Consider the following 144179-nt stretch of genomic DNA (forward strand, 5'->3'; position numbering starts at 1 on the left):
TCCATATTTCTGTGAAAAGTTCAGTGTAGCCTTTCACACCACAGATCCTGATTCAGCAAAGCACTGAACTCATGCTGCAGTTAATGTGCATGTGTCCTGGCGACTTGAATAGGATTTGAGTTTTAATTTCCGGCTTTGCTGAACTGGGCTCTGGAGCAAACTCAGTTTCATGTATCATCTGGCAAACTTCTCTTGTGAGTAGTTTACTACTACTGGTAGCGATGGCACCAGCAGTATGGTGTGTCTGGCACCACCATAGTTCAGAAAATATGCTCGTTCATGTGATTTTAGAAGCAGTAACTTTATTTCTTAAAATAACAGGCTCTTCAAAGACATGAGAAAGCAATTTAAAATTAAAATTTAAAGCACCCAAACATGGATAGCTGTAAGGTATGCAAAGAGTGATTTTTCAGTTCAGACATGCTTCTTATGGTCTCTTCATAGACTGTCTCACTGTAACTATGTGATTGATCTGAATTGTCCACAGAACGATTACACTCAACACAGAAGATGGGAATTTCTCTGTCTCAGTGCTGCTATACAAAGATCTGAAGTTTGAGGATATACAGACAACTATACCCTTTTTAACTCTGGAGGACAACATTTTTGTTAAAATCAATTTGGTATGTTATGTGATTAATTCTTTTTTCAAATACTTCAGAGGTGAGGGCTGGAAGATAGGCACTGATGCCAAACAGCTACCACCACCATTGTGCTTCACAATGAACATGAGAGCTCTCACGGATATTCAGTCAACATCAACATTTAATTAAGGGAAGAGAATTAAATGATGTAACAAAGGAATGATTTCAGTTGCTAGGCACAGTATTTTTTTAATATAAAAATTCTCATTAAGAGTGAATTAAAGAAAAAACTTTGGAAGGACAATAGCAACCATGTTTCCTGTAAGGCCAGAGTGCCGAGATGGGAAGGAGAAGGCAGAGGAGATTATGACAGACACGGCTCTACCACGGGGTCCTGTGCTCTTTCTGTTCCAGTGATGACCACCACCGTGACTACGCCGAGCTGTCAGCCCCTGGTCCTTCTCTTGACTCCTGTTCATGCTTCCCTATTCTCACATCTCTCTGGTTCCTCTTTTCATAGGAAAAGTTTTCTCTTTTCATAGGAAAGATCCATTACTAAGTTAGATCATGCTTTAGATGAGCATAACAAGTGATGGAGTGATGCGGCTTGCACCAGATGTGGACCCTCTCACTTTCCTGGCCTGATTGACCATATCCCTCCATGGGTAGGTTGGTGGAAAGCACCCTTTGTTGTGTCTCCATAATGATGGAAGTAGTCAGATGGAGATCAAGATGGACAGTAAACTACTCACAAGAGAAATATATTTTAGAGGTATTACACATAAAGGATACCACCAGAGAGGTTGTATCCTCACCTAGCTGGTAAATAATGCATGGCTTCCCGGAAAGGGAGGAGATCATAGAGAATGGGAGGCTTTACAAACACAAGAGCCTCCTCTGACAAACCCACCATGGCTGACCAATGGAGCAGGCATCCTTGCTGCAATGAGTCAGTAGTGGAGTCAGGCCAAACAGCATCTTCACCACTTTTGTGGTCCGTTCCCTTCCTGGGTTGTCTTTTCTCTTGTCTCTGGAGCTCTCTGTCTGGCTCCCCGGGGCAGAGCTCCTGCCACTTGCTGGGTAAGAGCTCCTGCTTGCTGAGCGAGGGACATTCCTGCACAGAAGACCTCAGTTTTGCTCTCCTGTGTCCATACCCGGCACTTTCTCATTGTGTATTTTCTCTGGCCCACTCCTCTACGCTCCCTGGACACACATTGCCAACGTTGCCCCTGCCCTCCCACTGCTTCTCTATCGCCATCAGCCTGTTTCCAGCCACAGCCCTGCGGCATCCAACTTTCAAAGGCTGATCCATTTCGGTGGTGGATTTCTTATTCTCGAAGTGAGATGAAGCCATTGGGAAAAAAAAATCTGTTTTAAATGAAAACATTTTAGTTAGCTTCAGGTTATTAAACCATTTTTAACTTTCAGTGAAATTTAGACTTCTGAAAAAAAGTATTATTTTAAATGTGAAAGTTGGCATTTTTCATTTTAAAACTACTGGAAAAAACGTTGGGAAAAGATTTCAGTGAAGTCTCTTCTCCCTTTTAGTCAAAACTAGTTGCTAAACTGAAAGTAGTTAGGTTCAGCCTCTCTCCAAACTGAATTTGAAGGGAAGTTATTATAAAGAACTGTCATATTTAAAAATATATCAACTCAAGTGAAAGTCTGAATCAGTTAATACTACAGGAATTTTCATCTAACAATAACTATCCTCTCTTCTTTTGAGTTTCTCACAAGCACCAATTAGGTGAAGGCCCAAACAACATACCTTTAGCTTTGGAGCAAAAGATTTATATTCATCACAAAATTATATCTGTCCCCTTGCAGGTTCCAAGACATTTAATAATTCGAATTGAAAACTGCTGGTCCACACCAACAAAAGACCCTTCCCATGCTGTCCAGTACTCCGTAAGAGAAGAAAGGTTTGTATTCCTATATCACATTAAACATTATTCTGAAACTAGGGTTAACTGAAATCTTTCTGAACAGCATTTTTTTTTGTTAGAAAAAACATGCTGTGAAGTTGAGTATTTTTCCACAGGAATATATCAACTTCTAGAACAAAGTAATGGAAAGAATTACTGCTTTCATCTAATTCAGTGTGCTTCATTTTGACTTAATAGGTTATGAATAAGGTTGAAACTATTCCAAACAAAGGTCCTTACTTTATGAGACTAAATACTTCAAAAAGAGCTGTTTGACGCTTTCAAATAATATTTTCTTGAATTCTTACTTCATGGGAGACTTTGAAAATTTAACTTTTCCTTTCGATTCATGACAAAACAAAAAGTCAAAGTAGAAATTTTCCATAGAGGAGAAACCGTATATATTGACCAACTCTATTATAAGATCATTAGCTGAACTATATGTACAGTCTGACCATGCAGCCACACATATTCTCCTATAAGTTCTCATGTAATTTTATTCCAGAATTTAAGAGTGCATTAAAATAGTCACTAGCGAATGCAGGCAGGAAAGAAAACTTTAAACATTTTAAGTAAATGTAGATTTGCCCTGTGATACCTCCGTAAACCTGCACAAAACACATGCTTCTGCAAGGAGCTTGCAGTTCATCCCTATGACTTAGTAAAATGAAGATTGATAATAATTTAAATATATTACCTTTTCACTGATGCTAATTTGAGCGGAAACGCCAAGCTAATGTGTTTATCTGCCGGTAATGAATGGAATGACAAGCCGGGATGAGCAATAGCTGGTGCTGCAGACTGCAGGGACAGGGACGTGGGCTGCTGTGTGACAAACTATCAGCTGCTCTTGATCTAGGTTAAGATACCGCCGTATTGCTATCTCCCAGCTGCTCATCACATCTTCCTCTCCAAATCCTCATCTCTGCCGGTTTACCAGCTCAGCTGAGCGCTCTGGATTACAAAGGCAAACACGTGTTTTACACAGCAGCGGGTCTTAATTTGGACCGCTGGACCACTGTGCAGAAGAGGTTACTGACTGATGAGCCAAACAGGCAAGCTAGCAGAAGCCGTCCCCCGCAACAGATTTCTTTACAATGTATGCCCTTTCCTTTAGGGCCTGCTACTGGATGCATGCAATCCTTCATGTAACGTTTTAGGGAGAGCACTCACATACTTTCTGGATTCATTCCAGAAGGTACTTGCATTCCAGTAATTTTAGGGTGGCCCGTCTTGCAATTTTATTGTTAAATCTTTCAACACAATGATCATCACAGCTTTCATCTTTGAGGGACAATTTTAAATTTTACAGTGTTCAGGAAAGCTAACACGTGTACAGGCTCGAAACAAAAAAATAAAAAAAAAAGAAAGAAGAGAAATTGAACATTTCAGCTAGTGAAAAACTTGTTCTTTGAGGCAAATTTACTTACAATAGACAAAGTCACTCTTCCCTGCCCCTCTCCAAATATACTGCCTGTTTCCATATTTCATTAAAAATGCTAAAACATGAAACCTCAAACCCAAACCATTTTGATTCAAGATGGCACTATGTTTCCTGGAGTTACAGTTTGCTTACTTTGTGATCCAATTCTCCTCTATAGACAAGATTTTCTGGCTAAGCTGTACTTTTTTGGAATATGGAAGGTATCATGAAATCTGCAGTGTGGCCAGAGAATCCAGAATACAGGGTATTGGATCCACACCTCCTGTTAAGAATCAGTATTCTCAGTATTCCACCTTCTGATAGTATGCCAAATAACAAAATGTAAAAATTATTTTGCCAATATTTTCCATGAAATAATTATTTTCTTTTGTGACCATCGAATTGCCCCAACAATAAAAACAAACAAACCAACCTTTTCCTTGCTACTGAGAGCTTACAATATTGGATTCTTCGCTAAAATACAATAAATGTATGCAATGGTGTCAAACGTGCCTTAATGTAAAGTCAAATATTTGCAACAAGTCACACACAAAGATTGATCGCAGCTGAAACAAACTCAGCATTTCACTTGAACATTTTTTTAACATGCATTAAAACACTTCTGAGGTCTGTGTTCACTCCTAACGTTAAATCACGTCAATCTCAGCAGTGCAGCCTCAGGAATGACACCAGAGCGATGACCTGCTCCAGCCCCTGCTGCAGCCCCCTCAGCCACCCAGCCCTGAGGTGAGGGCCAGGTGCCTGGGAGGGACCTCTGAGCACCGGGCAAACAACAGGCGAGGGGAGGGGAGGCAAGAAATGTTGTAATAACACACCTGAGACCAGTTCATTGTATGATAGCCGATGGCCAACACTGCTAGAAAGATGTTGTGCCACAGAGGCTGCCCCTCCGTCTTTTATCTAGCTACCCCCAGTCTCAAAGTCTGACACTCCGCTACTTAATTTACCTTAGGCTGTCCTTTTCACAGGCAGGCACTAAAGCTTGATTCCTTTTAGATGCTCCACCTGAAAGGTCTGACTTCCAAAGGTGCATCTGCCTCCACCTGAGGCCTGAGCTGGTGTACATTTAGATGCCTCCCTGTTCTTAAAACAAGATTTTGTGACCCTGCCTCAGGAATGCTTTACTTTTGTTTCTCCATCTTATTCTAATGCTCACAGAAGAAATTGCAGACAAAAGAGTAAGTGAAATGTTTTTCCTTGCAGTGCTTCGTTTTTTCTATCCTCTGGCAAGCCTGGAAAAATTAAAACTGTTTAAAAAGTGATGTGAAAATTGAAAATTATTATTTAAAAATGAAATGGAAATTGGGAATTTTTACAGTAAAATGGTGGTAGTATCTTTTTCTAAACAGTCTTCTGAGTAAGAACCCACTTTATTATTAAAATTTAGCAAACTCTCACTCACCTCTGCTTTTCTCAATTTGGTTTTGATTCCTTTAGTTCCAATTTTGGTTATTCTGTGGGATGCACGAATCTCAAGTCTAGCCACTGGATCCTGCTGTTTAGTTAAATCTCTTCAATGTCTGATACAATCAGTTCCACAGAGTAAAAGATTTATGACCTTTGGATCTAACTGCATCAGACCTTTTATTTTATATAGTTGCCCCCAAGTTGCCAAGGATGAAACCCTGTCTATATTGATGAATGGAGAAGGAGCAGAAGCAATGTTTAGGATCCAGATGTTCAAATTTGTTGGTGTCTCTTACAATTACATTTTTCTGCACTGCAAAGTTCAGATTTGTCACAACACTGCAGCTGTTTGCAAGCCCGTAAGTTTGGGGGTTTTTTTGTGTGTGTGTGATGTGAGGATAAAGATGAAGTTATATTACTGCTGGGCCAAACTAAAAAGTTCAGAGCAGGTTCCTTACATGAGAGTTTCTGAATCCCAACTGCCGTCATTGAGCTGGTGTGTAGGCCCGAGCAGTGTTCAACCATGGGGCTTTAAATCCCCATTTACAAGAATAATAATTCTTACTGCAAGCCTGTGTAGTGACACAGCAGAAATGAAACTGAGGAGCAATCAGCAAAGGTTTTTATTTTAGCCTTACATTTACAGCTAGATAGCAAACTATTTAACCACGATTGAAGAGGCAAAAGTCTCATCAAAATCAATTTGTGCTTTGCCTACATTATTTGGACTGATACTTTATATTATTTCTAGAGCAGCCTGTCCAGTGTTGTGCATAGAAAAAAAGATCTGTACTGATGGTAGTTTACAGCTTAAATTACACACTTGTACTCCCAAAGGAAAACAAACAACAAGGAATTTGTCTGTCTCTGATCAGACAACGTAATGTGGTAGCAGAAAGCATGCAATATTACTTGTTCCTAGAGGAGTTGTAACTAGGTGACATTTACAAACATTCAGCTAATGAATTATGGGCTCTTGAAATAGGAGTTTTCTAATGGGAGCACTATAATATTCCATCCAGAAGAACAGATTCTTTTATGCTGTGGAATCCTATAGCGTTATGATAATAGCAAGAAGATTTATTATTCAAAGCCCAGAGGGGAAATATTTTGTAGATCAGAAGAGAAAATATTATATCATATTCCCAGTCCTTATGAGATACTATGACACAAAATACAATATCTACTTGATAGGTTTCAGGTGGTAGAGGTTTAGACATTAATGACAGCTGCCTCATGACAACAAGGTTTTATGAACCAGTTTGTTTTCTCTAAAGATATATCTGAAATGCCACCGTGCTGACATTAAACAAGGGAAGAAATCAAAGCAGAAGGCAGTATGACATTTTAGAAACGGACTCAAAACCAGATGCTAGGTCTGAAAGTCACAAGACTGCAAATGCACCCAATGAGCAACATCTGACAAAAACACTACTAGGGTTTGCTTCTGGTTCCGGATAGAAATGTCACTTGTTGCTTCAGACCTTGTTACGTAAGTTGTCCACACAACAGCGTGGACTTCCTTTAAAAAGACAAAACCCAAAACCTTTAGGAACATGTGATCCTATTAAATCACTGCTTAGTTTATCTTGTGATTCAAATCCTTGGCAATCCAATGTCATCAGATTAATAAAATACTTTTGAAGGGCATAAATAAGTCACTTCCCATTGCACCTGATTTATTTTATTTTCCTAATAGGACCTAACCTAGCCTCATCTAGCGCTGGGGGAAAAAAGGAGATTATGGCACCATAAGGAGCAGGGCATATTCCATACTGACCACTGCTAATGTGAGAAACAAAGACAACTCAGGATGTATCTGCAGACTTAAGTCTTGATTTAATCATAGGGGGTTATCCAGTAGTGGTTGTCTTAAAGGGACTTGAATCTCCTTTTGTGTGTATTAGTATAAATGATAGCTGTGTTGCATTTACTCATCCACATGGATAAAACTGATGGGGGAGATTTAAGAAAGCCTTAAAAATGCATGGCCAGCCTTAGGTCTTCTTCAAAATGAGCAGCCTAGTAACGTCACCATCTATTCACTGTAGTTGAGTCAATTTTCTCTTTGTGGAATAAGGTAGGTTCTTGCCACGCAGATTTTTTAGGTTTTGGAATAACGTGACATTGAGTTCTTAGTCTAACATATGGGCAGAGGCCTTCCTCAGTCTTACCCAGTTGTGAGCGCTTACGATGTCTACGGTTCATAAACTTGAGAGGATTCAGTCCCCCACTTCCAAGCCAGAAATTGTCCTGCCGTAAGAAAATCTTACGGCTACAAATGAAGTCCTGCCCATTGACTCCTTCTGCAGACCTCTTTCTTTGGTATTGCACAGTATCTTTAACTGGGACACTCCCAAACCTCCAGCCCATGTGTTTATGAAAGAGAAGAGATAGCTACGGCCCTAGTAACTTCCCTGCACAGCTGTGACTGGAGGGAATTATGGGCTGAGAGCCCAATCAGTGAAGCAAGGTTTTATTTTCGTCTCTGCAGCTGACCTGGATGTTCAGTTCTGCGTATGTTGCAAGGGTGTGAAAGGGGTAGAATTTCTGAATCCTGATCTGTTTTATTATGGATGGTGAAAGTTCTTCCTTAATCCTCAATCTTGTTTTTGAAATTCACTCTTTCTGGAGAACTGGACCAGGATGATGCCATGCACATCAAGATCCTACCCCAGATGACTGAGCACTTTGGCAATTCCCTTCCCCATTCCAACCAAGATGCTGAGAGATTCACTAGCATTGCTCAGTGGAGTTCCCCAGCATCCTTCGCAAGAACTTGATCACTATATATAGGGCTTGGAGAGAGGGAAGGCTTTGTCCTTGGAAAAAGGGAGTGTGCAGGATGCCAGATTTGACCTGTAATTGCAGGCAGAAGCATTTAATATGAAGGAGTGGCCGATCTTCTCTTTGCAGAGAGTCTTGGTTGAATCAGCCTGCTTGGAAAGAAAGAGAGGAAACAGGGAAATTACTGTAAAAGGCCAATTTTACAAATAGGTTAAAAATACACTGTTACTGTACATAATTTTGTCCATATACTTATAAATCTGAGCATTCATTGTAATATTGCTCTCCTGATTACACCCTCTTCATACTGGAATCGTTCTCTTCAGGATCACATTGACAGCCCTGTGTCTTTCATTGCCATGACAAAACTGCCTCTGATTTATCTGCTTATGATACATCTGTCAGTTTTGTCATGAAGAGTACTAACCATTCTTTGAAACAGCCACAGAAGTTGTTCTTGCATCTGCCAGTCACCAAAACTTAATCCATAACCGAGAATTTCTGATGTATGCGGAAAGTTGCTCCGTATGAGAGTAAGCTCTGACAAGAAAAGAATTATATTCTATATAATATATAGAAATTCTATATAAGTCTATATAACATATAAATATAATATATAAATATATTATATACAAATATATAATATTCTACATAACATAGACAGAAATATAAGCCTAAATAAGCAAATATGGACATTTCCTCTTGTCATATCTGCAAATACTAAGGACCAAGAAACAGAAATCTTTCAAGCTCACAAAGTAAAAGGGTACGTTTCAAGCCTGAGCTCAATTCCTAAAGTATCTTCTAGTATGTCTCTTATCATCCTAGTGTTTTATACTCTAATACGTACAAGTAACCCTTCCCATTTTGGATGTGACCAGTATTGCTGGCAATAGCTCTGAAACATACGTAAGGCTGGGGGAGTCAATAAAAACACCACGGTGTAAGAGTGAAATGTCCAAGTTTAAACCCCGTTAACTTACTTTCATTGTTCTTGTTGCTAAGTGTATCGCTTGTATGACTAAAAGCATATGTGATTAGGAATTAATTCTCAGACAGACTGCTAGTACCTCTTGGTGAATGATATTCTTGCAAAAACCCCCACCTTTTACAAGAACTACATTGATTTGCAGTGGTAGAAAATGAACTCTGGTATAGTTACACCTGTGCAAGCTGCCCCAGGCTGTCTATAGCTCTGGGTCTTTGTCTGCAGCTTCAGGACACTATTGACCTCAAATGACTTTGAACGAGCCTGCCTACAAAAAAAGTTAGTGTTCCACTACAAGTCCTCCGAGTAGCAGACACTCCTGCTTTGGCTGCAGGACAAGCTGTGTCTTGTGTCTCCAGAATACATGCTGTATTGGTTTGTATATGTAAGTGTCAGAGCCCGCTCTTGAAAGAAGATAGTTCCTACGCAGGGCCTCACAGAGCTGGTAGAGCTGTTCCTTCCTCTACTTGGTGAGCTTTTGTTTCTAAACAAGCAGGGGTTTTTTGACTTCTTTTTTAGAGAAGCATATACAGGCCTGACAATTTGCAATTTCTTTTATCAGAATTGTACTATGGCAGAATGACCAGAAATAAAAGAGACTTGACTCCATTCCCCACTCACATGGTCTCTTATGGTCCCATTAAGTGAACGCTAACACACAACAAGAAAGCAACTCCAAGTAAGTGATTCATAAAGTGGTTCATTTGAAACATAAAATTTTACGTAGCCTGGTACAAATCACCAGTATGTTTTTAAAGTAAAAAATGTGACACTGCTTTGAAGTTGGATTCTTATCACTGATTGAGGAGATTAAAACTGAACTCTACTGTAATCCAAAACACTCAAATGTACTTACGCACGCATGTCACGAAGGGGCTTGATTTCCTTGCCAGTGTACTCTCTTGGATTAGCACGCATGCGCACAACCCAACCAGATGTTCCTGTATGACTAATGAATACACTGCTTCCTGATCAGTCCTAATGACTGGGAGCTACCATGCCTTCCTGTCAGTAAGCTGCAATAAAAACTAAAGCTGGAAGTTTTGAGGCACATACGGTTCATAGTTTAGTGGGGGACCGACCAGCTCTAATTAATTGCATTCCAGTTAGTCCTGACTGCTCCTTCTCCCCTGTCATGATGCTGCCAAAGCCAGAAATAAGCTAAGGGGTTGCACAGCAGGCAGCAGGGTGTATATGATATTTTGACCCCTGCTTCCCCTTGCAGCCCTCCATGGCACTCCTAAGTTCAATCACCTGATGTAGTTCTATCACTTACCTTCAGCTCCTTTCCCTCTCAGATAAAACACTGAAGTGGCATTTATCACACTACTGATTCAGTTTCGCAAGGGAAAAATGAAAAGAAATTAAAAGCACCAGGGGGCTGACTGAATCTGGCTAAGCCTTCTGAATCAATCACCTGAGTCAATGCTAGCTAACATTTTACTTTTTAAATACAATAGCTCTGAAATAGAATCTTTATTTCTGAAGGAAATGATGTAGCTTGGAATCACTGAAAACAGAAAGGTCACACAGTATGGCAAGGCTGTCTAGTAAGAATATCCCCAAACATACGGAATAAATAAAAATATGAATAGATAAATTCGCTGAAGTGTAGCTATACAAAGTGCCAAAGAGAATGAAATCCAATAAGGGTGTTACATCATTGTTATTTTTATTTGTTTAATGTGGAACTCCATCTCCACTAAAAACCAATTTTGTGCTATTAAGCCCAGGAAGTACAATGATCCTCCTGAGCGCTGCAGCTTCTAAGCCAAACTTGCCTTGAGCTCAGAGAGGTCTCCTTGATGCTGCCATGTAAAACTCAGCCATTCACACAGCTCCTCACAAATGCGGAGTCAGAGGGCCCAGCTCCTCCCCCTTTCCACTACTCCAAATCAGACACAGCTCCATCAGGTTCCCTATGATTACGCTGATATAAAACGTAGGCAACTTAAGGAAGAATTCAGTCCTAAAGCGCTGTCTAGCCTAGCTGCCACCCATAATGGAAGATGCAACACCACATGGTGGAGAGTCTTCCCTTCAGGCTGGAGACTGATTCATCCTCTCAGCTGGATCATGGAGGATGAAGCCTCTGTGAAACAACAGGAGAGACCCACAGGGCTAAAAACAGCCTCCTCCCCACAAAGGCAACCCCCGAGTTGAAGAGGCAGTATCATATCCTGGACAATCATATCCTCCACATGCGTATGGCACAAAAGCATTCTGGTATCTTTTATTTAGAAGACCACCACTGTCCCTTGCTTAGCTCCTTTAACAATCCCACTGTATTCCTCCTGCCTGAATGACAGCTGGAGGTAAAAGCGAAAAGTATATGGTAAGTCACAAAGAAATAATTTTTCCACCAATTCACACTCTGTCCTAATTATTAACTGCTTCCTCAGAGCTTCAGGTGCAGCACCGCTTCTCCAAGTTAAATAAACTGGTACACGTTGTTTCTGTACTGTCAATTTGCTTCAGAAATGTTCTTTTATAAATGCTTTTGAACTGGGGAAACCTGATCTACACTAAGGTAGTTTACTCTCAGTTAGGTCTCACTGGAAGAGGCTCTTCCGCAAACAAACACTGCCTATTGTTTTCTCTCCAGATAAAACCAAACTTCTGCCAGTTGAAAGCTTACTCCTTGGCGGAGCACTCATGGCAGTTTTAATCATAACTGGAATCTTTGGAGAACTTTTATTTCAACTAAGAAGCGCAAACCCTTCTATGCCAGCACAGCTGACTATGACGTATTTTCACAACTCAGAAATAGCCTCATGATCTGCGGATTTCTCTGTAATTTCTTACAGTCCTTGGTCTAAATTAGCACAAGAGATCAGAGGGTGCCACCTCTAATTAACCATTAAGTTTATGGTTTTCATTTTGAGATAGTTGAAGACGTCAGAGAACTAGTATTTCAGTATTTCGTTTACTTTCAGACCAGTGTAGTTTACTAAGAATAGCTGAAATATAAACACTGTAATTTATTACAGGTATATTGTGGCGTGGGTTTTTTACCTATGAAAAAGTACTCCAAATAACCATCATCTGACAGTTTTCACTTTTGTCTTAAAAAAAGGGTGTTTTTGTGTGAAGTCAATGCTGAATGATTGCTGAAGTCCTGGGACAGCAATTCAAACCGTTAATGGGATTACATTTCAAAGATTATAACGACATACTGAAGTATTCATTAATACATCCACTCATGAGACTTATAGACAAGTCTCCATGCAATAGCACCTTACTTTTTTCCACTCTGTGAGAGCAAGCATCGATCCTTTCTATCTTGCTACTTCTTAGGTCTATAACCAACCAAGGGAGTCCACTTTGGCAGGATTAAAACTTTATTAACTTGAAGGTATTTCTATCCCAGCACCTGGGTCAGAGCGCCAAGAATTCCCACAAAACATACACAGCACCCACACCACCCCCCTCCCCAGCTTTCATGGTTGTAACTAGGTAAGTGGGCAATTATGCTGACATTGAGACATCTGACCTGATGCTAGGGCGGATTTTCCTACCAAAAAAACCTTCTCACGTTAAAGATGGAGTATGACAAAATACCATCAAACCCCAAAATTCACACGAGCTTCTCTAGCGGCTTCTTTTATAATCCATGTTCCAGATGTTCTGAAAGATCAAACGTTACTACTATCAAAAAGCTTTACAAAAGAGAATCTGATTACTGTGCTACTTCAAGTCTCTAGGCTATTTAGAGGCTTTTTTAATGACAGAAGAGGTACCTCGTTAGAGAGGAGAGGCTTTGCTTGGACAGGTATAAACATAAAGGCATTAAAGTAAGTATGGGCCTAGGCTGAAAACACAAACCCAGGAGGTGCAAAAAACTTCTTTTGAGGTCTCTGTTGTTTGGAAACATCCTGCTCTCAAAGCCATGCAGTGCAAATTGCACATGCGACTTTGTGGGCAGATCTCAGCTGTTTATTTTTACACACTGCTAAATACGAACGCTCACGCATTAGTAAATCTACTTGCAAATGCATTTCGGAAACATTTGTAATTTTTTTCCCTCTCTATCTCCACATAGAAAGAATTTCCAGACACACCTGTCAGTGGAAAACAACTGTGATTGTTAGAATTTGAAACTAGAAAGTGCTTCTTTATTAGAAAGTGACAGCAAACAAATCGCACCTTCTACAACCTTAGGAACAAATGAGTTTTATTTCACATACAGTTACCGGCTTATAGGAGATTGCGTGCACACCTCAGCAACTGCCTTGGCATTTGATACAGGCTTTGCTTCGGATGAGGGGAAAGACCCAAATTACACTGCCTCAAGAATCAATTTACACCACTCTTCTGTTGACTTCAGTAACAGTGTCATGTACAGAACAATACCGGACCAGACCCGGATACTCATTTTCCATTTATGAGTAACCAGAATGAAGTTTCATTCATTTTGGATTTAAGCCAGTAGAAAATAGCCTCTCCAGTTGTTCACCCACTGAATCCTGAAAGACCTTCTGGCTTGTAGGTCAATGGTACTAAGCCAAATTGTACGATTACAACTTGCCTCATTACCTTAAATAGCAGTTCATGAGAATGATGATGATTGTCAGGTGGGGTAAAAGGGGATAGCTCTGGGACTGTGAGCAAGTATATGCACTAAAGCATTAGAGAAGCAGCAGATGCTTCCCTGAATGACCAGAGGAGTCTCAGCTGAGGTATGAGAAAGAAGTCCAAGCCACAGAATTTCATTCTCCTCACTCAAAAGAAGCAATTAAAATAAAAAGCCGCACTTCTGTCATAGAAGCCCAGTCCCAGCACACAGTCAGTCAGAGACAAAAGCACTGCAACACCCTATGTAATTAATACCTTTGCAGCAGGTTCATCTCAATCAGCCAGAGAGTGTACTCTACTGTGGTGAGAAGCAGCAGCACAGCAAACTTCACCTGTCCCACAGAAGACATTTCCAATAAGAAGCAGTTGCGAAAACCAGCGACTGTCTACACGGATTTTACCCAGCAATTTGTATAATTGCCTGCTGAGCAGATGAAACGATTTTGCTCAGCTCCTGTGAGTCATGGAGCCAATCCCTACCATCTTCTGGAGCTCACCTGGCTAGATGATTATGTCCTGATCCTATAATCAAACCTATGAAGTAAAAAAAGGGCCTGTCCTCAGGATCAAGGAAGATCAAGGCTATAGTGTAAGGGTGGGGCAAACCTGAGAGTGCTTATTATAGGAAGAGCTAGCAGCAATGCCTCATATTAAGGTCATCTTACGCTTTGTCTTACATACCTAGCATGAAAATGATGGTTTACATCTTTCTTTCATGTTCTCTTATTTTTAGAGTAAGAAAAGGTAAGAGTCTTCTAAGATGCTAAATGTCCAAACTTGCTACACTCACATCTTTTACTTACTCCCCACCGAACTTGGGTTAAGTGCTAAGATATTTAAGAGAATCTATTTGGCTTGCTCTTAAACATCTACAACCTCCCTCAAACAGAAAACTACACAGATGGCAGGGAAGTAAGATCTTTGGAAACCGGGTGCAGAAAAACAAGGTTTTCAACTGAAAGTTTAAAGGAAGAATACTATTTCTTGTGAATTAATGAACTAAGCTTCCCAATCTGTATGTTCTGTGGCCACAAAATATGTCTACGTTAGTATGTTCCCTGTGAAAAAAGGGTATGATCTAAATAAAATTGCTTTTCTCTCAGGACCACAAGACACACAGTATCCCCTCAAAACATGACATGCGTATCAGCACTATGGACCTGTACGGCCGTAACACCCCAAATAATTCCTGCCTAGCTACAGCTCCCTGAACAGTTGGCTTCCATAGTCTGAAAAGCAGAACCGGCAAAAGCAGGCTCAACACCCTGCACCTCTGGGAGCAAGTTCAAGTTTCTGGGAAAAAACCCAACACATTTTGCTCAGCACTCTAGAAGCCTGCAGGGTGACCATAAGCCAAACATGCACCAAGAAGGTGTCAGACAGGCATTGCCAGTAACACCAAAAGGCGTATTTTGAACTGGCTAGCAGGAAATGTTTTGCTGAGGCGATGGCTTTAGCAAGGCCCAGCGCCACAGCATCCACCAGCGCCCTAGGCGAGCCGAGGAGTTGTTCGTACACAAAGCAGCAGGCACGCTCGCTGTGCCCTCCGCCCAGGCCCTGCCCCGCACACTCCACCGCCTGCAGCGGCGGCCCATGCGGGCTCAGGAAAGCTTCACAAACGATAACCCCACTGCCAAGAGACGCTGGCTCCCAGGCCGGCTAGGCAGGGCAGGAAAGACCCAGGCCCCCCCGAGGGCACCTCTCCCTCGCAGGCCGGGCCGGCCGGCAGTCCCTCTCGCCCCACGCCAACGGTCCGGCCCAACGGCCGCCAGGCACTCGCGCACAGGCGCGCGCGGGCCCGCAGCCTCCCGCGGACGGACCCCGGCCACGCGCACACCGCCCGCCCCATCCGCTGCCACCACCGCGCATGCGCGCGGGCGAGAACGGGAGCAGGCGGCAGGCACGCACGCGACATCCGGGCATTCCGCCCCTGCTCCGCGGCCCCGCCCCTCCCGCCGAGGCGGACGACAGGGAAGAAAGGCCGTGCCGGCGCCGCGCGCGCCCTCGGCCTGTTGCCCCGCCCCTCGGCAGCGCCGGGGGAGGCCGCGGCCGCCGCCCCGCGCGCTCGCTTGCCCTTGCGCGCGCGCCCGTCCGCGCGGCCGTTGGGGGCGCGGCCGGCAGCGGGGCCGCGCGGCAGCCCGGCGGGCGGTGAGGCGAGGCCGGGCCAGGTCGGGAGAGGCGAAGCGAGCGCCGCGGCGGCGAGAGCCCGGCGGAGGAAAGGGCGAGGCGCGGCGCAGCCTCCCGTGCCTTCTTGCCTGTCGAGCGACGGGGACGGGTGAGCCGCAGCTGTCCGCGGCCGGCGGGGCGAGCCGGGGCCCGCGCCCCCGGCGGGGCTGCGTCCCGCTCCTGGCCGGCGGCGGCTGCCTGGCAGCCGGGTGGTAAACAAATGGCGGCCCGGCGGGGGCGAACGCCCGGGGTCGCGGCGGGGCTGGGGCGGCCGGGGCCCAACGTCGGCTCGGTCGCGGCTCCCCGCGGTCCGTGACAGGTCCCGGCCGGGAGGCGGGGGCGGCGCTGCCCGCAGCCCCCGGAGGAGGCCGCGGGGGGGTTGGTGTGCGTGCTTCGTCGGTGTCCCCTCCTCCCTGCCCGCCCCCCCGGCTCCCGCAGGGCCCGAAGTGCTGAGTGTGTGTCGGTGGTAACGTGCCATGTAGAGTGGCCGCCCCGCCCCCGCGACTGGCCCCCTCCGCGGGCCCGCGGCCGCCGGGAGCGGGTGGCGGCGGCGAGAGCCCTGCCGCTGCCGCTTCCTCTTACCCCGCGGTGCTGCCAGCGCTATCCGGGGTGTCGCGATAGCACGTGGGAAGCGGTAGGGCCGGGGTCCGCCTGGTGCTGTCGAGACTGCAGTCGGAGAGTCTCCTTTCTGCATGGAAGGAGAGGGGAAGAGAGCAAATAATCCAGAGGTATTGCTGAAATCCTTCTCTAATCCCTCGTGTTTGGGTATTTCGAGTAGCTGTGCTCCGATCATGCAAGAGGCGGTGCTTTGTCTCTTCTCTCAATTCATTTTTTGATGGCTATTATTGACGTGCATTGGAGCCTTTTTTTTCCTCCTTTGTGAAGGTAAAGAAGGTTGCGTAGCTGTACTCCTGTACAACCCCACAAATTGGCAATCGGAAGTGTATAGGGAGATGACAGCAGCTTGTTGAACGGCATGCACGTTGAAACAGTCGTGTGGCCTCACTTCCAAAAGTTCTAGCGCCGCTGTTGTTTGCAGCAGGTCTTCTGAACTTCCAGGGAAAAAACGCGTGGGCTGGAGAGACGGCTTTCTTTTGTTCTGTAAAGTTCTAGTCGGATTTGGCTGAGGAGCTTTTCATAATCCTTGTTTCCCTTTTGCTGATTATATTGTTAATGTGCCAAAATAAGTGTGTGTTAGCATACTAATCCAAAACCAGGCCTGTCCTGCTGTAGCAACAGCATCACCTTGCTGGTGCTAGCACTTTAGGCAAGAGATCTCCCTCTGCTTTCTCTAGAATCGGTGTGTAGCACTTGGTGGTTCAGTCGTTTCCCTGGATGGCTGCTGCCTTCTGCAGCATGTTAATGTCATACACCTTAACTTGTGCTGTGATCGGGAGGGTTAAGGTTCATGCGTCCCTGCTGGTGAGGATGTTAGTTATGCTTATTTATGATCTTCCCCCCTCCACCCCTCTCCCAAAAGTACAAAAATACCATTAAAAGAACTTTGGTTGGTAAGCAAGTTAAATACCTGGAAGACTGAAAAATATACTGGTAACTTTAATCCGTCTTCCACTCTATATGCATGTAAATAACTGTGCATTATTTCTCCATAGTGGTCAAGTTTCATCCAGAGAAGAAATAGATTCAAAGGGTGAATTGGGATTGTATTGCAAGCTTGAGACTTTTTGTGGGGTCTCTGTCTCATTCTTTTCCAAAGTTAGAAGGTGTTAGAGAACTGGAGAATCCCAGCAGAATAGGCAAAGACTATGCAAAAACAGTGTTTTTACTTTGCTGCTTGAATGTTCTTTCTTTTGCACTAAATTCTTCTTTTACCCAATTAACTTCTTAAATTTGGATTATATTTCCCTTGCCTTCTACTTTGATGTTAGAAGTCTAATGGGCAAAGTAAGTGCTGAGTTTAACTAGCAATATCTGATTGGAAACTTTCTGGGCAAGATTTCTGCACGTTTTTGGACAACCAAGTTTTTGACCTAGGTCCTAAAGAGTGTCTTGTAGTACCTTTGTGAAGAAGAAAACATATGGCTGTAAGTCTTCAAGTGAGCTCCTGTAGCTGCTGTGGATTTCAGCTTTGTAATAAACTTATGCTTTGTATTCAGTCCGATTGAACTAAAAATAACAAACAAAATTTCCTTCATATTGATAGATCTGTTTCTTTGGTGAGCTCTGTCTCAAATGAGGCAAATGCTGTTTGCCTCTGGCAATGAGATCCAGTGGTGTAGAGATGGGAGCAGGGAATCATTTATGTAGTGATCATTGTACTTGTGCCAATTCTCTTTCAGTTTCCTTATCTGCACAATAAGAATAAAGATAACTTGAGTATTTGTTGGTGAGATGGTTAGATTGTATAAGGAGTAAGTATTCCTGAACAGCCCACAAATAAACAAGTAGTTACGTTATTAAGCGAGGGTTACAGGGAAATCCTATGTAAGCTAAGTGCCTGGGCACTGTCTAGTCTCAGTATTGAATGAAGGAAAAAGACTGAAAAAAATCTTGTAATATAAAATGGTCTAAAACAGGCCAAGAGAGTTAAAGTCACAGGGGAGCTCTAGATTGACTTACTTTGCAAGCTACTGTTTTTAATGGTTTTTGAGATGACACTTGATGTCTTAATTTTACTGTAATCTGTTAATGCTACTTGAATCTAAAATACCCTGCAAACTCTTACAGTCTGTAGAACATCTAACTGAGTAGACTGTGCTGTTGTTTACCAAATGCCAAACATTGATCTAAGCTCTTAATGTGAAATCGTGATGAAAACCTGATAGGTTTAAACTTAAGGCGTGAGAACGAGAGGCGCGGTGAGGTAAAATTCTAATTGGCGTAATTACAGCTTTTCATATAAAAATTAAGGTAGTGGTTCGGGTTGATGGTTGAGTAGATACCTGGTTCAGACTTGGTTGTGTAGGTGCTGGAAGGTGGGTGGTGTTTAGTTTGTTTGTTGAAGTTTAAGCTTTGTATTTATTTGTCTATTTAGAAGCGTCTCTAGTAGAAGCTGTAGTTTTCCAAAAGTCCTATGGGACACAGTAATTTGCTGGAGTGACAGATTCATTGCAAATAGGATCTTTTTAGGAGTGTGCTTTATTGACATAGCTGTAGTACTCTCACAAAACCTTGTTTTAGCTGAGTCACTATTGTCATCGGCTATGGAATGTGTTTGGATTGGAATGTTCAGCTGGAGTCTTTGAGGAAAAAGTAATAGCATCATGCCCGTTGACATTTGGAAAAGGCAGTCTAAATGATATTAGAGATCAGAAATTGACGACTCATTATACGTCCTAAAACCCTGCACAAAAGTGTAGTGCAGATCTTTGTATTTTCCAGTTCTTCATTCAAGTTAAAAACGTATTGAAAGAGCTGGTATAACATGCTCATTATGAGATATATTCCCAAACATGCTCATTCCAGTTTCCTGACATCAACTAGTTGAGATAGGTGAGTTTTGTTTAGAAAATAGTTTTTTTTAAAACTGGGTATTTTTTACTATTTCCATTGGTTTTAAAACCAAGCAGCTTGGAAGGGGAAGAAGCCTAACAGGTGCTGCAAAAAAGGTCTTTCATTTGATAAGAAAGTGAAATACTTGAAAATAGAATAGGTTAAAGTTGTTAATACTGTCTCTCTTCTTGTTCTCCTATTCTTTTTGTTCTACTTTTAATTTTTCAAAATATTTTAGAACAAACTCCATCTCTTCTACTTTAGTATTATCTGGTGCAGTGGGGGGGGCTGTTAAATTTTTTTTGTGTACTGTCTACTGCTGCTGTACAGTGGGCAGGCCATCTTCTACTAACAAGGGTGGTTTTTTAATAGAAAAAATAACCTTAAATGTACAGAGTACATAACATCTGCATTTCAGTCTGGGATTTTGGAGAGCAGTTGTGTTCATGTTCCACTTACTTTAAAGTTGTTTTCTTATTTTGCTATGGGAACTGGTTAAACTTGTGTAGTAAGACCTGAAACAGTATATTAACAAGACTTTTGGCCTGATCTCTCTGAATGTACAGAGGTCAGGAATTCTGTAGCAACATGTATGAATTAAAATGTTATGTAAGAAGAAGGATTTATTTTTGGCTTCTTTTGGGTGGCTAAAACTATCTACTGTAATATAGAATGCCTTATTTTTTTCCAGTAGTTCTGTTTCTGATTTCTGAGAAATGGCTTCTTTTCTTTTCTTTTTTTTCTGAAGGATTTGTGAGACGGTATCTGGGGATAAGGATATCATTGTTCCTTTGGGTATATAACCTTGGTTCCACCTCTGTTAAGTTCTAGAGATAATCTATGGGTATGAACACATGGAAGAAGCAGCTTGTTACAGTAAAGAGCTTTTTAACATTGAGCATCTGCTTAATAAGTTCTCATGTCTGAAGACTGAAGCTGGATAAATTTTAACTAGACTAAAATGCAGTTTGTAAAATAATCAAACTTTAAAATTATTTATTTTTTTTAGTTCTCCAGCTGTTGCAATCTTTAATTCAAGTTTGTTTTTTTTTTTCTTAAGTGGTTCCTGGTGGGCCAAACCAAAGAATTAAGTGAAGTAGGTCAGAATAATAACTTTCAATAGTCTCTTCTAGCCTTAAATCTAAATAGGTAACCATTTACTGTGACTAACAGCTAGCAATAAGCTAAAATGACAGAACTTAGATTGCGCTTGCAAAGTCTGTTAAAAACTTGTTTATTTTTCCCTAAAACCTGCAAAATATTTCATCATTTGTAGCTCCAGATAGTGTAAGCACATGACCTTTTCAGAGGATTGTACATATGGAAAGCAATCTGTACACCTGAAATGAAACCTTATTTCTGATCTCATTTCTTGCAGAGTCTGCAGCAATCGAGGAGTCGCACTGAGTTCAAGTTCAGAAGTGCTTTACACATGAAATCTACTGGCTCTCTAGCTGATTCTGCCCTGTCACCGTCTCAACAGGTAGAGTGCTTTTGTGCCTGAGCCATGCAGCAAGCATAGCTGTTCTGGTGTGGTCGTCCTGTGTCAGCGTGTGTCCAAAGGTACATTGAGGCCTTTGGGTTTCTTCTTTGGGGAATGTGTCAAGGAGACGAGAATGCATGGCAGATCTGTCACAAAAGTACTCTAAAGAAAAGCCTAGTAGTTTTGGTTTTGATTTTTAACACTCATAGAGTTTAATAATGATAGAAGAAAGAGTTCTGTCATTCTATCAGAGCTTCTGTTTTAAAATGGAACAAAGCCAGACCCATGGGGCATCAGTGGAGGGTCCACTTTGGTCAAAGCAGTGTTTTGCTTTGGGTCATTTTCCCCTTGAATTCTATTTTTTTTTTTTTTTTTTGATTGCAACGGTATGGGAGGAAATATCGCACTGAATTATCTGAAAGTGTTACTCAAAAGAATGCAAAATACAGGTCAGCTTCTGTAATAGGATATTTGGGGCAGGAGTAGACATGGAAAGGCTTTTCTTTATAAGGTTGACATAAAAAAGTTGCACTTCCTTGTAATTCTAATACTCACTATTTTTGCTGTAGTTAGTTTCTTTTTGTTTTGGTCTGAATTGTTTTTGAGGTAGATGGATAACTTTAATTTATGCTTCAAAAAGCAGTTAGTACATACTCCTTCGATGCTAGATCACTGATAAACCTAGAATCTTTCCAGAAGTACGTATCCCCCTGAGGTTTTTTCCTTGCAATAAGAAGCCATGTTTTGAGCCTGACCTTTTTCTGCCTCTTTTGTGTAATACATATAAATTGCTGTAGACTATGATGATAATGGTAGAAGTAGCGTACTACTTGTATAGTAGTTTGAGCTTTAGTAATTGAAGCTCCTTCTCATGTGTGCACTGATTAACAAAAAAAATAATGTAGACTCATTCTAGTATGTCCAATATGTGCAGTCACTACTAGGCAGGGAAGATGCTCTCTTCTTTGTTGTGGATTAATTTATGTTTGAGAATGCAGTGGAAACTTGTCTATCAAAATGTTTTGACTTGTCTGATCTGCCTAGTTGTAACAGAAGCCAGGGTTGTCCTGATGAACTTGGGGGTGAGGGGTGGTAATTTGTATCCCATAAGGTTGAGATTTTAAGTGTGGCATCTGAAAGGATGCTACTTCCTAAAAGTATGTCTGATGAAAACTAGTTTGAAGAAAATATAAGGCTTCATAAAGTTCCTGTCAGGAACTTCTCTTTGAAATCAGAAAAATTGTATAAAAAAGAACAATTGCCTAGTATATAAGACATTAAAATATGGCCACATGCACTACTCTATTACCTGTGCAACCGAAGCACACACCTTTAAATTTGTCACCTCTTAGTCATGTTGTTTCACGTTAATAACTAGCAGTTTGTAATGTTGTTTGTTGTTCTTTTGAATTTACTATTTTAAAGAGTGGTTGGAAATTAGTGTAGCATTAGATTAACTTTGCTGTATGTCCCCGTTTCCTGCCTTCCCAATGCTATGGAGAGACATTTAAGCAGGATTTGAGGTACCTAGCTCCCTAATATGAGGACAATGGCTGCACTGGCTTTGGAGAAGCCTCATGGTGGGGCTTTTTAACCTTAGACTTTGTGGAGTCTTGAGGAGTAGAGATAGAGCTGCCTTTTGTTGCTCACCTCAAGCAGGGATGGCAACTAGTGGTGGCATTTGCCATTCTCCAGTTGAAATGGTGTCAAAGACATCTTGCTGAACCTCCAGTTCATGTTTTTCATCAGTTATTTGAAAACTGTTAAATCAAAACAGTCCTCAAACCAACCAGCCCAAACACCACCACCCCCAAAGCCAAAAGGGGAGCATAACATGCATAACATAGAAAGCTAATGTGACTATGCTATTGTAGTAATAGACTGAGGTGTTGGATTTTAGATACAAACATTGTTGTACTTTTTGTGCAGGATAGGGATGACAAGACAAGAAAAGCTTACCTTCCAGAAGACTGCAAAGCTCATTTAAAGCATTTGATAGTTAGACCTGTGAGTCAAGGTGAATGATAGTTATTTTCCCATGCGTGGTAGGATATAGAAAAATAAAATAGCTTGTTCAATAATTATCTATAGTACTGCCAATTCTATTTGGGTAGAATATTCTAAAGCCTTTTTTTTTTTTTTTTTTTTTTTTTTTTTTTTTTTAATAATACTGCTCTCTACCTCTTGCCCTATTTTTCCTTACCCTTTTTTTTAACCACCTATCACTTAAATCTCTCTCTCACTTGGCCATTTCCTCTCTGAAAGTTTCTGCATCTTACCAGACTTGTTAGCCACTCTTTTAGCCAGAGACCTGGGTAAAAGCTGGAAGATTCAGAAATATGGCAGTCTCTTCTACAATCTCCAAAACAAAAGGGAATTTTTTAGAATGGTTTGCATATATTTGGCTGCTTGTGGGTGGATTTGGATGCTCCTGGGAGTTTAAACCTGTAGTACTGCTTGTGTCTCTCTATTCTTCTACTTCCTTGAACCAGTAATTGAAGAACCTGTTGGCCTATTTAGTTGAATTTGATAGAGGGAAGAGTCTCAAAGATAGTTGAACTTTATAGGTTTGGTGAATAAAAGGTAGCTGAGTAACGGAGGGTTCCAATGGCAGTAATTGTTGCTGTGATTTTCTCTCTTACTGGCACCAAAGAATTCGTATAGGGGAGAGTAAGTAAGCAGACTTTGGGTTTGATAATACTAAGTACAGCTCCTTATACTTAGTGGTGTAGAAGAAAGTGAGAGCTCTCACTTGCAGCTGAAGTATTGTGTGGTGACTGTCTGAGACCCTTATTATGCTATTTTAATGTTTGTGTTACAACAGCAACTGAAAATCATGTGGCTGTAGCAGCTGGAATTTTAATCCTTTTAATTATGACAGATTTTCAAAGCATGTTCTGGCTGATTTGGTCAGCTGACTGTATAGTATGTACAATAACACCAAGTGATTGCACAAATTCTGAGAGCAGTGGTCACCTCACTGGAATGGGATGTATTTTTAGGTTTCTCTGCTAGTAACAGTCAAGTGTGTGTACTTAAGCATCTCATATGAACTGAATCTAGTTGCTGACACTACACTATCAGAAAAGGACAGCTGTTTGTTCTTGCTATAGTCATTGATCTGACACTTACCTTCTCACCAAATTGTGGCAAGGAACACAATGGGGTATAAACACTGTAAGTATTATTGGTACGTGTTTTAATGACAGGTATTTTTCTTCAGGTCAGCAATGACGCCCTCTGCTAGCCCTTTCAATTTTCTGTATCAGAGTAACTGAAAGCACTTTGTTACCTCCAGCAAGAATTTTTTTTATCTCCCCTTCACCCAACAGTTTTTTCCTTTACAAGGCAATGTTTGGGAAGAGGGTGGTTCTTGTTCTCAGTGTAGTCCTAGTGATATATTGGCTCTGGTTCTTCAATGGAAAATGACTCGTGGATGCTCTTAATCAATGAATCAAAGAGGTGCTAAGTTCCGTGGTTCACGAGGTTAGCTTACAAAATGGAGTGAGTTGTGATCATTTGTTGATTAATGAATGTGCTAATTCTTGAGGTCTTATCCATTATTTCACCAGTTTGTTAGGGTCCTTTGGTTTTTTGCCTTTGGACTTACTGTGCAATTTGATAATTGAATTATATCAAAAGCCTTAACTAGTTTAAGCAGTCCAGGAACTCATGACTGCCCAGAACAGTTGTTGAGTTTGAAGCCCAGGTATTAAAATTAAAAATGCAGAAAAAGGACATTTAATATATATATAAAAGGACTTTGTAGTAAGCTATAAATAAAATGTGACTTGCTGACTAAATTGAAGTTCTGCGGCAGGTGCTGTGAAGTTAAGGCTTGTAAGCAGGACACAGAATTTTAGTAAATGTCCTCCTGATGTTCTACTGATGTCCAAAGAGATTTTAAATTATATATTTAGTTAAGGAGCCAAGGGATTTAAATTTTAAGAGAAATGGCGTCTAATATCAAACTTTTTAGTGACCAATAAAATTCTAATTTATAGAAACTGGGAGAATAGGTTACTTCAGCTATTTAATTGATCACATGCATAACTGCTTCTTTATAAAAACAATTGCAAGCATCTGTTACAGAACTAAATTAGGATCTGCCTGTTGGTAAAACATGGTATTTTAGTGTCTGCTCTGGCTTTCATATACTGTCTGTTGGTGATATTTGATGTTTTTACCAGGTTTTGTCTCCTTACACACTTCAAAATTTCATTTGCTTGTATGAAATCATTAAGTTTTGATGAATATTAGCTTATGTGTGAAAGGAGTCCAGGAGCCTGAGGAAAGCCAGTATCATCATGCAACTCGGGTTTCACAATCTGACTTGTAAAGACCAAGATAGTGTGCTAGGGAGGAGGATGTTTTACTGTCTTAATAGAATGTTCTTCTGTGTAAGCTCACATAGGCTATTTAAAGCTAGTATTCAGTGATGGTTGACTAATTTAGGGTATGTCTACACAAATGGTGCAGGCAAACACAAGCTCTGACTGCGTTCTGAGCTGTCTGCATGCGGGCCGGCTTTGGCCTAGAAGCAATAGAACAATGCTAGCATAGCAGTGTGCGCTAGCTAACACACCTGCCCTCTGCTCTAGAAGTGGCTCACTTCTGGGCATCTTAAAGTGAGCAGGGTGCATAGCTTTTTGCAAAGTAGGTAAACAATATATATTTTTTTTAAACGTAATTGTGGGTAACTGATTAAATTAAGCCTTACTGCTACCAGACTGCTTGTTTTATGGGAGCAGGACTGTGTTTAGATACTTGAAGCAAAGGCTGGGCTCTGTGAGGGCTCTTGCATTATAAACTAGCAATTGTCTTTTTCAGGGCTGTTTCCATTTTGTGTCAAGCGCTTTAAAATACACACATAACCTGAGAGCTTCCTTTTGATCTCTGCTCACCTGTTGACTTGAGGAGAACTAGAGTTTGGTTTCAGTATTGATGCAAAACTCTGAAATTTTCTTCGGTCTAGCAACAGGTAGGCTGCTGTATTTGGCAGGAATTACTTAGAGAGGGCTTTCCCAGAAGAACTAAAAATATCTCAGAGAAGTCAAATAATTTTCTTTTTCATTCTTTACTGAATATGTTTCAGCTCTTTGCAGTAGATGCTATCTGACTTCATACGCAAGTTGAAAGCAGGTTGTGTGCCAGAAAGGTGTGCTAAAATGTTTAGCAAGTCATTCAGTGAGTGAGTTCAGTGACTGATGCACTTGACAACTTATTCGAAACTTAATTGTTACTCAGTATATAAATACTAAGGTATGGTGGGGAAAATTCAGCTGTGTTTTGCCTGCTAAGTGTAGCACATATGCTTCTTTGTTAGAAGTGTTCAGGAGAGTGGGTGGCTAAAATATTTGAGTTATCCAATTTACGATGGATGGGGGGATGAGGACTGATTGCTACTTAAAGTTGGCATGAATTTCAAAGCATTAAAAGAATACAAGTGAGTGAAGTGTCACATAGAAATCTAAATGCTTTAAATACAGTGGAGTGTCTTAAAAGGTTGTTTTGTTTCCTCTTACCTTCAGTTTGAAGAAGAGGAATAATACTGATCAGTTTTATTTTTACAGTTTAGAGTATTTTTAATTTAAGAAGTTTTAATGCATTAAAACTGAAGTGTTTAATCTTAAGACAATGCGTGAGAGCACTTGTTAGCTAGTAGAATAAAATAAGGCACCATTTCTATTAAATTCTGTAAGCATTTTATTTTTCAAGAAAATTGCTGGAGGGTGGGGTGTGAGGAAAAGATGGAACTGAGCATTGTGTTTTTGACACAGTATTTTGAGATTTGCCTCTGTGCAAGTCATTCTCTGATGTCTCTGAACTGTAACCCCCAGTGGTATCACTTCTGAGAGGGAGTTTGTTAGAGCATAGGGGAGAGCTTGGTCACTTGCGTAGGCCTGCACTCCAGCTAGTGAGCAGTTCCAGAGTGTCTCAAAGTATGGTAGAAAGATGCAAAGCTTACTCTCTTCTTTTTTTTTTTTTCCTTTTTTCTTTTTTTCCTCCCTACCACAACAAAGAATTGAATTTTTTGTTTGTGTCAATTAGTTGTAATAGATTATGCAATGAATTTTATTTGGATTTTTATTGCTGTTTGGCCTTGTTATATAAAGTTGTTATGTTACCCTTACACTTTGAACTGCTGGTATTGTAATCATGACGGCCATAGGATGCATTAAAAAAATTACCTTTTGTGGGTTGTACTGGAGGTATAGATAGGGCCATGTTGGGTAATAAAGTTTTATGTAGAAGTACTTGTTCAATGTGTAGTATAATTGCTACCCTTATGCAACAACTACTACAAAAACAGGGGAGGAGCTATAGGCTATAGATGAAGAAAAAACGAAGAGTGAGGAGCTGTTGTAAAGGACTGCTGTCTGACAGAAGCATGGAGGGGGGGAGACTGGGACATGACAGGGGATTGAGATACACGCTGAGGGCTGCGGATTGCCCTAAACAGAACTGCATGAAGAGGGTGTCAGAAGCTTAGGTGGTAGCAAGCAGCCCAGGGAATAGGTTGCCTCTGTTTAATTTAGAGAACTGGAGATGAGGATGAATCTTGGCTTCCTTTATTTCATCTGCCTACTCTGTAGAGTTGTATGGTTTATGATTTTAGGTAGTAGGCCATAGTCAACAATCATGCTTTGTTTTTCATTGAATAATCTATTTGCAATGGGCAGGGGAAGAGAGCTATTCCAGAGGGAAGGATTAGATAACATTTTTACCTAAGTTGCATGTATTATACCTGGTGAATAAATGCATAGACTATGTCTTGAGCTCTGGTACAAATGTGTATCTTTAACTTTCAGGTGAACTTTTATACATCATTTCTTTGAGATAAAATGTCACATGCTTGTTCTCTTAAAATGGCTACTGATCAGTTCACATTGTGTTAACATATCTCTCTCTGTACATGTAGAGGATGCAAAACTGCAAATAACTGTTAGTAAATATTAACAATAGTGAATTAATATTCTATGCTTTTGTCTACTTTCTCTTCACTCAGAATTGGATTTACAGTCATGGAGGAACATCAGCAACATTTACACTGTGTGAACTGTGTCAGCCGTCGTTGCATGACCAGACCAGAGCCTGGCATTTCCTGTGATTTGATTGGCTGCCCGTTGGTTTGTGGAGCAGTTTTTCACTCGTGTAAAGCTGAGGAACATCGCATGTTATGTCCACTTGAAAGAGTGCCTTGTTTGAATAGTGGCTTTGGATGTCCCTTCATAGTAGCCCGAAATAAAATTGCTGATCATCTAGAAGTTTGTCCTGCAAGTGTGGTATGTTGTACCATGGAGTGGAATAGATGGCCAGTCAGTTACGCAGACCGAAAATCTTACGAAAATCTGAGTAAAGATGTTGATGAAGTGGAACAGCTAGATATGGCTTTAGCCCTTCAAGACCAGCGCATGTTATTAGAATCACTTAAAGTTGCAACTATGATGTCAAAAGCAGGTGATCAAATACCGGAATCCAGAGAGCAAACCTCTGTCAAATCAAGTGCCCCAGATACAGTGCATTCAAATGGTTTGATGCCTGTAGATGAAGAGTCCTATGGCGCACTTTATCAAGCTACTGTAGAAACAACAAGGAGTTTAGCTGCTGCTCTGGATATCCTGAACACTGCTACAAGGGACATGAATATGTTAAGTTCAAGGCTTTGCATTTCACCACATGAAAAGAAAGAAGATACCGAGGTTAAAGAACAAGCTTCTAATGGCATTATTCAGGATAAAAAGTCTGACCGTGAATATCCAGATGAAGATAACATAGGAGCAGTTGGGGGAATTAGCTTTGATAGCCTGAGTCAAAATTCACAAATGGAGCAAAATGGTTCTAGTGATATTTGTTACGATGTAGTGCAAAAACATGACTTAAATCTAAACCTCAATAACTCCTCACTTTTGTGTAATGGCTTTCATGTAGAAAATGAATGTTCAAAGGTGTTGGACCAGAATGAAGATCTTGGTGTATCTAATTCAAAACCATCCCATGTAGCAAATGGTGAATGTACTGCATCTCATGATGATGAAGCATTACAGTCTTGCAGCTCCTTCCCTGTAACAGCACAACTTAAAGAAGTAGTATCAGCTGATCACTTAGTTAATGGCAATGTTAATCATGTACTACTTCCCCATAATGCTAACGAAGAAGAAATGTTAGAGAGACAAGTGGAGCAAGAAAGGTTGAGAAATGTAGATGCGTTTTCGCTTTTACGGCATCGATCATACAAATTCCTTGTTAACCACTATTGGTCTACACCAAAAGAAGACAAAGCTGTTGATACATCAGATTTGGAGATAACAGAAGATCCTATGGGTCTTCAGGGGATTGATCTAATCACTGCAGCTCTGTTGTTTTGCCTAGGAGACTCTCCCGGAGGTAGGGGGATATCAGAAAGTCGCACTGTCGATGTGTATCACGTTGACTTTGGGACCCAAACATTTTCTCTCCCATCTGCTATATTGGCCACAAATACAATGGTGGGGGAAATAGCTTCAGCTTCTGCATGTGATCATGCCAACCCACAGCTCTCAAATCCAAGTCCATTCCAGACCCTTGGACTGGATTTGGTATTGGAATATGTGGCTAGATACCAAACAAAACAGCGTTCGATGTTTACATTTGTTTGTGGACAGTTGTTTAGGAGGAATGAATTTTCATCGCATTTTAAGAATGTGCATGGTGACATTCATGCTGGCCTTAATGGCTGGATGGAGCAGAGGTGTCCTTTGGCATATTATGGGTGTACATATTCTCAACGAAGGTTTTGTCCTTCAACACAAGGGGCAAAAATTATTCATGACCGCCACTTACGGTCATTTGGAGTTCAGCCTTGTATATCCACAGTATTAGTAGAACCAGCAAAAAGCTGCTTAATTGGACTACACAATGACCATCTGAGTAGTCTGCCTTTTGAGGTTCTGCAGCACATTGCTAGTTTTCTAGATGGCTTTAGTTTATGTCAGCTTTCAAGAGTGTCACATTTAATGAGAGATGTGTGTGGAAGCTTGCTTCAGGCACGTGGAATGGTGATACTGCTTTGGGAGAAGAAAAAGTACCCAGACGGAAGTTCTTCTTGGCAGATAAAAGAAAAGGTAAGTTCTTTTCCATTTTGAAGGTGAAAGGGAAGGTATTAAATTGTTCATGTCTCTGCTTTTTCCCTTAATATTTTCTTTGATCACTGTTGTTATTACTGTTTTTTTTGATATAATATCCCTTCAAGAAGCAGATTGTCATATAGAACAACAATTAGTGAAAATTGCCAGCAGGTTGGTTCAATCTTCTCCACACTTGAAGAAGTAGAAGTTAAAGTAGTGTCTGTCTGGTTTTTACTTGATGTAAATAAATTAACCTCTGATTATCCCAAGATTTTAAAATATTAAATGATGACTTCATTATTTTCTTTAATACCAATATTCCATGAAAGTGGGAAAGTTGCCTACAAAGTTTGCTTTTCTTGCCCTTATACTGTTTCCAGCAATTTTAATTTTTGCTCATCTGTTGAGATCCTATCCATTGCTACGATATTGAGTGCCTTAGATATGTAAATAATTCTTAAAACCTTTGGGTGACCTTTGTATAGTACAGTTTTCACCATTTCCCCCACTCCCCACCCAGTTCCAGTCATTTGGAATTGCAGAAGTTGATCATTTCAGAAATGGATTATTGTGACTGGTCATGCAATACTTTGTCATTTAACTTCTGATTGCATCTACTTTGTAGATGCAAAAAGTATTGCCTGCCTTTCTTCCCAGTGTTCAGAGTTGACTTGGAATCTGAATCGGCCTGGGACTGGCTATACAAAATTTAGCATTGTATGTTCTTGTCATGTTGATTTTTAGTATGATTTATAGTAGCTGCAAAACATTGCCTGAAAGTATTATAGCACAAACATGTAATTTCCTGCTCTGAGTTCAGGTATCTTAAAACATTTTGAGCCTAAGTGCAACTTATTTTCTAGGTTTGGCGCTTCAGTACAGCCTTCTGTACTGTGAATGAATGGAAGTTTGCTGACATCGTAAGCATGGCTGACCACTTGAAGAAATGTAGCTATAATGCTGTAGAGAGAAGAGAGGAAGCTGTTCCGCTGCCATGTATGTGTGTAACACGAGAACTCACTAAAGAAGGACGTTCACTGCGCTCTGTTTTGAAACCAGTACTTTAAATATTGCAACCACTCCAATTGCACATACACTCAAGCACCTGCTATAACCTCGGTAATATTACGTGACACTTTATTAATGTACTAAAGATACTTTCTAGCTAAATCTACTCTGTCACTGTGTATATAAAGTTTGAAGTGACATTTATTTTTTATAATACTCTTTAGCTGGAAAGTAATGAAAGTTGCCTTAACGTTTGAAAAATTCGGAACTTGCTGGACAGGGTAGTTTTATCTAACTTATATAATTTAAGAACAAAATCCTAAGGTGTGTTTTCTGATTCACTGGTGCCCATGTTGCTGTTGACTGATAACATTACAAAAATGGCCTCAAATGGTATGCACATTTAGACAGGAAACACTGAATTGTAGTGAGACAAAATCCTGACCAAATGTACTGTCTGTATTTGGTCTATTTTTTTTAACAAATTATAATCCAAATATTTGAAAGATAAGGAAGAATTCAAAACCTTATAGTAGATGTCTCAAACACAGCTTTTAAGTGCATCTTTTCTCATGAAAACGGCGTTATAGTGCTCTTCCTAGTTAACAGGCGATCTAGGATCAGCTTTTTTTTTAAATTTTTTTTTAGGAGTGATCTAAGTGAACTCAGATTTACAGCAGCTTAATTTTTAGTACAACTTTCTTTTGACATGTCAACAATGATTATTTTTCGTCTGAACTATTAACAGTTATTTCACTTTTGGGAGCAAAACTTTTAGAGCTAAAAACATGGAATACCAGTTTTTACTCTCACACCTACAATGACATCGATAAAAAATGTTTAAAATGTTTTTCCTTGTCCTGCAGTTGGCTGAGGGTTAAATTGCTTGAGCAGTCAGAAATTCAAAGTATGTGATGAACAGTTACGAATTTATAATGCAGCTAATGAAAGGGCTTTACTTGTTTTATGGTATTGTGAGATGTATTGTCTCCTTTTCTGTTAATTTGTCTATAAAAATGCTGCTTTTCTGAGGAGCATTTTAAATTACTGGTATGTATAGCAAATGTATCATCTTCATAAGATGAGACATGATTTGTTAATTGCATAAGGCATATCAGAAATGTATGTTCAACCACATCTGTTAAATGAACAACTCCAATTTCGTTCCAGTCTTCCATAATAAAAGATCTTACAAAGCATTTGTGAACAGAGAATACATGCTATGAAAAATGGCCTGGTATAGCAAAACTGTAATAACTTCAACTGACTTTCCAACTTGTTTGTATTAATGTTGGTGTCTCTAGCCTGTTGCACTTAGCAACTGTGCCACAAAGCTGAAACAGAAACAGACCAGAGCTTGGAACAAAGAAATACAGTACGTATTTCCTTTATAGGAAAAAATAAGAGATTAGTAAGGAGGAGATGTTTACAAAAATGGCTAAACTCATTACTCGTCATTTCTGTACTGGACACTTGTTTATGGCTAGTCTGGCTGCATTTCACAACTTTGGTATCTGTGCATTTCCCAAACTGGGTCCAGTCCAGCTAAACATTCACTGCCTTTTTCTATCCAGCATGCTACAGGTGCCCAGAAAAAAATAAAATCTAGTTCTTCAGTGCCATGAGTTGAAATTACAACAGCTCAAGCAGAAGTTCTGCCTGGATCTTCAAACTACATCTTCTCTTTCCACACTTTCTCTTTTTTTTGTTTGGAGAGAGGAAAGGATTAAACCTTCTACAGAAGTTAGCAATATTTGCAGTAATTCTTATCTGTTACCACAGTTAGGCGGAAAGGAGAATCTAGATTCCTCTACAAATCTGACTATACCAACTGGGTTTTAGGTAGGGATTTTAACACACACACACGCACAGACAGAGTTCTCTGAGTGCATTGAAATGCTCATTACCCACAAATTCTTCAGTACAAGGCAGGAGACAGACTTTCATCAGTTCTCGTCTTTTAGCTCTAATTGCTCCTTGCTGCTGCTCTCCAGTGTTTAAAAGTAGTTGTGTGACTGGAAGGATCCTGAACGTTGAGAAGTTTATGGTTGCGTTTATGGCTCAATCTACTTCAAAACATCCGTCTTGGGTTACTGGTATTTTTTTAGTCAGCAATGTGGTGGTTTTGGTACTTGGCATTCTTTGTAACTACCCAGAACCCTGATAAGTATGGTAGGCAGGCATGTGTCTCGGTCGCTTAGGAGAAGAGGGTATTCAGTTAGAGGAGCTGGTGTTGGTAGAATCTCGCTTGTAGCACAGTGCGGGTCTACATCTAAAGTATCATCAGTTGTTGATCTATTAAAAGAACTTTTTAAGTACTCGGTGTTCTTCTTAAGAAATAACACTATTTCTCAGTACATGCACTTTTGTTTTCAAATGTAGATACAGGCTTTTTTGTTAAATTAGTTTATTTTTTATGAGAATCCAGAGCTATTAAAATATCAATGTTGTAAACAAAAAATCTGCCTTGTAAACTGCTCCAAATGCAGGAATACAATATAGTTAGGATAAAAACTTTTTTTTTTTTTTTACACTGCTATGCAGTTTGTAAAACATCTATGGTGTATAGTCAGTCTGTCAAAATGTGGCTTGTTCACATTTGCCCTTGAATTTTAAAAATGTTGTATCCCTTTCCTGGTACATCTTCCTTACAGCATATATAGACAGCTGTTCCAGTCTTTCTTCTACTTGATACCACATTGCTACTTTGTTTAAAATATTATGTTTTCAATCATTATGCAATATTTTTTTGCAATGTCTGTTGAAATCCTAATAAAACTTTTGAAGTTTCTCTTTTAGTATGATTGTACTTTTTTTAAAGCTTATCACCAGCCTTCCGGTGCTCAAACATGGTGCTCAATGTCTGCCTATAGGATTCCAGTAAGTACTCAAAAGATCAAGTTACATAAAGGAATCTATTTACAAACATTGAAACATTGCATAATTTGGAATTGATTAATATGTATTCACATTCATTTCATTATGAAGATCAGTCATTCCTTTTTAGACTATACACCCATTTCTATTGCTTTGGTCTATTATGCAGCATAGATTTCTTGCCACAATTAAAGATTTAACTACATAACGTTGAAGACTCATATTGTACCTTGTAGGTTTGTTTTAATTGTTTTTTCTGAATAATAAATTGGAAGGATTATCTGATCAACATGATACACACACACGTGACCAGTTTGCAAGAACATTTTCAGTGTATTGTCACATGAGTCAAGTTTTCTGTAGAAAGTTGTTGCTTAAAATGGTACAGAAGCAAAAAGTTAGGGTGGTTTTTAGATAATAGTTGTAGTTCAGACTGTTTGTGGAATGGCAAAACATAAAACCAAACCTCACTAAAATAGAAGACTGTCCAGAAATTGACCTTTTGCCCTGCCATTTGCTAGTATGAGTATGCTAATAGTCTTTACAAATAAAAATGTACCTATACTACGTAAATCTAATAATAAATTAATCTAAACTGTGTCGAGTAACGTGGTGTGACTCATGGTTTAATTTCAGCCATTACAAACTTGTGACTATTTTACTTCTGAGACAGGCCACATTAGCCTTTTGTTTTTCCCTCTCCATAAGTGGATTAGATATTCTACTGTGTAAGGAAATATTTTTTGTCTCACTTTAACTTTCTTGATGCTTAAAGTATTCTAGAGGATTTGCCTGTATGTTTTAGCTTGTTTTTCTGAGAATACTACTGCTAAAACTATCTTCATAGGTTCTTACCTGCTGAAGGTACTTTCCTAAAACGAAATTTAAGTTCAGTGGAGAATTCGATGCTTGCTGTAATATCAGAAAGCTGATTTAAATTCTTTCAGTCAGAATGTCTGTTCAGGCATCTTTGATCATCTTCAGATGAGCAAAATCTTGTGGTTGTTTACAGCACTGAGGAAAAAATAGCATTCAGGTAGTGTTTATAAAAAGTTATGGCATGTAAAGCAGAGACAGTTTGAAGAATGGGGTTCGCATAGTGTGACTGTTTGGCATGTGGTGAATATTGTAGCAGTAATCCAAACTGGAGAGGAAAACTGAATGGAGAAGTAGGCTTAAAAGAACAAAGGCATCCAGTCCCAGCGTAGAGACTCTTCTGAGGGACTGTGTTTGTGAGAATGCTGGGAGTTTCTGACTTGTGCATGCCGCAACTGTGTTTTATTGATGATTTATCAGTCTTTCCACAATAGCAGGAGTTAACCCTGCTGCTATCTGAATGCTGTAATGTGCTTTAGTTGTAAACTGCCTCCAAGCGCTGCCTGTATTCCTGAATAGAGTATTAGTTCAAGTTGAATGCAGTCCTCTCTACTGAATGCAAGGTATGTATTCGGTGTAGGTTCTACATGGTGTCAGAGGCAATATTTGGTAAGAATAATAGAAAAATAAGGTCCTTCGGATGCGGAGAATTTATCTGCATGGTTTCCATCAGTATTTGCTAGAAAAAGGGAACAAAAATGTGTTAGGGAATGCAAGGAGCAAAATAAGAAGACTGATAGCATTCACTATAACTTGCTAATGCCCTGCTGATTGAGAAAACATTATTAATCATCATTAGATGCACTATGAAAAGTGGCAGCAAAAGTCCGTACCTCTGCCATTTTGACAAACTGCAGCACATGCAGTAATAGGTGTGCAGACTGATTATAGCCTCAGGTAGTAGAAAAAGGTATACAAAACAAGCATGTATGATTTTAACTGCAAAATATAGGAAAAAAGCTAGAATTTAATGAGATACGGATTCGCATAAAGCTAGATTTGTAGAATCAGTCAGAAAAATGTGATTTCTGCCTTGAGGATACTGCGGTGTTCTGGTGCTTAGTTTCATCCTAAACTGTGCTGACATTTATTTATTTATTTTAAATAATAAAATGAATGAACTGCAGAAAAATAGTAGTAGGAAAAGTTGCAATGACCTTACAAAATTATTTCAGTTTGACAGTGTCATAATGTAGTATCAGACTGGGAATTTTACAATATAAAAAATTGGAACACAAAAAATAGATTGTAATATATGCTTTTCATTTAAGATTTGATTTTTTTTCCCCTAAGGTATGTTTTCAAGCATGTAACAAAAGCTATCTTCAAGCTTATTGTGATTTAAATGGAGAGAATTCTGCTAGCAAGATGAAAGTTGGCTTGCATTAGGATTTTCACTGAACATCCCAACGAAGGGGTAGGCTGCAGAACAAAACTGATCTAATTATGTGACTGGTTAGCAAATGAACAATCGAGGACCTGGTATGAATATATGTTGGACTTTGTTCAGAAGTGTTAATGTTTGATCATTACCTGTTGTGTAATCTTCTGATTATTGTGTACTCTTTAGTATTGTAATTATATAGTTGTGTTCCACATGTAATTCTGGAGGCCTTTGCAGCAAACAGGAAATAATGTGCCACTTAATGAGATTTGAACCTTGGTTAAGGTAAAATACGACTGTTATGAACTGTGGCAGCTGTTTTTGAGCATCAGCTGTCTGGAGTTTCACGTCATTGTGTGTTTCAAGAGTAAGGGGTGAGTGGATGCCTTGTTGCCTAAGCAAAGGTGGCTTTACTTCTAAGCAAAAAGAGTTTTATATGGTATCTCGCTGTGCGCATGGTTTTTGATAGGCAGATGAGTAGGATGTTCTTGATTTAACAACGCAGTAAGACTAACTTCTCAGCAGATGGGATTGCACACAACACAAAATTGCTTCCATATTTTGTGATAAAACGGGTTCAGTCTAAGTGACCTGTGACTTGGACTTCAATTAACTGGAGTTGCAACTTGTAATCATATTTTTCAGCTGATGCCATTTTGGATAAACATGGAAGCATTTATGCTAAAGGTTAAAAAACAAAACAAACTGACCAACCAGGAAAAAAAACACCAAAAAACCCCACCCCAAAAACTAGAAAAATTCTCACTGATGGATTTCTGTCCGGTTTCTATATATAGTGTTCATTAACGTTTGTTAGGAGAGCTTGGCAAGTAAATAGAAAACTCAATTTCTGTATTTTGTTCAGATGAAATCTACTGCATATAGATAAGAAAGTGCACCATTTTAATGAAAAACAAAACCAAAACAAAACGCATTTACAAAAGCTGTGTGACTGGCAGTGTCACCTTTTTACTGTCCTTTTAATCTTCAAGTGAAGCTTAAATGATATCTGATGTTTTTCATTCTCTTTGACTCGTTCAAGTATGTAAATAACTGAAAAAAAACCCTCAGGGCTTTTATAGGTGTTTAATGGGCTGAGACAGTTTCAAGTACAAGATTCTACCATTGATCTTTGTCATGATTGTAGGGGGTCTTTGCTAAGATTCTGGTGGTCATTGTATACCTCAGAGGCAATGAGATGATCTTTGCAACACTATATTGAAGATAAGGGAGAAGGGCAATTTTCATATATAGCTATGATCTTCCATACCATCTCGAAACTCTTCCGTTTTGTAGGAGTCACGTTGAACCTACAAAAGTCTCACCTCATGACAGTGCTTACCTATTTCACGTTTTGCACTTCATGTCTTCTATATTTCAAGTACTGTCCAGGTTTCATGGGAAAAACTGCTTTTTTACTTAGCAGGGAAGTTGACACAAAAAAAACCCAGAACACGTAATTGTCTCTATGCTTGAGTGTTCACATTTTAAGTAATTTGGAACATGTGCCAGATGGGTATCACAAACCAATGTTAACCAATATCGAAATCGTTATCTTTTCCATCCAAGGTGGGGCAAATCTCTGGATCATTAAATTTGTTTCTGATCATCTGATTAGGATACCTAAAGAAAGTCTGTTTTTTCACAGTGGTAGAGGGAAGAGGCAGATTGTAACCAAAAAAATGGTTCTCATTCTGGCTGAGGCAACAAAAAAACCTGCCTTATTTTTAGAACTTCCTGGAGTCGTGCTCCTCGATTTAATCCGTGACAAGTTCTGTGGGTGCTCCTCCTTAAACTCATCTCCTTTGGAAAGCGAGTCATGACAGGTGAACTCATGTTCAAAGAGTTAAGCACGCCTGCTCTCCTCCAAAATAATTAAACAGAGGCAAAAGACTAGCAACTTGGTCTACTTCAGTTAAGTTGAAACGTTCCTCTTCAGGGCTTAGGTATGACACAGTCCCTGTGGTCCTTGGTTATTGATTGTGGTCTGAGAATGGGAAGCTCTCCAAAGTTTAGTAAAAGTGCATTTAGTAGCACTTTGCACACCAGTAAGGGCCATTCTGTGTTTTTGTAGTCATGTCACAGGAAAACCTACTCAAGGACTTGCTGTGCTGCTTCTGCTTGCAAAGTCTGTTCCTTATCACCAGATTAATCTGATCTTGTCTCTTCATGAGGACATTTTTTGAGTGTGTGACTGCCTGCCTCCTTCTGTTGAAGCTAACAGCCTTTTTGGTGGCTCTGATTTCCACTGGATGATTTTAGAAAATTCAGCCTTTATGGCAGATTCTGTTTATGCAAGATACCTTCCCTCCCCACAAGTAAATGTTGCCCAGTGTGCATACTTCAAATTCTTCCCTGGGATATTGTCTTGCTGCCACTGAAATCAGGAGATGACTCTACCTGATTCATCCAAGATTGAGGCCTTCCTCCTTCAGGGTGTAAAGCATGCTTTTATCTCGAACAGGACTCTGCCAGGTTTATGTGGCAAGGGTTTGGTAGCGTGGGGGTGGGAGGGGGAAACCTCTGTGAGAAGAGGCTAGGAGCTGCCCCGTGCTGAACACAGTTGGTTCTAGATGGCTCTGCAATGGACCCACCGCTGGCCAAAGCTAGGCCCATCAATTAAGCTGGTGGCGCCTCTGTGAAAACATATTTAAGAAAGGGTAAAAACCACCGTGCAGCAGCTGTGAGAGAAGAGTGACAAAAATGTGAGAGAAACAGCCCTGCAGACGCCAAAGGTCAGTGAAGAATGAGGGCGAGGAGGTGCTCCAGGCACCAGATCAGAGATTCCTCTGCAGCCCATGGAGAAGACCATGGTGACTCAGGTTGTCCCCTCCTGAAAACCATGGAGGACTGCACAGGAGCAGCTATCAACTCTGCAGCCCATGGAGGACCCCATGTCAGAGCAGGTGGATGTACTTTGAGGGAAGCTGCTGCCCATGGAGGGGAGCCCATGCAGGAGCAGGTTTTCTGGCAGGACCTGTGACCCCATGGGGGAACCATGCTGGAGCAGTCTGTTCCTGAAGGACTGCACCCTGTGGAAAGGACCCATGTTGGAGCACTTCGTGAAGAACTTTCGTGGGAAGGACCCACATTGGAGCAACTTGTGAAGGACTATATCCCATGGGAGGGATCCCACTGGAGCAGGGGAAAAGCGCGAGGAGGAAGGAGCAGCAGGGACGAGCTGTCACCAACTTAACCACAACCTCCATTCCCCATCCCCCTGTGCTGTTCAGGGGGGGAAGGAGATAGAAGAGTTGGGAGTGAAGGAGTGAAGTTGAGCCTGGGAAAAAGAGCGGGGTGGGCGGGGAGGTGTCTTTAGTTTTGTTAGTTTTTGTTTCTCACCATTCTACCCTATTTTAAATTGGCAATAAAGATAATTTTCCCCAAGTCAAGTCTTTTTTGCTTGTGACGGTAATTGGAGAGCCATCTCCCTGTCCTTATCTCAACCCACGAGCTTTTCCATCTTATTTTCTCCCCATCCTGTTGAACAGGGGGAGTGAGAGAGTGGCTGGGTGGTTGTCTGGCAGCCAGCCAAGATCAAATCCACTGTAGGGAACAAAACCCATTAGAAAGCACTTCACCTTTTTTGTCTCTGTGGCAATTTGTTCTGCAGGTGTGGTTTTCTCCACTCAAAAGGAGAAGTCCTAGGTGTGTAGAAAAAGGACTATTCTCTGGCCACTGGAAAGCTACTTGAGATGATGTCGTGGTTTAACCTCAGCCGGCAACTGAGCACCATGCAGCTGCTCACTCACTCCCCCCCACCCCCGGTGGGATGGGGGAGAGAAATGGAAGAGCACAAGTGAGAAAAACTCGTGGGTTGAGATAAAAACAGTTTAATAATTGAAATAAAATGATAATGTTGTAATAATAATAATAATACACAAAGCAAGTGATGCACAGTGCAATTGCTCACCACCCGCCGACTGATGCCCAGCCAGTCCCCGAGCAGCGGCCCCCCCGGCCAGCTTTCCCCCAGTTTATGTACTGAGCATGACGTCACATGGTATGGAATGTCCCTTTGGCCAGTTTGGCTGTGCCCCCTCCCAGCTTCTTGTGCACCCCCAGCCTTCTCAGTCGGCAGAGCATGGAAAACTAAAAAGTCCTTGGCTAGTGTAAGCATTACCTAGCAACAGCTAAAACATCGGTGTGTTATCAGCGTTATTCTCACCCTAAATCCAAACCACAGCACTGTACCAGCTACTAGGAAGAAAATCAACTCTATCCCTGCCGAAGCCAGGACAGATGTATTGTCCATATGAGTGTTTACATTCTGCCATTTCCAATGGGGCTTGGAAGCTGGAAGGAACATGCAAGGGCTTGGGAGGTTGAGATAAAGGCTTACTGTGTTGATTTGTACCATATATGAGGTGATGAGGTCCTGTGACTCGGCAAGATAGGTGAGCACCACCCCTGCTACATGTGAGAGGGAAGGGTCTGACCACGTCCATGAAGGTCCTAGCTCAGACTGAAAAGTACTCAGTTTTGAATTATTGGATGCGTATGTACTCATAGTATGAATTCGTAACAATAGCACCACTCAAAAGATTTTGCTTCTTCATAACCAACTTTCTTGTTTCCTCTTACTCAAGTGGTTGAACAGTTTTGATTCAGGGTTTTGATCCAGAGTAGGTGTTGAAGCCTTAATTAGATTTGTCATCAGGGTTGCAGTGTTAATGATGGAGTGAAGTGGGTTGTGTGGTTTAATGTCACTCGGCAATATCATTCAAATGGAAAGCTGTAATTCTGCTTTGCAGGAAAAAAATGAGGGTTTTATCTGTATTTTTTTTCTGCTTTGTAATGAAACAAACTTTTTGGTATGGTTTATGTCAAGAAAACAAGCAAGATGCAGATGTTCAGAGTAAGAGCTGAATGGTTAGGGCATTTCATATGTGGAAGATTCAGTTTGTCTTGTCTCCAAATCAAGCAGAGAAGGAACATTCAATAATAAGGCACTGTTTCTCACATCATAATCACTGAGAGCTGCTTCTGAGTTCTCTCTTGCTTTCACCTTTCTCCCCTCATGGAATGAATGATATTAAATTATTCCATTGTAGGAAATAGTTACCGTGTATATAGGTGTGTTACACAAGGCTGGACAGAACGTCCGTAGGTGAAATCAAATGTCAGTAAGAAATCTTCAAAATAGGTGGAGAATATGGGATAATTTATGCTTTGACAATTAGTCAAGACAAATTCTAACTGGTCTTTAATTTTGCTCTGACCACAGGTATGCTCTCAGCAAAAGCGGGTTTGAGAAGTACTACTCTAGAGTTAGGCACAGCCTGCCTTTGGAATATCCTGTTTGAACTTTAAGACGCTCTTAATTGACAGGAGTTGGATGAACAACTTAGTGTTAGTTATGGTAGTTACTGAGACCACCACACAAAGTGGTTGTGTATTCCCTGTCAGTTGTGGTGACCTCATAACGCTCAGGAAGGAGTTAACAAGCGGCCAACTGAAGCGTGCTGTGCTACTTTGGATCTCGAGCAAGTACCTGATGGTTACGTGAAGATCATACGAGACTTTTTCTTCAAAGTTTGATGCAAGCACATCAGGTTAGAGTGACCGCTTGCATCCATGGAGAGAGTTGTGCTCAAGCTGAAACTAACCTGAGGAGAGACTGAAGAAAGTACTGAGAACGTCGCCAGCTGCACAGCATTATCTGGGGACTCACCCATGATAAGGGAGTTACCTGCTCCCAGACACGTGACCACATAGTTTATAATTGCAAGCCACGGCAGTATAATGAGTTACCCATTAATCAGCTGAGACATCACGGTAGTGTTAGCAGGTGTGTTACACTGTGCAGCTGGAGCAGACTGAGAGAATTTATCTGGTCATTTACCACAACTCAGCTAATGACAGATAATTTGACTGAGGAATTGCCACGGGATATGCTAGGAGCCAAGATCTAGCCTGTACTGTCAGTGATCCCATCATTGCCAGATGCGCTCTCCCGGCAGATTTATTGTCACTTCTGTTTCCCTCTGTGGCATTAAATGCTAGTCTATTGTTTTTTACATCAGTGTAAGTAGGATTAACAATAGAAGTAACTTTTTTTTCAGAACACTGTTTGACACCGATATTAGAGACCTTTAAAGTTGCTGTTAGGCTTCAAGGGGATGTTCTGACAAACTCATCCATAATGCAACTTGGGTAAGGGAAAAAAAAAATCACTTTTTATTTATTGCTCCCTATGGACCATATAGATGTAATCACATTGAAATGAAGTGAGATGCTAAAGCTATGACTACAGTAATTCTGTGAAATTCACGCAGAGCTCATTTTATGCTTAGTTGGATCAATATATCAAACGTTGGTTTCTATTTCCTTGAATTTATGTGGGTAGTAGTGTTTGAACAAAGATGTGCTACAGCAAAACAAGTACTAATAAACACAGGATAATAAACGTAACACAAACCCACTCATTCTCTAGTGGTACGGACAGAAACCTTAACAGAACTTGTTTACTTAGGAAAGACTGCCAGCAACTTGTTTATCTGACTTAGAAGCACTCGGTGAAAAGTGATGCCCGCTGGATTTGTTATGTAAATACAACTTTTAACAGATTTTTGAGTATTTTTGGTCTCAGTAGCACAGTCTTAAGTTTGTTAGCTACAGGGATATATGCGTTGTACATATTCATGTTCTGGCATATGATAACACTATTACTAAATTTACAGAAAAGAGGTGTTTGTGGTGAAATGAGTGGATTCAGTTGACTTCCATGCAATTTTCAGACTGTTCTAATCCAGGTCACGCTGCTTTCTGCTTAAAATATGTCTCAATTCTAGAACGAAGTGCTAGTTCTCCAAGTCGGAAATAAGCTCTTCTAGGTGATAATGTGCAATTCATCCATCACTCTAGTCAGCTGCCAAGTAACAGTTCTGTAGCTTTCCCTTTTACAGTTCTCTGGTTGATGACATGTCCCTAAAGAAAAAGAAAAAGCAAGCATTTCTGAAAGGCAGAGAAGAACTGCAATGTTCAAAAAAATTTATATAATATCCAAATCAGTAGCTGAAGTTTAATTAGCCCCTTTAAATTTTGAGCTGACTGTACGCGAACTTTAATGAAATCCATAGAGCTTTGCAAAAAGCACGGCTGAGAGCAGCAGCAGAAAAACGATTAGCCTCTCTTGAAGTCTACGTAGTCCAGTGAACAGTTTCTTTGCACTATTCCCTTTTTTCTTAATTTGTTATTTTCCCTGCATTGTTCTAAAAAGAATATCCCACTGGCTGTCCCCAGTGAGACTCCTGATTTGCAGTCATACTAGCCTAAATTACATATGTAAAAGACCATTATTTAATAGCTTTATAAACAGCAATTAGTTTTATTTTCATAAAGTCTTAAGTTGAAACTTGCACCAATGTTAAATACCCAAATATATGGCTTAAAAGCATAGAAAATGACAGGTATATTTCCAGAGGGACTTAATCCTTTATGTGCTGATAAAATCAACAGAGGGTACTGGTTTATCCGTTCCTTCTAATAATTAAAGTCTTAGCTTTAGGCTTCCAAACGGGAATGCTTTTGTTAGAGTCACTTTGAATCTTTCTACTAGTAAGTGAAGGCACCGACAGTCAGTGTTTTTCATTTTACACTTTTTTAATACGAAGAAAGAAACACCTACCTTCTAAGGTTTAGTGTTTAAAAATGTCAGAGAACCTCATTTGGTAAGACAGATTGGTTTAACTTTCCCTACAAAGACGTGGAGACCAGAATGATAGGAATACTGATTTGTGCTCTCTTCTTAAAAACATTTACAGGAAAAAGCATTAGAAGATAAATCTAATTTAGTTGTTCCAACCGAATACGCCACCTTGGCTCAGTTACTTTGGCAGGCAAACAATGGTGGGCTCAGCTTTTGCAGTATTAAGTCTAAAGAGATGCAAGTCTCGTGCTTGTTCAGTATAGGATCTTTCCGGAATAAAACGATACTGAAGTTGTTCTCCTTCAGACGGTTGTTGGGTACGAACGTGGATAGGTCTGCGATTGCCACCTCACCTGCAGTCCTTTGTGGCATGGGTTGTTCAACTGGTCACACGTGGCAACAGGCTTGGTTTTTTTAAAGGTACTGAGGTTGATAACTTTGCCGGACTGTTTACTTCCATCCCACAGCAGAGTGGTAGATACAAACAAGTATCTGTAGATAGTTACTAAGGGAACATGCAGATCGACGTGCAAATATTAAGCGTGCCTTTCGTGTGCGTGGTAACTTCTTAGAAATACAGTTGAAGAAAACCCTGTCAATTATTTTAGCTTGTTCATTATTATATATTGATAGAATCTACGTAGATTGAAAGAAATGGGTGTGTAGCTGAAAATGAGGTAATTCAGAGAGCAAAGGTAAAATAAATGGTCCGTTACACTTGGACCGCACAGTCAGTACCTCACTTAATATACTGTGGTTCCTGGTGAGGAGGAACTGTGCACTAGCACTGCTCGTATTCACTAGCTCAGGACTGACACTCTCAGAAGTTCTAATTATGGAAGCAATAGACTGAGTTATCACATCCAGATCTTTTCAAAATGAAGGATACAGTTTATTTTGTGTGCCACGTAATGCAGTCGGGGTAGTGAATAGTTACAGTATCAGTATCCTTGATCACTAAGGTAAAAAAAAGTCACTTTATTTGCGTATTCATACTTAGAGTAGAACTGAAAATACAGAGGTTAATTGTTGCTTTCAGTTTAAGTCATTTGAAATGTGGATGCTTACAAAGGAAATCTAGTGACTGCTCATCAAGTGCTTCACTGTGCTGCCCCCGTCAATGCCGACCGGCCATCACGCCAGTCTAATAGCGCTATCCCCTTTCCCTTTTCCTCCTTAAAAATATTTTAACCACTGGGATAGCTGTAATCAGTAATAAATTAAATAAATAAAAAGTAAATAAATTAAAAATACTCATAAATGTGTGCATTTACGAGTGTAAAAACTGGTTCTTAAACAAGATTAAGCTCTTGAGAACTTGGAACACAACATTCTACTACACGCGTTTATTAAAGAACTACTACATGCTACAAAGAATGGTTGCTTGGCTGGCAGGAACTCAGAGGGGGCTTGAACTTTGCACGGGACTAGTTCCATGCAAACCAGTTCCAACAATTCATATATAAATATATTTTTAAAAATTCCACTTCATTGTTTTATGGGTAAGAACCTGAAAAGTGAGAGATCAGATCAGGATTTATTCTACAAGTTTCCCAGACAAGAAATTTGCTATCAAGCAAACACTAGTTCTGATAATTTAAGAAAACAATTCCACTTACCTGGAATTTGAGGTCATGAGTGACATACATACTCAAAAACTATTAAATTTTGGCCAAATTAGTGCCTGTTACTGATGTGTGAATCTATGAACTTTTCTATTTAGGTTTATCTCAGAATAGGAAAGGCTTTTGGCAACAAATTTTTTATAGCACTAAGCCTTCCTTAATGATCTTAGTTTGAGAATATTGTGCCTATGTGAGTATGCAGATGACAATGTCATCTGTGAAAATAAACTGTCATATGTCACAATGACATCATTAATGTCATACTGTTAAAGTAAACCAAGAAGGAATCTAAGTAGGACAATTAGACCTAGGTGCTATTTTTCAGTAAACTTAAAACCACTTGGTGGGGAGGGAGAAGACATAAGAAGTTTCAGGCAGCTTGTATAATTGTATTTTCATGGAGTAAGGAGCAAAAAGTTAAGTACTGAGAAAGATAACGTCATTTGAAAATGGAAGTGTGCTCATAGCTGTTCAAGACAATGTAATACGGATGCGTAATACAAGTGTAACTCTACAAGGAGACTATCCATATGCTTACAATGAAGTACATATTCTTGTACTTCAAAGGCTATGGTAATATTGTTCATTAACACGACTGATCCATTTTCGGGCTGATCTCCAAACTCTGTTATTCCTTCAAAACAGGTGAAGAAAAAACCAAGAAGTGGTCAGCTGGTGACTTACGGGCCAGGTCCAGCTCTTGAGTAGCCAGCTGCGGCTTCCGCGTTGGGATTACCTTGAGGGACTGGCTGTGCTAATGGAAAGGCGTCTGCGGGAGAACGCGAGCTCAAGTGGAGAACAGGTCACTGTGGTACACAGCAACGTACACACACCAAATTAAGTAGTAGGAGTCCCCTGCCTATGATCTAGTCTCCACAGTACGTCATACACACCTTGCGGCTCTTGGCTGCAAGCCGTTGCCATGACCTGTGGAAGGTTGCTACGTTGCAGGCTGTTTACACACTCGTTCTAGACTGCAATTCCTATTTTCAAGGGTTTCTTTATGGCTGGATGAAAACAGTGTTTGCTCCTCAGCAAGGATTATCTGCGTGTCAGGTAAGCGAATTCAGTGAAGCTTGCCAAATCAGCTGAAATAAAGTTTCTTTAAAAGAGAAACAAGAAACGTACAGTTGAAAAATTTGTAAATACATGAAACCACGGAGAGGAGGAAGCAGCAGCAATGTATTGGATTGATACACTGATACAGCAACGTATTCATACAAGGAAAGAAGGTAACAGAGTAGATACTCTGTACACTATTATCCACTTGAGCATTAAATCTACTTCTTTATTAGATTTGGCTGATGATACAACCTCTTCTTATTTTTCGTGTGTGGTGGGACTGTCAGGTAGGAAGCAGGGTCGTTTCTGGATTTTTTTTTCTTTTTGTTGCCACTTTACCTAAACCTTAAAGATAATTTGTTGATCTAAAGATAACTTCTGGATTTTTTGGATCCAGTTTCAGTCTAAGAAAAAGGCTTTAAGTTGTTATTATTTTAATATAATTGGAGAAAGAAATTGATTGGTAAGGTCAGTCACCAATAAGTTGGATTTCTTGCATTATGAGGAGCATATAATAACCACTGAGAATTCTATACTTAAATGAATAATCATCTCTCTACATTTCATCCTCTGTTCCCTTTTCTGTTATATGGGTTGTGACTTTAGAGATAGCATCCCTCAGTCTGTGTTTGCTTACTTTTTTTTAAAACAGTAAAGGAAACAAAGCTGTTTAATTATTATACAATGAAACGGTCTATTTCTAACTTCCTTCAAATTTAGTCAGAAGACTTTTTTTGCAAGACTTCCATTTTTTTTGATGCTGTACATTAAGTTCCAGTCAGCTTTGGAGCTAGAAATGTATTGCTTAAGAGCGTATCAAGAAGGAACTATTCTTGCTTAACTTTCTTTCCCATAGTTGCTTCACAAACTAACAAGTGCATTCTTTCACCTTTTACATAACAGCAATTGGATTTTTATTGTTCCTGAATTCAAGATCAGTAATTCAGTCATTTACATTCTGAAGATAGCAAATTATGCATAACTTATAATACTTAAGTGATGCTATGATCTTAAAGACTCTGCCAAATGTTTTGCCCTCTAACACTGTGTGTGACTTTCTGAAGTATTGTTGCTCGTACATAAAACGCTTGCAAGAAAAAAGTCTGCATAATGAAAACTAAACAGTAACTTTTTCTTCAAATGGTCACAGGAGTATAACATACAGGAACTTTCTATCAACCAGTAATTTGGTCCTAAGAACGCTGAAACCATGCTTGGTTACAGATGGTGCATTAGACTGGAGCACAGCTACTAGGGTCTGTGTGCATCTGCTTTTGAAAGCGGAAGGATTATGTAAGTCTCCACAAAAAAGGCCCATTCTTCTACTTAAAAATGCATCTGTCATATTGCATATCAATTTTGGGTCAGATTGCACTCTCCTAACTAATACCAGAATAAAGTTCTGGTATTCCATACAGTCAAGTGTTAGGTTTTACGCTGTGCCTCGTTTCCAAAGGGCTGAAACACTTTTTTTCCCCGAGGCAGGTATTTTAATGAGAAACTTGACGCACCATTGGTGGTAAAAGGCAGGTTTCAAACAATGTGCCTTATCATGAGTTGGCATAGTAACCATTTACTGTTGCATACTGTTTTTCACTCAAGAAGCTCAAGGTACTTTGCAATCATCAAATCTTTACTCTCCTATAGGAGTTTACACAAGCCCTCCAAGTAAATCCTTGGCCTCTCTTCTGTCCCTTTGGGCCGGGCAGAAGAGCCACGTTGCTGTTAGGGCTACCAGAACACTGGGTTTGCCTGGGGACATATCACCCTGGTGCACATTATCACTCCACAGATAACGTGAGGCTGGCCTGGAGCGTCCCTCCAAGAACTGTGTAGGTCACTTCGCTTGAAGCAGGAAAGGAGCTGCGTGCTGGGCTTGCCTGCGGTATTTGTTGATACCTGGGCATTGATGAGGCTGATAGGGCATACTGAAAGGGCCCTCTGGTGAAATATGTTGGGACTTTCTCCAGCTCCCAAGACATCTGAGGCTGGGAAGGATGCAGAAATGGCTTTATATTTTTACTGGATTTTGAAAAAACAAACCTACTAGAACAGTTATTCCTGTATGTGTTCCTGTAATGTTTACTGTAATGTTATTGCGTATTTATGCTGCCTAGTTACTTCTAAAAATAACGAACTCTTTTTTTTTTTAAGTTAAGGAAGTATGCTACACAAAACCCCGTGCAAAAGTGAAAATAATCTCCTGTAGTGTCCTACCTATTATTACAATATAACTCTCCAACACGATTCCTAAAATGGTCAGTCATGCCAGAACTTCTGCAGCTTAGTCTGCATAAAAGGCTGCTACGAGCACTAAGCAGCTAAAACAGTTCATGCAGCTATCACTGCTCTGACACAGCACCTAAAACTAAAAAATGAGAATAGCAGTGCTTATCTGGTAACAGGTTCTTTAATTGCTTAGTCTTCTTTCAGTCTTCAGACTATAAAGGTAAAATCTCAGCTTTTCTTTTCTTGGCTGCTCTACTGTCAAATTAGAACAAACACTAAAAGCGTTAGTTCATATTTCTATCAGAATTATCACGAGAAGGACAGTTAGACGTCAATTAGAAGATCTGGATCCATAGATCACTGATCAGTTTAGATTATTAATCAACACGATCAACTTTCACTTAAAACAGTGGTCTTAGATTCTTTGCATTAGACTAGTTATTTTTATATTTAGTTCAATCTCTTTCAGGAAACATAGACTGTCCAAATTTTTCAGCAATGAACATTTTACCCAAATCACTAATACATCTAAATCACTAATACATCTAAATCAGCTTACCACATAATATAAATGTTTTCCCTCTTACAAGCAAGAATGTACAGTGTGCTGCCTTTCTCTTTCCTATAATTAGCACAAACATTTGGAAATTGCAATAACACTTTCTCCGTATCTTTACAAGAAAGAAAATGACCTAAAAAGGGAAGAACGGCAGTCTAGGAAGGAGCACAGCGAATCTAAACATCACCCACAACTTTCAATCAGGGACACCCCCCACCCCTCCTCCCTTCTCCAACCAGATCCTTTCAGTATTTGTGTTTTGGTTTTGTTTTTCAAACTCTGTCTTCACTACAGATTTCCCTACTTGGAAATATCGTTTGAGATCACTGTACAGCAACAACAGATAAAGCTGTGCCAAGTAGCAAACTGGCCCATGGTATAGAAGTTTGTAATCAGTAAAGAACATGTACATTACAGACACAGGCTACCCCAACATGGAAGTATTAAGTTCATCTGTCATTTTAGTAGTGTTCACATTGTTCAGATGACTGTGTGCTATTTCTATACCTAGTAGACACCTTTCAAATAAGAAAATTGTGAAGAAAAACATGACTTTCCACTTGGAAAACTGAATTTTGGACTGCTGTATACTGTCAAACTTCTGGATTAGTGTCTTTATTATAATTTCAGCCAGTAATACTTTGTCCAAGTTTCCTGAATGTAACAAACAGTTCAAAACTGAGTTCACAAAAATACCTTTGGTGGGTTGACCCTGCCTGGACACCAGGTGCCCACCAAAGCTGCTCTATCACTCCCCTCCTCAGCTGGACAGGGGAGAGAAAACATAACGAAAGGCTCCCTGGGTCGAGAAAAGGGCAGGGAGAGATCACTCACCAACTACCGCCACGGGCAAAACAGACTCGGCCTTGGGGAAATTAGTTTAATTTATTGCCAACCAAGTCAGAGTAGGGTAATGAGCAATAAAACCAAATCTTAAAAACACCTTCCCCCCACCCCTCCCTTCTTCCCAGGATTAACTTTACTCCCGATTCTCCCTACCTCCTCCTGCCCAGCAGCGCAGGGGGACGGGGAATGGGGGTTGCGGTCAGTTCATCACACATTGTCTCTGCAGCTCCTTCCTCCTCAGGGGGAGGACTCCTCACACTCTTCCCCTGCTCCAGCGGGGGGTCCCTCCCACAGGAGACAGTCCTCCATGAACTTCTCCAACGTGAGTCCTTCCCACGGGCTACAGTTCTTCACGAACTGCTCCAGCGTGGGTCCCTTCCACAGGGTGCAGTCCTTCAGGAACAGACTGCTCCAGCGTGGGTCCCCCGCAGGGTCACAAGTCCTGGCAGCAAACCTGCTCCAGCGTGGGCTCCTCTCTCCACGGGTCCACAGGTCCTGCCAGGAGCCTGCTCCAGCGCGGGCTTCCCTTGGGGTCACAGCCTCCTTTGGGCATCCACCTGCTCCGGTGTGGGGGATCCTCCACGGGGTGCAGGTGGATATCTGCTCCACCATGGACCTCCACGGGCTGCAGGGGGACGGCCTGCCTCACCATGGTCTTCACCACGGGCTGCAGGGGAATCTCTGCTCCGGCACTTGGAGCACCTCCTCCCCCTCCTTCTTCACTGACCTTGGTGTCTGCAGAGCTGTTTCTCTCACATATTCTCACTCCTCTCTCCAGCTGCAATTGCACAGGGGTTTTTTTTCCCCTTCTTAAATCGCAGAGGCACTACCACCATTGCTGATTGGCTCGGCCTTGGCCAGCGGCGGGTCCATCTTGGAGCTGGCTGGCATTGGCTCTGTTGGACATGGGGGAAGCTTCTAGCAGCTCCTCAGAGAAGCCACCCCTGTAGCCCCCCTGCTACCAAAACCTTGCCACACAAACCCAATACAGTTTCTAACTGACTAAATGGGGAGAGTTGTATGAAAAAGATTATTTTTCCACAGCATTAGTATCCAAGAAGGGGCTCTAGAGATCACAATCTGCAAGAATCAATTGCTTCATGGGATTTCTCCTAAATTGTAGTAATAGGTCTAGCCTTATGTAATTTCCAGCTAATTAGCCTTTATGTCTGTTTTATTATCCAAAATTTGTGCAGGTGGTGGAGATTTTACAGGAGGAATCACCAAGGCTGTCTACGAACTGTAACATCAACAGTTATATCTTCAGTTTCTGCCTAATTGCTGTAGCTAAAAGGGTTCTAAGGAAAAGTTTGAATGTTCAGAAATTGGAGCTGAGATTATATTTACATACACATAAAACATGTTTAAAGGCATTTTCTGTTGCTGTGCACTAAACTTCTACAGAATCACAAATCTAACTTTATACGTAGGGCCCTACTGAAATACAAATGCTGAGATTCTGTGTTCATACAAATCCCATTGCTGTGGATGAGTCAGGATGAGTCAAGAAATATATGTTTATGGTTTTCTTATGCTACAGAAGTCCCTCTAATTTCTTATACCGTCTCTTCCTGGCATAAAATTGTTCTGGTATTGTATTGGGTTTGTGTGGCAAGGTTTTGGCAGCGGGGGGGCTACAGGGGTGGCTTCTCTGAGGAGCTGCTAGAAGCTTCCCCCATGTCCAACAGAGCCAATGCCAGCCAGCTCCAAGATGGACCCACCGCTGGCCAAGGCCGAGCCAATCAGCAATGGTGGTAGTGCCTCTGGATAACATATTTAAGAAGGGGGGGGGGGGGGGAACCTGCACAACTGCGTCCAGAGAGGGGAGTGAGAATATGTGAGAGAAACAGCTCTGCAGACACCAAGGTCAGTGAAGAAGGAGGGGGAGGAGGTGCTCCAAGTGCCGGAGCAGAGATTCCCCTGCAGCCCGTGGTGAAGACCATGGTGAGGCAGGCTGTCCCCCTGCAGCCCGCGGAGGTCCATGGTGGAGCAGATATCCACCTGCAGCCCATGGAGAGCCCCACACCGGAGCAGGTGGATGCCCAAAGGAGGCTGTGACCCCAAGGGAAGCCCGCGCTGGAGCAGGCTCCTGGCAGGACCTGTGGACCCGTGGAGAGAGGAGCCCACGCTGGAGCAGGTTTGCTGCCAGGACTTGTGACCCTGCGGGGGACCCACGCTGGAGCAGTCTGTTCCTGAAGGACTGCACCCTGTGGAAGGGACCCACGCTGGAGCAGTTCGTGAAGAAATGCAGCCCGTGGGAAGGACTGACGTTGGAGAAGTTCATGGAGGACTGTTTCTCGTGGGAGGGACCCCCCGCTGGAGCAGGGGAAGAGTGTGAGGAGTCCTCCCCCTGAGGAGGAAGGAGCTGCAGAGACAATGTGTGATGAACTGACCGCAACCCCCATTCCCCGTCCCCCTGCGCTGCTGGGCAGGAGGAGGTAGGGAGAATCGGGAGTAAAGTTAATCCTGTGAAGAAGGGAGGGGTGGGGGGAAGGTGTTTTTAAGATTTGGTTTTATTGCTCATTACCCTACTCTGACTTGGTTGGCAATAAATTAAACTAATTTCCCCAAGGCCGAGTCTGTTTTGCCCGTGGCGGTAGTTGGTGAGTGATCTCTCCCTGCCCTTTTCTCGACCCAGGGAGCCTTTCGTTATGTTTTCTCTCCCCTGTCCAGCTGAGGAGGGGAGTGATAGAGCAGCTTTGGTGGGCACCTGGTGTCCAGCCAGGGTCAACCCACCACAGAAACACAGTCAGCATTGACAAACACCTGGGATGGTACCAATGACAATAAAATGTAGGCTTTAAAATAAATTTGGCACTAAGCATCACTGTGTTGCTAGTTTACTGTTAGATTTGAGGTAGATCGAGGCTTCCACTCAGTAGATGCTATAGGTGTAAGTATATTTCTAGATCCTGAACAGCTGCTACGGACACAAAGGCACAACGTTTATTATTACAGTTCAGACAGACCACTAAGATGGTGGTTTGTTCCCACAAGAATAAATAGTTAACAATAGTTTCTGGGACAGTTAAAAGCAACTTGATTATTAAGAGTTTTGGTCCCTTCATGCCAAAGCTTTTTGATGGGACCTGTAAGGCTTGCCAAGTTGGAATGAGGACTTAATACAGGAAAAAAAAAAAGGAAATGGTCATGTTTAATTTTGTGGCTCTAAAAGATGACTGGATTATAGGGAAGGCTTTTAGGTTTGAGAATAGTGTCGAGGACTGCAGGGGAAGAGCACTGGTCAGGCAGTACTAGGATAAGGGGTCATTTTGGCAAAGGAAAGCAGTTTATTGTTAATTCCTTAGGAGGCTTAGGGTGACACTTAAAACTAAATTTAGGGTTATGGCAATGGCCCAACAGTGGAAGTACTTCTTCAACTCCTGCAATCCCAAACAGTAACAGTAAACGTAACATCCCCCCACCCCGCCTTTACTCTAGCTAAAATTCCAGTTTAGAGATGACAAATCCATAGACCATGCAAATCTAGCAACGGAAAAAACACACATTTGCCTTTGCTTCTGAGCTTAAACCCAAACCTTACGGTATGTATAGTTCACCAGTCTCAGATCTACAAGAATCCATTTTATCCTGCATACAGCCATCACTCAGTCTACAACTTGGTAGTATTCATCAATAAAAAATTGCTCTAGTCCCACTATCCCCAACCCACGGGACTTCATGGGATAGGACGAGAGGAAATGGCCTCAAGTTGCGCCAGGGGAGGTTTAGATTGGATGTGAGGAAAAATTTCTTTACTGAAAGAGTGGTTAAACATTGGAAGAGGCTGCCCAGGGAAGTGGTTGAGTCCCCATCCCTGGAGGTATTTAAAAGACACGTAGATGCAGCGCTTAGGGACATGGTTTAGTGGGCATGGTGGTGTTGGGTCGACGGTTGGACTCGATGATCTTAGAGGTCTTTTCCAACCTCAATGATTCTATGATTCTATGATTCAGAGTCCCAAGCCAATCTCCAGTTCTAGTTTTTATCCCAGTCTTGCAGGATCCAGCAATAAATCCAGTTTTTCAGCCTTTCTTGTTTGATCTCTCAATGCTAAGCCTAATCTGAACTAGTTTTTTTGAGGAAAGAGCAGGAAGTCAAGCTTGTCACTTTTTGTCACCTTTAACATGAATCTAACACCCAGTACTGACAGACACAAAATGGATTAAGGCAGAACCTGGAGAAGAAACGGACTGAATTAGTTTTAAAGCTAGTATTTGGCACATCAGAGTCTAAAGAACAATTTTTTTATTGTTCCACGTGGTTTACAGGACTAAGATGAGGACTCGGTACCTACAGGCACAAAGAATCATAGAATCATAGAATTGTTAAGGTTGGAAAAGACCTCTAACATCATTGAGTCCAACCATCAACCCAACACCACCATGCCCACTAAACCATGTCCCTAAGCCCCTCATCTACATGTCTTTTAAATACCTCCAGGGATGGGGACTCAACCACTTCCCTGGGCAGCCTCTTCCAATGTTTAACCACTCTTTCAGTAAAGAAATTTTTCCTCACGTCCAATCTAAACCTCCCCTGGCGCAACTTGAGGCCATTTCCTCTCGTCCTATCGCTTGTTACTTGGGAGAAGAGACCGACACCCACCTCGCTACAACCTCCTTTCAGGTAGTTGTAGAGAGCGATGAGGTCTCCCCTCAGCCTCCTTTTCTCCAGGCTAAACAACCCCAGTTCCCTCAGCCGCTCCTCGGAAGACTTGTTCTCCAGACCCCTCACCAGCCTCGTTGCCCTTCTCTGGACATGCTCCAGCACCTCAACATCCTTCTTGTAGTGAGGGGCCCAAAACTGAACACAGTATTTGAGGTGCGGCCTCACCAGTGCCGAGTACAGGGGCACGATCACTTCCCTGCTCCTGCTGGCCACACTAGTTCTGATACAGGCCAGGATGCCATTGGCCTTCTTGGCCACCTGGGCACGCTGCCAGCTCATGTTCAGCCGGCTGTCGACCAACACCCCCAGGTCCTTTTCCGACAGGCAGCTTTCCAGCCACTCTTCCCCAAGCCTGTAGCGCTGCATGGGGTTGTTGTGGCCGAAGTGCAGGACCCGGCACTTGGCCTTGTTGAACCTCATACAATTGGTCTGGGCCCATCGATCCAGCCTGTCCAGGTCCCTCTGCAGAGCCTTCCTACCCTTGAGCAGATCAACACTCCCACCCAACTTGGTGTCATCTGCAAACTTACTGAGGGTGCACTCGATCCCCTCATCCAGATCATTGATAAAGATATTGAACAAGACCGACCCCAAAACTGAGCCCTGGGGAACACCACTCGTGACCGGCCGCCAACTGGATGTAACTCCATTCACCACAACTCTCTGGGCCCGGCCGTCCAGCCAGTTTTTGACCCAGCGCAGAGTACACCTGTCTAAGCCGTGAGCCGCCAGCTTCTCTAGGAGAATGCTGTGGGAGACGGTGTCAAAGGCCTTACTGAAGTCCAGGTAGACCACATCCACAGCCTTTCCCTCATCCACTAGGTGGGTCACCTGGCCATAGAAGGAGATCAGGTTGGTCAAGCAGGACCTGCCTCTCATGAATCCGTGCTGGCTGGGCCCAATCCCCTGGTTGTCCCGCATGGGGACAACCTTCAGTTAAGGTTTGTCTAAAGGTACACGTGTTGCTGGTTTCTCTTTACATTGAGGCTTAGACAACAACCAGGAACTAAACTATCCATCGGATGTCTTGTTGGATCCTGCAGTTTCTTAGCTGGGACTGTGACTGGAATGAACAGAAGCATATGGTTTTACGTAGACACAATATGCTGGGGTGCTTTTAGGGCTACTGTCAAACCCCAGAGTTCATTGTTACATTCTGTATTGCCCATAATACTAAAATGAAGGTGTATGGTAAAGGGGTAGATATTTGAAAGACAATTAGGACATAGGTTATGGGTAACTCGACTGCAAGGTTGAGCAAAAGCAAAGATTAAAATGTAATGCTCTGTTCCAGAAAGGCAGCAGTGCTACAGCGAGGGCTGGTGCTAGCAGAAATGCGTGGAGGACAGCCAGAATTCCCTTAGCTTTGGTTATGTCTGGAGAAGTGGTGGCATATCACTTACACAAGTTCAGTGAGCATCAGTGAAAATGAGCTAAAGCACTCTTAAAAATAAATTTGGCAGTACATACCCTTCAGCGTGGCATCACCCCTGAACACAGGAAACAAGCAGCCATTTTTTGAGGCAGGATTTCTTTTGACTCATTGAAAGGCCTTCATCCTGTTCCCAGAACTTGACCTAAATAAAGTTACCACTCCTCTGTTTCTGTCCTTGAAACGCTCCTGAAATGTATTCAGACAAGGACTGCCCTGTAAATGGTTGGATTGCATCCTCTTTCTCAGTCGTTCTTTGCAAGCCCTGAATATTGCTACATGAAGGAGTTGCCAAATTGCAGCCAGAAGGGCAAAACAGAATGCACGCAGTTGGGAGCTACAGAATTTTTTAAGCAGCTTTCTAACCTCCCCCAGCATTTCACATCTCTGGTCTCAGCACGACTGACTGCCCGTCTGCAGAGAAGATATAAACATCACGGACACTTCAGTGTTACTTGAGGCCAAACCTTCTTTGCAATGCTGCGCGTATAGCAGTTATTTAACGATGTGTTTGCAGCGCTAAATTAAGTCTGGGCTCTCAGGAGTAACTGCAGCAGCTTCATTTAACGAAGCAGTAATACTCACTTGCTAAAGCCAGTACGCATAACACGTAGCCCTTTGCAACCTGGAAGCCTAGTATTTACCTGCAGAGGCAATTCTCCGTTCCAGTCCTGACTGCAGGAGGCTATCCGGGGTGGGCATTAACTCCCGACCGGTATTTTGGGAGGGAAGTCCCCTCAGCCACCTGCGTGCGGGCAGGCAAGCACCGACACAAACCGCACCGGGCAAAGCCCAGACGGAACGGGCCGCGGCCGCCCCGCCCCCCGCACGGCGTCCTGCCCCCGCCCCCGGCCCCGGCCCCGGCCGGAAGTGCGGGCCAGGCGCGGCCCCCTAGCGGCGGCGCGGCCTAGCGGACCGAGGCTCCCCTCAGACGGAGGCCGCTGCCCGCCATGCTCTTCCGTTTCGGCCTGGTGCTGCCGGCCCGGATGACGGAGGGCGGCGGCGTGCTGCTGGTGGCCGGCTCGCGGCCGGAGCTGGGCCAGTGGGACCCGCAGCGCGCCGTGCCCATGAAGCCGGCGCGGCCGACCGCCCCGCTGCCAGCCCGGGAGCCCGCGCTGTGGCTGGCGGAGGTGGCGCTGCCGGACGAGGACGCCTCCAGCCCTTTCTGGTACAAGTTCCTCCGGCGGCAGGGCGGCGACCTCCTCTGGGAAGGTAACGGACGGGCGCGCGGCTACGGCGGCCCGCCCCCCTTCGCGCCGCCCCTTCGCGCCGCCCGGCGCTCGGGCCGCGAGGGCGCGCCCGCGCTCCCCGGGCCGCGCGCCGGCGGCTGGGCGGGGCCGCCGCCTTTGCCCCGCCCGCCCTGGCTGGAGGGAGGGGCGGCCCGCGAGGCGCCGGCCGGCGGGCGGGGGCCGCGCGCTCGGTCGTTGTCCCCGCGCCGTGGGGCTGGGACCGGGGCGGCCGGGACCGGTCAGCCGCCCGGGCGGTGGGCTGCGGTACGGCTGGTGGGAGCGGGTGGGGCCCGGCGGCTCTGCGGGGGCGCAGCAGAGGTGGGAGCTCTCCTCCCTGAGGGATCGCTTGCCTCGCCGGCGGCTCCGCCCCTTGCCCGGTGCCCCGGAGCGGCGTCCCCGTCAAACGGGCCGTACCCTGAACTTGATGCTGGCGGGTGTCGGCCGAGGCGGAGGGCAGGGAAGGCAGGTAGAACCTCCTAGGGTGTCGTGACGCGACACGAGCACCCCTAACAAAAACATTTTTTAACCGTGTGGTGGAGGAGAGCGGATGCAGAAGGAAGCTGCTCGTCTCGGTTGGTAAAAGTTCCTTGAAACAGACTCGTTATTTTTTTCTTACTTTAGGCATCGACTGTCCTGATGTTTTGTTTTCCTTCTTTCCCCAGAAGTAAAGAACTCGGAATTTCCTACTTAGGTGTTGAGGTGTGATTTGTTACTTTATTCCAGTAAGCTGAAATGTCACGATGGCATTTTCAGGCTGGTAAATTTTGCCATTGGAATTGCTGAAAAAAACCCCAGGGAAGAGTTCTATCAGAGCTTTTCCAGCCTTCTTGCTGTTTCAGTAGTGCTTCCGCCATGATTCTCTCCTGTTCTGTGTTGTCAAATGTTGAATAATTTCAGTCAGTTTCCATGTGCTGTTCTAGTATATTTAATTTAAATAAATGAAAAAGAACACTCATACAATTGTATGCTGAGTCAAATAAAGCTCTAAGTATACCTCGTGTCACTGAGGAATGGATCCAACTTGGTGAAAGGAAGACAGATGACTCGGTAGTTTGTGAGGGGTTTTTTTTTAACTTATAAAATAGTTTTATAATCCATATACCGAAATAACACATTGTAGAGCAGTTGCTCTTCACCCGTTTTAAGAATACGTATCACACTTTTAAACTGCCATTCTGTCACATAGACTAAAACATGCATGTTGTCATAGCTGTTGCATTTGTTTTTTCTTTATACTAATAAAAGACTACGTGTTAATAGTACATTCGCAGAAGTTTACAACATGAAGTGCTATTTACACCATGTAATAGTAATTGTTTTATTTAGCAGCTAAAATAAATAGTATATTCTGCCTGTTTTAACCATGTTTTTCTTTTGCAGAAATGCAGGAAAAGTGAATTTATGGAATAAAAATCTTTGCATCTGTCCAAGGAAGCAGAATTGGGTCTCTTTTGAAGCTGCCAAGTTGTACATAATATGCCAGTGATACTGGTATATAAAGAGGTCCTCACCACACAGAATATAGAAATAATAATAGTGTTCCAGTCTGTAGAGAATCTGCACTTGTAAGGTGATGGTTACTGTCTAGTTTGGAAGTAATGATATCTCAAGGTATTTGTCCATACCTGGGAGCACATTTAGCAAATATAGTGTCTTGAGTAATAAACATAGGCTGTTTTGGCAGTAGTGCTACTGATGCAGTTTTAGGATTAACCTGTGTGGGATTTTGTTCTTGTCATTGTGAATGCTCGGTGGTTTGAGCTTATTGCTTAGCTAAAATGATAAAAAACAAACGGGCATACCATCCAAATGCAGAGGGTTTTTTTCATTAGTCATTCGTATCAACCATTTTTTTCTAAGTTGTTATTTACAAGAAAGAACTAAATTTGCTTAAACCCTGAAATTTATTGTTCTTCATGTATTACATGAAGGGACCTTAAGGATGTTTTTCTATCCAATAATTAAGCAATATCTTGCAGTCTTTTTTTATGTCATTGGTTTTAATGATTTTTTTTTTTCCAACTGTAGATCAATAAAAGTTTTGGCTGTCATCTGTTTATTCTTGTAAAAAATCACAGTTTGAAAAGACCACTAGCTTTTTTAAAAAAAGAATAGAACTTTTTTTTTGGTGATAAGCAAATGCTATGCTTTGGCTCTTTAGTATCCTATGTGTTTAGAATTAAAACGTGCTTTGGGAGACACTTAGCAGTAACAGAACATCTGCAGTTTTGAAGACATGGTCATGAGGGATAGAGGAGGGTGCAGAATGATACTTGCTCTAAATTTATGAGTTGAGGCATTCATCTGTAACCAGAGAAACTCCAGTTATGGATGTCAGATGTTTACATACATTGGCTGTGAAAAAATGTGCAATATTTAAGAAAATTACTCCCAATTTTTTTATTCGTATACATCGTGAGAATTCCACTAGTAATGCATATTATTTTTATAACACTACAGTACATGTTGTATCATATGTTTTGAATATAAATTTAGTTCATCCTTACAGCCATTCCAATGCAATCGGGAAACTGAAAGATAAAGTAAGGTTATTTGTTTCTGCGGGCTGGAAGAATCACAAGTCACGGGCCGGTGTTCTGTGGCTTTTGGGTTCTGCCAGGTGGTCTGGTAGGAAGCCTTCAGGCAAGGCTTGGCCTGCGGGAGGGTTGCTGGCTTGTTGCTTGCATCTGGTGGGAACTAGTTCCCCTCTCTAGGAGGATGAGGTGGGAGAGGAGACTCTCTTGTGCTCCTGAAGGGTCAGATGCTTACCTCTGCTGTCCCAGGGTGATGATGCCACATCCAGGGCCTGTCACTTAAAGCCATTGGGCTCTTCTGGCTCAAATCACGTGATTTCTCTATGTGCTCTGGCCCAAGTGAGGTTTCTTCAGGGATGGTACTTTGCTTACCTGCCGTGAGCTCAGCTGAAAGGCCTGTCATCCAGGAGGGTTTTTAACTGTGCTACAGTATCTGTGGAAAACAGGTTGATTACATTGAGCTTTAGAACCTGGAAATAGGTTTACCCATTAGAAAAAAAAAAATGAATGTATACACCTTTTTTTTTTTTTTGTCCCCAACTGCATCCTTGCATGTCTTTCTGTGTACTTTGTTTTTGATGTAGATTCTTCAGAACTGGGTTTATATATGTCTCTCTTTCAGCTTAGAAAGTAAAAGTATATTGTGCCTACTGTCAAAACTAAATAAATACAAGATGAAACTTATGCTTGAATTTATTTTTGTGAATTTATGCTTGAACATTCATCTATGCCTTTTTTCCCCTTTACTCTGCTCTAAATAAACTGTAGGTACTGTACAGGATACATGTTCCATAAAAGGACAGAGGAGTTACTAAGGGTATGCCCCAAACTGTATTTTGAGATGATGGAGTACAGTCTATTGACGCCTTACGTTTTGAGAAGGGGGAAAAAAATATATAAAAAGTACAAGCTTATATTCTAAAACGTTGATCCATTTTCACGTCACCATTAGTTTGATGTAGTTGGTGCTTGCTTGAAGCTTGACAGATACAGTATTGCCAGCTAAAGCTGAAAAGCACGATCAACCTACATTCTGGTAATGCGTACAGGTGAGCAGAGCCTTATTCCATCCAAAAAACCCCATCTCTAGTTTTGGGGAGGGGGGGAGGAGAGAAAGGGAGGTGTCTTGTTTGCACTTACCTGTGCTGTTCTCTGTGGTTTCTCAGGGGCCCAAAACAATGCAACACGGTTCGATTTAGAAACGGTTAGGTTACACAGCCTGTGACTTGCTCTGTTGGCCTCCCAGCATTTCCAGTTCGTGCTCCTGTGAGCTTGTTAGTTACAGTCTAAGCCATCTGTTGGACAACGTACGCTTCTGATGATAGTTCAAAAAGACTGGTACATTTATGGAGTAATAAAAGTTTTCACAATATTGTAATAAGTGAAAATATCAGAAGTAAAATTTGCTCATAGCTTTCAAGGGTCGAGCACTTGATTGGCTGAAAACATTGGTGATAGTAAGGCACATGAAAATTTCATTTTTAAAGTGTCAGTGTGTTGAAACCTAAAACAGTCTCACTTCTTGGCCTCAACTCTGTGGAACTAAACAGCTATAATTTCTTATTTTAATGGAGGAGATTCTTTAAAGGCTGTATGGGAAGTTAATACCTAGTTGCCATTTGAGTTGGAGAGATTGTAACAGAATAAAAAAATACTTGGGGCTAAGCCATAGCAGGATAAAGCAACGTAAAAATTCTTTGAGGCCATTCTGGAGAAATACAGTTGGATACAACATTATTCTTCTGTAACTGAGATGCATCTCTTTTTCTTTCTTTCCCAAAGCTAATCTACAGATCCCCAAACTAGATAGCAGTTCTATTCTTAAAAAAAGAAAAAAAAAAACCTGGAGGGGATAACATTTCTTCATACTTCTTTTAATGCAGATATTTTATGTAGTATTGCTCCCACTGGGTGTCGCCATTTTACCTGTGTATAGCCAGTGGCTGCCTAGTTTCTTGCAGCTACTTGCACATTTCATCGGTATGTAGTGTAATCTGTTCCGCTTTTGAAAATAATCCAGGGCTTTTACCTGCTTCCTCCATCCCAGTCTTGTTCTGAAGTGGGTAGTGACTGGGAAGGAACATAAAGGGCAGTTGGATAGTGGATAGTTGAATAATTGTGCATGATATGCATTTTGTTCGTGCAAGGCTATTGCTTCCTGGACAATGCTAGATGCCTTAACACCTTTCTGATGTGAGGAAACTTTATGAGTAAAAGTGGATAACTTTGAAATCTACTACCCAATACCTCTTTAATGAATGGAGAGAATCTTTTGTTTACAAAGTACAATAGCTCCTGGTGTTTTGGTTTCAACTCCCTCAAGACACAGACTTAGCGTGGATTATGGTATAATTGGTAGCAAGTTTTTCATTACTTCCTATCTGTATGTCAGCATTAACCAGCAGGCTACCGGAGATCAATAAAACAATGGAGAGTTGCCCATGAAACTGCGAAATTAGAAGAATAAAAATAAGTCTGTACACATGCATTCCTCTGGATTTGGCAGGTACGTGTCATTTCCTACCTGCAGGGATAATCAGGGGCCAGCTCTGACTGCTAAGACCCTAATTAAAGCATTTGTGGTTATAACGGTAAAATTACAATAAATGCATTGTTTATGCAAATACTTTATTTATTTGCCTTTTTTCCCATCTCCCACTTCACTCCCTGCCCTCACTTCCAAGTGACAGCAGCGTGCAGTATGGGTCGAGAATTTTTTTTTCAGTGGCGAGAAGCACTGAGAAGTAAGTAAAGTAACTAGGATGCTACTTTGGTTAGGATTTTGCCACGGTTACTGTTTTGATGTAGCTTGTTTCCTGCCTATAGTTCAGCAGTCTTTTCTGGTATGGTAGAAAGTAACAATCAGTAATATACAGTACAATGCCATAGAGAGTTTCAAAGCAGTTAGGAAGACTGTATTACATTATACATTTTGTTCCTATCAGCCATTACTCTGTTACCTGCATTTCCTTTATTCTTATTTCCACCATCTGTCTGAGAAGAACCTCTTTTTCACATGAGCTGAATTCTCTTTTAGTTGCTTTTCTCTGACTTAATCTACATCATTAGACTGGGCATTTGTTTAAAAACTCTTAGTACGGTAGCAGCTCCCACTGAGAAACACCTGTGCCTAAGCAGACCTTGAGAGAGAAATAAAACACGTTTTTGAAAGTTGCCTTTGAAAAATCTTATTTTCCCATCTGTGATTAAAAAAAAAGAAAAAAAAAGCCTTGTTGATTAACAGCATTAAGCGCTGAGGAGGGCTTTCTTGTGAACCATTTAGTTCTAACTCTGGCATAATTAAAAAAAATCTATAAAAAGAATTCTCTTAGGAGTAGACTAATAAACTAAAAAATCTTGAATTCAACCTGGATTTTAATAGATTTAAAACTTGTTTCCTTGGTTATAAATATCAGCCCTACCAAATGAGAAGTTGAAACAATCTGCTTTAAGTCTGGTAGAAAATAAGCGTGTGGTGTATGATACAAATGGTCTTCTGCTTTTTTGATCTCTCTTTTGGGCTGGCAAATGCAAGGAAGCATTTCTGAAAATTAAACCAGTCATGAAGAAGGCATTAGTGAACTAGGTGTGGCAAATGAACAATTTTGTCTTATAGTAATATTAAATATTTAAGTAATACAAGAAATTCACCTACTGTTTTCAGAATCTAAAGGGAAGACAGTTTATTGACAGCAGAAAAAGTAGCATTAAACAGCAGAGTAAGTGTATGTTTATTAAGCACATGAGTAAGGGTTAGTACATGACATACAGAATTAAAATGTGTTATTTGTCAAAGGTGTAAAAACAAAGGGCAGCTATTCAAGGGCTTTACTGAGACTTTAGGAAGGTGGCACTCCAGTCTAAGAGCCTGTGGCAGACTCAGACCGCCAAAATACCTGACCTAGCTCAGTTCCAGCGAGGGGAGCTCAGCCTCCCACCTCTCTGGTTTTTAACAATCGATAGCAATTCAGCCTGGGTGGGATTGAGACAGATCCTGTTTCAAGACAACAGATTGAATTTCGTTCAAACAGTTAGGCAGCAGGGAGACTTTCATGGCAGAATCTGGTATAAAGGGTAAGTAAATTTGAATATTTTAAGTGTAGTGATGGAAGTCCGATTAGAGTAATGTCTGATAATGACACCATGCAGTAGCACATTCAGGTAACTGAATCGGGTGAGAATCGGGTCTAAAATAGGACTTGAGGCTTTTCTTCATTCTAACGTTGGTATGAAAGATAAGGAAGCTAGCAAGTACTTAATCTTTTAAATCCTTCATTTCGGAGACTTTTTTTCCCGTATGTTTCCTTTAGTTCCTGTTGTTCTATTACTATTTTTAAAAAAAATCTTCTATTCCTCAACCCTTCCCCATTCCTCTGCCCCCGGAGCGCTCATAGTGCTTATGATGTTATTAAACTCTTCTGGGGGAGTTTCTAAGCGCGAACTCAAGGTGTTCATTTACCTTGTTAAAGGACCTCGTTTAATATTTCAATTGTAATTACTTAAAATATTTAGGATGCTTAAAATTTTGACTTGACATGTGTAAAGCCTGCTGGTTCATGCAAAATTTATGACAGATTAAATAAGTAAGTCTTTGCTCTTACTTACTTGAAAGTAGGTGATCTGAAAATTGCCTGGCTGCTTGCTGTTTGGATTTCTTAGTTGCCATTGAAGCTAATGTGCCTATCTAAGGTCATCCAAGTAGCCTTGTGGTTTTTCAAAGGTAGCAGTGAACTGAGAAACACGCTGACCTTGCTAGGGTTTGGAGGTTTGGAAGTCATACACCTGTGGTTTAGGGTCTGGCTAAGGCAGGGATGAGACACCCAGCACCTCTACAGCCGCTGCTGTGCCCTGGAGTTTCTACATACCTTCCCTCACACAGTCAAAAAGCAGAAAAAGATTCCAGCAAGGTATGCAACAAGCCGGTAGCTGGGAGAGCTGTGGCTGAGCAGTACACTAAGTGGCTTTGCTGCAAAGAGCTCTGCGGAGACACTGGAAGAGGCAATCTTATTTTTTCCATTCATTCATGTTTTTTTGTTCACCACACTTAATGGTGCTGAGAAATTCCTTTGGCCTAGATTTCGCTCATTATCTTTTAGGATCAAGCTGGTAATTTCACCAGTGTGACTCTTCCAGAACATTATGCAATCTGTGTGCAGTTGTCCTCTGTGTCGAGTCTGTGCTGTTGGCAGACTGTTGGATTATACTTTTTTCATCTCTGCAGTACAGCTGTAATAAAACAGTAACTGAAGGTTTTTCTTTGCATTCTGTTACTGCATGTCGTTAGCTCAAATTTCAGAAGATCCTCTTCTAGTCCCTGCTTATCTTCTTCCAGTCCTTGATCTTTGGACATCTTTTTCTGACTTACTATATCTTCGTCTGTTTTTCCTTTGTTTCGTTCTTGTCTCCGTCTTTTGCCAGTGCCATTTATCATTATGTGGAGATCTTTGGTTTTAATCTTTTGTTTGGTTGTTTGTACAGCCAGCTTCCTTCATATGCCACTTTGATCATCCTTCATATGCATTAAACCAGGAGCCATACGTGCAGTCACGCAGATTGTGAAAGAGCCCTCTGTGAGGCTTGAGCTGTAAGCGGGGCTGCTGGTTGCTTTGCTCTCCAGCAGTTCCCTACATCAGTGGATTCCACTGCACAACCATCCACAGTAGAGAGAGCAACAGGTGGGTTGCAAAAGCAATGGGATTTTATAATTTGATGCCTAGAAACTTATTTTTAAGTTTCTCTTTTAGATAAACATTTTTGCTGTGAAAAGTCACAAAGACGGAATTTAAATAAAATCATTCCGGAAAGAGAGTGCTACCCTATCGGTTAAACTGGGACCTGTATCTTCTAATATACTCTTCCAAATTCCTTTTGTTCTTTAATTAGGAAAGTCCACATGATCAATTAATGGGGGGATCAGTGCTGTTCAGATATTTAACTTACCCTTTTTTATGGCTGAATTTTACATGTTTTCAAATGATTGTGTATTTGCTTCCCAAAAATAAATAATTAAACCAATGTTTTGCCACTTGGAACAATGTGAATACAAAACAAGATGAAGAAAAATACTAATTTAGAGTGGTTTGGGCTGTAAAAACGTGTGTTTCCTGTTGTCTGTTGCCCTTTCTCATGGCCTCTAGGGCATTTGTGCTTGTTTTCTTTTCTGCAAAGATGAACAGGCAAGTGGAAACCAGATTTGATTTTCTTTGCTTTACTACTGGCTCTAGGAACAGAAAAGTTGAAATGCTGTTAAAATTCCCCCAAATCTTTGAGGCTGCACAATGTGTTCTTGACTGTAAAAAAAAAAAAAATTTCACCCAAATAATTTTTTATTTCATATGAAAAGTACCTGGAAACCTGCCCAGTGGTCTGATGTTGTGTGAGAAAACAGTGTTTGGTTCTGAGACCGGTGTTCTTGTTGTCTTGCAAACACTGGTGAGGAGGCACACAGCTGCTGTGCCTGAGCAGGGCGTTTAAATGGGAGTTGTGATGAATTCCCACCCTGGAGACTGGTGGAGTCATGAGGGATTTATTTAAGTATCTTGAAGTCTTTGTACAAGGTTTGGGTAAGCTTGGGGAGACTAGTCAGTGTAAGGGGACAGATGTATTTACATGAACAATTTATGCACCAAAGGGTTCCCTTTGGTGAGAATATGCCTTGCAGCTCCCCTAGGGATTTTGCAGTATGCCCTCACGCTCAACACTGGTATGCTTCAAGCTGTTTCCCTCCTAGCATCCAGCTTGTAACAGGCATGCAAAATCCTCTGGCCGCTCAATCTCTGCATGAGTGGTATGTGCCTGGGACTGGCCAGCGCTGCACGCTTTGTTGCTGGTAAAGATGTGATGTGCACTTGTGGTCCTGGAAGCATGTTGGATTGCAGCAAATTAAACCCTGGGCGTTCTCTGTTTGTGCCATGCCAGGCGGTGATGTAGAGGCACCCTGACAGACGTGGTTGCCCAGCACAGTCAGGATAGCCTTCCCAGCTTGTAGATAGGACCTTTCTGAGCTTCAGGTACAGAAACTAAACTTCAGGACTAGGCCTTCAGTTTTGGTAATTTACTTTGTGAAATGCTTTGTGCATTTGAGAAGTGACTAATAAAGCTGAGTTTCTGTGGGGATGGGCTGCTGAGTCTGACTTCTTAGGAAGTCACTTAGAAGATCCAAAGGTGCAGTAGCCTTTCAGATAATGCAGATAACTGGGACCTGTGGGGGAAATAAGTGGAGTAGGAAGTTGGTGTGGGTATGAGCAGCTTAGTCATGAGCAGACATGTCCAGACTCTGCATGCATGTGGTCTCATGGCACTTCTCTCTGCACTGGCCTCTATCTTTTCCCTCTGGTGCCTTGAACAGAAGGTAATCGATTAGAAAGGGCCATAACACATTTCTGATGCACTGAGAAGAATTAGATTCTGCTGAGTTTGGTCCCACTGCCTTCATCAGGTGCTCTGTTTCCTCCCAAACTAACCAACCACAAACAGCCCTGGACCAGAGAGAGAGCAAGAAAGTGGTGGTCTTTGATCTGTGGTGCTATTGGTCGCTGCCTGGAGCTAACACCCTGCCCAACTCGCTGTCCTGGGCATGGGAAAGTCCCCATGCTCCAGGGATCCAAATCCAGAAAGGACTTTGCTTGGCCTGTTGTGGCGAGGGAGGGGAGACTAAGTGTTTCACGTAGTATGCCAGATTTTTGTCCTGCCTCTGACTCTGAAAGCTTTTTCGTTCTTGGCACAAACGTCCTGTACTTGTGAGAAGTCTTGGGCCAGCTCTTCTGAGTCTGACGGAGTCATGTAACTACCACAAAGGAGATGCAAGGAGCCTGATCCATCAGCAGAGATGAAGGGGCTAAGATGAGACTAAGGCATGTTTTGCCTGGACGTACCTCATACCATGAGGCTGATGCACCTTGCTTCAGGCAGAGGAAACTCATGAGGAAAGAAAAGATAGGGGTGGAAATGGACTAACTGAGGATTATCCAGTTAATGATTTCTGCTCATCACCCAAGCAGTGCCCATTTTCCTAGCTATATACATTCTGCAAATATGTAACAGAACATGTAAGTGATACTAACTGTTTTCTATTTAAAACACGGTTTATGATCAGTTACCTTGAATGAAAGTATTTCATTGGCTGACTTATTTTTTTATTAAATGACTCTGGAAGATAAAAGTTGAGAGAATTCAATCTTCAGCCCTTTTATAGCAGCTCTAAATTATAGACGAGTTCTACAGTACTCCTCCAAACTTGTCATCTGTCTCTACTTCTGAAACTGTTTCCTTGCATTGTTGTTTTATGGCATCCAAAATATTACGGTTTTCCTGTGACAAACTGTGCTAGCAGAAGCATGATGTGAACTGATAAAACAACTTTCTCTTTTTTTGAAACTTATTTGTTAAATGCATCTTGTGAAGCAAACTGTGGAGAGAAGTGCTTATGTGTCATTTGGATATTGCCTGGGTAGTGAGATCCTGATTGTTTGTGGTAATTACCTTCTTTCATAACTCTTGTGAGGGGAATGGAGAACTCAGCTTCCTGAACAGCTCAGTATGATCATACTGTTCTCTAAATTAGTATTTCTTGGAGATGGTAGCACTCTCCCCTTCCTGTCTGAAATCATATCACTATATTTGTTGAATATATATTCAACACATATATACACACATGAATATATATATATATGTTGAATGTATATTCATATACATTCTGTTGCACGGACATCATATTTCAATAAGATGAACATGAAATTATTTCAATAATTAACATTAACTATGTTAATTCATAGATCAGTATATAGTGTAAGGAGTAGTAAAGAGCTGTGCAATTCTTATGAAAAATGTTAGGAATGCAAGCTGTTATTGTTTACCTGAGTATTACAGCCAAAATGGAAACATACCTTCTGAGATTCCTGTTCGACTGTAGGCCACAGCAGGAAGGTGGTGCCGAAAAATCAACAGCGATAAATAACAATTAGAGAAGGAAGCTTTTCAGAATGAGGTTTGACAAAACCTGTTTGAGGGAACAAATGAAACAAACGTCTCGTGGCAGTTTACTCTTGGCCCCACTTTCATGTGTGGTTGTAGGCTAGGTAAGGGAATGAATGATGGTGAAGGTGAAGAGGTTACAAGGCAAGGAGGCTACTACCTTTTGAGAAGGCAGATGATAGAGAAGGAAGGAAAAAAAGAGCCAAGAATTAAAACTGGAGGAGAAGGAGGATGGACAGTAAAACTGCCAAATGACAGAAGTACATGCATCTCAAGCAGCAGCAATTGGAAACGGGAAAGTAGGAAGCAGGTAGTGATACAACTGAGATCATGAAGACAAAGAAGGGTGAGGCTTTGTTGTCTTGTAGGACTGACTAGCACCTCGAGGAAAGAAGAAATTAAGCAGGAGGGAGAGATCATAGATTGTGATTGCAAAAATTCATGCAGAAACCCTGGTGGGAGAGGAGGAACAGCTGTGAGCAATGGAAGGGGCAGTCCTTCAGGGAGACAGAGTGGGTACAAGGGCGCCCGCGTACAAGGAAGAATAGGGCTGGGAGTATCAAAAGAGCCAGAGATCCTGAGAACATGGTTCAAAACTGCCAGGGTGCAGTGAGGGCTGGCGGGGCCCTGGGGACTCGGGGCTGGGATTGCAGGGACACCCCATGGGGCTGGCAGCCAGGAGCAGGCAGCCGGGGGCACCGCGGCAGTCCCATCCCAGGGCATTGGGCACCTCCCAGGGGACGGGGCTGAGGCTGGGACGGGACGCCTGCCCGTGGGTGGGTGGGTGTCGGGATCAGACACAGCCTTGTGATGGCCAGGCAGGACCATGGTGATGTGCATTGCTACAGACAGTTATCAGAGAGTAAAATGGGAAAGGCAAGATGTGTTATTTGTGGTTGTAAAGATTTTGCTGCCTACATGAAGTCAATTAAGTGTCCTAAACATCCATAGGTTTTGTTATGCTGTTGTGTATTTGTCAATGTATACTGCTGTCTTCAAATATTGTTTAAAAGTAGTAAGAATGTGTAAACAATTAGAAATGTGACATAAAAATACAGTGGTAAGATTTGTAGCTTCAGGAGCTATATACTGGTCTTGCTCACCTTATTTATCAAAAGCTGTGTCATACCATTGCATATGATGCATAATGGTTCAGCAATATAGAAAGAGAAAATAGTTTTCTGCCTCGTATTTTCTTTTTGGTAAATAATAGTATTTCACAATTATGATAAAATGTGCTGCATGTCATTTGGAAATGAGATTGTTTGAGCTTTAGTTTTAAATGTTAGTCTTATTCTCTAATCTTTGCATTAATACATCTCCCAAAATGCTCTTGCTCTAGCAAATTTCCCTAAATGCAGTGCTTGGAAGCTGGTCATACATTTACGTGCAGTGTGAAATTGAAGATATTCCTTCAGGCATAATTTTACTCAGAAATGTTCTAACATCATTAATAATGTATAAGTGTAACAGGCTTACGTTAAAAGCAAGCCATAGACTAGGTCACTTCTAATTTGCACAATAATTCCTACATGGCAATTAGTATTACAATAAGTGTGTAAAAGCGTGTTTGTGTGGAGAATATACATGTACTGAATTGTTGGAGGCTAGATAGCCTTTTGATTGATGACACGACCCGGTTTAATTCAAGTTGTTTACTCTGGCATGGTATTAAAAATTGCTTTTCTGTACTAAAGTTCACACTATTGCTGTAAGAGAAGAAGAAGGGGTAACGGATATTAGATCGTGGAAAACAGCAAGAAAAATTTCTTACTTTAGACAAGGCCGTTTTAGGTAATTGTGATCGCTCAGCATTGCAGGTGTGACCATCTCTCTGGGTCACTTTGGGCAACTTTTACTGTGTATGAACAGACTCTGTAGGCGGGACATGTGCATCTGAAGAGTACAAAGCGATTGTTTATCGGTTAGCAAACATAAAAGACAGGTAGGATTTAATGAGCTCCAAGGCTAGGCATCGGTGTGCGTCCTGTCCCAAGCAGGACACCTGAAGGGTCTTTGCAGGCCAGGCAGCTGTGAATGAGGTGGAGGAGGACCACCCGTCACTTCTCCCTGAAACAGGTCTTCACTGCTGCCGGGTTGCTGTCTGCCGCCTGCTTACTTTTCTTCTTTGGGATTTGATGCCTTTCAACATCGGTGTTTTCCTCTTGAATGCTTAAGCTGGTAACAATTCCAGTGTCACCAGTCCTACCTTTGTTTGCGGTTTTACCTTTCTGATCTTGCACGGCCGTACTCTGTGCTTTCCCCGAGGTCTTTCTCATAGCTTGGCAATTTCCTTTGAAGTAAGCCTGAGGCATGGTGATGCTGCTGTGCCGTGTCAGAGCTAGACCTCGGGCTACAGCAAGCTGAACCCCCCAGAGAGAGGTCACACAGCAGAAACGTTAAACGCTGAGGTCACATATTATCAGACATCAGATGAGGAACTTAAATGAAATTAATTATTCTTGAAATTGTAAGTGCCACGGTTGATGATTTGGGAGTCTTACATGGCTTTAATGTTTTTTAAATAATTTGCAAAAATTGGTTTTAATGCTGAACATTTGCTTTGTAGCAGCGCTTCTGTTACCGCTATTTGAGGTGTTAATGTGTTATGAGAATGCAGTCTGAACAGGCAGCAAACGCCACTCCTTGCCTTAAATACTCAGTTCACATCTCCTACAGACCTTTCAGAAGATTTTCCGGATACACAGCCTGCAATTGTCCTTTCTTCTGTTCTAGGTAATGGGCCCCATCACGATCGAAGCTGTGTTTATAACCAGAGTAACATAGTAGATGGAGTTTACTGCCTCCCAATAGCACACTGGATTGAAGTCTCTGGACATACCGATGAGATGAAACATACAACTGACTTCTATTTTAATATTGCAGGACATCAAGCTATCCATTACTCCAGGTAAAAGAAGAGTGTGGGGCTTGGCTGGTGTCAAGTATTCAAACAGAAAATCTGTACTGATATTGTGTCAGCAAACTTTGAATTTGAAGTGGTGAATGCTAGTATGTATGTAACAGTAAAGCTTAACAAAGTTTCAGCACCTCTTTGTAATTAAATGTCACTTTTGGCAATAAAAAGGAGAGATTCTGAGTTCAAGGATACCTGCAACCTGTACAGGTATGTTAAGGTGCATCATATCTGAAAATGACTATTGGTAATTTATGGATAAATTTCTGAGGAACTGTCATTTTCAAGCGCTTGTCCACATACACATGTAAATATGCATGTATGTAATGTGTTTGGTTTGGGATTATTTTGCTGCTGAACATCATCTGGAGAAACAAAAAGAATATATTCCAGCACCAGAACTTTAGGGTATCAGGCTATCACTCATGTATGGCAGCAACTGCAATTAGTGACAGCTGTTATAGATGACTTCTGCTTCTGTGTATACAAGCCCTTAAAAAAAAAAAAAAAGCTAAAACTTAGGGAAATCTTAAAATGGTTGTACTTCCCTGGTGTTCACTTGAGTCCAGCCGATTCCCATGGATTATTGAGTCTAGAAGACCCAATGATCAAAGAAGACCCTGTGAGCTTGGGTTCCTGTAACAGTATAGCTCATCTTTGAAGTACTGGGTTCAAGAAGTGCTGCTAGAACTGCTGCTGCTCTTTGAGGGAAAGGAGACAGAAGATGCAGAGACCTCCAGACCTTGCACTGAAAGAGAGTCTGAAGTGCCTCTTTGCTGCCTCACCAGTGAAGCATCCTGGCCTGAATTAGGAGCCAGTAAGGGTTAAAGAGAAGATGGCACCCACCCTTTAGGGCTGCAGATAAAGCACAGGTTGTGTTTAGAGCAGCAGCCTTAGCACTAGTGGTTAACAAAGTGGCACTGAGGAATTTGGGACCATTCTAACTTTTTCCTCCTCTCCAGTTGTGGATGTGGCAGCAAGTTTGTTGAGTGATAATGATTGCATGAATGCTGGCAGCCCTGGTATGCCATGTGCAGCTGGTGCTGGTTACAGAGCAGGTAATGATCCCAAAGGGATATGTATTTTTTTAAGAAATCAAACCGCCTCATGCTTTCATTAGGTCTTAGCATTGCTTTGCGTGAATTTCTCCGTTTCAGCTACTCTAACCTCACGGTCTTGTCTCCTCTTTCTACTTTTTTGTCTCCACCCTCATACAGTGTAGGAAGCAGAATTGTCTTTTTCTCATCAGAGTTGCAGTGTATGAGGGAAAGATTTCCTTCTCTCGGTCTCTTTTGGAATAGTACGGATTCATAAACACTGTTAGGCATATGTAGGTATTTGTGTAGCTTGGTACCTTTTCCCTGAGACGCCCTCAAGCTATGTAATACGCCTGACAGACTATACTGTTATCTGTATCTTAAGCATCCATTTCCAACACCCTATCAGAGAAAAGATCTTGTTTATTCCAAAGCACAGACTTGTCAATCCCAAATAATCTTTGCTTGGCAGAGGAAGCTGTGAGAAAGAAGAACAGCTGTCAGAAAGCGAGTATTTAAGCACCAAAAGCTAACTTATCTTCTTTTCCAGAGGCAGCAGTGATCCATTTAATACTGCCTTATCTGCATGACTGTTTGTTTCCAAGATCAGGCAAAAAGCTGCAGATTCCACTAAAGAATATTTGGAGAAAATTTTCTGAGTTGTGTAGTCTTTTCCAGGTGAGGATCTCCTCCTCCATTCCCCTCTCACACACACACATACCTTCATTGCAAGGCAACCTTATATATACATCTTCAGTAAGAAATTCTTATCTCACTTCTTTGAGCTATATTAAGTGAGCATACCCCGTAACAGTCGTGTCGCATAATTATTTTTAATACTTTGAAGATATGCAGCTTTAAATGACTTTTTAATTATTAACAGTTGGGGGCAGATTCACCATTCTGCTGGTTATAACAAAGCAGCCCAAAAATACTGGCTAATTAAGGTGGGGTTTTTTTGGCAGAGCAACTGAAGTGAGCTGATGAAAATGCCTTTATTTTGTAATGGATTTATTGATTCAGAAGAGTACTATAGAGATTAATATCACCAAAAAGAAAAAAAAAACACCACAAAAAAGACCCCAAAACAGAAGCAAAGAGCCAGTCCCTCTGCCTGTATGGTTAAAAGCTCAGCGTATGATCGGATCGTAGTTATCCAGCTAAGGTTGCTTTTTTCCACGCTGTAACAGAGGCAGCAGTACCGCAGGGAGCTTTATGAGCACAAATTCTGCGTCCTGTCACCAGCTGTAGGATCTTTACAGAATGGTGGTGGCTGGAAAGAAGTGATTTATCAGTGAAAACTTTTGACACGAGCCCCTTCTCTACATTGTTCCACTTAATAGGATTGCCATGTGCAAATTAACTGGAGAGGAAAGTTTACCTCTGTCAAAATGGCCTCCCACGTGAGCCCTCGGACTGATTTTATTTGTCGTCTGTCTAATCACAACAATTAGAAACAGTTGTTCTGAGCTTCACTACCACCTTGCTTCTTCATAAAACATGTGCTTAAACTTTAAATGGGCTGCAGCAGGAGGAGAAGAGCTTGCTTCCCGCTGTTGCCAAAAATCATGCTGAATCATGCTGAGGCTGATGGCAATGCTCTGAGCTATCAGATTTTTCTTATTTGGTATAGATGTATTTGCTCATAAATCAGTGAATTTATGTTTAAACATACATTTAGAGAATCACTTTGTGTTGGTCATTCAGGTTAGAGAGTATATGATGCGGTTTTTAAGCATTGCAGGATTTGAATTAATTTTTTTTTAAAGTGTGAAATGGAGCTTGCCCGCAGCTACAGAGTCATGACTGATACCTCCATGGTGTTAGTGTTCACTTGTTTCGGACATGTAATGACATATATCACCAAAATCTGATTCAGGAAAAAATAACAGTCCCTTTCTCTTTCCTGTTAGATATTACTGCAGTAAGATGCCTTCAAATTACAGGAGAGTTCACTTAGGACACAGAAATTTTCCAAAGCAAATTAGAGTTATTCTAATCTTTTCTGGGAGAAGATGACTTCAGAAAAATTGTAAATCTGGGGCATGTTAGCTCTGTTTCAGTTCCATCTGTGAAAGGTGGAACTTCCTAATTCATAGGTGTTATATACCTTATTATTTATATAAAAACCTCTGCAATTCTCAGAAGAAAGGCATTGCATAAGAGCAAGAGAGGGAGTGACACCTGAAATTACAAAATCCTTAAATATGTTGGAGACAAAGAGGCTTGATGGCAGAATTAGGTGCTATGGGAATGAATATCACCGAGAGGAAAAGCCATCTAGTTACCGTTTTCTATTTTCAGACTAATTTTAGGTTCCTGAATCCACCCCTGGTAAGTAGTGAGTTGCCATAGTTTTTGCCTACTCATTCAAATATGATGTATGACCACCACCTCTTCCTTTTAGGGCATATACTTTGATACCATCTATGGTATCTAGTTTTTAATAATACGTTTCAAATTTATTCTCTTCATAACTGTAATTTTATTCATTGTGTGTGCTTTTTGTGGGTCATATCTCCTAATTCTGACAAAGAAAAGCTTTTTTTACATGCTTTGTAAAGACAATGCAGCTAAACTGGATTCTGTAACTGAATTCGCAGAGGTGGTCAGCTCCGGTGCAGGCACGTCCCGCAGCGGAGAGGCGGATGGCGGTGTACAGGGGGGTGTCCTGAGCCGGGGAACCCACAGGGGAGCGCAGAGACCCGCCGGGAGCTGGCAGCTCTCACCAGGGCGGCTGATGAGGCGTGGGCAGGGCCAGCAGTAACGGCTGCCACCCCCCACTGCCACTCAAGGCAGCCCCAGGGAGCGCTGGCCACCAGGAGCGCTGCCAACAGGAGGGGCAAACAGGGCGTGGCACGTCAGCCAGGGCGTGGCGCGGCAGTTTGCACGGCAGTTTGCGCGGGAGGGCGCCTCTTGGAAGAGGCATTCCACGGGCCGAGTGGGGGACTCGACGTGCACGTAACCCAGCAACTGGGCACAGGTCAAGGGCACTCATCCTACCCGACCCTCGCGGCAGAATGGCGGGCACCCGTCTGAGGGTAAAGGCCGCGGCTCCATCTGGGGGGTCTGCACCATCTACCCCAGCGGCGGCCGATGCCTCCACGCAGACGGAACTGCCGAAGGGGGAGGCTGCAGTGCAGACCTCAGGCTGCAGGGAGTGCCCAGGCCTCTCTCCTGGGGTAGGGACAGGCAGCAGAACTGCCTGCAAAAGGTGTGCCCAGGTGGAGGACCGCCTGCAGCAGGTGGCTGAGCTGCAGGAGGCGGTGAGAAGGCTGTGTAACATCAGGGAGGCAGAGAAGGAGCTAGATAGCTGGTTCCAAGCGTGTCTGTGTCAATGATAACTTCCTTCTCCAAGTGGTAGAGGAGCCAACGAGGAGAGGTGCTATGTTGGACCTTGTTCTCACCGACAACAAGGGGCTGGTGGGGAATGTGAAGCTCAAGGGCAGCCTGGGCTGCAGTGACCACAAAATGGTGGAGTTCAAGATCTTTAGGGCACCGAGGAAGGCGCACAGCAAGCTCACTACCCTGGACGGCAGGAGAGCAGACTTTGGCCTCTTCAGGGATCTGCTTGGTAGAGCACCATGGGACAAAGCCCTGGGGGGAAGAGGGGCCCAAGAAAGCTGGGTAATACTCAAGGATCACCTCCTTGAAGCTCAGGAGCGATGCATCCCAACAAAGAGGAAGTCAGGCAAAAACGCCAGGAGGCCTGTGTGGATGAACAAGGAGCTCCTGGACAAACTCAGACACACAAAGGAAGCCTACAGAGGGTGGAAGCAAGGACAGGTAGCCTGGGAGGAATACAGAGAAGTTGTCCGAGCAGCCAGGGATCAGGTTAGGAAAGCTAAAACCCTGATAGAATTAAATCTGGCCAGGGACATCAAGGGCAACAAAAAAAAGATTCTATAGGTACGACAGGGATAAAAGGAAGATGAGGGAAAATGTGGGCCCTTTCCAGAATGAAACGGGAGACCTGGTTACCCAGGGCACGGAGAAGGCGGAGGTACTCAATGACTTTTTTGCCTCGGTCTTCACCAGCAAGTGCTCAAGCCTCACTGCCCAAGCCGCAGAAGGCAAAGGTGGGGACTGGGAGAATGAAGAGCTGCCCACTGTGGGAGAAGATCAGGTTTGAGACCATCTAAGGCACCTGAAGGTGCACAAGTCCATGGGACCTGATGAGATCCGTCCGCAGGCCCCGAAGGAACTGGCGGATGAAGTTGCTAAGCCACTATCCATCATATTTGAGAAGTCGTGGCAGTCCAGTGAAGTTCCCGCTGACTGGAAAAGGGGAACTATAACCCCCGTTTTCACAAAGGGGAAAAAGGAAGACCCAGGGAACTACAGGCCAGTCAGTCTCACCTCTGTGCCTGGGAAGGTCGTGGAACAGATCCTCCTGGATTTGAGAGGAGGAGGTGATTTGAGACAGCCAACATGGCTTCACCAAGGGCAAGTCCTGCCTGACTAACCTAGTGGCCTTCTATGATGGAGTGACTACATCAGTGGACAAGGGAAGGGCTACAGATGTCATCTATGTGGACCTCTGTAAGGCCTTTGACACGGTCGCCCACAACATCCTTCTCTCTAAACTGGAGAGGTATGGATTTGATGGGTGGACTGTCCGGTGGGTGAGGAATTGGTTGGATGGTCGCATCCAGAGGGTAGTGGTCAACAGCTCAATGTCCAGATGGAGATTGGTGACGAATGGCGTCCCACAGGGGTCCGTACTGGGACCGGTACTGCTTAATATCTTCATCAATGACATAGACAGTGGGATGGAGTGCACCCTCAGGAAGTCTGCAGATGCCACCAAGCTGAGTGGTGCGGTCAACATGCCAGAGGGATGGGATGCCATCCAGAGGGACCTGGACAAGCTGGAGAAGTGGGCCCGTGTGAACCTCATGAGGTTTAACAAGGCCAAGTGCAAGGTCCTGCACCTGGGTCAGGGCAACCCCCAGCATCAATACAGGCTGGGGGATGAAGGGATTGAGAGCAGCCCTGCCGAGAAGGACTTGGGGGTGCTGGTGGGTGAAAAGCTGGGCATGAGCCAGCAATGTGCGCTCGCAGCCTAGAAGGCCAATCGCATCCTGGGCTGCATCCAAAGCAGCGTGGCCAGCAGGTCGAGGGAGGTGATTCTGCCCCTCTACTCTGCTCTGGTGAGACCCCACCTGGAGTACTGCGTCCAGCTCTGGAGCCCTCAGCATAAGAAAGACATGGACCTGTTGGAGCGGGTCCAGAGGAGGGTCACAAAAATGATCAGGGGGCTGGAACACCTCTCCTGTGAAGAAAGGCTGAGAGAGTTGGGGTTGTTCAGCCTAGAGAAGAGAAGGCTTTGGGGAGACCATATTGCAGCCTCTCAGTACTTAAAGGGGGCTTCTGAAAAAGATGGGGGCAAACTTTTTAGCAGGGCCTGTTGCGACAGGACAAGGGGGAATGGCTTTAAACTAAAGGGGGGTAGATTTAGACTAGATATAAGGGAGACATTTTTTACGCTGAGGGTGGTGAAGCATTGGCACAGGTTGCCCAGAGAGGTGGTGGATGCCCCATCCCTGGAAACATTCAGGGTCAGGTTGGCCGGGGCTCTGAGCAACCTGATCTAGTTGAAGATGTCCCTGCCCACGGCAGGGGGGTTGGACTAGATGACCTTTAGAGGTCCCTTCCAACCCACACTATTCTATGATTCTATGAATTCCTCAGATAACAATGATAGCTAATCTCTAACTGAAGTATTGTTATGGCTGCTAAACATTTGAGAGGAAAATACACAATCAGCTTTAAATGTAAAAGAATGTAACGGGAGAGTCACTACATGAGAGTAGCTGTGGGTTCTGACAACAATTTTTTGAAGGTACAATTTTTTGCACTTAAATATTAAAGCCATTAAATATTAATATTTCATGTTTATAGAGCAAGTGGGATGTTCCTGTAACTGGATATAATCCAAGAAATTGTAAACTTGACTAATGTGTTGCTATCATCAGTGTTTAGGTCCCTAATTTTTCTCGTAAGACAAAATAAAGCAAAAGGTAAAAGAAACCGTTGTGCTTGGAAATACTATTTTTGTTTGTTTCTTGATGGTTGCAAATTAAACTTAATTTATAATGTAGTGTTTCGAAATGCTTTGTAGCTTGTTGGTCAGACGGTTTCCTTCGGCACTGCCATAGTAAGGTAGGTAATAAGTGGGGATCATGAGGAGAGTCACATAAAATGTGCGCTCCTGATTTGTACTAAAATGTTAACGTAGATAGGTGAGTGCATGAGGAATGATTCAGGACAAAATCCAGATGCTTCTTGTTTACCTTCTCGAGGCGCTAAAGCAGTATTCTGTCAATGAGCGCTGAGTTTTGTCTGTAGTAATTCTCTTGTGAAGAAAATGAGCATTTACTTGTTTGACATGCATCTTCAATTGGGGTGGAAAACAAGAATCTGGTTGGGTATATTTTTGCCTGAAAATCACTGGAGAAGGGAAATAATGTAACTTCTGTTAACTTATTTTGATCATACGAGGTGCAGTTATTGCTATTTGAATGTTAGAACACTGCTGGGATTGATGAACTTAAAGATATACGTAAAGACATCTGTGGTAGGACTCAGCTTGAAATGAAGACCACTAAATTAGTATGTCTATATACAGCAATTCAACTCACTGGCGACTAGATGTCTACTGTAGAGTGAATTGAAGAATTGAATTGGTCTCCAAACTCCACTGACGATGCTGATGAGATCTCTATTGATTTATAATGAGACTTTAAACATGCTGTCTGGTTGCTTGAAGTTGATGTCTAGTGTCATTTGAGATGCTCTAGAGGTTACTGTCTGGCCTCCAGCTGCTGCACTACAGGAACATGGTTTCTTACAGCTTTGGCCATATCTGTGAGCCCCATCCAGATGTTCCAGGTGCTATAGGACGTCTCAGATGTCAGTGGGAAGCTGTCCTTAGGCAATGCATTGAGCATTACTGTGCCTGAAGACACCCGTTTGTAGTTAACCAGGGCCAGGTGTCTTCATCTTGATCTTGTATCCCATCCCAAGCCTATATTAATGAATAATGTCCATCTTGGTTCAATACGAAGTCAGAATTACCTTTGAATTATGCAACTGGAAAAAATACAAGAAAGAGCACTTTTATTTATTTTTACTCTTTAACTTCTCTTCTGACTTACCGATTTTAATTCATTCACAAAATAAAATATCGTTCTGTTTTAAGTGTAATTCTGAAGCAATTTTTTAATTACTGAATTATTAAAAAAGCTTTAAAGAGGAAGCTGTCACACACACCACCACCCCCCAGAGTGCAGTGTACTATGCTACTGTAGTAGAAAGCTGAACTGATACTTTATGCCTACATTATGAATTAAGAGGTGACGATGTCTACGGAGATTACCATAATTAACATTAAAAGCTGAGAGCTAGCTGTCCCCTGTGCCTAAAGAATACTTGTGGTAACAATATTAGAGAAAAGAATACAAAATAATGAGCTCTGGAACAAAAGTCTTCGATGTATTCTAGTAAAATAATCCTGATTGAAAATACTTAACATCAATAGGAAATTGGCCTTTGATTTCAGTACTTGGGGCTCTAACTGTAAAGTTATCTGGACATTTTATACATTAAATAATGAAAATATTCTAAGCCACATTTTGTGATATATTTATCCCATAAACTAGGACATTTGACCACTTGTTTGAATTTTGTTTTATTATACTGAGCTATAGTCTTAAACTAGTCTAAATTAGAGTCATTGTTTACTTACCAATGGGAATAATCTTTTATGGAATGGTTTAAATATTAATTCTATTTTTGTGTCCCTTGTATATCTTAATTTTTTTCTATATCGCCCTCAACTGGAGCTGTGAAATGCTTCTACTAGTCTCTGCTGTGAAGAAAATGAGTTTCAAACCAGTGTAAGAAGTGACTTTTAAGCATTTTTCTGTTTAAGTTCTTGAAAATTAAGATTGAGTGTGAGGGAATAGGAGCAAGAGTGGGAAGACAAACATATTATGAGGTTGTAATTTTATCCATTTTTAAAGTCCTTATGTGTTTACATTTATTTTGGATGTATTCCTTTATTGGGTAACAAATGCATTTTTCTTTCACATTTGTTGCCCATCCAAGCAAAAAGTTTCTCCTTTCATGAACTCCCCACACTGCACCCTTCCTAACAATGGCTAAAAACTTGAAAACCAATTCTGCTTTTCCAAGTTTTGTGATTTTGCATGGGCGGGATGGCATCTGGCTGGGATAACCTAAGCCAGGCTCTCGGAGAGTTAGCTACAAATCTCAGTCCCATGAATTGTGCACAGGAATATAGTTAGGATGTGCCAGCGGTGCGGTCACGAACTGTGGTACCGTTGTAATACTGTGGATGAACTGGATCGAGGGAACTCGCTTTTCAGTCATTTTGTTTTTCTGTTAGCAAGTAGCTGTTGTCAGCACAGCTCTGGTTCCCTCGCCGTGACCTACCGCCTGAGCACTAGAAAGAAGCTTGAAATGGGAACTCCTGGATCTCAGCTACTCATTTCTAATAGCGTATCTTGTATGACGTGCTATAGTAACAAGCAAAATCTGGCATTAGAATGGGCGATGTAAATTTTGCCAGAAGAAAAAATCACAGAGCTTTTAGATTAAAGATTTTTGCATGACTATCATCAGTGTTTGAATTCCCAGTTATTACTTCTATTACAGTGTCTGGTCTGTTAAATCTAATGAATGGTGACTAGCCAGCGTGCTGCCAGGTTTGTTGTGTACTGCAGTGGCTGAGGGACACAAAATATCGTCTAGACATTGGGATGGCACTGCTGAAGTAATGGCTGATGAATGGTAAATTATCTCTGTAAATATGATAAAGTTGGGAGAGGGAATGATTTTGGCAGCAAACGGGACTGAAAACTAGCAAACTTGTGAACTATTAATATTTTTATGTCAGCGATTTTTCAAATGGCAGGCATCATTAATATTCACTGGCTTTTCTGAGTGTTTTCTCCTCTTTCTATAAAACCACAATGTATGTTGTCAGCATTATTGATAAATTAATAATTTTGAACAGTTCATATATATAGTCTAAACAGCATAACATTTTATAAGTGATTTAATGTGGAATTTTACAGTGCTTTAGGTTATAGAGCAATTAGAATAATTCTTGATAGCAAATAAGGGAAAATCACACTGATATGTGGATTTCACTTTTGATGAAAACCAATATATTCCTAATGAAGCACGGAATATTTTAGCCATTCAGAAATTACCGAATCCCCCAGAGTAATGCCTAGCACTCATCTGTACTAGAAAGAAATGGCTTCCCCGGCACCTTCACTATGTCTTGTTTGCCTTTGTTACACTCCTCATGAGGGAAAGCAGGGTTGTGAAGTTCTTTCCATTACTTATCCCTGCAAAGAAAGATAAAGGAAAATCTTCTGGATGTTACGCATCTGAATTCCACCCCCCCCCGCCCCCAATCACAGTCTGAGTCATACTCGGAAGTAATGTCAAAGCCCTTCAAACTGCTATGTGGCTTAGCCAAGGAAGAACCGGTTGGCTTCCCTAAACTTTGATGGCTAGGGAAGTGGTATGGATATGCATTAGCTTCCGGATAATATTGCTAAAACCCCTAAACAGTATTGACCCCCAGGCAAAAAAGAGCTTTTGCAGCAGCAAAGCTCTTAATGTACTTTCAGAAATTAATATCATTTTGTCTGCCGCTGGGCTGGGCTGGCTTTGTGAGCTCTGTGCAGTGCCACTGCCAGACTGTCAGCGTGTGCATGCCAGCAGGAGGAGGAATGGGACCACGGCAAGAGTCCTGGTGCTTGTAACACCACATCGGCACAAAGCTCTGCGGGGCGGCAATTATTAGATGTGTCGTTCCTCTGGAAACCAGATAATTTATATGTATAAATTGAGCATGGCTCAACGTGCTTCTCGTCAGCTCGGTGAATTTGGCCAATCTAAAAATTTTTTAAAAATAATTTAAAAAACCTGGTAGGGAGTCCATAGCTGAGTTGGACCGAGTGTTGTGAGATGGCAGAGGGAGAGAAAACTGCAAAGACCAGCTGCTGCTTCGTGGAAGCAACTGGCTTTTATTCACATACCAGGAGCTTGTGGCTTGCAAGGTGCTTTAGAAGAAAACCTGAAATAAGGGTTCAACTCAAAAGAGCTAGTAATTTAGCCAAGTAATTTCTAAACAGGGAGTAGGCAACAGGACACAACAAGCTAAAGGGGAGCTTAGCATGCTGTCTGGATAGTCATGTGAGTTTTATCCGGACTTTTTTCTGAATTTTTCTTTAGCATTCTGCCATTCATATGTGGCATGTGGAACAGGCATTTGATTGAGAATTATTTATTTAGAGGGGTGATTGTTCAGGAATAACTATTTCATTAATAAAATGGCAGCCAGCAGAGATTGGCTGTTTATGGCAAGATGAACGCCTTTCATCACCTGGCTGGTAATGGGTAATATTTGCTTAAAACCACTGTTGCTCTTTAAAATAGATCTTTTCATAGGTGTGTCGCTGCGCAAAATAATTTCCTTACTTCTTAAGGAAAACTTACAGTTCTCTGTCATTCTGGGAACAAAAACCAGAAGGAAGACTGGGAACCCTCCATGAAAAAACCTTGAGGAGTAAACATACTTATTTGTTCTGTTTTTCTCTGTGGGATATAACAGACAAATGTGGATAGTCTAGTAAATATGAATTTTATGTGGGGTATCACTGTTAGGGAGCAAAAACTATTGTTGCTTCTAATTTCTCTTTCCGTTTTACTGTGCCTCCCTGTCCCTTATCTATATTTCTTCTGGAGGTCTTCAGCCTTTTTTTCTGCCTCTCTACTCTTTAACATTCAGGCTGTCAGTGAGATAGTAAAGTTCTGTTTCCATTGGAAAGCAATTTGCTGGCATTGCCGGCTGTGAACAAAATTGACTAAGATTGTGAAATCCTGGGCAATTTAGCTCACAGCCGGGATGACGGGGAAGGGGCAGCATCGCTCTTTCACCAAAGATGATGTTCCAGTTGTCTCGCAGATACTTATTTCTTGTTTGCTTTTACATGCATTTATTAGGTGCCCTGTAATCACTGGCATTTCTTAATATAGTTTATCTAAAGATAGCAAAAGCTCTTTTTCAAAAGCAGAGATTGTGTATTCAACCTTATTGCTATTTAGCGTACCAGGAGGGAGCGAATTCAGATATTTGGTTGTTATCAGAAGAACTTCGCTAAGAAAACTCCAAAATTTACAACTGGTGAAACTGTTGAACCAGGGACTTGTGTTTGTAGTGTAGACCCACTCTGCCTACCCTTCCTGTGGTTTTTCGCAGGCACAACTCCTAGGGCAGGTTAGGCCAGCCAGCCTGCAGCTGACTTACCAAAAAAAAAAAAAAAGCCTCAAAATGAGAGAGTTTTCAGTCCCCAAATGTGAAAGGTGGCACCATCAGATAGTTTATTACTGCCAGCTGGTTTGGTGTTTGCTTGCTCAGTGTATACACTATTTCTGAAACAGGTAACCTGTAAGTCAGAAAATCTGAAATAATACTGCATAGTTGTTTCAACTCAAATGAAATGGGGAAAGTGGTAGAAAGTACTTCATTTAAAATTGCAGCAAGCTGAAGCTGGTAAGTTATGAATTCTACCTCTATTTTCAATAATTTTTATAAATGCTGAGAGATATAAATGCAAGGTTTCATGCTGAAATGCTCTAGATATTTACAAGATAATTTAAAAAGGTTCCCCCATATAAAAATATGGAGAATCCTATTTAAAGGATAAAAAATTATTTATTAGAAAGGAAACTTGAATGTAGCTCTAGTCTCTTTGAAGTTTGTCTCAGAAATATAAGTATTTTATCTCTCAAGAGAAAATATCATCAAATTTCTGCTGTATTTTCCCCTATATAATTTTCTCTCTGCAAGAAAAAACAAAAAACAATGAAATGAACTGTGTTTGTCTTCCCCGGGGAACATATTAAGAGGCTGAACGGAAAATCTCATTCCCTCCTTTAATGCTTGTACTTTGGGAAATTTAATTTCAGGGAGTCAGGTACATAATCCCTGCTATTGTTCAGAAGGTTAATGTATGTCCTCTTGTGAACTATGATAAAAATTGAGTCAAATGTCATGGACGTTGCCAAGTTATAAGAAATATGGATTTCCTCTTTATTGGTTCAATAGGCAGCATGGGTTGTAAGTTTAAACAAAGTGTCTTTTTTCTTTGATGTGAGAAACCTAATACTAGAAAAGATGATTTTAAGCATGCAAGAAGAGGAAAAAGGGGAAATATGCATTTCAGTTTTAATACAGAGACAAGAAAATGTAGAATATAAATAAGGTCAACTAAAGTAGAATTTTCCTTCCTTTCCCTTTCCCTTTCCCTTTCCCTTTCCCTTTCCCTTTCCCTTTCCCTTTCCCTTTCCCTTTCCCTTTCCCTTTCCCCTTCCCTTTCCCTTTCCCCTTCCCTACCTACCTATAATTTAAAGTAATAGAGTGAAGAGCAGCAGGAATAGGAAGGTAGCATTCATATGGAAAGTCCGTTCATCAGCCGTGGGACAGCAGCAGGACTCTCCATGGCTCTGTCTTTCAGTTCAGGGGCTGGATGCTAGGCGCTAGTATGTATGTGTGGATGTTGGTGGGCTTCTAGAATCTTTTTTTTAAATTATTTTTTTAGTTTCTCTAGCTTCTCCAGGACTGCCTTTTCAAAACTCTTCAGAACAGTTATATCCAGTGCCTTCACTTTCCCAAGGTGAAAGTCTGATGAGGAGGATATGCAACAACCCTAATAAAATAATTTCTTTAGCATTCCTTCTTTCTGCAGTCCGGCTGCCAGCTTGAAGGGTTGGCCGTGTGCAGACCATTCCTAACCACAGCATTAACTGCTGCTTTCACTGCAGAAGACTGAATCGCTCAGCTTCCTGTAATACTGAATTGCTTCGATCTGGTGAGATGAAAGAAGGAAAAAGCTTCTCAAATATATTTGCGGTCTAGGTAATAAGGGTATCCGGTATGAGTAATGTTTTACAAATTTACACAGTCAAGCTTCAGCTGAGAATGTAAACACATTTACATAAACTTTAGTAACAGTAGATCACTTTAATACATTTGTTCAAATGCCTGCAATTTCAATTTCCAAGCAGGTGAAATGATATTGCTAGGAAAAGAAAGAAATCTGGAAAAAAAAAAGGCAGTTTAAGAAAATAGACTACCCTTGGTAATTCTTGTCAATCTTTGGGCTCCAGTAAAACCCGCAGCATTGCTTGTTCGTAGAATTTAAGTCAAATGATTTTTTTCCCTTTTGACATCCAAGACTTCTTCAAGAGATCCCACTATATTTGCAGCTTTGTGTTAAGAAGACTTACACAGGTCCTTCTGGGGCCCCTCAGTAGCTCCGTTACAGTCTCAGCCTCAACCTTTGAGGTTGGCAACTCATCCACCAGGGTTATTAATTTTATGTTTATAATCTAGTAACCAGGTATGTTAGCTAAAATGAAGTTTTCTGACAATTTTATTATGGTAGCACCATGCAGCTGTTGTCCCTTTGATTTGACTTTGTTGTGGGAACACATTCTTTTAGATATTTATGTAGCTGACTGTGGTGGTGCATTGATTCAGTTTTTCCTCGATATTTCTAAGATGTTGTCCCCCAGCCTGTGCCACTCTAGAATGTGTCTGTCCCTCTTTAATACAAATGAACTGATGTGGGCTTAGAAATTCTGGATAAGTATCTTAACTGGAATGAACACAGATACAGAGCCCGTCAAGACTGTTGTATTTTGATGGTACCACAAGGGATGGATGTGCTTCTTCCTCTGACTGTTGCAGTTCTGAGGGGATTCCAGTATTCTGTATGTGTGCGTATGCTGCCATGTGGATCACAAGGCCACCTTTCAATAAACTGTGCTTTGCAGTTGTGTAATTTTCATGAATATGTGCTTGTTTCTGAAGCATTGGAAAACATTTCCATTGGATCTGAAATGCTGCATTTTGAAAAGTGGATTTATCTTTTATTATTTTCACAGTCTAGATTTCTAAGCAGCTGCTAATAAGTAAACTCTGAAAGAAGACAAAAGATATTTTTACCAACGATTCCTGAAATTTCTCAGGCACTAATTTAAAGTTCAACTGTAGCGGTTTAAGTCAATGTTGTTAAGATGCTTTAATTTAAAGGTGCCAGCAGTGGCATCATTCCCATTGCTAAGCATTAATGTTAGAAATTCTCATTCCTACTGCCAAGAGATTCATGGCTCATTACGATCTGGCTTAGTTTAGCAGCCTGTTGTTCTTGTGTTTCCGAGTATTTGTTCTAATTCAAAACAAATGGGAATGTTGGCAACCTAGCGGAGACATATGTAGGAAGTAACCATTGGCAACCATGGTTGCATGAGACAAGAATCTGTAATTGGAGCATTTAAGTATTAATCCTCACAAGCCAATGGAGGAGTCCTTTCCACGTTGTTCAGTGCAAGCCTTGGAACCTGATTCTCTTCTTGGGCTGTATTTTTGTAACTGGCACATCGTTTGCTTCAGATAATGTTTATACAAATGGCAGTACAAGAAGAGTGATTCCCTACAAAGGCAAATCCTGCTTCTGCTGCATGCAGTGTGCTCCTTAGGCATCAGTAGAAACCTTACGTGTACATTGGAAAATAAAGTCTGATTAAGTCCTATAAGGCTAGATCTGGACACCGTGTCCTACAAGGTGCTGGTGTGCTTATGAATGATTACTTTCTTATCTTCACAGTAGAAATACGCAGTGAAATATGACATAAGATATTTCACTTTGAATACAGGGAGGATAAAATTTTATCTTCCACAATTTAGTTTTGGCCATGTACATAAGTCTTATGTGACCAAGTTATTTTAGATCATATCTGGAGTAGAGATAAAATAGATTATAAAAAATGTATAAGATATAAATTCATTGGCTTTAAGCTTTTTAGTGGAGTGAGGTGAATGAGAGGGGAGAAGAGTTTATAGTATGTTTTTTTCCCTGTATAGATTCAAATGTACTGCAAGCTTAACGAGAGCAATTCCATTGAATTTATTGGAGCATGCGCACTTATTCTAGAGACAAAATTAGATAAATTTGATCTGTTATTGTGTCAGAAGAACAAAGATGGTTTACAATCCCTTTTGCACTTCCATTTCCCAAGGGGGGACAAGTCTGGAACATGTTCTAGTCCTGGCATGGAAGAGATCAGCTGTATCAGGCTGGTTTATCTGATCTATCAGTAATTGACCTTTGAGGTAATGGTGCAATCCCTGTTAATGAGGATACACTGCCTCTTCTGTGTTGCCTTCTTCACATGGAACTTTGTGGTCAGGAGATATCCCACAAAAAGAATCCCCAAGGTTTCTTGTTAGGTGAACTTTACATCCTCTTTGCATCACGGGAGGAATGGGAATAGCAAATTTCGTTTTGGAAACCCATTTAAAATATAAAATAATGTAACATTCTTTTTTGTTTCTGTGTCAGGGGTTCCCTGACATAAGATATGCCTTCATCACAAACTGCAGTGAAAAGCAGAGATACCTGAGCTAACTTGGAATGAATGAGTGCATTTTCCACAGGCTGTGTAGCTTTTATGACACTGGAGTTGGAGCAAAATAAATTGGCTTGCAAGGAACTCTGTGCTACCATAGCTCGACTACTTCTGGTGTCTGAGATAGACAGCATAGTTAAATGAAGACTGAGAAAGAAGATATATTACTATTTGTAAAAGACATTCAGGAATTAGTACAAAGGAGGAAGAAGAATTATTGAAATTGAACCTGCTTTAAGATCAAATGGTTATTAATTGCTTCTGAGTGAATTTAGAGTGTAAATTAGAACAAGGTTTCTGACATCAAAGGAATGATGTCTGAATTCTGGCATGACCTTTCAAATAGGGCAGGGAGGACAAGGAACCTAAATTATTTCAAGATGGAGCTTGATAAATTAATACAGGTAGTGATCCCAGAGATGGAAATTAAAGTTTGTGATTATGGTATCATAGATCATAGGCTCAAAGAGACCTCAAAAAGCATCCAGTCCATTTCCTTGCTCTAACTTAGTCTCAACTACATTTAAATTATTCCAGGTTTATCCAGCCTGTCTTAAATATGATCTCATCTCAGTGATGAGATTCTACAGCCCTGTTACTCTTCCATTCAATTACCTCACTATTCCTACCATTGAAAAGCTTTTCTAATCTCAACTTAAGTCTTCCTAGCGCAATTTAAGTTAATTTCTTCTTGTCCTCTCCACAGCAGACTCAGCAGACTTGGAGTACAAATTAGTATCCTGCCCCTTTATAGGCATCTCTTACGTGCTTGGAAACTCCTATCCTTTTTCCCAGAATCACAGAGTGATTGAGGTTGGAACATCTCAGTATTTTCATTTTGATATTAACCTTCGGTTCGTTCAGTCTTCTCTGAAAACTTGTCTTCTAGACCTCTGATTTTTCTGGTACTCTCTGCTGGGCTGTCCAGCTGTTCCTCTTCCTTCTTCCCATTCCTCCTGATGATGGTCTACCAGTACCGAATACAATAGAAGGATTATTTTGTGACTGCCAGGCATAGTGCTACTGCTTATTTATCCAAGTATTATTATTATTTTTGCAGTGTGGGATGTGGTTTACTTCCCAGGTCGAGGTGTTTTCATCAAATATGTTCCCTGCTGTGGCAGGGTATAGGATGTTAGAAATGCCCTTGATCTCTGCAGCTGTCCTTGAGTTGTTTTTGTGAGTTTCTTCTAATAAAGCTCTTATGCTCCTTGTAAGGAAATGTTTGGGGTTGCTGTGGAAGGGGAAAATGGGCCATAAACAGAAAGCTTTGTGGATCCATCTAGACTAAACTTATCTTACATGATTGACTTTTTACATGATTTTACTCACGTGGATCCTTCTTATCCTGTATCCCTGGTGCATTCAAAGCTAGGACAATCCATAAAGTAGATGTAGCCTACAGGCCTCCCCAGAGTCAGAATCCACTAGGAGGTTATGAATGAGGAGGAGAGCTGCGCTGTGCTTAGGCATTAGCAGGGTTGCTCCTTGTCTCACAACCTGAAGAGTGCACCATACCACCTGCTGTAAATGCAGGTTGGTGGGTGACGAGGGGACAAGCAAGCCCTTTTGTGCCATCAAGCTGATGCTACAGAAATCTCCTCCTACGACAGCAGAACTTGAGGGCACTGTACCACTGGAACTGCTTTGTAGCTGAATATCTGGGTAACCTTCTGTTTCGGTTACTGGTTTGATATTATTCTTACCTGATTTCATTTTAGCGCATTGTCAGCTTGAGGTCAAATCTTAATGGCTTATTTGCTCTGCATATCAGCAAATGAGGTAGTTTAATACCACATTCATGCATAAATTTGTGAACATGGAATAAATAAGATACTATTAAGCATAACACTCGGAACTGAAGGGCTTGAGAAAGTTTGCATATTGCTAAGCTGACAAAGTGTTTTTCTAAAGTGATAAAAGCAGGTGTTTCTTTTTAGTTGCCAAGTCTGCTCCCATGTGAGAGGCTAGATAAGTAGTCCAAATTACGTCTAAGAAGAAGATTTGCCAGAGCTTAATTACTTTTCATCACAGTGCCAAATAATAACAAGAAAAACAAGAAGAAAAAAAACACCTTGGAACTACATTGTAGTCTATTTAGTTCTCCTCATTTAAAGCCCTGATGTGGAATTCTTAACTTCACAATAAACTGCACTCTTTCAGTGGTAAAGCAGAACAAATTTGTAAGCAATGACTTGTGCTCCTTCTACTTTTGGCATTTAGGTAAAAGCAATTTTTCGTTCAAAAATATAAGTAGGTTTTACAAGGTCTGCAGCTGTGTCATTTCAGTAGGGTATAGTTTTAGCATTAATCAACGCTTTTCTGTGATGACTTCTGCTAAGGTTATGGCCATTTAATCCATCTTTATTGATGAGTGATCTTATTAAGCCTGGCTATTAGATCTTGGTGTTCTGTGAGTTAGGCCATAGTATCATCAAACCTTGCTCTCCTGCTCTGGCCTGTAGTGCTTGTCTGCGTGCCGGGCAATTGAGTGCATCAGACTGTGTTCAGTCAATCCTACTTAAGTCAAGCCTCTCATCACAAAGCCTCTGTCAGCTTGTCTTCTGCAAGGAGACTTTATCAGTAAGTCAGAAGGAGAAGGGATTAAGACCACAGCCATTTACCCACCTGCCCTGTGCAATGTACAATGAAATGTCAGTGTCGTAACCTCTCAGTTCTACATTATTATTTCATTGGTAAGGAGGCATTTTGCTGAGAGATCTCTCTGTCCTTTATTTAAAGAGAATGTAATGAAACCAGAATTCTTGTACAAGACCAAACCAGGGAGTCCTCTGTTTTGATATCTGCCTATGTTGTCAGTGTTTTAGAGGAAGATGCAAGAATAAAAAAAAAGATTAAAAAAAAATCTGCCATTTTCCTCATCTCTTAGTAGTTGCTTTATAGGTGAAACTATATGGAAGTTGAGATTCTTTACCTCTTTTATGTAGATAGGGCCAGTTGATTTGCCCCTCCCATATATTTTATCTTTAAGCAGCCATCCAATTCCCTCTTAAATATGCTAAATTCTTAGTCCGCCCTCATATGGAAGTATTTTCACAAGAAATAGCTGGCATCTCCTGTATTTTGAATGTTTTCATTTTTCTGTATCTTTTTTGATACAATAAAATAGTTAATAGAAAGTTCAAAGTTGGAGTGCATAGAATGGGATCACTGATTTTTAGAAGGTTACTAGAATTTTTCTGTTATTTTCAGTTCACTTGTACAGGCTAATATTACCACTTTGACCTCTCTATAAAGCAACACTTTCAGCAAGCATCAATGCAAGCATGTACTGTTTCCCTTTCTAATTGATTATAGTTAACTTAAAACCCAGTGATGTGTGTGAGTGGCTGAGATTATTTATTCCAAGACGTATTACTGAGATGCATTCGTCAACTGTGAATTTCATCTGCTCCTTTGCTGCATATTCATTTAGTTTTGTTTGATACCATTGGCGGTTGTAACTAATAAAATCTTAAATAATTCTGTTTTGGGCAGATTTTACTCTGTCCTTGAGTAGGCTCATCTCTTGTGAGAGATCTTAACTTGCAAACAGAATTCCGTGTTGAATATAGGTAAACAGTGTCATGCTGTAAAAGGACAGTCAGGGAACTATAAAAAGGGATATTTTCTTTGAGGCACAAGAAGTAACTAATCTTCAGTTCTGCACAGAAATGGTGAGACCTCTTTCCAGTACTGAGCATAACAACTTAAGAAAGGTGTTGACCAGCTGGAGAGTCCAAAGGCAAATAAGAATCATCAAATGCTTTGAATATATTACAAGCAAGTGTGTGTGTGTGAAGAATACAAGGCTCTGTGTGTGTGTGTGTGTTAGTAATTTTCAGATAGGTAAATGGATTTTGCAGAGTGGAAAGGAATAGTCTGTTCTTTGTGTCCATTGTGGAGACAAGAAGGAGTCACTGTGACCTGCAACTGCGCTATTCATGTTGGACATTAGGAAAATATTTCTGAAGGCGAGGATAGTCATCAGTGTGCTTTCTATACATCAAGCAATATTTGAACGTGTCTGGATCTTCCACTGGAGAGCAGAATTTGGTCGCTTGAAAATCTTTGTCTGCTTGTAAATGCATTTCAGGTCATTAGATAGCAATCTAAGTAATGTTTCTAGATTGCTCTGACGAAGGTGCAGGAGCATCATCTGATTTCTAGCAAGTGCTCTTAGTATTTTCACTGTCACAGGTTCAGGAGAAAAGAATAAGGAAGGCCCAGAAGAGGCATGCATGTACCTAAGAATAAGCTGCTATATGTTGTTAAAAGGATGCCAATGGCAAAAGAAGGAGCACATGAAAGATGATAGTTCTGGGTCATCATAATCCAGTGGTATCACCATTTAAAATGATGTGCCTTGTCACAAGGCAGAGGGTAGAGAAAAGATGAAAGAGCATCTCAGCTACAGCTGGTAGGATTTGCTATATTCTCATTTTGAATATGCCCAAAGCAATACTCTCGGAAATCTCTTTTGTGTCAAATGGGAGAGAGGGAAAGAGAGGTAGGAATTTTTTGCTGCCATCCCTCTGTCTCCCTTTATTTCTCATCAGACATTTGGTCTTTGAACTAGTTTATATTTGGTTAAAAGTAGAAAGTTTCTATGCAAGCTTTTGGTTCAGACAGATCATCATTTTCCATTAAAAATCCACCTTATCAAAAAATTCTGAAGCAGTTCCTACTGGTTCCAGTGCCATCGGGGAAGAAATAGGAATGCACTGTAACTGGAAGCAGTCTCCAGTAGCTACAGTGCTGCAAGAACATCTCTAACTGAGTTGTACTTCAGGCCTACATTCCCCTTGGGCTGCTTGCTTGTAGCGGTGTCAGGGTAATAGCACCACATCAGTACAACAAAACACTCCGTATGCATACAAGCATCACAAAATGCTGGGGGTAAATTGACTGAATTATATATGTTGCTCTTATGGGAATGCAAAATAAGTTTTGCTGCAAGTTACATGTAGCTGTAGCTGCATGCTACACCTTTAGGAAATAAAAGCCTTAAGGGATGACACAGCCAATTTAATCATTATTTTGTTTGTTGTTTCAGCTGAATTGCTCTGTCTTGTTATATGTATATATTAGCGCTCATCTTGCTATCATCAGATGCTTAGTGGGAATCTAGGGAAGTCTAATGCAGACAACTGAAGTGAATTGCAAGCTTTAACATCAGGCTACATCTTGACCTGGTGCTGAAGGATGGATCCATCACTTTTCATTTAAAATAATACGCTAGACCTTGGTCAAAAATATTACCGATATAAACAAATGGCATGGTTGATGGATCACTCTGTTGCCAATAACCAATGAAAAATACCTTAGTATTTTTCCTTAGTTTGGCAAAGTTCTCTTTCTTGATTAAAGCTGGCAACTACAGGGATAAAAGGACATCTGAAATAATGTACCTGATGGATAGATGTTCGATGAAATGTGTTCCCCAAAGGCTTGAACCCTACCCTTTTCTGTGAGAACTGTGACTCCTTAGAAGGCTTGACTGATTTTAGGAGAGATTGTAAGGTGCCTGCTCCTGGTACACTGATGATTGAACAGACCTGGAAACAGGACCTGAGTCCTCCCCGTTTACAGCTCAGCATTTTAAGGAAATTTGAGTTTGGTGCCCATTTGTCTTAAACCATTACCAACAAAAGTAACACAGGAGCTGCTTAAGAAGCAGTGTAGACATCTGTGTCATGGAGGAGGAGTTGACAGCCCGATGCAGTAACCGGATATCATAGAATCATAGAAGAGTTTGGGTTGGAAGGGACCTCTAAAGGTCATCTAGTCCAACCCCCCTGCCGTGGGCAGGGACATCTTCAACTAGATCAGGTTGCTCAGAGCCCTGGCCAACCTGACCCTGAAGGTTTCCAGGGATGGGGCATCCACCACCTCTCTGGGCAACCTGTGCCAGTGTTTCACCAAACACTGTATCTTCCTGTAGGGCAGGTCACCCTCCCTGTGAATCAGATCCCTACAGCTACAGTTGCTGGGTTGGTTCTGTACTATCTGTGGAGGTCTAAGGTTGAAAGGTACAGTGCGTCACTCTTTGGGAACATTTCCTCTAGCCTGCGTATTACAATATGCACCATCAAAAAAAAAGTATCAGAGTGCTAATCTTTCATTGCCTCAGACTCATTTACTCCTTAAGGATGGGAAGACTATTTGCATATGTATTGATTAAATGGAATGCATTTGTTGTTTCAGATGCATTCATAGTGAATTGTTATAGTTTAATCTAGGCTGTGCAGGGTCCTGGGGGGAAGCAACCAAGTGCAATATATACCTGCATCATTAAAAATAAATTAAGTGTGATGACAGCTGGAAAATAACCATACAAGTGATTTCAGGGTGTTCCATATTTATTCCCTGGTAATGATAAATCGTTGTTGATTTTCTCAGTTTACAAGTCAAAAGGCAGGTTTTTAACACGTCAGCCTTCAGTCTGGGCTCTGTAAGTCAAGTAAATTGAGCAGACGCCTGCCTAACATTTAGTCCTTGTTACCACAAATTCAAGCTTCTCACGTTCATTCATTCATTTAATCCCCCAAAGTCCCCTTGAGGTAGGTAAATATTATCTCCATATTACTGATGGAGAACTGAAGTGTAGGGCAGGCTGAAAGTAACTTCACAGAAAGTAGCTTTAAAGAAAGGGCTCTGAGACAATCTACAAGTCTTAATCTCAGAAGTTAACTGAATATTTTTGATGTTACTTTAGGTGATTTCTTCATTGATAAAGTATCTCTGACCGAATTGATCGTGTCTTCTGGGACCACGCATGGTTTGTTATCCTTAGTAACATAGGGAGTTAACATGTACTGTGATAAAGTGTCATTTTTATATTAAAACAGAATTCTAAGTAGAATTTTGTTAAAACACTGTCCTGTTGTGACTTTTGGGGAATATGAAAGGGGTTAACGGCTGAAAAGATTACAGGTTTATCGATCACACATAATCCCTAAATGTTTTTTGAACTGTATGTAGGGATCACTTAATGTGCTGCTGGAAAACAACCATGTGAGCTGGAAAGCAGCAGCTGTCGGACAGCTCAGAGCACTATTACATGACAATTGAGGGGGGAAAGTAAAAGAGGTCTCTTTCCCATGCCAAATACTCTTGTGGCTAACATCTAGTTACCTACTGAAGTGCAGTGGCAACTTAAAGAAGAAAGGCCACACTGGAAAAGGAAAACTAAAAGTTATATTATTAAGGAAAGAGATGTAAAAATGAAATTACCACTTTCTTGCTTTGTTTAATATGTACGTTTCCCTGGTCCTCAGCGTAATTAAGCCCTCAGTAGGGCTATCAAAAATCTCTCTATAAAACAGAGCTGCTGAACTCTTCATCAGTTTCTGTGCTCACATGTACACTGACCCTTTCATTCTTTCCTTCTGATGTAAGACAAAGTCAAGATATAAACCAGATAAAGCCAAACGGGAATATAGGTCCTATGCAGTAGGATTATCCCAGGATTTTTACATAAATTGGCCGATAGGACAGCTGTGCTGTACTGTTTTCTGCATGGACTGTTTTCCTGGTAAAAGAGCGGTTAAGCCTTGTCCAACAAGACCAAGACTTTACAGTCATTTGGAGGTGGGTAAATAAGGGGCTTGAAGACCAAGGTTAAGGCTGCATCTTGATCCTCTCAAAGGCTAAACTCCAGGACCTGATCAGAAAAATAATTCACAAGAATTCGCTGTCCTAAATACATTGTTTTGGTCATTCTCTGAATGCCATCACTAGTTTGGTTAATTATAGGGAAAAACAGTGATAAAAACTTGGTAAACCCATCAGATTCTTTGGTAAATGCAATTGTTATTGTGAAATACAGGAGGTCTTGTCATGGACAAGACCCTTTAGGCTACAAAAACAGAATAAACAAATGGTATATATCCCAGTGGTCTTGCAGATAACGCAGCTGTGATGTTCGCCCACTAAATAATCATTGGGGGAAAAAACATAAAGCATTGGTTTATCTGTAAGCAAGAGTACTACCCAAAATTTTATTTATCTCAGGAACGCTTTAGTCAATCCTGATTCCACCAAATGCTAGAAAACACACTTTTGCTCTCCCGTCAAGGTAACTTACTGTATTAGATGTTTCCCAAAATATCAAGAGAACTACATATGTATGAGTCTCCAGGAAAGCCTTTGAAGGAAGGATGCTAACGTTCTTATTCTTGAAAGAATATCCTCATATTGTCACCAGGTATTAGTGATATTGCCATTTTTCTTTCCCTGCTATGGAGTTTTGTGGGCATTGCTCATCTCCAGCCACTCACCAGTGTCTGTTAGGGCACTTTAACTTACATCCGCCACCTTGAAAAGCTCTAATCATTGCGGTGGGTCCCTGTGGCAGAAGCCTGACAGCAGTCACTCCTTCAGGTTAGGCTGGGGTTTGCTGTGGGGCTGGCACGTGGGAAGTGGGGCAGCGAAGCAGTTGTTGCAGTGGGCCTTCGCTAATCCCTCTGGTCAGTGGGAACGCTCTAGCTGGTTATGCTGAATTTTGGGCAATTTTGTGAAGCTCCCTTCCTGTGCCAGCATGTGGGATTGTGCCTTGAACATAATGGTAATACACAATTGTTGCGCTTTATTGGATTTCCTTCAGGTTGCCATGGAGTCCACTGGGTATTGATATTTCTTAATAAATTAACTGAATTTAATTTGTAGCTTAAGAAGTCCAGAGCCTGTGTATTAGAAGTTCTTTCTTTCCATGTCTTCTCTCCTTTAGAAAGGTAGTATTTAGGAGTGTGAGAAAAGTGACAAAGGAAATTACTTCAAGGTGTAAATCTTAATTTCTGAAATTTTGGTTTTCCCGCCGAAACCAGGACAGCTTGCTTGCTGCTTAGGAACAAATGCATTTTCTATTAGCAGAGGGAAATACTCTCACCGCATTCTAGACCTGAACATCGATGTGAAACAACAACTAAGTCAAACCTCTTCAGATGATCTCACTGTTGAAACATGGTTGAAATGGTTATTTGCTATGTAATATATTTGTCTAAATTGGACTCAGTTACCATATACTGAGATCAAGTGCGTTGTCTCACTGAAACAGGGGCTGTTAAGGCTAAAGACTGTGTTTGTGTAGCTGGTACGTAACTCACCGTGGCTGCAGCTGAAATACAGGAAACAATAATAATAAGTGCTTCCTGGATTTGAATTTTTCTTTTTGACAATCTTTCAGTAGTAACATAGCAGGATTTAATCATTGTCAATTACAGGTCTTAATTAAATGCTAGTAAGCACTTATTACTATGATAGTGGAATGGAAATAGCTACCTGATGATTTAAGGGCTGTTTATAGGAGTAACTGCTCCTGAATAAATATAAAACTTTTCTTATTTGTCTCTGAGATTAAAATTGGAAAAGACCATAAGAAATGCATGGCAGACATTTTATTTTTGAGGATCTTGCTTTTGTTGTAGATTGGCTTCACTTTTCTGCAGTTAATAATATTTGCAACGTTGTATGTTCAACTGCAGGAATATTTTGTGTAGTTTGTGGATTGCATGTTCAAAACAGAAGTTTATGCAAACAAAAAAAATTAAAGTAGAACACTAAAAATTTGTGCATGTAAATAATCCATTGAAGATAGATACCATCAGTTTAATTGCATGTGCAGATTAAAAATCCTCATTTGAAAACAAGTCTTTTAATATTCAGTTTATATTTATGTCAAAATCTGTCGAGATATACAATAGCTTTATGATAATTAACAATGGGAAAACCATAGAAGTCTTGAAGTTTGATTTAGATAAGTACCAGAAATATGGATGTTTATCCATCCTACACACGTCTCTCGAGTTTTCTTGCAAAATTTCTGGCTCTTCAGGTCTTGAGGGAAGCTAGACATGTATTGTAATTCTCCATTTGGTTCCCACTAGACCCCACAAGAGCAAAGAAGAAAAATACTCATTAATTTTTGAGTTTCCTCACAGAAGGGTAGTTTAAGTTGGGTTTTTTTTTCTGTCTACTTTCCTCATTATAGTGGTAGCTACGAAGCTGGAAGAGTTCTATGCATTTGACTTATTACTAAAGTAATTCAGATCTGGATCATATGAATCTTTTAGGTCTCTTTTTTTGGTGCAAATTGCATGAATCTTCAGAGTTTTCTTATTCTAATCTGTGATGTTAGTAAGTTTCCACTGCAAGCTTAATGATGGATGCCTTGGAGACCTGTGCTACTAATTATGCTCTGAATTTTTTCTCAGACCGTCTGGCTCTTTGTGGTAGGTTAGGAACCTGATCCCCAACGTCAAACATTACCAACTCAACTGTAATGAAATAAGAAGCTGCTTACTGCATGACATGAAAAGCCTGCGCTTAGCAGTGGTTGTGTGATGATGCTAAGCAGGTTTGGAGCTGGAATGCTGCTGAACTTGGCAGTTTCTTTGTTAAGATATTTTAATCAATACCGCTGCAATGTTTTCTCAATGCTAGAATTCTGCCAAACATCTGGCTTGGAAGTTGCCCTCGGCAGCTGGAGCATGTGACCGTCAAGCTGAAGCACGAGCTGGGTGTTACGGCTGTGATGAACTTCCAGACCGAATGGGACATTGTTCAGAATTCCTGGGGCTGCAACCGCTACCCGGAACCCATGAGCCCCGAAATCCTCATGAAACTATATAAAGAGGAAGGTCTTGCCTATGTCTGGATGCCAACCCCAGACATGAGCACTGAAGGTAATGCTCAGACCACTCCTGCAGCTAAATTAATGGTAACAAACCCTTTGAGTTACTAATCTGTCACTTTCATGACTGCGTTTTTTTCTGTGTAAATTTTTCGTAAAAAATACAGCTAATGCACAAGGTGTAATTTCTGTGTGTGTTGTCTCTAGCAAATTATTCATATTTTCTTGTAGACAGAGAGGCCATCTAAAGTACTTCACGTCTGGCAGTATATGTGTATTTGAGATTAGAGCCGTATGACATTGATAACTGCTTGACTGTTTTTGCTTTCAGCTTGAATTCAGCCCGTATAATGAAAATAAGCTGTGTAGGTGGAAGACTGCAAGCTTGCACAGCAGGACAGCTTGCCATCCTTGCTGGTTAAACATGGAGAGACAGTGCTGTATGTCTGTTTCTGCTATTCCCCTCCCCCAGAAAATCATTTTTCTGTAACTATAGTATCCCAGTCTGATAAATCTCCATAAAGTCATTTATATAATAATTTGTAATTAGTTTAGAATACCCATAGCACCTCATGTTGTAACATAAATTATTATTTTTAATTCCTCCATTGGAATGGTCAAAATCTTGTTTCCAACCAGTAGGTTAGAAAGTGTGCGTGTTTTCGAGTGAGTAGCCTACCCGAAGAGAGTGCTTTCAATAGAGTGAAATACTACTGCCACAAATAGAGAACCGTCTTATCAGTAATAGGACATCAGGGAAGACAGGAGACCTTAAACCAGGGATTTGAAAGGTCTTAATGTCAGTGCTCATCTGTGCCGTGAAGAAAAATTGGGCTCTGATGTTTGCAGCTTCATTTCCTGGGGTAACAGGGAGAAAGGCGTCAGGAAATATGGTATAGTCATCCCTTTGGGAGTGAGAAAGACTGTTCTGTGTTGTTTAACCGTATGCTTAGTACACAATTAAATCATAACAGTATTAAGTTGTACAGGAAAATACTCTTCTGCTCTCCCTCCCTCACTTATTATTGACATAATGGCCTTCATTACAATGTTTTGGAAAGCAGCAGTACGTAGGTAGCTTCACAAACCTCTGGTACTAAAAAACATTGCACTTTTGGCTTGCTAACTTTAATGCTATGTAAGACGTGCTGTTTGATGTAATTTGCTGCCTTATCTCAGTCCATGTGAAAATGAATATGCCACACACATTCAGTGTTAATCAGAATGTATATTTAGAGATGGCTTGGGGCATTTTACAGATTTTGTGTGATCCAGATCTATGTTGCCAGAAGAAACAAAGGTTAGGGTAGAAGGTCATTTGGAAAAAAAAAAAAAGAAAAAACCCAAAATATGTCAGGTTTGCCATTGTGATTCACAGTGCATCGGGCTGTACAGACATAATCTCAACCGTGAACCTAGCTTTCTCAAATGCAAATGAATGTGCCTTGGTTTTAACCTTAGGAAGAATACAGATGTTGCCACAAGCTGTCTGCCTCTTGCACGGGCTACTGGAGAACGGACACACTGTCTACGTTCATTGCAACGCTGGCGTTGGCAGGTCTACAGCTGCTGTCAGTGGCTGGCTGAAGTACGTGATGGGATGGAGCCTGCGGAAAGTGCAGTACTTTTTGGCTTCCAGGAGACCAGCTGTCTACATCGACGAGGAAGCTCTGCTTCATGCTGAAGATGATTTCTACCAGAAATTTGGGCGTCTTCATTCCTCGTGCAAAGTACAAGAGTAGAAAAACAGAAGAGGAAAAAGAAGGTGAAGAGGAATCCTTACATTTGAACCCCAAGAACTTAGAAATCATGAGTCAGAGTCCTGCCTCTCCTCTTCAGGTTATAAGCTTGTCATAGAAGTCGTGAGAATTTTGTTAAAAAGTGCCTTTGAGGGTTTTTTACTTGCTTTCTTTAGGCTGATATGGTTCATGTTTTCAAGCCTTTTTCGGCAAGTATGAGACCTAGAAACTCTGCAAAGGGAAACTAAAATTTTCTTTTAACTACTTGCCTACAGGAACTGAGGTTTTAGGGTAGACACTAAATAAGACGTGATGTGAAATAGTTAGAGTTGGCAATATTTCAGTGGCAAGAAAGAGAAGGCATTCTCAGAAAAACAGATAGAAAGCTTGACTGGATTAAGGTTCAGGTTAGGATGGAGCTGATCATCGCCAAAGCTGCTCAGTTATTTTAGGTGGAGTGTACCTTACTGAAGTGTTTTCTAGTGATTTTGAAGACAAGTAGTATTAATGAGAAAGACCAGCAGGAAACTGATTTTTCAGCTGAGTTTCTTAAACAAAAAGCTAACGTCTAATGCAGTGAACTAAAATCTGCTCTCTTTGCCTATGTAGTTAATGTTAAATATTATGAGTTATAGCTATATTCTTTTATGACATTAGGCTTATGCTGGCATGTGGCATGAAGAGAGGAAACAGCTCCACTTACTGTAGTCTTACTCTGCTGCAGGGAAGGACTTGTATTTATTACATTATCCTAGGCTGTGAGATCTCTAAGTCAAAGATACATTTTGCTCTTCTGCTCTATGCAGCGCTGTACAGTGGGCTCCCTAGCTGCCAAGTCAATCTAAGCAGTAATCAATGGGCTAAAACAGGACCTATAGGAACTGCATGATAAGCCTCTGTGCATGACTGACACCACAGCCTCTGTGTTGTTGACCTAGGTGAATTTCTTCACTATAGCAAGTCTCTTCTTCTTGCACAAGCAGTGTGTAGATGTTCACAGATGCTAGATTTAGCTGAGTGAAGCTCCTCTACAGGAGCAAAGAGCAGCTCTGTGGAGGGTTTCTCAGGAGCTTAGCCTTGGCAGCCTAATGCTGGCTTTGTGGATGATCCCTAATGTTTTCCAGTGCTGCTCAGTCTCTTAGCTAAACTAAGCAGTGGCACCAACAGCTTCCAGCCCTGCTCAGGTAAAACCAGTTTGCTATAGGTTAAGTTCAAGAGAGAAGGGAGAGAAAGCATTTCCTAAGGAACAGAGAATTAAGGATGTATAAACATTAGGAAACCTAACTTCTATAGGTTTATTCTTGAGTGAAATCTCATTTTTTCCAGCCAGCTTGATCCTGTAAAGACCCAGTCAGTGCCAGAGTAGTTTAGCTGATATATATTGATTATCTGAATACTTAATGGAGAAACTATTAGATAGGAACCGTTTATGGAGAATGTCCAGAATAATATAATACATTTTATTTATGTTATACTTCAATCATCTTCAAAAGGAAAAATGTTTATTTAAGTTACTCTATATGTGTGGTTTTGATCATGACTTTGTTTCTTATATTTTCCTTTGAAATAACACTGCCTGTTTAGAAAATGGATGAGAAAAGTTCTCTACTAAATAAAAATATCATGACGGTTCCAGCAGCCCATTTTGTCATATGTCTTTGGCTCCCAATTTCATCAATAGCAAAAAGGGTCATGACTGATATTTCTATATAGAGGTGGGACCAGCCACTTTAATGGTAACAGCCCATTTCTTGTCTGCTATGCTGTGTCAGTTTTGATGGGCTGTTGAGGAGGAAGTCTCAAAAAACAGTACAGCAAAGACGTGTGGGTGATATGGCACCTCTGATACCTCCAAAGACCAAAAGAAGGGGTTGTTTCTCCTAGCCTGATGCAGAGAGCAGAGGGAGTGTCAGTGCTGCTGTCTGGCTGTTGGGCTTTCGTGCGAATGTGCAAAGCTACAGCTGAGTGTCCATGAGCGCCCAGGAGCTACCCCATTTTGACTGAGTTTAAAATAAAAATGGTGAGCTTTTGCTACCATGTGCCTCTCAAAATCAAGCGCTGGGAGGAGGAGGATGGTATAAGAAGCAGAGAGTAGAACTCACTTAAGTTTTACATTTCAGTTGAGATATGTTTGAAACCCCAAGCTGAAAATGTGTTTCCAAGCATCCCCGACAGACAGTCCTTTCCATCAGATGCAACTTGTAATACATGTTGGGACAAGTACTTGTGGGTTTGGTCCTTGTTTCACAGCTAACAGTATTTCCTTTTTAGGGCTCTTGGCACTGAACAGTGCATAACATGGCACAAACAAGTAAGTATATGACTAAGTAAGTATAGCTGTGCTATATCGACTATTTATAATTCTGATTTTATTGGCAATGGAAGCAGACTGGTGCTTCATTTGTAGGGCAGGAATTCAAACGATACAGAAGCCACACATTTGAGGAAACCCTAGCAAGGGGTTGTTGATTCATTGTTTATTGTCATTTCAGCTTGCTTGTCTGCCGAACTGCTGGGGGACTGTATCACATACAGATTGCATTAGCTGATGAACTACATGAAAACAACTTGCCAACATTGTGTTAACAAAGAATGCAAAGAAATCCCATGGCTTGCAGTCCCTTTGTACCTATGTGTAGCATACTTTTTTCCTTATTGCCACCTTCCTGCCTTCCTCATTGAAGGCCACCCTGTTGAGTAACATTCATTCAAAGCCCTGTCTGTTGAATGCAACTAGGATTTTAAATGCTAGAGATCATTGCAAGAGGCTACAGCAACAGAAAAAGCAATTGTATAAAAATATTCCATTTCTCCAACTGTATAATTACATGATAAACCTGCATCTAGAGATTATTTATTAGAATTCCAATTTGTAATATGTTCTTATGCTGACTGGATCATTAGCTGTTTCCACAGACTAGCCTCTTGATGCATTTTGAATGAAAGGATGAAGACAGTCTGTTGTTCATGTACTTGTATATTTCCTTGCTACTTTAGTCATAAAAGTGCTACAAAATTTAGAGAAGAGCAACTCCTATAGAAAGAATTAGAAACAGGGAAACAGTAACAGTTATTTTAAATTGGGGCCCAAGAAGCCAAACAAATACATCCACAATAACAGGAGCCAGGTAGAAATATTTTGATAACTCATCACTCAAAAGCATCAGTTGGGGAAAATGGTTTTCTCCTGGTATGAACATCAGTATTCTCTGCCCTGTTACAGCCAGGTTTTTACCTCTGTTAAATTAAAGAAGAAAGTAGAATTTGCTACATGGAATGGGACCATTTATAACTCCAGGTACTCAGAGTATCTCGATGTCATTATTAGGCCAAACAATAGTATATATTCTTTCCCAGGGCTATGTACATGAAGGAGCTAAGCAATCCTAGCTCTTACGAGTGATTTTGTAACAAAAACAGCCCCTTGAGGGATGGGTCGGGCTTTGAGTGGTATAGTTTTGTGAATACTTTTCCTTTTGACATCAGAAAAGTACTAATGAGAATCTTCTGCGTGACATTTTTACGTAGGCAATGCAGCCTGGTGAAAGGAGACTGTGCTGGCTGGCACGACTGTTGAATACCTCCCTTTCTCCCTTACTCCTTACTTGTTATTTCACATTTTGAACTTTGGTCCCTTTGGCACTTGTCTGCTCTAGTTGTTTCGGTTGTAAGTTCTCGGTCTTCCCTTTCTGTTTGTACAGCACCAAGCACAGTGAAGCTCTGGATGTGGCCAAGACTGCAGGTTTTATACCAGGTTGTCCGGAGTAGTTGGAAGGTCTCACAACTGGCAACTGAGCTGTGTGTGCTGCACAAAAACATGTGCAAAACAGTGTCTCTGCTCTGGGGTGGAATTAAAATTTGAGACTGCCTGCCAAGCCCTCTTGGGCAAAGATAAAGGAAAAAGATAGGCTGTAGGTTGTGCAGGAGCAGGTAATAAAATCCCTATTTAAAACAAGAATGCAAAAAGTCAGACTTATTCCATTACCTACCATGATGTCCTTTTTGAGTCCTAATTTATAAACCCCGCTGACTTTACTGCTCTGTAATTGAGAAAAAAAATTGGAAGTAGTCAAAGACATTTGCCATAACTGTATTACCCTGTTGCTTCTTTTATTCGTCATCATTAAATTGCAGTGAGAGGTTTCAAACCAATGATAGAGTTAAAGAAATAAATAATATGATTCTTTAAAAAAACACACTGGGACTGTGCAACAGGAAATTATGAAGAAATATTTAGAAGCATAATAACTACCGCAAAAGCATATATTGGGCAAGCAAGCCCTACCTTCTTGAAGGATAATGAACATCAGGCTGCTCTTAGCTAAAATGGAATTGTAGCAGAGGACAGGATATAGATGACTGTCTCCAACTCTAACTGTTTACATTCTTAGTGGTGAATCAAAACCTCTGCAGTTATTGCCTTAAAAATATCCTGCTGGAAAAAATTGTGTTTTATTTTCCACATGTATATAGCTTAAAGGGAAAGGGGCTGCTCTAAGGGAGCAGACTTTGGAATGGTGAAAGTATAAAGGCATTAATCCTTTTTCTGTTCTCAGCGACACAACGGCATCACTAACAGCAAGACCAAACCATATGACTTCATAATTGATCTTCTTTCTAAATTAACAGAGGAAAGCAGTTTTTTCAAGGGCAATGACATTAACATATATTAGCATAATTGCATAGTCATGATATAAGCAATCAAAATACATGTTGTTGGCCCTTCAGTTATGCTAGCAGTGAACCTATAGGGTGTTCATTCTTAATTAGACATATTTTCCTCTTGCTCCGCCCATTCACCTCAAGATGCTTCATTCCAGTCTTGACTAGTTTATAAACAGTTTTGTGACTAAAAATTGCCATATTGGTAAAGATAAATAATGTGTATTTTATTAAACCTTTTTTACATATCAAAGTTTGTCTGGGGATAAGGAAATAAGAACTGTTATACCCTGTAAAACAAGGATGGTGACACTGTGAACCTTAGTGCTATATAATTCAACCTTTTTGTGCTTAAACGTCTTATTTGGGACATGATTGAATTTATAAAGATTGCAGGATAATGATGTCTGTGATTTGATAATTACTTCAATGCTGATGTTGTTATATTTACATCAAGGAAAATAGAAGGCCTTTTTATTCATGAGCTGGTAAAATAGTAAATGATATCTCATTCTCGATTTAGAGGAAAAAGCATAAAACAGCTGCCAAGAAAAAATTTATAATACTGGGCAGGTTTCTATGGTCTTTACTTAATATCATTATAACAAAATTTGTTTTGTGGTAATGCAGTTTCAGCAGGGAAATAATTAACAGTCAGGCCATCATCCACAGGTAGCAGCCATGTTTAAGTTGGGCAGCCAGCCTGAAGTCACGGCAACAGATCAAATGCTGAAAATGAATCCAATCTTCAAAAATTCAATAAAATACATAAACACAGAGGTTAAGAAATGAATATAAAGATTGTATTTGGAGAAAGGCAAAAATATATAAAGTATAATCCTAGCTAATGTCAAAGGGAAAAATATTTTGGAGTGGAATAGCAAACACCACAACTCATTTTAAAACATAATCAATATCTTAGCTAAAGATAGCTGGTATTTAAAGTTCACTAACCAGTTAAAGAGATCTTACCAAACTATTTAGGCTTACAATATTTAGCTGTATAAAGAAAGAAATGTGGAAGGATAAGCTCTCAAGGTCACAGACCAGTTTTATACCCTCTCCTGGGCAACTTACTCATGGAGCGTTCCTGAGCAGGTGAAACTTTATGAGCACAAAAGTGTTTGCTGGTGCATTGTGGTTTGGCAGTCAAATAAATCCCTTGCAGAGAGATGTGTTGTTCTGAAATAGGATCGATAAGGCTATGCTTTAGAAGAACTAATGGGAAGGGCATCTCTTAAAATATGCTTAAATGATAGCTCCAAATGGAAGGCTAAACAAGCGTATGTCCTGATGGAGTCTTTCTCTTCACATGTGTCTTGCTGAAACAGGAAAGCCTCTTAGAGTTCTTTTGTCCCACAACACCTGTGCTTAAAGCCAGAGCACCAGAATGGGAAATTGTAACTGTGAGTAGCAGTGGCCCTGACCCCAGTTAGTTAATTGTTAAATGACATCGTTCAGACCGTCGCCAAGTTTGGCAGAGCTGGCCAAATTCAGAGGAAGGCTGCCGTGTGGATTTCTGAGGAGTATCTGGAATGAGGGAGCTAAAACTCATCTTGCAGAACCAAGATGGCCCAGCAGGATCCAGCCAGGAGAAGGGTAGACTGGAAAACAAGAGCCAGGTCCTGCACCCGGTGTTGCCTCTGCCTCTGCAGATGAAATGGATTATTTAATCTCTTTACTTGAGTTATTCTGTTTCTTAACATGACACAAAGGATACCTAACGTCAGTCCTCTACCAGTAACTGGATGGGACAACTGCTGTTCTCAGTGCCTCCACCCCCAGTGGCTGTGTGGGTGCCTGTGAGCACTTCATCAGACACTATTTCAAGTGCTTTGCAACTCCATGTTAATATGGTCTAAATGATCAGCTTAAATTTCACAGGGAGTTACTTGACCATGTCCCAGACATACTTTCCTGGTACATGTGTGAGTATTGCAGTTTGATGGTGCTCACAGGCAACACATGGTCTGGCAATAAGAACCAGGACTCTGATCTGGCCTTCTTCCCAACTGGGATATCTTATTCACCTGGAAATAAGGATGCATGAACAGATGCCGTCATCTTCAGTCAGATTTATTGTCGTTTTCTTGGTGCCTTATATGGCACTTTCCATCCAAGTGCCCTCTTCAGAGAATAACGAAAGCAATCATGATGTTCTCAGCACCACTGAAAATCTCATTTGTGGTGTGGTTTTAGGTTTGGATTTTTTTTTAATTTAACTTAATTTAGATACCCAACTATGGGCAACTAAAATAGAAAATGCTGCTCTGAATTTTTGACATCTTCCACCCTTCCTAAATGGTAAAATAAATGCATTATTCTGCAGTAATGTTCATGCAAAAGACTACAAAACATTTCACAAGGCAATAACTAGATATGTACTAGACCACCAGAGAAAGATTTAGAAACAAGAGTAGGAAAATACATGAACTGAAGAAAGCAGTAGTCTGCTGAGATGAGGCAGAGCAAGTGGCCGGGCAGCCTTCCTTCCAGTGGTCTCACGTCACGTGGAAAGAAGCAGAGGAGAATGCGAGGGCTTGCGACGCAGGCTGAGGACAGGGAGGGCAGGCAGTCCAGGCAGAGCTGTGTGAACCAAGAGCGGCTGGGAAATGGCCAGAAACCCGGGGAAAGGCTCAGAAATGAGGTGTGAGCAGGGCTTGCTCCCTGGGGGTGGCGGTGCGACTGACGCAGTCAGATCGTCACTCTTATTTCAGTGCACTTGGAAATATCTCATTCAGCAGTTAGCAGACACAAGCACAGGGACTGAGGAAATGTGGCAGTGAGACACAAATACATCTCAGCACCCAGCAATCACCAAAAGCACACAATATCCACAGGAACAGCAAAGCCTGGCAAGCTATTTAACAAAATCTGCCAAGATCATTATTTTTGAGAGGAAAAAATTTGATTAGGTCTCTCTTGATTGCCGGGAACATGACTTGAGTACACTTTGGAAAATGCTGAGCTCTGCCATTCATGTATTTCTGCTTATGGAACTGAAATCAATAACTTAATTTTAGCTGTAAACATGGTTCTTATTTTGCTTTCCTGAATAGCAATAATTTCAAGGTGTCTTTCAGTGGCACCCTGATTTAAAAAGAGAAAAACAAAACCCCGAAGTATCATATCAGAAATTGATAAAAATTATATATACCTAGGGTAATTTCTGTGCTTTTAATGATGATCATCCTGGTTTATTGGGGTATTACTGAGCTTAGAACGTGCAGTTATCTTCTTTTTACTCACCTACTGTATAATATTCCAGACTAAAACATATGCTTGGGTAGTAGAGAAAATATAAAAAATAGCTAGGTTTGAAACTGTTATGTTTTTGTGCTGCTGTAAAGATCCAGGGTTCACTGTGTTATAATTTGTGTTAAAACCCCACACCTGTAAAACAAACATTGGTGAGAAATGCAGTAATTACTGGAATCTTTATCCTGCTATTATCTGCTTTTCATATGACAAGGCAGGAGAGAAAATTATTTGGAAAAAGTTGTTCAAGTCAAACAGAAGACATGCTTATGCACATCGACATGCCTTTGCTCCCTTTTTTTAGCAGTGGGTTCAGGCAGACGATCTGCTGATTCTCCTTCTGTGCTCTGAAAAGCTCTGCTCAGGGCACACCTCCTTTAGATAGAAACTGACCTAACAAAGCACTTACTGCTTGCGGAAATTTCAGTACGAGAATAGTCCTGGGGATTTCAAGTTGAAAACTTTACACTTGGTGCCTAAGTGCTTTGCTGCATTCTCCGCCTTGATTTTTGATGAGACAAGTTCTAAATTGGTGCATTGCTGCAACTGAAATGCCCCCAGCAAATGCTGTGAGTTGTGAGCCCTTAGAAAAGGGTAAGGACACTTGCTTGTTACATGACTCTGTGATTCAAACAAGCTGTGTAAGGTGGTAAAGTGAAATCGCTTTGTTTTTCAGGGGAGTGGCTGATAATAGATGTTGGAACTTCATTACAAATACAATATCTGAAAACTGTGTTGCACACACCAGCGGAGTTGTCTGAGCATCTGTGTTCATGTGCCACACACCTGCCTGGAAAAGAAATAAAATGGGAAGAAAGCCTACCGAGGATCAGAGCTTTCAGGACTGCAAATGAATGAATGCCTATGTGTCAGATACATAATGGCTGGAAACGCAAATGAGCTCTGCAGCGTCTTGGGGAGAATCTGCAGTTTTTAGCAATATTTCTGTTGTGTTATGCATGGATGTGATTTTCTTTAGTCTGTACACATTTACTCTTGTACTTTTCTGCTTGTTTTCTGCCCCTGCTCCTCCTCCCATTTGAAACAGACTCAAATACTATAGAAATTTTGTGGAAAATTCTTTGACTTGTGGAATTTTTATTCTCCGTGGGCTTCCTTACCCTTTTTTGGTAACTGCTCGTTCCGGACTTGCCAAAAACCAGAGCAATACTCCATCTACTTCAGTGCCACAGCTACTTCTTTTCACCTGTTCCTTCATAGTTCCTGAACTTGGTAGGGAGAAGCATAAAACTCTGTAATGATTCTGTGTGGCTTTGGGTCACCTCCAAGAGATGTGCAGAAATCATAACAGATAGATAGATAGACGGACAGATAGACAGATAGATAGAAATTTCCCTGCTGAAGAATCTGAAAACTACAGTTTAGCATGATTTTTCCATCAGTCCTTCTAGACATAATTTGAACTAATGTGTTGGGTTTTCCCACATCAGTTGCTAGTCAGGAAACCCTTATGTGTTTCCTTCTCCTTCAGTGAAGAGAGCTAGTCTTGAAGAACACTTGGCAATTTGCAATGGTTGTGAATGGTCTTTTGGTCTCTTCAGCACACAACTAATCATAGAATCATAGAATCATAGAATCATTGAGGTTGGAAAAGACCTCTAAGATCATCGAGTCCAACCGTCGACCCAACACCACCATGCCCACTAAACCATGTCCCTAAGTGCCTCATCTACTTGTCTTTTAAATACCTCCAGGGATGGGGACTCAACCACTTCCCTGGGCAGCCTCTTCCAATGTTTAACCACTCTTTCAGTAAAGAAATTCTTCCTTACATCCAATTTAAACCTCCCCTGGTGCAACTTGAGGCCATTTCCTCTCGTCCCATCACTTGTTACTTGGGAGAAGAGACCGACACCCACCTCGCTACAACCTCCTTTCAGGTAGTTGTAGAGAGCGATGAGGTCTCCCCTCAGCCTCCTTTTCTCCAGGCTAAACAACCCCAGTTCCCTCAGCCGCTCCTCATCAGACTTGTTCTCCAGACCCCTCACGAGCCTCGTTGCCCTTCTCTGGACACGCTCTAGCACCTCGACGTCCTTCTTGTAGTGAGGGGCCCAAAACTGAACACAGTATTCGAGGTGCGGCCTCACCAGTGCCGAGTACAGGGGCACGACCACTTCCCTACTCCAGCTGGCCACACTATTTCTGAGATTACAGGCCAGGATGCCATTGGCCTTCTTGGCCACCTGGGCACACTGCCGGCTCATGTTCAGCCGGCTGTCGACCAACACCCCCAGGTCCTTTTCCGACAGGCAGCTTTCCAGCCGCTCCTCCCCAAGCCTGTAGCGCTGCATGGGGTTGTTGTGGCCGAAGTGCAGGACCCGGCACTTGGCCTTGTTGAACCTCATCCAGTTGGCCTCGGCCCATCGATCCAGCCTGTCCAGGTCCCTCTGCAGAGCCTTCCTACCCTCGAGCAGATCAACACTCCCGCCCAACTTGGTGTCGTCTGCAAACTTACTGAGGGTGCACTTGATCCCCTCATCCAGATCATTGATAAAGATATTGAACAAGACCGGCCCCAGTACTGAGCCCTGGGGAACACCGCTCGTGACCGGCCGCCAACTGGATGTAACTCCATTCACCACAACTCTCTGGGCCCGGCCGTCCAGCCAGTTTTTGACCCAGTGCAGAGTACACCTGTCTAAGCCGTGAGCCGCCAGCTTCTCTAGGAGAATGCTGTGGGAGACGGTGTCAAAGGCCTTGCTGAAGTCCAGGTAGACCACATCCACAGCCTTTCCCTCATCCACTAGGCGGGTCACCTGGTCATAGAAGGAGATCAGGTTGGTCAAGCAGGACCTGCCTCTCATGAATCTGTGCTGGCTAGGCCGGATCCCCTGGAATGATGTGTGCCCCAGAGCCCTTTGGAGCTGCATACTAGATACCGGAGATACAGCAGTTTTCTATGACTGGATCTCTGCTTATTTTTATATTTTTTTCTCTATCTAGTTCTTTCATTACCTATGTTTTGGCACGGATGTGTTGAAGCTATTCACTGATTACCATTAGTTATTTTTCCCCTCTGCCAATAGCCTGTAATACAATTCCTTCAGCCAACGTTCACGGCTGTTGCCAGCCACAGTTCTGTGACCAGCAGAGTGCCTTGGCTGCACAGGAGCAGATTCCCCCAATTGCTGACAAATGGTATGTAAGTGGGTACCTGACCCTGACAGAATTGAGCTCAAGGCTATTCTGCTGTTTGGTTTCATAAAATATTAACTCAGATTTTTAACAGTTAACCCAACACAAATGCTAAGACAAGCAGTCCTCTTTACTACAGGTACATTGGCATTTTATAACCCAGTGAATTCTGAGAGGCGTTTCAAAATGCTGCACAGTAAGGGGACTGTGTTGAGTTTGCTCTGTACTCCAATTATCTGTCCTGGAGGGGAAGTGGCAGAAGTCCAAGGACCTCTGTTTGGCACTGGAGCTTCGGCAGTGAAGTGGATGGCTAAATGAGAACAGTCAACGAGAACTGATCACCAACAGCTTGAGTTTGCTTTGATTTATACTTGATGTCTTCCAGGGCCCTGTAAGAATAATATTTCTTTTCTGATTTCTGGGGTGATCCCTATGCCTACCTTGTTTGCTCAGCTCATAAACATGAGTTGCATCCCGGAGATATCCTGGAAACAAGGTCTGAGACTTAGTCTTGGCTTCTGTGTTTCTAAAGTGAGGCTAATAATGTTGTTCTCCTGTAGGCCATAGCTGCACAAAGCAGTTCACTTCCAGAGCAGCTGCATGAGGTCACAGTGAGGGTTCACCCAGCCCAACACCCTGACTTGGACTGTGGCTGCAAGCAGAAGCCAAGGGCAGAGTTGGAACAGGGCAAACATAGAGGGTACTACACTGCCCCCAGGCTCTGACCATTTGCAGCTCAAGCGATTCCCAGAGCTGGTGTAATTCCTTTGTTCAGTAATCTATAATATATCTCTGTTCATGTGCTTGCTCCATCTCCTGTGGTCATAAACTTCAAGCATTCGCAGTGACCTCTGGCAAGAAACTCCACAAGTCTGCTACACACTGGAGGAACAACCACGTTATTTTGTTTGTTTTGTGGTGCATTTCATATCCCCTAGTTTTTGTACTGGAAGAGTCAGGGTGTAATTAATCTCTTCTCCACCTTCTCCATCAGAGAAGCATGTGCTCTGTTAAGCACACACATAACAGAATATTAAGCACTTGATGAAGTCCAGTGGGAATAAACAAAACCTTAGCCCAAACCTAAACACAAGCTCATCTGCAAAAGCTTTGCTGAGCATGAGGGCTCCAACAGCATTGCTGCAGAGCTAAACTCATTTTGTTCTGTTTTAAAGTGGAACTCCCCGCTCTGAGCCTTTGTTTAGGTGTAGACATTTAAAAGGTCACTTCTAAACCTCTGCTTTCCTTGAGACAAACTTTTTCCCTCTATCCCTGTTTGTTATCTGCTGCCTCAAAAACCTTCTGGTTTATTAAGATATTAAATAAAGCAGGCATGCCATTCCCACATAGCTTTCATTCTTCTAACTCTTGCTTTCCTCTGATTTCCATTTGTTCACTGCCCCTGGTCAGAGGCCACCAGCACAAAGAGGGAAGTGAGCACCTGCACTCATCTGGCCATCTCACAGAGGCCTGAAGATGCAAAAGTCCTGCAAAAGTCCTGCAGGCACCAAATGGTGCTTCTGGGTGATTAAACAACCAAGTGAAAGCAATCATTACATTAGCATTGCTGTGTGGCTCCTCTGGCGCTTGCACTACTGTAATTCTGGTGAATTTTTTTATTTATAAAAATCCCGATGCATATATGTATAGATAAAAGACCTAGAAGTAATGGAGGATAACTTAAAGGATTGAGAGTCCTCATGTATGTGCCTGACTGTGTTTCTGATTAATGCCTCCTAAAGTCCTTGTCTCAATCCCCATCCCTTTCCCTAGAGCTTTACTTCTGGGTATGTGACCTGCAGCGGTTGTAATACCCCAGCTACAGAGCAGGCAGCGAGAAGTTTCTTAATAAGCTTTTTTTTATTACCAGCTAAAAACTGAATTGAACAATGTAAGTTTTAGGGACCAGATGAGACCATATTTTTGGGTGTTCCAGCCCCCGTGTGCCACCTGCATGCTGACTGAGGCGTCACCTGGAGATACCTAATTAATAGAAAATCAGAGGGCAGAGGCAAATCTGATGCCTGTCCCTAGCTTGGGAGAACTTCAGGTAAGCACCTCTGCCTGCCTGGGACATGGGGCATAGCATCGTCCCTGGAGGAGACACCTGTCCTTTGGAATGAAGTTGCTGACTCACCCTTGTCTTTCAGGGTGGTGGGTAGGGGGTGACGGCTGTAGTGCTCATTGTGATTACCAGGGCTTAAAATATTGTCCTAGAAAATGGGACCCTAGGCTTAATTCACTCCTCTGCCCAAAATGTTTCAAGACCATGTCTCCCAGGATGTGGCCCGAGACACTGAGCTGTATAGCACGTGAAGGAAATTTGTGTTAAAGAGCCTTAACAAGCCAGAAACATCCTGGAGAGCGGGAAGGACACCACAAGGCTCCTTGTCAACCATGAGCGTCCTGGTCTCCAGATCCCACCATCAACATCTCTGTTATGCTTTTCCTCTCTCTGGCCCAATGAAACTTCATATCTGTTCTGCACACTGGCACAGCTCTGGCATGATGCTGGCGCTGGGGGAGAGTTGGTGACTTGATCCCACCATACTGCAGCCTAGCTTAGAGCTTATTGGTAAAGCAACTTGCAGATTTTATGCTCATTTCCAAAGCAAGCATTCTTATGAGTAGGCTATTATGCCAAAGATATCACAATAATCTCTGGTATTTCAGAAGAAATGAGGGAAGTGGTGGCATATGCTCACATCAGCATTTAAGATTCCCACAGCCAGTAAGTGATATTTGTGCTCTGAAGCCTAAACTCTCTAAAGTGTTTACAGTGTTGTACATCCGATCCCTGGTGGCTGATGTATACGAGGTATGGAAGTGCTCCGTGCTGGCACCGCTGATGCTCCAGAACCTAAGGGGGTTTTTGGATCTCAGCGCCTTCTGAGGCTGTCATCTGTTGTGAGAGACAAAAAAAGCATGTATGTGCAATCCCTGTTTTATTCACCACTTTGCAAACCTTTGCTGGAGTGAAAAAGGTGAAGAAAAGGTATATCATACTGGAGGAGAGGGAAGGTCGGGTGCTGCCTCACCAAATGGGAAATGTTTCCTTTCTTCCCCTTCTTAGCCCATATAAGATACTCAAATACTGCCAGCAAAAGTTATAGTTCAGAATGGAGAAACATTATAGGTTTCTAATGCAAAGAATTTGTTTTTGCTGTTGTCTTTTTCTTCTTTTCCCCAAATGACCAAATCCTTTAAATAAAAATTTAAAGGGGAAACTATATATTTAGTTGTAGAGCAGTCACAGAAAACACCAGTTTACTGGTGCTATCTAAAAATGATAGCTTTGGGGGAAAGAAGGAAAGGGAAAGGGCATGTGCCTTTGCAGCCGTTCCCACACTCTTCATCTGCCACCCTCAAACAGCTTGTGCCGCGGTGGGGGAAATCTGAACCAGGCTGAAGTCCCTCAGGAAATATATTCATGAAAAACAGGACATACAAAACCATGACCTAAAAGTGGATGTCAAGGTGAGGGATGATTTTTTCGGTTGCCATGGGAGCTTGTTGCCAATCTGGAAAGGTTCCATCATGCACAGATGGCCTGTGCCCTCCTGGTGGGAAGCACCCGTGTGCCAGAGGAGCAGATTTGAGGGCAGCCTCCCGGCAGAGATCGGCCCCTTACCTCAGAGCTATAAACCATCTTTAAATACCCGGGGCCCAAGCTGTTGAGTGCCTGCTGTAGCGGCGTTGTGGGTGCTGGTGGTCCAGACTCCTCGCCTGGGGCACCTCTTCCCCTCGGGGAGAACGGAGGGGAGAAAAATAGAGCAAAGCCAGTGTAGGGAGCCCCTTGCTCACAGCGGCATGCTCTTGTATCCGTCCGTGGGGATTAGCGTTAGGGAGAGTTTATAGAAATGTCAGCTGTTGCAGCCTGGCACAAAACCAGAGGCATATTAATGCTTAAAAAAACCCACATGAACATCCTTATAAGAGCAAGGTTTTGAGAGTCGTCACAAAATGTTTTTGGGATATCGCGATGAAATACTGGTCAGCCTCCTGCCAGCACGTTTCAGAGGGCAGCAGAGAGCCCAGACCTCCTGCCTGCCCGCCAAGCTGACCTGCTGCCCGTCTGGGCAGACAGGCAAAGAGAAACAAAAAGAATCTTCACTGTGAGGGTGGTGAGGCACTGGAAGCCCAGAGAAGTTGTGGATACCCCATCCCTGGAAGTGTTCAAGGCCAGGTTGGATGGGGCTTTGAGCACCCTGGTCTAGTGGAAGGTGTCCCTGACCAGGGACACCCCCCCTGGCAGGGGGGTTGGAACTTGATGATCTTTAAGGTCCCCTCCAACCCAAACCATTCTATGATGATTCTATGATTCTATGAAATCCAATGAAAACTTGCTATTTAGTTTTGTAAAAATGGGATAGCTGGAGAAACCAGCTTGAAAAGGAGATGAGAGACCTGGAAAGTGAGGCAAAGCAGACTGGGAGAAGAAAGTATGCAAACACCCATGTGTGTGGGGGGGTTTGCAACTCTGACAAAATGTTCCCAGCATCCCCAAGAAAGTAGGGAAAAAAGGCTCTAGCTTAACAGATCCTTGAGTTTGTGGGATTCTAATAAAAATATCTGTTGCTCACATACTCATTGAAGTCTGCTGCCCACATATAGGCCCAAATACAAAATACTGCTTCTTATTTTTTTTATTTTGTTCTGAAAAATATACACAATATAGGGGAAATCTAGAAATCCACAGAAGATGCTATTTTTAATATTACCTTCTGCGATGATTACAGTTTGCCTTTGCCATGGGCTTGTTCTATGTGTATCATAATGCTTTTGCACTTGGCAAAGAGCAGCCATTTACCCTGCAAGTAGCCATATCATAGCTGGCAAATTTCCTTAAATTCAGCTATATTCTCTTCTACTTTTCCCCCAAGATATTCCTGAGGGAATAAAGCATTCTCATATAATAATATTTCACATTATACCATCTGTAAGTTAATAAAAAAGGGAGGAAGGATGAGCCTCCCCTACAGTTTACCTTGTATCTCACATAATTTCTGTGATTAACTCTCTAATGGGTAGATCTTGACAAGAGAGCCCAGGGAGATCAGATAATATTTTGCAGGGAGAACACTGCTGTGGAAAGGGCACATTCCTGAGAGACCCACCTAAAAGCATCTTTGTCTTGATCTCACTTGACAGAGCAGAGCTGTGCCAGGGCTACGGGGCACCACGTGGTGTGAGAGCAGGTTTCCTCCATCCTCGCTCATCCTCTCTCCCTGGAGATTTCAGGTCACTGACCTCAGCAACACAGGATTTATTTTCTTTGTTCCTTTTACCTCTCTGAAACTGGGTAAAAACATGTACTTGTAGGAACCCAGATTCCTTTGTATGGTTTTGGGCAAGGGCAATTTTTTCAGCTGTCTGTCTACACAGCAGCCAGTGCAATGAGCTCCTCTTGCTGCTGGGGCTGGATGGCGTGTCTGTAAAGCAGGTGGGGATGTTGGGAATGCAAACGCTGAGTATGTCTCAGGTTCTTAGGGAAAAATCCAAGCAAGCCCCTCGTAATCCAAAATATTCTGTTTCAGTCAATATTTACAACGCTTGAATTGGTCATTCCTGGGCGTACTGCCCTTTATCTGTATCATTTCATAGTCAATTCATAGAATAATGTCAAGCTGGCTGACTGGAAATCTTTGCTGTAATATATACACAAAGGGCAGATCTGTAAATCTGACAGGGGAGCAGATATTCACACAATGCATTGCTTCTGGCTTGGCTAGAACTGGCGAGGTGAAGAGTTGCTTACTGCAGGGATCAGGGAGTTCATACCCCACCACAGGTGGTTGCTTTGCTCAGGATCATAAAGATTGACACATGGAAACATAATGATCTCCTGCTTTGTAGTTCAGGTTAAAAGCTTCATTGATCTCACAGGACTTAGCACTGCTTCGGATGTGCAACATCTGGCCTATAAGAAATAGGAACACATGCATGTGAAGTAGATACAGTATAAAAAGCGAGAAGTAAAGGATAAAGCTTATAGCAAGGCTTTGCCAAAAGTATTATGGATTTAAATGTTGATGTACACATCAGCACCTTCTTTCATTACTGACTAATGCACAGAACGGGAAGTCCCAGAAGAACTGTCGTAACAGTGTTCATATTCTTGTCTTAAAGCTTCTTCCGAATTAATGACTCCATCTTCGTCTCCCCTCTCTCCTTCCCTTCTCAAGCGTTCCCTTGCTATGTATTTATTGAATTTTTAAGTCACTGCAGTTTCTTTTGGTCTTTGAGAAAAAGAAGTGCAACACCTGCATATGGTTTTGAACAGCCTGACTCGCAGGGCCTCATTTTTTAAGGATGTAAGTGACAGTTTTAAAGAGTTTTACTTGTGGGGCTGTTGAAGATTTTTTTTCCTACCTTTGTGAGAATGTTCCTCTTTTCATGTTTTTAAAATGGAGTTTTCATTTTCATTTCTATTGCTTGAGGAAAATGAAACTGAGCACCAGGGAAGGTGACTTTCCTCATTCAGATTAGATTGGTATGGTTTCTCATAAAAAAAAAAAGAAGCTAAAAAAGGATAAAAAAGATTAAGTACTTGACAGTGGACCCATATCAATCTTCCCAGATATTAATCTTCGGGCAGACGAGGGTTTTCTGAGTTAGTCTTTCATCAGACTGTCAGGACATTATTTTCCTTATAAACTATAGGTTCCGTTTGCATTTCTGTGGCATCTTCAATCCCAAAGGACTGACAGCACTTTACCTTCTATCCATCTGGTCTGTCTTCACCCTCTATTGAAGTACAGCTGCCACAGTCTCAGGAGCACAAATTGGAAATGTGTTTAATTGTGTATAACAACACTGTCCCACAGTGAAGGACAGAAGCAAAGCAGAATCCAGCAGAAACAGCACAGGACCTTCAGATAAAAGTGTAGCTAAAAATGAATATTCAGCTAATATAATTTTCTTAAAATAAATCTCACTTCATCTCATCCCTTACCTGTTTTAAGCCTATTTGTATTACAGATATCATGTGGAAGGCATCTGGTCTACCTGTCACATCCTATAGCTAGTATTTTGATCAAAACCCACTAATTTCTAGTTGCTTCTGAATTTGCTTAGGTAGGATACGCTTTCTGAGTCTCAGATGTGCTCATGTCCTTGCAGAAAAACAGTGGGTACTGATGGAGCCAAGCTCACATACTCATCCCACCGAAACACAGGCTCCCTAGATAGCCTAAGTCATGAATGTCAAATGAATGCTTGCTCCTGAAAATTTTGATCATAACAGCAGTACCCTGCTAATGCACGACAGACACATGTCAGAAGATTGGTCAGGATCATAACAGCCTGTTCTAGCTAGTAAGGCGGTTCAGGACCTGAGATAACCGCAGGCATTCAGGGGTTACTGCGGCTATAAACGATGACACTTCTAATGGAGTAGTAGTAGCAACAGTATTCTGGGACTTTAATTCAGCAACTGGATGGTCAGTGATACAATTTTGTGTAGCTTCCGCATTGCTGTCTGCAAGAAAACAGGGCAGCAAGCACAGCAGCCCAGAACATACCTTCGATGTGCTTGCTTTTCTCGGGTGGAGGCTATTCTAGTGGTGAAGGGAAGAAAACGGAGCAGCGGTGTGCTGACAAGCACGGGCAGGGCTTCTTGGCAAACAACCCCCAGAGTAAATGGCTTATTACACGGAAAGATTTGAGCCCCAATTAGCTGAAATTGTAGGGAAGAATGTTTAGCTAGTAAAAAAGAGTTCGAAGGACAGACATTTGTTGAAGTCAGTGAAATGCTGTTTGTTTAAGGCAGATGAAAGTAGTGAGGTCATTATTGTAGATAGCTTTTTGAGAGTCCTGTTTCCACCAAGGTTATTCTGATTTAATAACACCCTGCATCTCCATGCTGAGGCCATGTGTGTGGCAGTGCGTGCTCTAGAGTCTTCTTTAGCATTGGCCATTTTTCTAATCGTTCCTGAACATGATTTGTAGGTGAGTCAGGAGGAGATTTGGTATTCATGGTAGCAATCCCCCTCCCTACCTTCCAGTCATCTCAAAGGACTCATTTGGTGATGTCTACCATATATAATTATGTTGGAACCCCATTAATTAATTAATATTAGTTGCTAATGGTTATGCAATTAATTGCATCTGGAAGAATATAAAACTGAGTAAATAACTTCAAAGTGTTGAGTATTCTTTGGCAAGCTAATACAGCTCATCCTGCCCAATTACACTGATAAGGTTTTAAACTAATTGAGCTCACACTGTGCCTCTCCATTACCTGACATTAAGCAGCACACAGAGAAGATTAAAGGGATTCAGGGGATGGTGTGCTTGTAAAACCAGCAATAGTCACTCCTGGTACTCATTTAAGCATAAATACATATTAATTCACAACTGAACAATACTTTATATGGAGGTTGCCATAGAGATGAGCATTTTGAGAAGTTTGGGGCATTTGCTGGCATTTCAGGTTAAAAATAATGACCCAGGTTACCCAGGACCTCATTACACAATGGCAGGTGCTTATCCTGCAAGCCAACCATGGCACCATAGGAACAGAGGGCTCGCCATACTGGATTAAATCATTTGTTCATCTAACTTGACATTTTGCCTTCTGCACTGATATTCTTGAGGAAGGTGGAAGGCTTCCATAATGCCTATTACCTATCCAATTATGCTATGTGGTGTACAATAAAGAAGCATCCTTCCAGAGCCCTGCAGGCAATTAGCTTACACCCAGAAGCGTGATATTCAATTACCCTTATTATTTCAGCATGCCAAGCAGCAAGAGGTGGTTAATGATTGCATGAAATTATCCAGCCTCATAAAATATCTACTCAAAGTTACCAGAACCTTACATCTCATGCCAGCAAAACCCATATGAGGCCCACTAGCAGCAGTAAAACTGAGGGAAGAAAAGTGACAGATCATTCCATTGCATGGCAAAATTTGTCTTTTTGAGCCTCTTGTGCACACCCATGGAATCGGTCCTGAGGGACATTTTACAGGATGATAATGTTCATCCAGAAGCAAATTTATTGCTCTCCCCTACTGAAGCTCCTGGCTTTTAGTTTCCTGTACAGAACTGGCTGTTTTTCAGAGAAGGTTCTCGGTTGCCAAGCTCTCAGCTTCTGTTGCAGCACTTTGGATTCAGAAGTTGCTGGTGACCATATCCATGGTATGCTGACATCTTCTGCCAGTTACCAGACTTCCAGCAAAATACCCCATAATAATGGAGAGGATCTGATAAAATCCTTCAATGTTGTGAAGAAATGCTTTTGGAGGATTAATTTTTTTTCATTGAATAAGAATGGGCAGCTGAACTAATTAACAGATTAGCTCCTTGGAGAAGAAAACTAAAGTTCCTTAGGCAGAACAAACTAAACATTGAAAACATTGAAAATTTCAAAAACGTTGCAGCAGAGTTTGCACTTGAACAGGTATTTCCATTGTCATGGAAAACTAGGGCCAAAGATGCCAAGCTCCATGTAAATTATATAGGAAGACAGTACAAAAACATTTGCATTGATCAACAGTGACTGGGTACCGTATCAGACCATACAAGAAAGGAGGCAGTAAATAATCAGTATAACTGCTGTGAGTAATTGTACATTTGATACCTGTTTAAACCAGACAAGAGATCTGGGCTGGTAACTTTATGTCCTTCAGAGAAAGCGTAGAAGAGATGATGATGAAATGAGTCTGTATTTCTGATTGTACTAAACAAGTGCTGAACTTCGTCAAACTGACGTTACAAATGGGCTACAGGTGAAAATTCACGACACCTTCAGTCTCTGAAGGACATATACTCTGATTAAGATGTATTGAATCATTACTTATTCAGCAAGAGACAGTTAAGTTCTTCCTGCTAAAAATTCAAGCAAAAAGCTTTATCTTTAAGGCTTAAGGAAATTAACTTCCTTTTAAGTGTAAAACTGTCTGCTAAAACCAAAGTGGGGGGGATGGGTGTCTCTTATGCCTGCAGACCGTCATCCAAATATTTAGGGTGTCGGGATGTCAGTTAAAATGCAGTCTCATACTTTTCACCAGTACTGATTGTATGAAATGTATATTCTGTAAACACATCTCTCTCCACTGATGGCCATGGCATTGCCTCAATAAATACCAGGACTCATTTTGGTCTGTTTCATATTTACTAAGTAATCATTTAATTCTACAGTCTTTATAGAAAAAAGATTATTTGACTAAATGGAATTTCAAAATGGACTAGTTAAGGAATGTGAATTTTAGTCTCTGAAGTGGATGACGGTGTTTTGGGCACAGTCTTGGGATTCACAAAGAGGGTGTCGTAATTTATATTCCCCAATGATAGACCTATTGCTCATGGCAGACAAAAGTCAGCTGCCTCCTCATGGGTCACAGCGAGCACACAGAGACAAAATATCACTTTGCCAAATTTATTTGATTATTGCAAAATTCTTTTTTCCTAATATCTCTGTTTCCTGTAGCAGGTGGTAGGAAAAAGTGAGACTAATCAGGTAAAAATGCTTTCTTTTCCACATGAGGATTAAAATTTCAAGGTGTGTTATCAATTCAAATATTCTTGAATACCTACAACTGTCGCTTATTGAATAAGATGAGTGTAAACTAGAAAAATGGGTGGGTTTACTTCTCTCATTAATCAGAGGAATAAATTGCATTAAGATGTTGATATTTTCCTGGAACAGAAAACAAATGATTCTGTGAAAGACATATAGGAAATAACACCGAACTGCTGCAAGTCTTCTAGTAACTGCCGCCAAGAGCCCCAAACATCAGAGGTAAATGAATAATCACCAACAGAGCAGAACAGCCATTAGACATAATGATAGAAAGCCTCCTTTCACACTCACAGACATCAACCTTTCTGTGCAATTATGAGTTGGCAGAAACAAACAATTGGCTTTAAAACAAGATAAAGAGCTATAAAAAGAACCTGGCTTTTTGCTTCAAGTGAGTGGACTGCAAGTGAATTCAGCTGCTCTGCTTGGAAAAGGGAACAAATGAGAGCATACGCTTTTGCACCCTTCAAAGGAAATTCAGTGTAAGAAAAAAATAAAACTTTTTTAAATTCTTGCTTCTTAATAAATCAGGCAAGAACTACCCAAAATGTCCAACTCTTCTGCAACTCTTTTGAAGCAGAGCTAGTAGGACCTCTCAAGAGAACCTTTAGATTTATGTCGCTCTTGAGAGGGGTGCAGAGAAATGGGGAGAAGGGTGTATCACTAGCTGGTGAACAGCGAGAGCGGAATAAGGGGGAACACTGTAAGCCTGTGTCTTCTTCCATGGTATGTATTTTGCTCTGGTGGAGTGCTATTGACTTCTTACGCATCACCCACACCAGTGAGAGGAGAGTCATTTCATGTCCTGTGTGGCCCAAAATGTTTTAAGCACTATTTGGTTTAGTATTTCATTACGAGCTATCTTTGTTCTATGAAGGAAGTTGCCAAAGAAGGTGGGGGATGTTCTTTGGGGGGCACATAGTAAGAGAAATGACTAAAGAAGGGACAATTTAGAAGGAGAAATCACAGGAAGTGTGCTGGAGGCAGAGAACAATTGATCTGCTCAGTGTCACCAAATAAAACCAAGATAACGTGACTTTGCAGGGTGATTTCCCTGTGGGTGCTTTTCCTTCTGTGTGGGTTTGGGAGTTTGAAATACAGAACTGTGGGATTTGGCTGGTTTCCCCCCTTTTTTTTTTGTCATTCTGAATGTCTGCTAAATTCTAATTTCCACATCCTAAATCTCTCCAATGCCAAATAGAGAGCAATATTTCACTGATCACCATCTTTAACTGACTCTAGCTAATTCATGCTGAGAATATTAGAAAAATACAAACCATATATCTTGTCACTGAGCAAGAGGGCTCAGGGCTGCATTTCCTCTGTGCTCTTAAATGTTTTGGTTTTATATTTAGGAAAGAAGATAGACTTTTAATTGAAGTCCTCTCCATAAAAATGAGAATACCTGGAGTTTTAGAATAGAAGAAAATAAATTACATCGTACCCTTCAAAAACAGTTTCTGATTTCAGCCATTCCAAACTGAAATGATAGTACTGGCAGTCTTCTAAATTTTAATGAAAACTTGAAGGCATTTTGAAATTTCAGAGTTAATGTTTATTATTATAAAACTCCTGCGGGGAAGCAGTTTCCTAAAGAACAAGTGACAGAAAAGAACAAGTTGGTGGGCTCTCAGAAGTCAGGCTATTCCATAAATTACAATAGAAAAGGAGATTCTTTTTAATTTTGAATGTATTTTGACCCTTCTTGCTTATTGTAAGCTGCATGCGAATCTTTCTCAAACAAAGAGAAAATGTTACCATATCATAGAGCTATAAACCATTTGTTCTATGCTGAAAGACAACATACAGGGTTTCAGTTCAGAAATAATGTTATTTTTCAGCTCAGTTTCAGGAAAAAAAAAAAGTTATGTTCTCTGCTGCTAAAGGATTATCTCATTAAGAATAAATTCACTCTCTTGGAATTCAGACCATTGTGCTGTCTGGAAGGTTTAGTTTCAGGACTTCAATAAAATGATCGGTTGACCAGATGTTTTTCGGTCACTATTTGCATAGTAATATTTTACTGATGTAGGACCTTTACTCACACAGCTATATTCCCTGAAAAGTCAACAAAATAGTATATGTAAATGAAGAGAAATATAACACTTGGTTGTATGAAATGGCTTTTTAGGTAATCACCTTCCAAGTGTGTAGAGACTTCAGGGGATTTTACAGTAACCTGAAAAATAGTGTCAAAAAAGTGTCAGCGTGACAGAGATGAGATCTATTTTTCAGAAAAAAATATAATCAATACTTCTAAAGCACTGACTGATAGAATGGACTAAACCAAACCAGACTTGTTACGGGCAATTGAATAAATAATATGCATGCCTGAAATTACTTTATGTACTGAACTACATATTTACCTGATGGTTCTGATGGCTTTACTAACAAGAAGATATTGCGCCTCAGGAAAGTGATCATCATCGTTTCCTCCACATCTCTGTCGTGGTTTAACCCCAGCCGGCAACTAAGCACCCCACAGCCGCTCGCTCACTCTGCCCAGTGGGATGGGGGAGAGAATCGGAAGGGTAAAAGTGAGACAACTCGTGGGTTGAGATAACGACAGTTTAATAGGGAAAGCAAAAGCCGCGCACACAAGCAAAGCAAAACAAGGAATTCATTCACTGCTTCCCATCGGCAGGCAGGTGTTCAGCCATCTCCAGGAAAGCAGGGCTCCATCACTTGGGAAGACAAACACCATCACTGTGAACGTCTTCCCCTTCCTTCTTCTTCCCCCAGCATTATATGCTGAGCATGACGTCACATGGTATGGGATATCCCTGTGGTCAGTTGGGGTCAGCTGTCCTGGCTGTGTCCCCTCCCAGCTTCTTGTGCACCCCCAGCCTCCTCGCTGGTGGGGTGGTGTGAGAAGCAGAAAAGGCCTTGGCTCTGTGTAAGCACTGCTCAGCAGTAAGGAAAACATCCCTGTGTTACCAACACTGCGTTCAGCACAAATCCAAAACACAGCCCCATACTAGCTACTGTGAAGAAAATCAACTCTATCCCAGCCAAAACCAGCACAATCTCTAAACAGGACTGAACATGGTCTTCTTGGCTAAATATATGCAATAAGAAGCTGCCACAGAGTTTGCTGACAGATGGTTTTTGAAGCTCTGTCAGTCCTGGTGTGAGAGGAATATCCATGTGTCTTGATAATTTAATCTCCAGTATGCAAGGTATTTCCACACAGCTACGAAACTGGTTTATCCAAATTATATATGTGGTTCTATATATGTATAATTTTCTAAATTATATACGTGGAAATTCTCAGTAGTGCAAGAAAGGCAGTGAAGTTTTCGGTTTTCTGTGTAGTTCTCACAGCCTGATACCTGAAGACCCAATGCAGTAGGTGCTATGTAAGAAAGTAATTTTCACTTATGTGAGTAGACCAGTTGAAATCAGGGCTACTTGTCTGAGCTGTACTTGGCACAGAGATTTTTTTACAGGAGGAAAACCTGGGGGAAAAAAATATTTTGCTTATATAGACCTATCATGCCGTCTCTGGTTGAATTAATGTATGCTATTTCTAAAATAAACTAACATATAATTACTTTCCTGTTATATAAAAATATCTTTCATGACACAAAATATTTTTGTCAAGTTGTAGCAGTGTAGTGAAATACTGTAGAAAATGTAATTTGATTATGATTCTTTACTATTGCTTTTTAGCTGTATTTTAATAGCATGGTGAAAAGCACTTTATTGCCTAACTATGCAAAAATTACTTTTCTGGGTCGGTTGGTTTGGCTTATAGTGTTCACTGAAGGAAGTTCTAACACAAGTGCTTGGCTATTAACATGTTAAGGTATTGCTGTATGGGAAAGCAGTTAAACACTTAAGCATTTCATTGAACTGGAACCACACAGTGTAAATGCACAATATTACAAATTGCCACAGGTAAGTACATAAGGCTGGCACGGATGGAAACACTTAGAAAGAAGGAAACGTAGCTGTTTCTCAGAAAAAGCGGGGAAAGATTAGATGATGTTCTTTACACCAGAAAATAAAGAAAGGAAAAAAGAAAGATGGAACACAAAATAAGTTCCTGTCCTCTTGCCCCAAGAGATCAGCTTGATCAATGTGAGATTAGATCCAAAAGTGCTCATGGACTCCTGCTGAAATTGTTGCAGAGCACACTCTGTTGGTTGGGCTTTCTGCTGCAGGGATGCCAACCAGCTCTCACCCACCTCTGCTGTCAAAAATAATTTTAAAATGTTGATGAAAGTTAAAAAGACAAATTAAAAAAAATAAAATTTCTTTGGAAAAGTTCTCCCCTTCCTTTTATTTCAGGTTCAGTGAAGTTTTCCAAAAGATAGGCTGTTAATCCACCACAGCTTCTTTGTTAGGCTGCAGCAAGGTCTTTCCCAGTGAACACTTGCATTAACCAGGTATCATGGGTAACTGCCCTGTCTTTGTTAAGTTTGAAATTGGAAAAAGAAAAACACAAACAAAAGACTAGGAAAGAGAGAAAAAATTAAATGGCATAGAAATAAAACGTAAGAGAGGGGATGATGATGAACCTGAGATTTTAAAAACTACTTGAATTTTAATAGGTTCAGCATCCTTGCAGTCAGTTTGCTTTGTGGGTTCATTGAGGGATGGTGCCAGCACCTCTGAGGAGAACTAATTGTCTGAGCTCCCTGGATCTCAGTACTTGCCCTACGAGTGATCACCCTGACCCTTGCCATAGCAATGTCAGAGAAGGACGTGGTCCCTCACCACTCCCAGCTGAGCACTGTGGCAGCTCTGTCAGTCACCCGTGTATCAAGATAACACTTTAGGTGCATCAAACATAATTTGCAATTCAAAGTTTTTTCTCCTTCCTACTGCTATGCTAACTTAGGGCCCTAAGTGAATCCCTGGAGCTCAGTTTCACCATTGAATTCTCCTTGGATTGCCTAAACCAGGGAGAACCATTTTTCTTCTGCTTTGTCAGGAAATGGCTTTTATTAACAATTTTACAGGACACATTTGCAGGTTGAGCTTGATTGTCTGTTGCTTTTCTCATTTTCATTCAGCAAGGCATTTAAAACTCTAGTGAATTTTTATAGCATTTGCATGTCCCAACTGTAGAGACTCACATAGGGATTTATAGTGTAAACAAATAATAAAACTCCTGGCTAGGACCCCTCCTGTGAAATTTGACTGTTCTTCTACTCTCACATTACATTTAACAGTATGTAAGCTCTACACAACATAAACTTCCTGTAGGCCTTGAGCTTGGTTCTCTTATTGGAGAAAAAGTATCTTAATTTCCCTGCCAAATAAATGACACCTTCCTTGTTAAATAGAAATATGTGTATATATACAAAACCATATTTTATATATATTTTTATTTATTTTTTTACACGTTCCTAATGGATGACATAATTCCTTACTTTATGCAATAATTCCCTTGGTAAAAATACTTTGTAACTAATTTTGTTTTTTCTCTATTCATTTGTTCAAACCAACACAATAACTTGGCCTGCATCACTCAGTTACTAAACTGCACTTACTAGACACCACTATGTGCCAGGGCCCAGGGCTCTTGGAGATAAAATGGTTCCTCTACTCTCCTAAAACAAAGAAATCTGAGAAAACCAAAAGCAAGCAGGAGCTTCCTTCTGTTATTTGCTATTTTGTCAAAGATAACTGGCATTAAAAAAAAGAAGGAACAATGTCTTTAAATGTGTCCTGCAACAGCTCCTTCCTGATTGCAGAGCCCCCAGAGAGAACAAACTCTGCACAAATAGTTTTTAAAGATTTCTCTCTTGTGCAAGGCACCTCCTGCAATTCAGAGTGACTTGTGTGTGTCAGGGCTACCCCTGGGTGTGCCAGGAAAGAACGCAAAAATGCCGTGGCCAGAAACAAGACCTGTATCCTTTAGAAATGAGAGCTGCAGACATTCTTTGGTATATGTGTACTCACTTTCATGTGTGCTCATTTCCTTTCTTTTCTCAATCTCAGCCTCAGGGCCCCAGAGCTGTAGCAGCACCTTGGCTAATCTGTGTTACCTGGCGCACTCTCTCTGGCAGATATTTACGTCACCTAGAAACCAATAGAAAAGCAGTTTGATATTTGAAGTTAAAAGTTTTATTCATATCAATATCTCAGAGACATTTGATAATGAAACATTGGTGCAATAGATTTAAAAATCTTTAGTTTGCTACTGGCTTTTAACTTCAGAGGAACTGAGCAGCAGGTGATTCGGTGGTTTTTTTCCTTCTGCTTTTGTGCATGTCAAAGTTTTTGAAACGAAGATCTCTTTTGCATTAATGCGCTCAGCAACTATGATGGCTCTACTTTCCACAAACTGGCAGCCAGTTTGTCTCTCACCATTTGCTGGTTCAGCACCACATCAAGAACTCATTGCTATTCCAAGCACCACCAAGCGTCAGCAGCATCAGTTCCCCATGCTAAAGCGATCATGTCATTAGAAGGTTCCTATCGCCCTCACCATATCTCTAATTTCTTCATGATTTAAATGTGCACTTGGCACTGCTGATGAGCTGGACCGTGCTGCCGCCCTGGGTACCAGTCCCTGCAAAGGGTGACAGTTTGTTCCCAAGCTCTGAATGGCCCTAGGCTGGTACTTAAGATCTTGTCTGAAAACCCTGGTGTGATGGTTCCTTTGAAGGTCAGTTTTCCTGAGACATACGCAATACACTGCTAAATCTCTGCAAAGCCATGGAAATAGAGATGCATATTTTGCCCAAAACATGACATGAAATTAAAGAACAACGTCGCAATAATTAAGACACTGTGAGGTAATACAGGTGTGTAAAGCTGCCTCCTTGTCTGTATTTCTGATGACTGATATACTTTTGTAATCTCCAACTCCGTTTTTCCAAAGGAAATCTCTTAGTCAGTATGATCCTTCCATTGTTTCCTGCACCCTGCTTAAGCACTGGACTAAGTGCAGAAATGTAGTTTTCCTCGTGGACTTTTTGGTTTGCTCACCGTAGTGTTTGAATGCATCGTATATTTATTGTCATAACAACTGGTTAGAATTGACTTGCTGTCGTCACCCTCAATTTACAACTGGGATACCGAAGCAAAAGGCAGTTAAAGTCAAAGTGATCAGAATAGCTAGTAATCATGTAAGGTCTGAGTGATGAGGGGCCCTAGGGAGACATCTGAGGACTAGTTTTCAAGAGTCTTTAGCACCCCCTGCTTGCTGCCCCTCCTGCTGCTCTGCCGCCCAGCAGCATCACCCTCTCCTGTCATCTTTCACATCTTGCTTCGCTCTCTGGCTGCTGCAAGAATCTCCCTCTTAAATTTAGGCAGGTCACAAAGGCTGCAGCTTGCTAACCTCATGTAAATTAAAGCGCTCCTTAGTCCAGGTGATCCTACTGACTTCAGTAATAGTATTGGACTTCATATGTTAATAAACAGGAAAAAATAATAAATAAAGGAGTTGGAAATATATTTTGTATTGCAGCTTGGCTGTGAAACAAATGCATTTTCTAGTAGTCAATTCGTATTATACTGAATATATACTATTATACTAAAACAAATGTATCAGATGACAAACCTACACACAGGCTCATATTTGCAGGCAATAAATCCAGCAGGAAGTGAAGAACTGTGCGTTACTGTTTCAAGAAAGCACAATGATCATGCAGTGCTTGCTCAGAGTTCGCTATTGGGTTAAATCCACAAATTCTGGAAAAATAAGGCATTTCTTGGTCCCAGAATTCATCTTTTCCTCTCATCATTTATTTGCAGTTTGTGTATGCTGAGCTGGGCAGACAATAAGAGAATGATCAACAGCACTGAGTTGCAAAGAGGAGCCTTCCAAAGCTGGGTTGCGCTACTGTTTGGATGTGACACCTCGAGAGCAGCAAAACTTTGGTGTCTTACTTGACCGGCTATACCCTAAATGAAGGACTTGGATGCAAACTCTGCAATAGAGGCTTGGGAGACCTGCAAGGGGAAGGTCCATGCCTTATTTGCCCTATTTTTATGAATTTTCCCTGACCATTTTCTACCTTTCACTGCTGGAGTTTGGATAGTGTACTAAGTGGACTCTGCATCTTATATTGTGTTTGGGGGGAGGGAGGGTCAATGCCTACTTTTTGGTCCAACCTAAACCAAAAGCCACTTCAATCTTTTTATAGCTACATTAAAAATATTAAAGCAAAAGTTTCAGTTTCCATATCCCTTAGTTAATAGCCAAAGTTTTAAATACTTTACCAAAACTATTCAATCCCCATGTCAGATCCTCTACTTCTGACAAGAAGTGTGAAAAGACACTGCCAAGGTAATGGCAGAACTGTATGCCACAATGTCCTTAATCAACAAAAGGGGTTTTGCTTCCCCCCAGACTTGCATGACTGAGTTAAAATTTAATAGGAAATATCTGTCTCATACTTCAGGACACAGGTTTTTCATGAACAACTATGGTTAATGACCACAGTGATCAAGACAAACTTCTATATTGAATAACCATCTATCCTGATGTTCTCCAGTGCAGGAGGGGGAAAACCTCTCCTTCTAACCCTTTCAGTAACATGCCAGTCTCTCTGATATCTCAATGCTAGGTGAAAATGCTTTCCTGTTGCCCTCCAGTCGGGTAGCCCGATAAAATTTGGTTTGGCTGCATTTTAAGAGCTCTGATCAGGTAGGCATCCTAGCCTTTTCTTTCCACACTTGCAACTCCAAAAAGACCTACTGTTTTCATTTTTACTGCCTATGTAAAATTCAGAGTGCTGTACATAATCAAAACCTGGGAATTTACACTCAGTTAAAATACAGTGATTCTCCTTTTTAAAAAACAGCTGTAGGCAGGTAAACAGTTCAACATTCAAATCAGAGAAAAGAATCTACGGCTTCCAAGAAAGAAGAAAGTGATTGGCAAGACGAAATGAGAAGAGGGGCAGGAGCAGGAGAAGAAAGGTTATTGTATGAAGGGGGGGCTACCTGAAGAGAACATAAAGCAGGGTTGCTGTAGAGCTTTATAGTGTTCAGTAGTTTATCATGAAACTGTTCAGGAGTGTCCAGTAGTTTATCATGAAATTGTTCAGGGCCTAAGTCTGCATCCCTGGGTATTTCCAGGCCACTCACCTCCATTAACGACCTTGGGATGTATTCAACCCCCAGACTGAAGCCTTGGTACCCTCTCTCTGAGTTCAGCATCTTTCTGCTGGATGCCAAGCAAGATAGCTTGCATTTCCCTTTGCAGACTAAGATTAGCTGTCCAAAGTCAACACCAGCCTCCGGCATGCAGTAATGCATCATTACCAGGGTTGTTAAACTGCCCACAGAGCTGGCAGCAAGATAGTCATATCTCCTGATATTGTTTAAAGCTATGGAAATATTTTTCACTCCAGGAATAAACCATCTGGCTATACTTCCACTCTCAAAAAAGGGGGATGCTAGGCCAGCTTTTTTGGTGGAAACTGCTTTAGGGAAGATGTGGATGAACTTGGCATCTTTGTAATCTTAGATACTTTCAGATAAGCTTTGATTTTGGCACTCCATGAAATTCATTTTGCTGGGAAACTTCACAGGAATGCAGAATTAGATTGCTATCTTGCTTTTCTAAGGTCACATAGATGACTAACATCACACTTTAAAACACATCATTTTTACATCTCTAATTAAGAAAAAACACCTTGGTTAATTGCTTATTTCCAGGTATAATATATAGCCAGTAATGTTAACTGCTGCATCTATTTATACTTGGAAGATGATGATAGCAACAGGAAGGTCTAGAAGTAAAAGAAAAACGATAAAGGAAATTTATACAAAAAAATATTTATAATCCTCTCATTCCCCCAGGAAAAAAGCTTAGATTGCAAATGTAGGTACTAGATAAACTGGTACAACTATTTACCATTTAAATGTGCTATTCTCATGATTCTAAACCACCCTGATATTAACACAAAATCACCTCAAAGTCTGTTAAAAATAATGCCAAATTAAACATGTAATAAATATTTTGGACAGTATGGTTAAGCATGTTTTTTATAGAGTCCATCACTTATTAAAAAGTCCTGTTACACCACAGAAATGCTTCATGTCCTGAATTGCACAAGCTCAGTGTGGAATAAAAGATACCACCAGTGAATACCAATAAGGCTGCTGAAGAAGCCCATGCATAAACAGTGCATACATATAAAGTAGGGGTCACATTTTGGTGGTATGATTGGGAAGCAAAAGCTTGCCTTTTCAGGCTTAAAGACAGCCATGAGAAGCACTATGATTTTATTAAAATTAGAAATAAGTCTATGTCTTTTTTTCTTTTAACAATTCAATTTTTAGTTCAGTCATTTAATGGCTTGTTCAAATCTGTCCTCAGTTATTAAAGGATCTCTGCCTGAAGATGTTTTAACAGCCCAAGGGCTTGCCTTAAATACGTACTTAATACTGAATAAAATTGAAACAGAGTATCTGCAATCCTTCACTTTCATACTTAACATGTACAAAGAACCACTTAAGTAAAAGGAAGCAAAGGGCTGAAGGGTGATAATGGCTCCATTTGCTGCTGTTCCACTCTGTTTTGCACCTGTACCGACAGCATTACACTTACCTGCTCTGCACTGCGCGTGGAAGAGGCATTCCTTGCTTTCCACATTTCTTGACTTTGTGCCTACATCCAACAGTGACTTGACTTCCTCCCACTTTACCAGCTGGACATGAAAATTTTTGTAATTTTTTTTTCTTCACGATTTTATCCTTAGTTTCTATTTGGTATCTTTCTTCTTTTCCTTCCCTGCCTTGTTTGTCTTACTTTCTTTTTTCATATCTCCCTCCCGGCCATACAGCTCTCTCCCCACCTAAAGCTCCTGCTACAGGATTTTCCAGCACCACTTCATACATACAATAACTATGGGGAAAATACATTTGCTGGTTGTTTTCAGGGGTTTTTTGCTGGAAACATTTTAATCATGGAAACTAGTGTGACAATGGTATTGTATTTCTGTTGAGCTGTATTGGAGACACTAAAGCAGTTGTACATCTCAGTGTGGCAGTCTGTCTGTCACAGGAGTATTGTAGCCAGGACAGACCAAAGACATAAGTAAGAAGAGTGTGATATGAAATTCTTCTGAGAGCAACTGAAATAATTGGATAAAGCAGACAAACTTTCAACTTCAAACTGTTCTTCAAGAAGGCTGATATGTCCAAAAGCTTGTTTGATTTCTTTTTCCCATTGCATCAGTTATTTTACTGACAGACACTACCTCACCCTTCCAGCCTTGCCTTGTGCAGAAACCAGGCTGCAGGGGTTTTTTGAGATAACTATCCTGTTGCTATAACAACCCTACCTTAATGTTTCACCCAGTCTTGATATTCGCAGAGTAAAATGGAGTGCAATTTCCAATTGCTTCCTCTCTTGTATTCTGATATTGTGTCTCCAATGTGGCAACAAGTGAAACTTGTAACTCTCCTAGCTGTTCTGCTACTGCTTGAGTTTGGACTGGGGTGAACATGTTTCCACCATTCCAGCTAGCCGCATAGCAATATGATACCAACCTAGGACTATTGGCAGTAATGAACAGAGATGGCAAAAGGTCAAAAACTTGTTTGCTAGTTCTAGCTGTTTCGCCCAGCTGATGGAAACAACACGCTGTAGACCCCAGGTAGCAGATATCAACAATTGTAGCCAGTTTGCTTTTCTCCCAAGGCCAGTACGTGCTCTCTGCTCTAGACCGAAATCCCAGTTCAGTTTTGAAGGTCTCAAAGGCTGAAGGTTTGAGGTCGGAAAGCAGAGACTTTCCTACGTGGTACTGTGAAACTTCTGAATTCTTCACCTGGAGAGCTGAGCTTTCCTTTTTCCTGGTTACAGAGCTCATTCATGGTGTCTCATTCCCTAGGTTCAGTGGGCTGGCTGACTCCCACAAAAGAAGGGGGAGAAGGAACCGTTTCTCTATTGTATATAACATATGATAAAATACTAAAGGAAAAACCTTAATGTCCAGAAAATTTCTTTTAATCCTCCAATTCTCAGCAGCGACAGCAAGTGCACTAGGAGGTAAATTTTTAGTTTGTTGTTTTTTTTTTAAGAAGTGATAGCAAGCAATTAAAAAACAAACAAACCAACCAGAAAATGAGATATCCTTTCAACTACATGTTCCCACTGTTGCTGAGTCCTTTCATGCCAGAAAATGCTACAGACATTTACCTCTCTGACATTTCCCAGCTTGAATAGCAAAACCAAGGCCTGAAACAGAAAATGGCTGTGGTAATGTGAAATGTTTCAGCAAACAGTTGGAACAGGGCAAAAGCTCCCTGTAGGTGAATTACTTCTTTTTGCTTGGAAGGACCATGGCAGTCTGGTTACCTCAATGTCCTTCATTTGGCAAAGGTAACATTTGCTTTCCTAGAGAAAATTTCAGAGAACAGGTAGGTGCAAATAGGGTCTTGTGAGTACAAATGTGAGTGACAAGCTTGGAGCACGTGAGCTTCTCCACCAGTGCACTAAGTTCCCCTGTGCTCTGTGTGGTCATCTGTACCCCGAGGAGGTGAAGCTAACACGTACCCATGTGGGCACGGTACCTCCTGCCCTCACGTTACAGCAATAGAAATCACTTGGAAAGAGCAACTGATTGCAGACTGCAGGTCATGGCTAACTATATTCCACTTTCCTCCCACCTGTATGTTGTGCACCTTTACTGACCCTTATGATCCCGTGCTATGCCATGTTTTGGGGGACGTGGTTCAGCGTAAAAATGAAAGGCCGCTCCTTCTCCTGCTGCCTGCTCTCTTCACTCACAGCTTCCTCCACCCCTCAGCTGCACGCTGCTGAAAAGGCTGAGGGGGAGCAGGGGGTTTCAGGAAGGTAGTGATACCTCTTTACTCTGGAGAGGCTAAGCAATCTTAGGATCTTGTTTCCTGAATGTAACCTTCCAGTTATTTGGAAGAGACTGCCAATGTGTTTGAATAATCTCTCTACATAAACCAGTGTCATCTCAGAAAGCATGCCTTCCTGCAGCTATAAAATCATTTTTTATGTTTCTAATTCTGCAAAAAAAAACCAAAACAACCTAAAGGGAGTATTTTTATGTTAAGGCAAGCTTGTAAATTTTAAAAAGAAATGAGGATTGAATTTGGAATATAATTGCCAAATGCCTGCTCTAAATCTGATAACTTGACACAATCAGGGGCTCTAGGAGGGGAATGATTGTGAGTAGCTGACACTGTTTTAAAATTTATTGTGAATACAATTGAACTTTGCACAGAGGTATAACCACTGTCTCCACATGCATGTGTATAATCTGCCTTTCACAACAACAAGGGATCAAGACGCTGTCTACCTTTAATAAATAAAGATCCACTGACATTTTCCTACAAGTTTAGTTTTAGCCTTTCTGTTCTGGCCGGGCTCCACTTCAGCTAATCCAGCCTAAGCTGCAGTTTTGGCCACTTTACCAAGCCCTGTGGCTCTGTGATATAGGGAGACTGCCCGCAGCACTGCTGTGCCCTCCAATGCCAGCCCCAAGATCAGGGCACTTCCTTGGCTGGGGAGAGGGTGTGGGTATGTGAGGGGTCAGAAAAGTACTTCTGACTCCATTTCTTTTTGTTGTGCACCAAGAAACAACTTCTGTTGATAAGAATAACCATGTTACACTTCATGAGGAGGGCAGGGGGCAGAAGACATCAAGGGCACAGCAAGATCCTAACTGTCTTCTGATGAATAGTGGGATAAATAGGAATAACCCTCTGTGGAAATCAGTGGGGCAGACTTACCCTACTGCTGGCAAGAGAGGACTGATTCTTGTCCCCAAGGTGTCATCACTAACATAGGCCTCTGTTTTATAGCCTGGTTCCTGGCACACTTCTGTGAGCACGGTAGACCTATTGATCGGAAAAGAGGGGTTTGTGCCTTTGGTCTCACCTGCTATTGCTTTGTGATTTTGTTTGCGTGTTTGTTTTGCAGACAGCTAAATCCTTTCCTCCCAGTGCCACTGAGCCACAGACAAACACCATGGTATCAGCACACTATGTGCTCAAAGAATATGTTTTGACAGTTTAATCAACGGGGGTGGGGACGAGCTCTGGGCTGCTGGCACGGTCCCAAGCTAGTTCATTTTTTTTACCTGATATTTATTTTTTAAGCAGCTGGTAAGCTTTCAGACTTCCCAACAGGTGCCACCACTCATGGCCGACCTGGCTGTCCCAAAGGCTGCAGGTGTTGGCTTGACTGGGTCAGTGAGAAGCCCCACTGGGTAAAGGAACCTGGAGGGTCTTGGCTGGTTCCGTAGTATTTCACATGGAAGAAAAAAAAAAAAGCTCAAAATGAACCTGCCTTTAATCCTGCCTTTGTGCCAAAGTGAGAGGCCTTTTGCAGAGATGTTTTCATTTTCATTTTCTGTTTTTCCGACTAAAGCTAGAGATGATGGGAAAATAGAGTTTTTACTTGTTCCAGGAGAACAAGTCTCTCCCATGCTCCAGCCCACCCTCAAGAGAGAAACAGACACTTGCTGTGGCAGGGGTCAGATACTATAACACACACTCAGCCAGGGCCTTCGTTTTCTTTATCAGAAAGGTCTTGGTCTTTGTTTCTTTCCTGATTCTTTGGACATAGCCTTGGGACTTTATCGATCTTAGAGACCAACCAACTCTTGCAAACAGGGCCCAGAAAGCTCTTGTTGAATACATGCACTGAAGTTTTCTCTAAGGCAGGAGGCAGAATTTACTGGCTTTTTCAGAATATGTTTTTTTGAACCTTTTGGATGTACTGTAGTATTTCTTCGGCTTTCTTTCAGTGTCTAGAGATTATACATCAGTGGATTGTTAGGGGATGCTTCAGACATAGGGCTACTCACTGGAGGGGATCTGTACTGACCCAAGTGGAGTTTTCTCTTTTCACCATCTCATCAGGTCACTCGCAGCAGACCTGGAGAAGCAACAGGCAGGGAACCACACTTTGGCAACAATCCTTTCAGGTTTATTCTGTTGTAGCACATTATCCCTGGGGATCAGTAGGGTTGTGGTCTGGAGTTTATTTGATTTCTTTATTTACTTTTCTTGCTTTCTAAAGCGGGGAAGGCAGGGCAGTTTCAGGAAGGAGACAGGCAGTGTGCCGTTCCTCATCCCCCCTTTCTGTGCTCAGGGTGGGAGCAGATGTCTGCAGTGAGAAGAATGAGTGCAAGTTACTTCTACATGTCTCATTTTTTTGTCCTGCCAGGGAACTGCATGGTGGTCAGAATAGTCTGAAGGTTGCTTTTCCTTGGATACTGTGCTGTACTCAGAGAGTAGGTGTCTGACAGAGGTCAGCTTTGTTTGGTGTCACGGTTCTTGCTGCTCACTTTGTGTAACTTACAGCCTCTGCAGAGCACTATAGTTGGGTCTCACAGGGCTGTGATAGAGCCCCTTAAAAACCTGGTAGGCATCCTTCCCTGGAGAGGTGGGACAGAAATTAGACAGGAGTGCCTCAGAGAGGGCTCACCTTGTGCACTTGGGCAGCAGGCACACCCCTGCTGTGTAAGCTCAGGCTTTCTGCTTGTGCTACGGGGCAGCATAGAGGCATCTTAGCCTCACAGGCCCATCGGATAATTCAGATTGGAAGAGGCATCAGGAGGGCTCCAGCCCAACCCACATGCTCAAAGCAGGGTCAACTGAGGTCAGACCGGGATGCTCAGGCCTCTATCCAGGCATATTGCCAGAGAGGCCCTTGTCATGTGTGACAAACAAATAACTCTTCTCCAAGCACTTCTGTTTTCTTTACTGAAAACAGTTATATTTTCAGGAAACTGTGACATAAAAAGCAACAGAAAAGTACTTTAGTGAAAAGCCCTGAAATTTTTTTCTGTTCTTTAAGTGTTGGCTTGTATATGCTCTGTTATATCTCTGCAACCTTTACCATGGTGTACTGCTCTGAGGGTAGAAGATTGTTTCTTCCTTTACAAAACAGCCAGGTATCTATATTTTAAACATCTTCCTCAGTCCCCCTCTGGCTATGAAAGCATTTATTAGTTTGCATGATAGACGTTTCATATGGGCTGGAAACAGATATGGAGACAAATCCTGACAAAGGCTGGAAATCATCTGACAGTTTCAGTACGAGTTTAGGTGCTCCATACCACTTTTGATTGCCATTTATTTTAGGTTTCAGTACCACAGTCAGATTGGAGATATGGAAATTACCATGGGGAGCTAGAGCACAGCTGGGAACTGGCTGCAGGGGAAATAGCTAGTTTTAAAGATGAAGTAGCAGGAGGTTCCTAGAAGATCTGACCCTGTCAGTTTCCATTAATGACCTTTACACAAACAGGACGAAATGCCACAGCAGCACTGATAGAATTGGGAAGCATCATCATACAGAACAGTATGAGAATATCAGCAGGAAAGGATGGAAGAAGGATGGTAGATGTGGCTGAAAAGTATTTGACTACAAGACATCAAAAAAACCCTTTAGGACAAGAAAGTCTCTGATATAAACTTCAACCATAAGCTGATCAGGGAGAAGTGACTGAGGTAGATTTGAACGTACTTGTCAATAGCAAATGGCAAGACACACATAAGAGAGACAGAGATAGGAAAACATACCCCTAGGATTCTTCAGGAAAGATATTTCCCAGTTAGGGAAGTTTAAATACCACTGGGCAATGTCCTGACAAGCCCTCCCCTGAAATACAGCAGTCAGGAATTTTGTCATCTGTTTTCAAGAAAAATGAACAGAAACCCGAAGTTGTTAAAAAATTCTGTCCAGCTGGCCAGAGAATGAGACAGTCTGTAGGAAAATATAAAATTATGAATGAAATGGAAAAAGAAAGGATAAGTGATTGTAGAGTATGTTTTTACTGTATAAATACAACCAGAAAATACATACTTGACATGGTTATATACTTTTGCTTCCTGTGCTCTCCTTGTTTCTGGGCTTTTCTCGGAACTAGCTGGACTTGAGCAGAACCAGGAGAGGCAAGAAAACCAGTGGGAGACACTCGTATTTAGCAGGTAATTCCTATTGAGATTAGGGTATTAGCAAACCACTTGGTGTTTATCTCCATGTCTTTTGTTCTCCTTTCCTTCCAAAGCTGTTGTAAAGCCATACTACCAAAGTCAAATAATCAGGCTGATATTTGTTTGGATCATTTTTGGAGAAGTTTTCTGATTTTCTGTCCCACTTCCCTTCTCTTATAAGTAGTTTCCACTTAGAAAGTACCACATTTGATTTGGGGGATTTCCTAAAAATAGCCCACAAATACATCTACATCATGTACCAGACCTTATTTCTGGCGGGGAGACTACTCCCACTTCCTCCCTTCCTGTACTCATTTGCAACCCTCCTCAAGTTTTGCTCTCTTCTCCAGGGGACTAGTTTTAATTTCCATATCCTCATTCCCTTTCCTCATCCTCATCCCAACCCTCATATTGCCTTTACCTTTGCTGTCAGTGCATCCATCCTTATTGAAAATCTGGGTAAATTGTTCCTTTAATTTTGGGATCGCACCTAGCTGATTTTTAATCTACAGGTTACCCAATCATCAGGACTGGCAGGCAAACTTTTTTCCTTGTTTCCTTCTGCTGTATATTTCCAAAGGGCATTTTGTTGTTTGGTTCTGTACCCCTTGCAGGATCTAACTCAGATCGATTTTTGGCAGTTCCTGTTTTTTTACCCTTGTATGTGTTAACCTGTGAAATCCAGCTTTACTTACTGATCTGTCCTTTTGCCTTTCTAGCTCTTGTAAGCTTTTTGCTTATATCCTTTTTAAGGGTATAATATATTTTTTAAGTATCCTTTTAAAGGTGGGTATTTATTTACATAAGTGTGGAATCCATTTCTATAAGTTTTTCTTCTGGCTGAGGGTAAAGATTTCTGTTACTTTTAGCTCTTCAGACAGTCAAAAATTCCTTTCTCCTTCTGCAGTCAAGCTGCTGTATAATCTCAGTCCAACTGATTTTACTAATCAGCTTCCTTAGCTTGTCTAAATTTGCTTTTCTGAGCTCCAAATCCTTAGCTAAAGACCTACTCCTATTTATTCTTTGATTTTAAATATAAGCTGAATCAATTTGTGATCATTCTGCGGTTACTTTCTATTATTCTGTTCCATTAACCATCTCTCTTTTAATGCCCTTTTCACTTGCTGAAATCCCACAGTGTAACATCTCATTGACTGTCTGTAACTGCGATGAAGAAATGTGTTTGCTAATATATCCATGAATACCTTGTCATTACTGGTATTGATAGCGTTTGTTCTTCAGCCAGTTTGGAAATTCAGCCTTCCCATAACGCTACAAGTGCCTGCAGTATTTCTCTTTGAAATGGAATGAGAGCTTTCTGTCACAACCACTCAGACCAATTTGAAAGTGCAACCCCTCCACTTATATGAAAATTCAACCAAAACCCACCAAGCACCTGGCCTTGACTGCTGGAGCACCATATCCCCAGGAATAACTTGTTCCACTTCCAGTGACCTTACCTACATGTCATTCTGTAGGACCTAATGGCGTACAACCTGACTGCTCCTGTTATTAAAGCTATAAAACGTTGCTTCCTCGAAAACCTGCAGAAGGTTTGCTTCCAAGAAGAGATTTCATCTGTAGCAGAAGAAAAGTGTCCAACTGGTGAAAAAAAGACAACACGGTGCCTGAGAGGAGGGGGGTCCTGTCAGCAACGTCAGGGTCTGGCAGTCTTTGCTAGTGCTCACGTGTCTGTACTAGGACTCACTGGCCTTCCTGGTGCCCCCTCCCTCCTTTTTGCCTTGCCGCACTAGTTGCAATAGGTTTCTGTGGGTGACTGAATGTGGTGAATATTTGCAACATGTTACAATTAGAGAAACACATGTGCTAAATTGTGCTGTGCTTAGACACTGTGAAAATGCACGCTTTTCAACAGCTATCGTCAAAATTTGCTTTGCAAGTCTGGCAGTGCTGCTATCCACCATAGGTTTAAACATACAGGCCGGGCTGGTTAATGACCTTTTAAATGGACAAATTCTGGCAGATCTGTCTCTGTGCTTCAGAAGGAGGTGTGCCGTCCTTTGAAAACTGGCTGGTTATCCACTATGCTTCAAGGGTTTCTTTTGCTTTTCTCGCTCATTTTTCCTATGTGTAAAAAAGAAAGCTGCTCGCTGTCGGACAGAGACATTAAAGCTTTACAGAGGGCCATTTGGGAGGATGAGTCCAGGCAGAGCCCAGGCCTGGGCTGAAGCATGACTTTGGTCATCAGTGGTGGGGGATTGCCATGGACATGTGTGGCCACACATTCAAGTCAGATACATTGCTCGTGCCCTGCTTGGTTTAACTTCCCCATGGGTATTTAATTGTGGAACTGGAGATTGTATAGGCAACTTAAGGTAAAACAGAACAGCAAATGTTGGCTTTTTCAGCAAATACTTTTCAGTTAATTGAATCAGTGTTTAGAAAACATAACTCTAAAAAAGGACACAGAAAGAGATTACTTGAAAGGTTAATGCATCTGGATTTAAGACAATTCTGGCTGGATATTTTTTAGGATTGTACCCAGTTGCAAAGAAACTTAAAGAATTTTGAGAAACCCTTTCAGAATAATATTCAGAGTTCCTGTGGGGTTTTTTAAGGTGACAAATTAGGATCCCTTAAGTTAGAAATCCTGGTCAAGTGTTTTCAGGCTTATGAAGACTGCCTCATTTTCCTGTGCAAAAGATAGATTTTTAAACAGGCTTCATACATTTTAAGGTAGGAGAAGACTAATAAGCTGCAAAACTTTAGAGCAGGATGGTAGAAACCCAGTAAAACTCTAGCTTTGTGGCCCCAGGGAGAATTTTGCCATTTTCTTCAAGAAAAATGCTTTTTAAAAAGTATCAAATAAGCAAATCCAAAACTAAGACACCATTTTACAGTTACCAAGGTGTCCTCAAAAATGTGCCATCTTAATGTGGAAAAGAGATTAGAACCCCACTGTGGCCAGGAGGATGAGACAGTACTGTTCTTTGTGTGCAGCCAAGATGTGGTTAACATAATCTGTCGTAGACATTTTGCAACTTCTAGCCCGTGGTCATAAAAGCTTAAAATTACATTCTTTGTATGGTCTAATTCCTGTCTATCTTTGCTGTAATCACTTTGCTCAGAGCTGTAATTTCTTTTTTTGCCTTGTAATTTTTACTATGAGAATGTATTTGCCAAAGTGAGAAAATGTGTCTGAGACTACAGTCTATTGTGAAGTAACTGTCAAGCAACAGTATTATTGTTAAAATACAGTAACTTGAGAAATGTTCCCACTAGAGACAAAAAGGAAATATGGGTTCATTATGACTTGCATGAAAGTCTTTTTCCTCTGGATCTTACTGTGGCCAGGCAATGCTGGCTGCCCTGTTCACAAATTCTGGCCAAGCACAGCCTCCTCAGCTGTGGTCCTGATATGGACTTGTGTTGTCATAGCCTCTCTCAAGAGCACTCTGATGGCTCAGGTAAAACCTCCACCTCTCCTAATCTCTTACATCTCAGAAACATCTGCAAGGGCTTTCAGTGACAAGAGAAGTTGTAGGAGTTACTGTGTTGTAACCTTGCTTTGAGTTTGACATGCTTTGCAGATGATGTGAGGTACGTGCCATTTGATTCTTTTCAGGTTAATATTCAAATAGACATTGAAGGACAAATTAAGAGCTGAAAGTAATTACTGAGAGCAGTTCACACCTGCTTCTAGACACCGGCTTGAAGCCCCTAGTGCTGACTTCAAATGGGTTAATCCTTTTCCAGAGGCCAGTGAGCTGCTTGAGGGCTGGATTTTGTTAAATGAGAAAATAAGTCAGTTCTGCAATGAAAGGTGGGGGTATTGGAGGGAAGAGATTAATGAAAACACACACTGTAAATAGCTGCAACAGCAGAGAAAGGACTCCTCTCTCATCGGCAGTTTCCAGTTAGCTTATAACATAAAAAAAAGTCAGACCACAGATTCACCACAAAACTATAGCTTTTTATTAGGTTATAGGATGGTTTAATGTGTCACTTATTGTTTTCATAGTGGGTACCTAATTTTGTCGGTGTCCTGGCTTCAGCATAAACACTGTAAATTTAACACTCTCATAGATGATTATCAAGCTTTGCCTGAGCTTACACCTGCATCTTTCTTCCCTTTTCCCATCACAGTCACAGAACCAGTACAGTACCACCAACGAGAGCAGAAATGAGTTGTGGTGTGGACAGGATGCTTGTGTCGAAGCTAGTGCCTTGCCCAGTCCTTTCTGCATGAGCATTTATGTTCACTGGAGAAGAAAGTTGCAGGAGAACTTTGCATCAACATAAGAGGCTCTCGGGAAAAGTTCCTGTGACTTAGCTGTCTATGGATCCACTGTGCTGTTCCCATGCCTGCTCATGTTGAAGCTTTCTTCTGATTTTTGTGGGGGGTAATTTTACATCCCCAAATAAGTCTTACCTCATATTTTCATTGCAACAGAAGAGAGAAGTAGTATCCCAAATAGTGACTCCACAGTAGAAAAATCATAGAACATCTCAAGTTGGAAGGGACCCATAAGGATCATCGAGTCCAACTCCCTGCTCCTTGCAAGACTACCTAAAATGAAGCCATATAACTAAGAGTGTTGTCCAGATGTTCCTTGAACTCTGACAGGCTTGGTGCCATGACCACTTCTCTGGGGAGCCTGTTCCAGTGATTGACCACCCTCTCAGTGAAGAACCTTTTCCTAATGTCCAATCTGAACTTCCCCTGACACAGCTTCATTCCATTTCCTTGTGTCCTATCACTGGTCACCAAAGAGAGGAGATCAGCACGTCCCCCTCAGCTGAGGAAATGGGATTGTGGAAGAGAATCACCAAATGAAGCTCCTTAGCACAGGAGAGCTGTTACGACATCTTGTGATAAGTAAGGGACATACCATGGACATTTGGGTTTACTAGTTACTGCTGAGTGACTCTTGTTCAAAAGCTGTCAAAGCCATTATCTAGTGCCTGCCACCCCGTCCTGGTATTGGCTGGGATAGAGTTAA

General features: G+C 41.5%; 2 protein-coding genes and 2 long non-coding RNA genes across 10 annotated transcripts; 2 read left to right on the top strand and 2 right to left on the bottom strand.

The window, feature by feature from the left end:
- Positions 1–7176: 7176 nt before the first annotated feature.
- On the bottom strand, positions 7177–16523 carry LOC143158223 (uncharacterized). 2 transcript variants are annotated; one of them, XR_012994927.1, is made up of 3 exons: positions 16459–16523; positions 8575–8687; positions 7177–8296 (listed from the first exon to the last, which is right to left on the bottom strand). It is a non-coding gene; the product is annotated as an uncharacterized LOC143158223 (long non-coding RNA). The 2 variants fall into 2 exon arrangements; XR_012994928.1 differs by lacking the exon at positions 16459–16523 and adding an exon at positions 9992–10017.
- Positions 15885–33718, top strand: FBXO30 (F-box protein 30). Of its 5 annotated transcripts, none has more exons than XM_076333911.1 (4): positions 15885–15985; positions 20708–20812; positions 27822–29916; positions 30783–33718. In XM_076333911.1, the coding sequence occupies exons 3-4, from the start codon at positions 27838–27840 to the stop codon at positions 30984–30986; spliced, it is 2283 nt and encodes a 760-aa protein (XP_076190026.1). In that variant the 5' UTR covers positions 15885–15985; positions 20708–20812; positions 27822–27837; the 3' UTR covers positions 30987–33718. The 5 variants fall into 5 exon arrangements, with proteins under 5 accessions (XP_076190026.1, XP_076190024.1, XP_076190027.1 ...); XM_076333909.1 differs by lacking the exon at positions 15885–15985 and adding an exon at positions 16359–16604; XM_076333912.1 differs by lacking the exon at positions 15885–15985 and adding an exon at positions 20140–20173.
- Positions 33719–40172: 6454 nt separating this feature from the next.
- On the bottom strand, positions 40173–56952 carry LOC143158224 (uncharacterized). Its single transcript, XR_012994929.1, has 4 exons — positions 56784–56952; positions 56178–56328; positions 46234–46442; positions 40173–42994 (listed from the first exon to the last, which is right to left on the bottom strand). It is a non-coding gene; the product is annotated as an uncharacterized LOC143158224 (long non-coding RNA).
- A 126-nt stretch (positions 56953–57078) lies between these two features.
- Positions 57079–109706, top strand: EPM2A (EPM2A glucan phosphatase, laforin). 2 transcript variants are annotated; one of them, XM_076333916.1, is made up of 5 exons: positions 57079–57351; positions 71612–71786; positions 98792–99033; positions 100443–100746; positions 109317–109706. In XM_076333916.1, the coding sequence occupies exons 1-4, from the start codon at positions 57090–57092 to the stop codon at positions 100721–100723; spliced, it is 960 nt and encodes a 319-aa protein (XP_076190031.1). In that variant the 5' UTR covers positions 57079–57089; the 3' UTR covers positions 100724–100746; positions 109317–109706. The 2 variants fall into 2 exon arrangements, with proteins under 2 accessions (XP_076190031.1, XP_076190030.1); XM_076333915.1 differs by lacking the exon at positions 109317–109706 and having other exon boundaries at positions 100443–102358.
- Positions 109707–144179: the final 34473 nt, after the last annotated feature.

Source organism: Aptenodytes patagonicus, chromosome 3, assembly GCF_965638725.1.
Source record: "Aptenodytes patagonicus chromosome 3, bAptPat1.pri.cur, whole genome shotgun sequence".
Classification (NCBI taxonomy): domain Eukaryota; kingdom Metazoa; phylum Chordata; class Aves; order Sphenisciformes; family Spheniscidae; genus Aptenodytes; species Aptenodytes patagonicus.

What these genes read in the sequence shown, in the direction of transcription:
- FBXO30 (XM_076333911.1), top strand. Translation starts at nt 27,838, where the DNA reads ATGGAGGAACATCAGCAACATTTACACTGTGTGAACTGTGTCAGCCGT. An exon ending in CTTGGCAGATAAAAGAAAAG is followed by an intron (nt 29,917 to 30,782) that starts GTAAGTTCTTTT and finishes CTTATTTTCTAG; the next exon opens with GTTTGGCGCTTCAGTACAGC.
- EPM2A (XM_076333916.1), top strand. Translation starts at nt 57,090, where the DNA reads ATGCTCTTCCGTTTCGGCCTGGTGCTGCCGGCCCGGATGACGGAGGGC. An exon ending in CGGCGACCTCCTCTGGGAAG is followed by an intron (nt 57,352 to 71,611) that starts GTAACGGACGGG and finishes CTTCTGTTCTAG; the next exon opens with GTAATGGGCCCCATCACGAT. An exon ending in CCCAGACATGAGCACTGAAG is followed by an intron (nt 99,034 to 100,442) that starts GTAATGCTCAGA and finishes TTTTAACCTTAG; the next exon opens with GAAGAATACAGATGTTGCCA.